This window comes from Siphateles boraxobius, unplaced genomic scaffold, assembly GCF_051911475.1.
Source record: "Siphateles boraxobius isolate OS27281-9 unplaced genomic scaffold, OSU_SipBor_1 9, whole genome shotgun sequence".
NCBI classification, from domain to species: domain Eukaryota; kingdom Metazoa; phylum Chordata; class Actinopteri; order Cypriniformes; family Leuciscidae; genus Siphateles; species Siphateles boraxobius.
This window is the reverse complement of record NW_027509219.1, coordinates 24,140,430-24,284,608: the sequence shown is the minus strand read 5'-3', so window position 1 is coordinate 24,284,608 and position 144,179 is coordinate 24,140,430. Positions and strand designations below refer to the sequence as shown.

General features: G+C 41.0%; 1 protein-coding gene across 1 annotated transcript; it reads left to right on the top strand.

The window, feature by feature from the left end:
- Positions 1–39,141: 39,141 nt before the first annotated feature.
- On the top strand, positions 39,142–108,375 carry ajap1 (adherens junctions associated protein 1). The gene is made up of 6 exons (XM_077223000.1): positions 39,142–40,036; positions 77,231–77,961; positions 100,605–100,692; positions 103,518–103,760; positions 104,748–104,870; positions 106,113–108,375. Exons 1-5 carry the CDS (start codon positions 40,008–40,010, stop codon positions 104,818–104,820), a joined length of 1,164 nt encoding a protein of 387 aa, XP_077079115.1. The 5' UTR covers positions 39,142–40,007; the 3' UTR covers positions 104,821–104,870; positions 106,113–108,375.
- Positions 108,376–144,179: the final 35,804 nt, after the last annotated feature.

Below are 144,179 nucleotides of genomic sequence, written 5' to 3'. Positions count from 1 at the left end.
TATAAAGCAACCCTGAAATCAGACCGCGACAGCTTCTGCACCTTCAGCAAGCGCTCTCTGTATATCTGTCCTTGTCTATTTATTGTTGTCTGTCAAGCCCAATATATCTATCATTATTATGGCGAGCAAGCAAGATTATAGACGGTGTGTTGTTCCCTGCCCTCGTTATATACGGGTGGGGACACACACATCAGCTTTGTGTTGCTTGTTTGGGAGTGGAGCATGCTCAGTCAGTCCTCGAGGGGGCTGATTGTGAGCATTGTATGAGTCTATCTATGAAGACGCTCCGCTCTCGCCGATCGTTCTTTGAGGAGGACGGTACGGTTTGCGCTCCCCGCGCGGGTCCCGCTGTTGCCTAGACACGGCGGCGACTCGCATTTTGGGGTTCGAAATTGGATCTGACAGCGTGGGTTGGGACGGGCCCCGCCCTATCTCAGCTTTCACCTGCAGATCCAGTGTGCTGCGATATCCAGTTCTGAGGAATTGGTATCGTTTGTGTTTTGTTAAGAAAAAGTGAACAAAACAAATAAAAATATTAAGAAAAAGGCAGATGTTTGATTTTTCAATAAATAGGCAGCTCATAACTCTGTTGAATAAAGAGGAGCTTTTAAAGGGAGGCTTTTCTAATGCTGTTGCTAGTTAAATATTTACTGGACAGCTGAACATTATGAGAGTGAAAATAAAAAGAGTTTATTAGATGAAATATATCTAAAAAAACTGGAAAACTCTGTATCTCAGCCTCCTCGTCGGGGACTACTGGTTTTTCCCTATCTCCACACTGAGGTGTCGAGATCGTGGAATAAACCGGTTTCTATTTTATGTGTTTAATACCCAAACGTCTAACTAGAGTAATGTTATGGGTATTAAGTATCATGGTATGACAGTGCCTTGGATTATAGAGACGCTTGCGAGCTTTCTCTCTCCCGAGTCGGCGTCATCATTTTTAACCCCGACGTTACCCACCAGCCATCTTTAATAATAAATACATTTTATTGTATTGGTAGTACTGGTGGGTAAAGTATTTAAGGACATAGATGAATGTGAGGATGTCAGCATTGACTCTATTCGAGAATATATATATATATATATATATATATATATATATGTTTATATGTATACGTTTTTCTGATATAAAAATAAAGAAAAAGAAAGATGAAAATGTCTGTTCTTCTGGACGCTCCGCTTTCAAGAAAACTAAACCTTTCAGCGGCGTTCCAGAGGTTTCTTCCTCACCAATCTATGTTCCTGAAACTGGCAGAGTACAAAGAAGAAGACCTGATGCCGAGGCTATCAGGCTTCTAAGGGTGGTCCCCTCTGGGGTAGGGACGGTTTTGAGAAATCGTTTTTCCTCGGCGCCCTCTGGGGTGCGACTCTCTGAGGAGGGTCGCAGCGCTGCCAGTTCGGTTGTTCCCTGCCGTTTCGCCGCTTCAGGGCGCCGAGGTGTCAGCGTCCCCGTGCAATCCTCTGAGGAGGGTTGTAGAATGGTCAGTTCGGTTGTTCCCTGCCGGTTCGCCGCTTCAGGGCACCGGAATGGTTGTTCAATCAAATCCAGAGGCCAGTCTCGAGAGACTGGTTCCCTTATCGGAATTTCTGGCAGCGTGGAAACTTCTGCCAAATATTTCTCAATGGGTCCTGCACATAATAGAAAAGGGTTACAGAATTCAGCTCGGTTCTCGTCCGCCCAGATTTCAAGGAGTCCTCCCCACGGTGGTGGACTCACAGCAGGCTCTGGTAATGGAGCAAGAAGTACTTACACTTCTTCGAAAGGGAGCTATAGAAAGGGTTTCTCCTCCCAGCAGAGAGTCAGGGTTTTACAGCCGTTACTTCATTGTTCCAAAGAAGGATGGAGGGTGTATCTTTCCATCCTCATCACAGGAGGTTCCTGAGGTTCGCTTTCGGGGGCGAAGCATACCAATATCGGGTTCTTTCATTTGGCCTAGGTTTATCTCCCTGCACTTTTACAAAATGCTTGGATGCAGCTCTGGCTCCGTTGAGACTCCAGGGCATCTGCGTATTAAATTACATCGACGATTGGTTGATTTTAGCTCAGTCAGAGCAGGTGGCAGTTCAGCATCGAGATGCTGTTCTGTCCCACATAAAGAGTTTGGGGTTGCGGCTAAACACCAAAAAGAGTGTGCTCCTCCCTGCTCAGAGGACCACTTTTCTAGGTGTAATTTGGGATTCGACCACAATGCAGGCACGCCTGTCTCCTGCTCGTATTTCTGCGATTCTCACAGCCACAAAGAATGTGAAACTAGGCCAGTCACTCACTGTGAAACAGTTTCAGAGACTGTTGGGTCTCATGGCAGCTGCGTCCAACGTTATTACTTTTGGCCTTCTGTACATGAGACCCCTGCAGTGGTGGCTCAGGACCAAGGGGTTTTCTCCGAGGGGAAATCCGTTCCGCAAGATCAAGGTCACGCGGCTATGCCTTCGTGCCTTGGCCTTGTGGAAGAAACCTTGGTTCCTCGCCCAGGGCCCAGTGTTGGGGGCTCCTTGTCGACGCGTCACGCTTTCGACGGATGCTTCCCTCACGGGATGGGGGGCGGTCATGAGTGGCCGCTCGGCGCAAGGTCTGTGGCAGGACCATCAATGTTCCTGGCACATAAATTGTTTAGAGTTGATGGCGGTATTTCTAGCACTCAAATATTTCCTGCCAGACCTGAGAGGCCATCACGTGTTGGTCCGCACAGACAACACTTCGGTGGTCTCCTATATCAGCCATCAGGGGGGTCTGAGGTCACGTCACCTTTGCAAATTGGCCCATCAGATCCTCCTATGGGCCCAGGGGAAGTTACTGTCGCTCAAGGCGGTATATATTCCGGGGCGTCAGAATGTGGGAGCAGATATTCTGTCGAGACAGGGGCTGAGGCCCGGGAGGGTGGAGACTTCACCCAGAAGTGGTGGAGTTCCTGTGGGAAAAGTTCGGTCGTGCTCAGGTAGACCTTTTCGCATCATCAGATTCAACCCATTGTCCCATGTGGTTCTCTCTAACGCACCCAGCTCCTCTCGGTCTGGATGCTATGGTGCAGGTGTGGCCGAGGCTGCACCTGTACCTCTTTCCCCCGATATCTTTGCTTCCGGGGGTTCTGGAGAGGGTTCGCCGAGAAGGGGCTCGTCTGCTTCTAGTAGCCCCTTATTGGCCGACCCGAGTTTGGTTCTCGGACTTGGTGTCTCTTCTGGACAGCTCCCCCTTGGAGATCCCAATCAGGGTGGACCGACTGTCTCAGGCCGGGGGCACGATATTTCACCCTCGGCCGGAGTTGTGGAAACTGTGGGCCTGGCCTCTGAGGGGGCCAGGCTCAGGGAGACCGGTCTTTCGACCGATGTTGTAGAAACCATTCTTCAATCCAGAGCTCCTTCCACGAGAAGGCTGTATGCGCTAAAATGGAAACGTTTCACCACGTGGTGTGTTGAACGTCAGTTAGATCCTGTTAACTGCCCTGTTGGTTCAGTTCTTGATTTTCTGCAAGACCGTTTCTTGGCCAGGTTATCTCCATCCACCCTAAAGGTTTACGTGGCGGCTATATCTGCCTACCACACCCCTCTGGGGGGTACTTCTATTGGGAGAAACCCTCTAATTACTCGCTTTCTCCGTGGTACATTGAGGTTGAGACCTGCACTGCACGCTAGAGCACCGGCTTGGGACTTGGCCATTGTACTCGAGGGTCTGGCTTTAGCTCCATTCGAGCCCATCGAGGAGGTTTCTGAAAAGTTCCTCACTCTAAGGACTTTATTTCTCCTTGCTATCTCATCTATCAAGAGAATTGGTGATTTACATGCTTTGTCGGTTGCTCCTTCATGTCTGGAATTTGCACCTGGTATGGTAAGGCATTTCTCTACCACAGGCCGGGCTATTTCATTGGCTTATGAAGCGGCCGGACAGCCTTCACCTATGGCTGTGCGGGCCCATTCTACTCGGAGTATGGCGGCCTCTATGGCCTTAATTTCGGGAGTTTCCCTTCTTGACGTGTGTAATGCGGCAGGATGGTCCTCTCCGCATACATTTGTCAGGTTTTATGACATTGACCTCTCCACTCCTGGGGCGAGGTTGCTTGCTTCTTAGTGTGCGCAGGACCTCACACAGAACGGGCATTTGTCACTATGGCGTAGTGGGTATAGGGTTCCCACCGCGTCTCAAACGCAGCTCGAGTTCCCTTGAAAGGGAAAGTCTCAGGTTACGTATGTAACCCTGGTTCCCTGATAGGGAACGAGACGCTGCGTTTGCCTGCCATACTTCCTGCATGCCCTGATCGACTTGCTTCAGGTTTTTCAGAAGCTGTCGCTGTCTGATTTCAGGGTTGCTTTATTAGTTTCCTGGTCTATGACGTCACCTATGTCATAGCGGGCTTCCATTGGACTGATTTTACACGTGCTTCACGACGTAATCACGCAGAGCGTTCCCACCGCGTCTCAAACGCAGCGTCTCGTTCCCTATCAGGGAACCAGGGTTACATACGTAACCTGAGACGTTCGTCTTTGGTGAAACTGATAGGAAAATAATGACTAAACACAGGACAAACGAACAAAAACAACACAATAGCTGGAGAGCTCCACACCGAGGCAGCCATCTGCGGCGCCATCTTGGATCAGTCAAGCTGCTCTGACTGATTTAAACTGCTCTGACTGATCAGTAGCTGCTCTGACTGATTTAAAAATAAAAACTCAGTGAAGGATTAATCAGAATGATTTAGATTGTTTCTTTTTAAACTAATAATTACACTCTAAAACAATTTAAGTTTTTGTAACAGGTCACCTGAATTACTTTTTAGAGTAAAGACCTGACAAAGTACGTCATTTTATTTCTGAATCAGACAACCAGTCAAAATCTTGGAATATTTTTTTTGTAATGGTTTTTAAAAAAAGTCTCTTATGCTCTCAAATAATTTGAGCAAGAGTAAAAACAGTAATATTGAGAAATTGTATGTACATAAAACAAAGTTTTCTATTTTTAATATATTTTAAATATTTTAAAATATTAAAAAAATGCCTGTGATGTCAAAGCTGAATTATCAGCATCATTACTACAGTCTTCAGTATCACATTTTTCTTCAGAAATCATTCTGATATGCTGATTTGGTTCTCAAATATTATCAATTATTATTGGTACTGCATAGTTAATAATGGTTCTTATTATAAGTGTTTTAAAAACATTTGTAACATTATAAATGTCTTTACTGTCAATTTTGATCAATTTAAAGCGTCCTTTCTTAATATATGTTATTTACTTACCCCAAACTTTTTAATCAATCTTAAGCATCAATACATTTTCAACATTGATAATAAGAAAAATTTATAAACACTAAATCCCCAAATCAGAAGGACTTCTGAAGGATCACATGACACTGAAGACTGCACCAAATCATCATATTAGAATGGTTTATGAAGGATAAAGTGACTTTAAAGACTGGAGTAATTATGCTGAAACTTCAGCTTTACCATCCCAGGAATAAATTATATTTTGAAATATATTAAAATAGTACTAATGATAATATTTCACAATATTACAGTTTTTACTCTATTTTTGATCAAATAAATGCAGCCTTGGTCACCATAAGAGACTTCTCTCAAAAACATAACAAAACATTGTAATTATTGCAAACTTTTGGCCGGTAGTGTATGTGTAATACTCTTGTGGTGCATCATTTATATCAAGTTTTGCCCATCAGGGAACTTGTTTATTGATTATAAGAACTCTTATAATTATTTTTAACTATTTTTTCACATTTCTGTCATGGCATGAGCACAACAACATTTTCCCAATTTGCACGACCCACTTATTCCCACAGTAGGAAAATAGCTGTATTAGACGGTCTGTGAACAGCCCATTGGCGGTCTGTGGGTGTTCTGTGGGCTTGCTGAGACTACAACCTACAAGACACTTCCTAAATATATTACCACACAATGACCAAAAGACACATTTCCCAAACACATTTCCAGACTTAAGTGTATTTGGACATGATTAAAATGAGATGAGTCACAAACACAATTTATAACTAACATATCATTTCATGTTTACTAGTGCAAACATTACAACATTCATAAAATTTAGGAAGTGTTATAACAGTGCAGTTATTGATGAGTTTGTTGTATTTTTGGTTTAGAAGACCCTGGGGCATTTAGCAAAAGTAGATCCCTAATCAGTGAAGTGCTGGCAAGAGAAGCCGGTTTTATTTGAACAAGACGTGAACCAATACATAGAGCACATTATAAATCAGCGGCATCAGTCAGCATGCACTCTGAGGCCAATCCATTACCTCAATGACACTTGAACCCATAAGTATAACACTTTTGAATCCAAGAGCACTGTTCTGGGATCAGTTTCCTATCCCTTTATTCTTTAGAAAATAAGCTGATCTCACATCAGCAAAGTTATGGAAAGAAATTCAAACAAATGACTGGCATATAGACCGCAGTCAACTATTCACTTCATGCCAGTATTTTAGATGCCTTGGTGCCCCTCAGGAACGGAGGATTCTGACTTAATCAGCTATTATGTATCATGTTTTGCTTGAGCTCAGTGGAGATTATTTGAAGGCGGGTACAAAGGAACTCGTATGAGTCAAAGAAAATCTTTTTCTAAGCTCGCTCTCAGTAAGCACAGCGAAACAGCTTTATGACCAGCAGGAGTACTGCAGTGTAGTTTCTAATAAATACAGCCCTTAGGAGTTTTGTGCATATTTAACATTTAACTAATTAAAGCCCTTCAAAGATGTATGAAACGGCATGTTGCAAACCAAGTTTTAGGATTTAAAGTCACCGTTTTATAAGAAAAACACCTTTAGGTGTTTTTAAGCTTGGTTAGAAATTTAGATAATGTAGTGCAAGATTCATATGAGGCAGGATTTTGCCAATATAACTTGACTAAATGTCAATGTTTTGCCTCAACAAATTTCAGTTACATTAAAAGGCAGTTTGGTAATTGAGTCAGGCACTCAGAGAAAACAGATGATATAGAAAAAAATTGACATTTCCATTGCAGGACCTCCTAAGGGATCTCTCCCTCTTTCTCTGCCAATGGAATTGGGTTGTTTCGGAGTGCATTGCTAAGACAGGCACATGCTTTGTTAGATAATTTAATGAAGGTAAAACATTTTGTATGTGGAGCTAATCAGTCCTGATCTATTGGAGAGCCAACAGAAAACGCACAAATATTTAATCCAAATGATGTGGTTGATTGGTGGCCATCACTGCTAAAAAATGTCCACCTTAGCTTATCACTAGCACAAAGCAGTTGGTAAAGCTGGTAGATCATTATGGTATTTGTGGTGAAGATACTGACGTTGACATGGATGTCAAGATATTTAAAGGGATAGTTTACAATTCTTTTATTTACTCAACCTCATGTCATTTCAAATTCAAACAAATAGAACCCATTTATTTTCCCTCTTTTCTCTTTGTGCAAGAAACAGACCAATAATTAATTGAATTATGAGTTGAATTGGTTGATCCAGTTCCCAATACTTGATATTGATTCATCATTCTTCTTCTTCTTCTTTGTCGTTTTACGGCGGTTGGCATCCAACATTGATGGTGCATTACCGCCACCTACTATACTGGAGTGTGGACCGGAGATAAAATAAATACATAAATAAACCATCAAACTAAAAATAACTTTATATTATTTCCCTCTTTTTCTTTTTCCTTCTTTAAAAAAAAAAAATAATTTTTTTTTATTAATTTAAGCATCCTAAATCCTTTCTGCCAGTCTTGTTTCTTTTAGGAATTATTGATTCATCATACTGATCTGGTTCATTGATGTATAGGGTGAGTTAAACAAGGTAATGAGACACAGGTGGATGCAATCATGGATGATGAGTCAAGGCATAGAGTTATGGGAAATGTAGTTTATAAGGGAATGACAATAGTCTGATGTGGAGTGCACTTTGGTGGCCCTTTTTATAAAAAGATTTTTATTTACAGTAAAGTTTGATTAAAATTTTGTTTCTCACACAAAACTATATGTGAGATCATTTGATCAACATGATCATTTGACTTCAGAAGACTTGGAATACAGTGCATAAATGTACATGAATGTTAAACAACTTGCCTTCTTTTCTAAGTATCACATACTCAGTTACTATCAGATCCACAGCCCATAGCATATCCAAACTAAACTTGATCTGTTTGGGAAAACACCAAAGACAAGAAGAGGTGTGGGGACGGTCATGGATACTGAATTAGTTTATATTCATTGCTGTAGTCCACAGGTCAAACTGATAGGCTCGACTAAATCATTCCCGAAAAGCTATAAAAAATGTCACAGCAGAGATTTAAGGCACTCTTAGCATGAACTTTCCCTTTAATTCCCTATCTAGCACTCTGTCTTTCCTTCTCATTCTTTTTCCATACCACCCCGCCCGACTCATTTTCATTCTTTCTCTAACCCCATCCTTTCTGAGGTTGACATTTAGAAAAGAGCCTGTCAGTGTGTGTGTGAGTGAAGAAAATAGAATGATCATCTCTGCCTTATAACTAGAGCCCGGCCGTTTTATCGGCCGATATGAGCCCGTATCGGCGTTTAGGACGCAGATATGCCGCAGCTTTGTCGCAGATATGCCAAACCTATAGTTTGTCCAGCAGAGCGTTCCATTGTTTGCTAATGGCGACCCAGGTTACTGTAGTGACACCAGCCAACCCTTTCACTTCAGTAAGGAGGTCTCTTCAGACATGGTGTAAGATGCGCACACATTAGCTTCCACTCAACTGACAAGGTATGATACATGGCTAGCTAGCTAATGTAGAAAACGCTGTGAGAGTAAAAGACTCTTGTTTATTTACTTTATATAGCATAGCGTCTCACCAACCTAGAGTTAAATCACCATTCAACAGACTCAAACCACCACCACACTGGTAACTAGCAACTTACCTTGCAACAAAAGACAGTTAAACCCATTATAATCAGTGATGTTGTCTACATTGTATGCGGCGCGACGTGAGCGACAAATCTCCAACAGTAAACTGATACCTCATTCTGCTTTGTAACGGGCGCTTTGCTGCGTCCAGGGTAAACAGCTGTTGCGACGCGCGTCCGGTGTAGACATTCTGCATATAACGCTACGTTACGACATCAAGCAATATTCCAATAATTTATATAATTATAACACTTCATATACGGGCATTCATGTTTAGTACATTTTGCTGACTATTTGCTGATGCCTATTTAAAATAGTATTTAAGTAAAAGTACTGTACATATGTAAACATGTTTTCGTTATGGTATTATTACTTTTACTTTAGTAGGCTAAAAAGATCTGAGTAGTCTACCTCCTCCACTGGTAGAGACTAGAGGAATTAAGACTAATAATAGAAGATAACGTCTCAGTTACGTATGTAACCCTAGTTCCCTGATAGGGAACGAGACGCTGCGTCAAGCTGTGGGAACGCCTCTGCGTGTGTGCGTCATGAACCACGTATGGAATCAGTCCAATGGAGAGACGGAACGCCATAGGCGGGTGACGTCATCGACCAGGAAACTATAAAGCACCCCCAAAACACAAGCGCAACAGCTTCTGATAGGCCTGAAGGAAGCGCTAACGGGCATGCTGGGAGTATGGCAAAACGACGCAGCGTCTCGTTCCCTATCAGGGAACTAGGGTTACATACGTAACCGAGACGTTCCCTTTCAAGGGAACTCGAGCTGCGTCAAGCTGTGGGAACGCCAATACCCACGTCGCCATAGGAGCAAATGACCGTTATGTGGGAACTAGCGCACAGAGGACGAGAGCACCTGCGCCCCAGGAGTGGCACTTAAGTCCAATTCATAAAACTTAACAATTGTATGCGGTGAGGACCACCCAGCCGCATCACAAACATCACTTAGCGATACTCCTGACAACAATGCTTTAGAAGCAGCCATACTCCTAGTAGAGTGGGCTCGTACAGCCAAAGGTGAAGGCTGACCAGCCGACTCATAAGCAAGTGAGATGGCCTCAACCACCCACTTGCTCATTCTCTGTTTAGACGCGGGACACCCTTTCCTGGGTGGCCCAAAGCACACAAATAACTGTTCTGATTTCCTCGACAGGGCAGCTCTGTGGACGTAAGCGTCTAACGCCCTAACCGGGCAGAGAAGGTTAAGTTTCTCCTGATCTGATGACACAAAAGGAGGAGGATAGAAAGCCTGCAGCACTGTAGGTCTAACAGTATTAGTAGGGACCTTAGGGACATAACCTGGTCTAGGGTATAGAAAAGCCTTAACCATACCAGGCGAAAACTCCAGGCACAAGGGTGCACCCGACAGGGCCTGCAAATCTCCGATTCACTTAACTGAGGAGATTGCAAGCAGAAAAAGAGTTTTGTAAGTGAAAAATTTCTCAGAAACTTCCTCAATAGGTTCAAAGGGGGCCAAAGAAAGGCCCTCTAGTACAATGGCCAAATCCCAAGTCGGCACCCTTGTACGAACTGCAGGCCTCAGCCTCAAAGTGCCACGAAGGAAGCGAGTTATAAGTGGGTGTCTCCCAAGAGAAACTCCACTGAAAGGGATATGGAAAGCAGCTAGTGCCGCCACATACACCTTTAGTGTGGAGGGGGATAACCCTGCAGAGAAACGCTCCTGCAGAAACTCCAGCACTGCACCCACTGGGCCGTTAACTGGGTCCTGCCGGTGTTCTGCACACCAAGAAGTGAAAAGTTTCCACTTCAGGCTATATAACTTCCTCGTGGACGGAGCTCTGGAGTGAAGAATGGTCTCAAAATACCTCAGTTGAGAGACCATATTCTATGAGCTGGGCCCCCTCAGAGGCCAAGCCCACAGTTTCCACAACTCTGGGCGGGGGTGAAATATCGTACCGCCCTCCTGAGAGAGTAGATCCCTCCTGATCAGAATCTCCAAGGGAGAGCCGTCCAGAAGAGATATTAGGTCCGCGAACCATACTCAGGCCAGCCAGAACGGGGCTACTAGAAGTAGGCTGACCCCGTCCCGGCGAACCCTCTCCAGAACTCCTGGTAGCAGAGCAACCGGGGGAAAAGCATACAGACGTGACCACGGCCACGGCTGTACAAGAGCGTCCAACCCCAGAGGGGCTGGCTGACTGATGGAGAACCACAGATGACAGTGCGTTGTCTCCTTGGAAGCGAATAGGTCCACCTCGGCGCGACCGAAACTCAACCAAAGGAGCTCCACCACCTCGGGGTGGAGCCTCCATTCCCCCGGCCTCGGCCCCTGCCTCGAGAGGGAGTCTGCTACCACATTCAAATAACCAGGAAGATACTTAGCTCTCAGATACTGTAACTTCCCCTGGGACCACAGGAGGATCTGACGGGCCAACTTGTAAAGTGGACGCGACCGCAGGCCCCCCTGATGATTTATATACGAGACCACCGACATGTTGTCTGACTGAACTAACACATGATGACCTCTGAGGTCTGCTAGGAAGTGTTTCAAAGCTTGGAACACCGCCAACATCTCTAGACAATTTATATGCCATGATAGATGATGGTCCTGCCACAGACCTTGGGCTGGACGACCACTCATGACCGCCCCCCACCCTGTGAGGGAAGCATCCGTCGTTAGCGTTACGCGACGACAAAGAGCCCCCAACACAGGCCCTTGGATAGGAACCAGGTTTCTTTCCACATGACCAGAGCATGAAGGCAGCGCCGCGTGACTTTGATCGTGCGGGAGGGGATTTCCCCTCGGGGAGAATCCCTTGGTCCGGAGCCACCACTGCAGTGGTCTCATGTACAACAGGCCGCAAGGTATAACGTTGGACGCTGCTGCCATCAGACCCAACAGTCTCTGAAACTGTTTTACAGTGAGTAGCTGGCCTAGCTTTACTTGTTTCATAGCTGAAAGAATCGAAGCGATGCGGGTCGGAGAAAGTCGCGCCCGCATCGAGATCGAATCCCAAACGACACCCAGAAAAGTGGTCTTCTGAGAAGGAGATAATACACTTTTCTTTGCGTTCAGCCTCAATCCCAACTTTCTCATATGAGCGAGAACAACATCTCGATGCTGAACCGCCATCTGCTCTGTCTGAGCTAAAATCAACCAATCGTCGATGTAATTGAGGATACGAATGCCCTGAAACCTCAGGGGCGCTAAAGCTGCATCCATGCATTTCGTGAAAGTGCGGGGAGATAAAGCTAGGCCAAATGGAAGAACCTTGTACTGGTACGCCTCGCCCCCGAAGGCGAACCTCAGGAACTTCCTGTGTTGTGGAAGGATGGAAATATGGAAGTACGCGTCCTTCAGATCTATCGTGACAAACCAGTCCTCGGATCTGATTTGTGACACGATCTGCTTGATAGTGAGCATCTTGAATTTGAGCTTCCCTACCGAGCGATTCAACAGGCGCAGATCTAAAATTGGACGCAACCCCCCATCCTTCTTTGGAACGATGAAATATCGGCTGTAAAAACCTGACTCCAACCTGGGAGGAGGAACCCTTCTATAGCCCCCTTTTGAAGGAGCGCTTTCACCTCTTGTTCCATTACCAGAGCCTGCTCGGGGCCCACCACTGTGTGCAGAACCCACTGAGATTTTTTTGGAAGGCTTTTCCACTCTGCCAGAAATACTACTAAGGGTACCAGTCTCTCGAGACTGGCCTCTTGTGTAACTTGAGCAGCAAACACAGCGCCCTGTAACGGCGCACCGGCAGGGAACGACTGGCTTAACTGCTCTGAGACCCTCCTCAGAGGGGGCGAGCGTCCCTCGGGAAAGCGCTCGCTGGGACCGTCTGTGCCCCGGCATGAAGGCGGGGTTGGCAGAACGGGCCCCTGAGGGCACCGAAGAAGAGCGGTCACCGTGTAATGCGGTGAACACCTCTCTCCCACGGCAGGGACCACCCTCAGCATCCTGACTTTCAGGACTTTCTCTTTGCCGAAGCCTTCTTAGCCATAAGAACTGTCCTCAGATCAGTTTTGCCAGAAGACTTCGGCTGAGAGTGCCGCGTCTGGTCCCACTGTTTGGAAGGGGGAGCGCGAGACGCGACACTCTGCTTCTGTTGCGCCCTATGTGAGGAGCTGACTGACGGCCTGGACTGCTTCCGCCCAGCAGTACCGGGGACATGAATTTTAAGAGGCATAAATTTCTGAAACGCTGCCGACTGTTTCTTCTTTTCCTGAAATCTATCTATGACAGTATTTACAGAATCACCAAAAAGACCATGAGGAGAGAGCGGAGCGTCCAAAAGAAAAGCTTTGTCTTTTTCTTTCATACCAGAGAGATTTAACCATAGATGCCTCTCTGCGGCCACCAGGGCTGCCATAGTACGGCCCATTAGTTTGGCCAACTCCTTGGTGGCACGCAGAGATAAATCTGCAGCCTGACGCAGTTCGCGAACTACGTCAGTGCTGACCTCTTGAGTGTCACTCACATCCTTTAATAAGTCAGCCTGGTATGCCTGCAAGATGGACATCGTGTGCTTGACCGGCCGCCGAATACGCCTTACCCACTAAAGCTGACGTACTTCTAAGAGGCTTAGAGGGTAAAAGTGGTGCTTTAAAAGAAGATGCAGCTTCAGCAGAAAGATGACTAGCAAGCGCCTCTTCTGCTTTGGGCATCGCCCCATAACCATGAGATTTAGCCCCCACACTGTTTGAATAAGTGGAAGTTTGAAGGCTAAAAACACGATAAGAGACCGGCTTTTTCCACGATCTCGAAACCTCTGTGTGGAGATCAGGGAAGAAGGGCAAGCACCGGCGTGGAGGTTGAGAACGGGAAGGCAAAAATCTTTCATCTAATTTAGATTTTTCTCTAGACTCCTGCCTAACAGCTGGCCACTCGATACTTAATTTAGAAACAGCACGAGTGAGCACCTCCATAAGCTCCTCACTTTCGGGAGAGTGAGATGGCGAATCATCGACATCTCCCGCATCCAGACTAACAACATCCAGATCCTCAGAACTGGATAGTTGCAGTACTGGGGCCTCAGTTCGGGGGGAAGAAACCACAGAGTGTGCTTCCGAACCCGAGACTGAGGCACTGGATCTAACAGGTAAGGGCCGAGATAGGGCAGAGCCCGTCTCAAGCCCCGCTGTTAGATCCATCTGCGGTCCCCACGAATGACGTCGCCGCTCAGCCTCGGCATAAGCGGGACCCGATCCGCGGGGATCGCGAACCGAACCACTCTCCTCAAAGAGTGATCGGCGGGAGCGGAGCGCTCTAAGAGGCAAACGCTCGCAATGCTCACAATCAGCCCCCTCGAGAGCTGACTGGGCATGCTGTACTCCCAAACAAACAACACATAAGGTGTGTGTATCCCCGCTCGTTAAATAGCGCGAGCAGGGAGGAACACACTTCTTAAATTGTTGTTCGCTCGCCATTGTCTCTCAATATAATAATCCTTTTAAATGTATCGTGAGACATGGACAGGTGAACATTAGTGCGGTGTGAATTGAAGAGCAAGCCTCTTGGAGTATCAGCTGTGCAAACGAGAGAACCTCGGCCGGGCGTCTGTGCGTGCGTATGGGAACGTTGTGTACCAGTCACGAGTCGGCGGAAATTGATCGCATAATAGCGAGAGTTAATTTCTATACGGGGGTGCAGCAATAAGCAACGCTGGCGAGGGTGTGCACAGCTGTTAGCCATCCACACCGTTAAAAAGTCATCGGTACAGTGCAGACAGTACTAATTTGTTTAGGCTGGTCTGGAAAATGAGAGGATTGCTGTGGTATCCTGCTAATTTGAATGTTTTGTTTTGTGTTTGGCAATATTTGTATTACTATAATCGGCCTATGGGCAGCGTGCAATATTTCCTGTGGGGACAGTGTTTACTCCGCAGTGTCCACTAGTGTGAAGTTTGACGTGTCTTTTGCAGTGTTGGAGTGCGTGTGAGCAGTATCACTTTATTCACTTTATTTTTATGTATTATGATACTTTTATTCACTGTGATTTATTTATTGTAAATTGTCCACTGTTACCTACGGGGAAGATTTGACGGTTTTGATTGCCAATCAATGTATTGTGTCTAGTGTTTAATAAAGTTTATAATTGAGTATATCAGTCCCATTTCTGTTCCTTCATTGGACACAATCTGCCTAGTAAGTTAAAAGGGGAGTGCTGTTTGGATAATTTTTATGTATTTAAATTTCCTGCTCATTAGCGCCCCCTGATGGTCACATTTGGCGTAGTCGGCAGGATCGAATTGGGACTGGTGTAGACCTGTGAAATTTGTATGTATCTTTTTTTTTTTTGACGTTGTATGTTTTTTTTGTTTGTTTTTGTGGTAATAACCAAGGTTATATTGATTACAGGAAAAACAGTGGCTGAGAAAAGTTCGGGACGACGACGCTGTAAACAATAAGTGGTGTGTGTTTAACATTTAACTTTTTTTTTTTTTTTGCCTAAATATTATAGGTTATGGAAGACCAAGTCAGACTTTTAACTAAGCAGATCCAACAACTTCAAGCAGATAATGAGAGACTTCGGCAGGGAAATGTAGTGTCCCCAGTGAATGCAGATCAGGGAGAGCCGAGTCGGTCAGTGCCAGGTTCATCTAGTATGAGGTATGTCTATGTCCCAAGGGAACGCAAATACCCCAAGTTTTCTGGTAGTTCAAGTCCAGAATGTCCTCCTGTGGAGGAATGGGTGGAAGAGGTTCGTAAATGCTTACAGGCTAGACATATGTCCCTCAGTGAACAGGCATATTTTGTTTATGATCTTCTGGAGGGGGAGGCTAAATTGGAGATTAAACTTCGTCCAGCTGCTGATAGGGCTGACCCTGAGAGAATTTTTTCAATATTATTAATTCAATTCAATTCAAATTTATTTGTATAGCGCTTTTCACAATACACATTGTCTCAAAGCTGCTTTACAGAAATTGCATTTCGGAAATGTACATAGAAAAATACAGTTAGTTAATCAAGTATTAATTTATGGCATAACATATCGCCGGCTTTGAGTCGTCTCTTCACAGGCGTCGAGTCGTCTCTTCACAGGCGTTGGGGCATCTGAAGTCTCCGTGAGAGGCTGGATACAAACTGGAGCTGACGAACGCTATTTACCTCGGGACTAGCGTCCCGAGATAACAGCAGAAAGGCAGATGGGAAATAATTAGCATAGCTGATGTTCATAATGTTAATGCATTCGAACTGATTCAGCAGTAGTATCAAAGGTTAAGGATTAAGTGAATGCTTGGTTAAAGAGATGCGTCTTTAATCTAGTTTTAAACTGGGACAGCGAGTCTGAGTCTCGTACAATATCAGGAAGGCTATTCCAGAGTTTAGGAGCTAAATGCGAGAACGCCCTCCCTCCTTTAGTGGACTTAGATATCCTAGGAATGACCAGAAGCCTCGAATTTAGTGATCTTAAAGAGCGCGATGGATTGTATGGCGATAGAAGGTCTGTTAAATACACAGGAGCTAAACCATTTAGGGCTTTATAGGTCAGTAGGAATACTTTGTAATTGATAGGTAACTTAATAGGTAACCAGTGTAGAGATGATAAAATAGGTGTTATATGATCATATTTTCTTGATCTAGTAAGAACTCTAGCAGCTGCATTTTGCACTAACTGTAGCTTGTTGATTGAGGATGCAGGACAACCAGCTAATAAAGCATTACAGTAATCTAGTCTCGAGGTCATGAATGCATGAACTAACTTTTCTGCATCAGAAACAGATAGCATGTTACGTAGCTTAGCAATGTTTCTAAGGTGGAAAAAGGCTGTTCTTGTAATGTATGAAATATGATTTTCGAAAGTCAAATTGCGGTCTAGTATAACACCCAGGTCTTTTACTGTAGTGGATAAAGTAACAGGACATCCTTCTAAATTAAAGTTGTATTGTAAGGGATTTTGTGGGTAGTTTTTTGGACCAATAAGTAGTACCTCCGTTTTATCTGAATTTAATAGCAGGAAATTACACGTCATCCAGCATTTTATATCATTTAGACACTCTGTCAATTTAGATAAGTTAGTGTTTTCATCTGGTCGTGATGAGATATATAATTGAGTGTCATCAGCATAACAGTGGAAATTAATTCCATGTTTTCTTATAATATTACCAAGTGGCAGCATATATATTGAGAATAGCAGAGGGCCTAACAGAGACCTAAATTATTAGAGACTTTTGGCTGTGCACACTCTTACATTGAGGCCCAACAAAAGTTTTTCCAATGCCGCCAGCGTGAGGGAGAAACGTTGCGTGAATTTTCCCATTCATTAATGGTCCTAATGGAAATTTGTCAGCGAAAAAATTCAAATGCTATTTCTAACCCTGACTCGGTCCTTCGTGACCAGTTTTTTTGAAAATGTTAGAGATAAAATGTTGCGCAGAGAATTAAAACAATTTATTCGCCTCAATCCTGGCTCGCAGTTCCTGGACGTGCGTAAAGAATCATTTCGCTGGGCTGATGATGGGGAGGGTGCCCGCCCAGTGCGCGCTAGGGCTTTCTCTTGTGACGTTAGTTCTGGGGAGGTGGGGCAATGGGGAGTGGAGACCCAGGCTGTAGCTGCAAAACCAAACGATGAATTGGCTGAACTTAAAGACTGTTTGCGTAGACAACAAACTCAATTGGACACCATTCTAAAACATCTATCCTCTGGACCAGTGAATTTCAATTCCAACAGTAGGCCAAGTAATTTACCTCGGCGCTATAGATTTGAAGCCGATGGTCGGCCTATTTGTCTGCGGTGCGAACAGGCTGGTCATATGGCAAGAGATTGTTCGACAGTCCGTCGGCAGGGACAGCGGGTACAGAGTGACTCTGGGCAAAGGGCAGTTAATGTAGTTGAGGTTCAACCCAGTGGGGTGCAGGGAAACTAGTACCCTCTAGTGTATGGAGCCAAGCACTAGATGGGGCCTCAACAGGCTCAGGTTATTCTCTCCCCATTCCATCTTCTCACTCTGTACTTATAGGGCAGTGTCCGGTGGCTGAAGTTAAAATAGGAGGAATGCCTATCACGTGCCTTGTTGATACCGGGTCTATGGTATCTACTATTACGGACTCTTTTTTTAAGGAGCACTTTCAAGTTCAGGGGCATGACCAACTACGTTCCTGTGGATGGCTGCAGTTAAGGGCGGCCAATGGGTTGGACATCCCCTATCGAGGCTATCTAGAGCTTGATGTAGAAGTCCTGGGTAAGGTACTTCCCTCTATAGGCATTCTGGTCGTTCATGATCCACCGGATTCTGGGTCAAAGTCGAAAAAAAATACTGTCCCAGGGCTTATCGGAATGAATGTGCTTCGCTCCTGTCTGCGAGAAATGTTCTGTCAAGGGGGTATGAGGTTGTTTGCTTCCCCTTCCTCAGATGTTCCTGCGGTGTGGAAACAGGCGCTGTTGGTGTGTCAAAGTTTTGAAGATTTGTCAAACTCTGGCTTCTTGGGTAAGGTCTCCACCCCCCCAGGTTCTTCCATTCTTGTGCCTTCTGGATCGATGAAGTTAATTCCAGCCTTATGCAGGCAAGGGCTTTGCCCTTTGATTTCCTCAGCGTTTATAGAACCAGGAGAGGTAGGGTGGCAATTGCCACCTGATTTGCTCATTCCTAGTTCTTTACTCCCCATGGGTGATGGCACGGTCGATGTACCGGTAGTCAATGTGGGAAAGGAGGATCGGTGGATAAGGCCACGTACCACCTTGGGGCAATTACACATGATCGAGGTATGTTCTGCTAATAAGCCCATTTGTTTTCAGGAAGAAGATGACAACCAGGGCCCTGTTGCTATTATTCACTCTATGGAGGTCACTACCTCTCATCTGCCTGGTCTTGCCAATACGACCTGGCCTAACTTGACAGACTTCGAGCAGCAAGAGGCCAAGTCTTTACTTAAAAAGCATAGTGCAGCTTTTAGTCGGGACGAAGGGGAGTTGGGTTGTACAGACCTCATTGAACACGAAATTCCACTAGTGGATGAGATACCGGTGCGGCAACGCTACCGTAGATTGCCACCGTCGCAGTATGATGTCGTGAAGACACACATCCAAGAGTTGTTGGAGCAGGGAGTGGTAAAACCTAGCTGCAGTCCTTATTCTTCACCCATTGTTGTAGTTCAAAAGAAGGATGGGTCTATCCGTTTATGTGTCGATTATAGACAACTAAATGCGAAGACTAGAAAAGATGCCTTTCCATTGCCTCGGATTGAGGAATCCTTGGATGCTCTTTCAGGTGCTTGCCTTTTCTCTACTCTTGATTTGGCAAGTGGTTATAATCAGGTGCCTGTGGCAAAAAGGGACAGGGCAAAAACAGCATTTTGCACCCCATTTGGTCTCTTTGAGTTTCAGAGGATGCCATTTGGATTGTGCAATGCACCAGGAACTTTCCAGAGGCTAATGGAAAGGATCTTTGGAGATCAGCGTTTCCATACCCTCCTTTTGTATTTGGACGATGTGGTGGTATTTTCGTCCACGTTCCAGCAACATCTGGAACGACTAGAACTCGTGTTGGGTAGGTTGACCTCCCATGGCCTCAAGCTTAACTTGGGGAAGTGTCATTTCTTTCAGTCTGAGGTAAAGTTTTTGGGTCACATTATTTCGGCTTCTGGAGTCGCAACTGACCCGGACAAAATCAGTGCAGTCAGGGACTGGAAAGTACCAACTACCATCACAGAATTGCGCTCTTTCCTTGGGTTTGCGTCATATTATAGGCGCTTTGTAAAGGGGTTTGCAAGATATGCAGCCCCTCTACATAAGTTGGTAGCAAAACTACAGCCAGCTCCAAAGAAACGAGCAAGGTTCAATGCCTCCTTGCGAGACCACTGGGACTGGGGCTGTGAAAAGTCTTTTGATACATTGAAAGAAAAGCTGATAAGTGCACCTGTTTTGGGCTACGCAGACTTTAGCAAGCCGTTTGTTCTTGAAGTGGATGCAAGTGGGCTTGGATTGGGGGCTGTTTTGTCTCAAGAGCAGGGGGAGGGACAGCGGCGGCCAGTAGCTTACGCCAGTAGGGGGTTGCGTCCAACAGAACAAAACATGAACAATTACTCGGCTATGAAGCTTGAGCTGTTGGCCCTTAAGTGGGCCATAACAGACAAATTTCGAGATTACCTGTTGGGCGTAAAGTTCACTGTTTTGACTGATAATAACCCCCTCTGTTATCTGCAGACGGCCAAATTGGGTGCGGTAGAGCAACGCTGGGCGGCACAGCTGGCCCTTTTTGATTTTAAAATTGAGTACCGTCCAGGGGCGTGCAACAGAAACGCGGATGCACTGTCTCGCTTACCTGCGTCCCCTCTTCCAGAATCCATGGAAGATGTTGCATTAGGAATCTCTGTCCCTACGGAGATCAAAAGTGTTTTTGTAAGCCACCCCCCCGGGCCGGTTAACATCCAGGCCATAGATGCCTCTCCAGTAAGGACTAGGGCTGATCTCCAATTCCTTCAATCAGAAGATCCAGTGCTAAGGGCCTTTCTAATTTATTGGAAGAGAGGTAGACCTCCCACAGCATTGGAAAGGGCCAAAGAGCCTCCGGCGGTGGTAGAACTTGTGTGTCAGTGGGCCAACATACAGGAACATGGTGGTGTTCTTTACCGGCAAAGTCATGTCCCTGGTGGTGGTGCAGCAGTGATGCAGCTTCTGCTGCCTCAGCTGCTGCGTGAGGAAGTCTTGACCGCTTTACACAATAATCATGGACACCAGGGGGTGGAAAGAACCACCCTACTCATTCGTCAACGGTGTTACTGGCCTTTCATGCGCAAAGACATCAAGCGCTGGTGCTGTGAATGTCAACGATGTATAGTGGCAAAAGCGGTGCAACCGAAGTTAAGAACATTCATGGGTAGTCTTCTTGCATCCAGGCCGTTAGAAATTCTAGCCATTGACTTTACCATACTTGAAAAGTCTAGTGATGGGAAAGAAAATCTTCTAGTTGTAACAAATGTGTTTTCCAAATTTTCTCAGGCTTACCCCACTGTAGACCAAAAGGCAATAACTGTAGCACGGGTTCTCACTGAACAGTGGTTTTATACCTATGGAGTCCCACAACGTATTCATACAGATCAGGGTCGCCAGTTTGAGGGAGAGTTGTTTCAGCGGCTGTGTCAATTGTATGGTATCCATAAGTCGCGTACAAGTCCTTATCACCCAGAAGGCAATGGGCAATGTGAACGATTTAATCGTACGCTTCACGATTTGCTCCGTACCCTGCCCCCAGAAAAGAAGAAAAGGTGGCCACAACACTTGTCTTACGTGCTGTTTGCATACAATACTACGGCCCATCAGTCAACTGGGTTTTCACCATATTAACTAATGTTTGGGCGGAAGCCCACCCTCCCCCTTGATTTGCTCTTGGGTACAGTTGACCCTCCATCGGAATTGACCATGGAGGAGTGGGTTCGAGAACATCAAGAACATCTCTCCGCAGTTTATCAGCAGGCTCGAACCAATCTGGAGGTAGCAGCCAAGCAGCGGGCAAAACATCAAGATATTCCTCTGCCCATTTTACATCCCGGAACATTAGTGTACCGCCGGAGTCATCCGCTTTATCGTCGAAAAATTCATGACCATTGGGACCACTTAGAGTATGAAGTGGTGAGTTGTTTGGATGAGGTTGGCACCCTGTATAAAATTAGACCCAGGGGCCAGCAGGGACCAGAAAAAAACATCCATCAACAAGAGTTGCGCCCCTTTCCTGTGGACCCCGCTCCACCTCTGTTTACATCTGCGAATGTAGAACCCAATTTGGACCATTCCGATTTGGTATCGGAGGATTTGAACAGTAGTGCGAATGAAAATGATGAGCTTGCGCTAATGGTACCATTAGACACTTCTTGCCTGGATGGGCAGATCAAATATGTCCCTACGGCGGCTGGTGATCAGCTGCTTTTAACTTCTGGGCAACAGGAACAGATCCTGCAGGATTTGTCTGTAGAACATGCTCCAGGAGCAGAAGCGTTAATGCCAAGACCTGAGCAAGATTTAGTGCTACGGCGGACCAATAGGACAACAGCAGGCCACCATTCAAACCCTCATAACCTCCCACGTGCATTAGTTGAACGACCGTCTCAGGACGAACATGGGGGGGCTCAGTTAATTGTTAGCTCCCACCATGTTGGTTTTAGGCGCTGGTTGTAGCATTTGTTGCCACCTGTCACCGAGACGGTGACATTTCGGGGGTGGTGAATGTAGCAGGTAGGGTCGTTGAGATGGGAAGTGTAGTATGAAGCCCTGCCCACTGGCGCTGATTATGATCAGGTGGCACAAGTGAGGCATCCTTTTAAATGTATCGTGAGACATGGACAGGTGAACATTAGTGCGGTGTGAATTGAAGAGCAAGCATCTTGGAGTATCAGCTGTGCAAACGAGAGCACCTCGGCCGGGCGTCTGTGCGTGCGTATGGGAACGGTGTGTACCAGTCACGAGTCTGCAGAAATTGATCGCATAATAGCGAGAGTTAATTTCTATCCGGGGGTGCAGCAATAAGCAACGCTGAGGGTGTGCACAGCTGTTAGCCATCCACACCGTTAAAAAGTCATCGGTACAGTGCAGACAGTACTAATTTGTTTAGGCTGGTCAAGAAAATGAGAGGATTGCTGTGGTATCCTGCTAATTTGAATGTTTTGTTTTGTGTTTGGCAATATTTGTATAACTATAATCGGCCTATGGGCAGCGTGCAATATTTCCTGTGGGGACAGTGTTTACTCTGCAGTGTCCACTAGTGTGAAGTGTGACGTGTCTTTTGCAGTGTTGGAGTGCGTGTGAGCAGTATCACTTTATTCACTTTATATTTATGTATTATGATACTTTTATTCACTGTGATTTATTTATTGTAAATTGTCCACTGTTACCTACGGGGAAGATTTGACGGTTTTGATTGCCAATCAATGTATTGTGTCTAGTGTTTAATAAAGTTTATAATTGAGTATATCAGTCCCATTTCTGTTCCTTCATTGGACACAATCTGCCTAGTAAGTTAAAAGGGGAGTGCTGTTTGGATAATTTTTATGTATTTAAATTTCCTGCTCATTAGCGCCCCCTGATGGTCACACACACACACACACACACACACATATATATATATATATATATATATATATATATATATATATATATATATATATATATATATATATATATATATCGTTTTTTTAAATAGTGAAACTCCTGCTTAGTGACAGACAAAAACACTTGAGACAGATCTACATATAGTGCTTACTGAAGGCAAAGAAGCTGTCGTGCTTGTGTTTTGGGGGTGCTTTATAGTTTCCTGGTCGATGACGTCACCCGCCTATGGCGTTCCGTCTCTCCATTGGACTGATTCCATACGTGCTTCATGACGCACACACGCAGAGGCGTTCCAACAGCTTGACGCAGCTCGAGTTCCCTTGAAAGGGAACAAGGTTTTGCCAATGACACTTTTATATATATATACTAAATAAAAAGACAAAGTCATTAGTGAAGATTATGTAACAGTATTTCAAATATAATATAGAATAGAACATGCAATGCAAACTAGTTTGGTTACAGCTCAAATGTATCATTCTCATTATATCATTCACCCTGCCTCCATTACATATCTTTGTCACACAAGTGTTTGATCACCATATTTAAGTGATCATTGCAAAAAATGTGTTAATATATATTATATTCTGTTTATGTATAGTGTATTCTACAGTTTATACAGCAGTCAAAAGTTTGTACATAGAGTGGGAAAGTGTGTCCAAACTTTTGACTGGTACTGTACTATAATATGCACATAAATAATATTGCTACTGTATTATAATATATCGATATCAGGCTTTTTTACTCCCTAATATACTCCCTATTTACTCCCTAATAGAGAGAGAGAGAGAGAGAGAGAGAGAGAGAGAGAGAGAGAGAGAGAGAGAGAGAGAGAGAGAGAGAGAGAGAGAGAGACGTGGACCGCTCACAGTTAAACATCAGCTGCTTTAAACAGCATTTATCTGAGACTCTGAGGGATTTTCATCTGAATGGTGTTCACCAGAGTCCTGAACATCTCATTGGCATTTCTGCATTTATCTAGTCTCCTTTGATACTTTCATGCTTTCAAAACAATACTGCTCACCGCATATGGTGTAGTCACTGAGCTATAATTTTAATAAATTGCTGTTTTGACATAATTCAGCATCACATTTCCTCTTCTTATATGACGTGTGTGCAATGGTCTTTTATATTGAGCCTAAAGGAACTTCATTTAGAATTGTGTGTTTAAAAGATTATCCAGTCAACCTTGATCCTACTTCATCCTTATTATCTCACAGTAGCTGAGTGTGCCAAGATTGTGAACACTGAATAATGTTTTGGGTCTCAGCATAGAAAGAATTTGAAATGGTCTCTTCATCCTGGAGAGGAAATTGTGATTTTTTTTTATAAGAATTTTTTTCAGAACCCCAAACTACTCTGACTTGAAATAAAAAACATTATCATATTGGTTGGAAAATTCTTAAATATATCAGATTCTTTACTGCCAAGAAATCTGTATATGTATGAGATATGTATATGCATATGAAATATGTATGAGCATAGTGTCAGGATACGTTGAAAATGTTTTGAACCTTCGGGAGCTTTTTGCATTAGACTTTTCTCTATTGAGAGATACAGTTTAATAGGCTGCAAGATACTGCAATGCCCAAAGCATCAGCTATTTATTACATGTGAAGGAAACACAGTTAGAGCGGCTTGATTTGTGTCATTAGATTCTCTGTTTATGCTATTTAAAAGTGCGCAAAGTAATTTTTCAGGGGTAAGGCCCTTGCACACCAAGTTCGAAATTTTCGTATTGCCTATTTTCCTATTCGTCATTCGGTGGCTCTGAATTGTCAAAACACCTCTCAAAATGCTTGCTACGGATGTGAAAAACGCAGAAAATCGAACCAGATCCAAAGTTTTTATAACGGACGAAGGTTTTGGAGGCAGTGTGTAAACGTGATTGACATCGCGATGTTGTTTTTATTCTTTAACGTGCAAATATTTCGGACCAGAATTTGGGACTCAGTGTGTAAGGACCTTTACACTTTGTTTCGATGGTCGACTTTAGACATTCTACTAGCTATAAGTAATATATAATATACCTATAAGTAAACTAGATGTCAACTAACTCTCATTAAAGTATTAGAAGATTGAAGACTGTAAGTAGACTGTTAGGTTAGGATTAGGTGTTAGATACGGGTTTAAGTGAGTCCGATCTCATGAAAGTGCGTATCTATACAACGAATGTTATTTCTCGTGGCATTTATACGCCAAAAAGAGTTTTTGCGTGCATATGCTACGCAGTTTTTGCGTGCATATGATACGCACTTTATGTTCTCACGTAAATGCGTCTCTATAGCACGCATTGTGTATTATCGTGTAATTTATACGCGAAAATGAGTTTTTACGTGCATATGAATGTAAAAACTAATTTTGGCGTATTAATCGTACGATAAACACAATGCGTGCTATAGAGATGCATTTAGTGTAAATGGGTTGGTTGGGGAGCATCAAAATAAAGTGTTACAGATATCAAGCAGCAGACAGTCTACTAATACTCTAATGAGAGTTAGTTGACATAGTTGCAAAGTTACTTATAGATTGAAAAATGTCTGAAGTGTGCCATTGAAGTAAAGTGATACCTTTTTCAGCTTTTGGAAAATGTTTTTTAAAAAAAGTCCACAAATCTCTCGCTTCCGACACCTTCTATAACAAAACACAGGTTGAGGTGCAAGTGCTGAAAGGGACAGAGGTAGACTTGGGGTCTTTTGGAAAAGGGCTAGTGTTTTCACACTCAGATCTCATAAAGTGTCAGGACAGGAAAAAGACTCAGGTCTCACTGGTGACAGCCTGCACAGAGCCCAAAGAAAGAGCAACCACTGCCGGAATATTAAACCTGACCACGGGGGTCACTGAAGGGGTAAAGAAGTACTGCTAAACCACCCATTAACCTCACAAATATGAGCACATGCTGGGAACATGTGTTCAGGGAAAACACATATGTCACTCATTACCTCTCTCTTATTCTTTAATGTATCCATTCTGTCTTTGTCTTTACCTTCAAATGGATAAACAGGTCACTAATGATTTATTAAAATGCACGAATACACCTAATGACCGAGTGGGATTACCGATCTCACCGAAGGCACTCAAATGAACACTTGTATTGTTTATATACATCAGGGATCCTCTTGTTATCGCTCTGTTTATTTAGAGTTCTTCAGCACACACTTTTTTGAGGTGATAAAGGACAAGCGAGCTGTCAGATGGAATAGAAGAAGAGAGGATGTGACAAGACACAGGGTTAATGGGTGTTTCCCCTGTAGCTGAATTAAAATAGATCCACAGATTTCTTCCGTCCCTGTTTGCATGCTACAGTCACTGGCTTGAGTCCATGAAACTCACATACAGGCTGGTATATCAGCTCCTGTCAATCATTTACAGTGACGCATAGTGAGTTTTAGATGTAAACATGCAATTTTACCTCTGAGCTCAAAGAAATCGCATTGAATATGCATCTTATTCTATTAGAGATTAGAAAGCTTTAAAAGTTTACTCATTATTTTAATGTGATTATGAACTATTCTTCAGGTCAGAGAGTTTAAATATCTGCTGTGCAAACATCTGCTGTGCTTAGGGCTAAAGAAATCACAGTAAGAATATAATAAAATAAAATAATTGTCCCTGATAAATTAAAGTATGATGTTTAATTGCAGTAATTAGCGGCCCATTACAGACAACAAACGTCTAAACACTTCTATTTGCTGTTATTTTGTCACGGTGACAGCAATAAAACATTATGAAAATTAAAAAAACAAAAAAACATATGGTGACAGTAAGTATCAGTTACTATGGGTTTGGGCTTTAAAATTACAGAATAAATATTGCAAAAATTAAATTTTGTTTGATTTACTGTATGCTTAGAAAAAAAAGTGGGGAATACGATATCTAAAATTTTACAATATCTACGATATAACAAGAAACATCTAAAAACAAGTGTTCATATCTTGTGCAATATTTCTGCTTTTGTAAATGTATTTTGTTTTGAGGATGTCTAAATACGTTTACTGGGAATTAAGACATACTACATACATAAGGGCTGTCTTACAAACGATAAAACAAAAGCAAAATGCACCTGTTCGTGTACACTTGCATTTTCTGAGTGTTTTAATGGGATCTGCTTTCAAAAACTTTCAGAAAACCTCTTCATGAGCATTATGAAATGGATGCATCAGCTGACATCACAAAATAAATTAAATATTTATTTGATTAAAAAAAAAACAGTACTATTGTGAAATAATATTACAATTTAAAATAACTGTTTGTCATTTTTATATATTTTATTTAAAATACATATAATACATGAATACATTCGAGGGGCAATTTGTCACGTTTGTTTATTATATTTTCTGTTGAGCAAAACAATTATTTTATATATTTATACATTCACTTTTATATTTTTGTCATGTGTTAATTTGTTTACTCGCTCATAATTGTTTTAATGTTTTAATTTTGCTGAAAAGCCTGAATGCTATTCAAATGTAGTTTTCTAGCATTTAAATGAACTCTTTCCATCTCTATTTGACTAACAGCGACTAACAGTACTCACCCCGTGGTCGAACCTCAGTTTTCTACGGGCCCGAGTACCCCTGGAACGAGCTTCCCGGCATGTTGTTGTCTCCACAGATGCCAAATCAACGGGCTGGGGCGCCATGTGCAACGGACATGCTGCCACGGGCTCCTGGATAGGACCCCAGCGCCTTCTGCATGTCAATTGCCTCGAGTTGCTGGCAGTGCGCCTTGCCCTGCACCGTTTTCGCACGTTGCTCAAGGGTCAACACGTACTAGTCCGTTCAGACAATACCGCGACAGTAGCGTACATCAACCGTCAGGATGGTCTACGCTCCCGCTGTATGTCGCAACTCGCACGCCACCTCCTCCTATGGAGTCAGAAGCACCTGAGGAAGCATGACCTGATCGTCAGGTTCCTGAGAGGAGCGAGGAGACCGAATCCTCCTCGCCCTCCTCTCGTTCCCTCTTGGGACCTCTCAGTGGTGTTAAATGCCCTGCAGAGGGCTCCCTTTTAGCCTCTGCAATCAGTTGAGCTTAAGTTCCTGTCAATGAATACAGCGCTCCTGGTTGAATTGGCCTCCATCAAGAGGGTAGGGGACCTGCCCGCATTCTCCGTTGACGAAGCGTGCCTGGAATTCGGGACGGGTCACTCTCACGTGATCCTGATAACCCCGGCCTGGGTATTTGCCCAAGGTTTCCAACACTCCCTTCCGGGACCAGGTGGTGAACCTGCAAGCGCTGCCCCTGGAGGAGGCAGACCCAGCCTTGGCACTGCTCTGTCCAGTACGCGCTCTCCGCGCTTACGTAGACAGAACGCAGTGTTTCAGGACCTCAGACCAGCTCTTGTCTGTTATGGTGGGAGACTGAAGGGAAAGGCTCTCTTAAAGCAGAGGTTGTCCCACTGGATAGTGGACGCCATTGCTTTGGCTTACCAACAGCAAGGCCGACCGTGCCCCCTTGGGGTGACAGCCCACTCCACCCGGAGTGTGGCTTCCTCTTGGGCTTTAGCGCATGGCGCCTCGCTGGCAGACATCTGTAGAGCTGCAGGCTGGGCGACACCCAACACATTTGCGCTCAGGTGTCTTCGCTTGCTCGCCACTCCACTCCACGGACTGGATACGTGCGATAATTCCTCAGGTGAGCCTCCTCTCTGAAGCCCTGAGTTCCTCCAGCACTGTTGACGCTGGCACCAGTGACTATTGCCTGTGCGTCGGCTAGGTGCCTCCGTGTGCATGGTTCCTCCCCCGAGTAACCCCCACATGTGTATTTCCACTGTAAGCCTCCTTGAGCATGTGTCTTTCCCTCGGCAAGCCACCTTACCTCTCCTGGAGTTGAAAGTTGCCACCCCACGGGCTGGTCACTCCAGCGTTCCTCCATATGTAACCCTCCGCCCATATGTGTATCCTTAAGTCCTCCCTACGGGTAGGCATGCTGCGGCACATTTCCTCTGAGATATGCTTCCCAGTGTACCTTGGTATTCCTGTGTTAAGTAGGACTCCTTCGTCCGTGCCAGTATCATGACAGGGGGATCAGACTTTCGCAGGGCACTGGAAGACAGCTGTGAAGGTGGCATGATTTCACAGGGACCCCCATTCGTCGTCATCCGACGTAACTCGGAGTGACTACGAAAGGGGACGTCTCGGTTACGTATGTAACCCTCGTTCCCTGAGTAGGGAACGGAGACGTTACGTCTCCCTGCCACTTCCTCTGTACCGCTGGGTAGACGACTGAGTTCAGTCTCGGCTCCTCAGCGAAGATATGATCTGCCTTTGCCGGCGTCTCTCCTTTTATACCCACGCGGCGGGGCGGAGATACGCTATGCAAATTCCGCAGACCCATGGCATTTCATCGCCATTGGCTCGTTTTTTAATACTCGAAGTCGATAGGTGTTCTAAGCGAAACCCCCATTCGTCGTCATCCGACGTAACGTCTCCGTTCCCTACTCAGGGAACGAGGGTTACATACGTAACCGAGACGATTTTTCGATACATATCGATACTGAAATATCTGAGATGCTTCCAATACTCATTTTCCACATAATAGTTACACGATACCAGCTGCTCTTTCTTGCTCTCGTATCTCTCTGACAGCAAGTTGACACACAAACCCGCCTCCCTTCACTCACTCATTTAATTTGCTCCGGATGAATATTGTTGGTGTTACAGGGCTTGAATTTCATAATTTTACTCATTCCCACAGATTTTATGCTCACACCCAAACTGCTTGACATAAACCCGCCTCTCAGTACTAAATTGATTTATTTTTCGCTACACAAAATAATGTCAAAAGGCTGTTCTTGTTGAGTATTGAAGTAAAGACAAATTATGAGATAATATTAAAAATATCCACATGGCAGTTTTCCCCCATGGTATCAATGTCAAAACTGTGGCCAGTGAAAATGCTGAGTGGCTTGTAACTTTGGAAAACTATTAGTCACAGTGGCTGGTGAGCAAAAAAGTTAATGTCAAGTCCTGTCCATCGTGTCAAACCCTCTGAGAGTTGTCATGACTGAAGTTTTTTTTTAATATATTTTATTTCAGTTTAGTACAGGAATCTTTATGGTTAACTAAAATAGCCCTGGTAATAGGCATAGTATATCAAAGTGTCACCTATGCGCATTGATCACAGCCAGTTAGTGATACCATTCATGTCAGGCAGAATGGCTCTTGGTCTGCTCATATTTTTTCCCCCAAAGACTTTGCTGACCCGAACGTACCCTGTAATCTGCTTCCTTCTGTTTTTTCCCCCCAAATGCATTTCTGTGCTTTCAGTATTATGCCTGTTTCCATAGCAATGACTTTTTCTACACTTCAGCATTCAGACCCTTCCCAGGTGAGAACTGTGCTACACTCTAGACTCCAGAGGCCTTGTCAGGAATCTTAATCAAAGACAACATCAGATGTCGGGCAAATCTGAGGTCCCACCTCCACAGCCTTGAGATGAGATTATTGAAATTGCTTGGGTGAAGATCCCCACTTAAACAAAAAACAGCAGAGGTGGTCCATAATATGTGTCCATATCAGCTTCTGCATGTTTAAGAGTTCTCAGATCCATGTGTATATCAAACATACACCCGACCTGATGTTTGCTGATAGAAATGCAAATATTTAAAAGTCAATATTCATCTACACTGTGTATGTGCGTACCAAAGTGTGCATCTCTAGATGGCAGTATGTGTCGGGGGGAGTGGTAATACGTCATGTCTTGCCCTTCAGAGTATAGATGAGCAGAGAATTAATGCACAAGGCCAGGACTCACACCTCCTCATTTGGCCCCTCTCTCTCGCTCACTCTGTCCCAGTTCTGTTTTATTCTTTGTCCCTCTCATGCACTGTCTATCACCTGTGATTCTTCCCATCATCCTTTTATAGAAGTCTCTTACTGCCTGAACGAGATCTCTGTGCATCAAATACCCGTTGAATGCTCTGGGTGATTTTGTCTGGAGGGTAAGGCCCATGGTGGGGCTTATTGCTGGCCTGTTACTCTTAAGAGGTTTGTAAGATAAGTGGCTGTTGAACTGAAAGCCTCATTGGTTGCAGATTGACTGATGTAAAATGAGATTTCTAAAGCAGCTGAGACTCTCAAACATTTCAAACAAATCTAATTTTCACTCTGTATTCTTCACCATAAACACCTGTAATAGAAAATGGATTCTCTGATGTATACTAAATAATACCATCTGTTTCCCAAGTACCTACTCAAGACTGCTCTACTGGTGTGCATACTGATATTTTTTCATGTTTGAGTCACCGGTTTTAAATTCAAGGAGTTGTGGCTGTTAAAAAAAAGTGTTTCTGAAAGATTATAGACCTATTAAAGGATCGTTCACTTAACATGTAAACAAATACAGGTCCTTCTCAAAAAATTAGCATATTGTGATAAAGTTAATTATTTTCCATAATGTAATGATAAAAATTAAACTTTCATATATTTTAGATTCATTGCACACCAACTGAAATATTTCAGGTCTTTTATTGTTTTAATACTGATGATTTTGGCATACAGCTCATGAAAACCCAAAAATCTCAAAAAATTAGCATATTTCATCCGACCAATAAAAGAAGTGTTTTTAAAACAAAAAAAGTCAACCTTCAAATAATTATGTTCAGTTATGCACTCAATACTTGGTCGGGAATCCTTTTGCAGAAATGACTGCTTCAATGCGCCGTGGCATGGAGGCAATCAGCCTGTGGCACTGCTGAGGTGTTATGGAGACCCAGGATGCTTCGATAGCGGCCTTAAGCTCATCCAGAGTGTTGGGTCTTGCGTCTCTCAACTTTCTCTTCACAATATCCCACAGATTCTCTATGGGGTTCAGGTCAGGAGAGTTGGCAGGCCAATAGAGCACAGTAATACCATGGTCAGTAAACCATTTACCAGTGGTTTTGGCACTGTGAGCAGGTGCCAGGTCGTGCTGAAAAATGGAATCTTCATCTCCATAAAGCTTTTCAGCAGATGGAAGCATGAAGTGCTCCAAAATCTCCTGATAGCTAGCTGCATTGACCCTGCCCTTGATAAAACACAGTGGACCAACACCAGCAGCTGACATGGCACCCCAGACCATCACTGACTGTGGGTACTTGACACTGGACTTCAGGCATTTTGGCATTTCCTTCTCCCCAGTCTTCCTCCAGACTCTGGCACCTTGATTTACGAATGACATGCAAAATTTGCTTTCATCCGAAAAAAGTACTTTGGACCACTGAGCAACAGTCCAGTGCTGCTTCTCTGTAGCCCAGGTCAGGCGCTTCTGCCGCTGTTTCTGGTTCAAAAGTGGCTTGACCTGGGGAATGCGGCACCTGTAGCCCATTTCCTGCACACGCCTGTGCACGGTGGCTCTGGATGTTTCTACTCCAGACTCAGTCCACTGCTTCCGCAGGTCCCCCAAGGTCTGGAATCGGTCCTTCTCCACAATCTTCCTCAGGGTCCGGTCACCTCTTCTCGTTGTGCAGCGTTTTTTGCCACACTTTTTCCTTCCCACAGACTTCCCACTGAGGTGCCTTGATACAGCACTCTGGGAACAGCCTATTTGTTCAGAAATGTCTTTCTGTGTCTTACCCTCTTGCTTGAGGGTGTCAATGATGGCCTTCTGGACAGCAGTCAAGTCGGCAGTCTTACTCATGATTGCGGTTTTGAGTAATGAAACAGGCTGGGAGTTTTTAAAAGCCTCAGGAATCTTTTGCAGGTGTTTAGAGTTAATTAGTTGATTCAGATGATTAGGTTAATAGCTCGTTTAGAGACCCTTTTCATGATATGCTAATTTTTTGAGATAGGAATTTTGGGTTTTCATGAGATGTATGCCAAAATCATCAGTATTAAAACAATAAAAGACCTGGAATATTTCAGTTGGTGTGCAATGAATCTAAAATATATGAAAGTTTAATTTTTATCATTACATTATGGAAAATAATTAACTTTATCACAATATGCTAATTTTTGGAGAAGGACCTGTATATAATTTTTTACTTATACTCTCATGTTCTCAAATTTGTAAAAACAAATAAAATAAATTTGGTCGATGCGGATGTTGTATTGGACCTTCACGACAAAAGAGTTAATAATTCTTCAAAATATCTTCTTTTGTGTTCTACATAAGAAAGAACGCCATACAGGTTTGGAACGATGTAAGAGTGAGTGAATAATGACTGAATTTAAATGTTTGTGTGAATTCTCACTTGTTAAAAAAGAAGTGCACTTAATTCTATTTTAGCTTAATGAAATATAAGGCCACTTAAGTGTACTTAAAGAGTAAAGGTTCATGACTATAACACACTTAAAATTAAAAGTGCTATTTCAAAGTATATTTTAAAGCATTGTTTTAATCTTTTGTCATGCTTTAAAGAAGCACACTGCTTTTGATGTTGACTATACTAAAGCACATGTAAAGTACTTAATTATGATTTCAAATGTAGTCTGCCATTTAAAAATATATGTAAATACATGTAAAGTTTATACATGTTAAATGTACTTAATTGCAACTTCATTATTACAAATGTGTAATTACAGTTATATGTAAATGCATGTGTAACGATGGCAGGAGGAATGAAGCAGAGAGCGAATCCAAATGCAAGCACTTTAATTATCTAACAGACAAGTAATCCAGAAAACTCTAAACTAAGAAAAAGGCACACAGGACACAGAACTAGGAACATCAAACAACGACCGACAAACACCAACTGAAGAACAAGGGTATAAATACACAGGCAAACAAGCTAAACAAGATAACAAGGGGGCGTGGCTAATCAGAAACACATGGGGAGACTAATCAACAGAACGGGGAACAGCTGAACATGTACAGACAGGGAAACACATGACAGACAAGAACAAGGAACAAAACACAATGCCCACACCGTGACAGCATGACATACTGTACAAGTTTGAAAAGAAATTACTAAGTTTAATATAGTTCACCATAAATAATTCTTGTCACTACATTCAACAGGACACTTTATCATATTTCAAAGACAATATAAACAATTATGAAAAATACATATACTGAAGTGGATCAAAAAAGCAATCAAAAATCAACTAATTGTTTTTAATGTAAATTTAAACTTAAATTAAAAATTTAAACAATACATTTCTATTTAATTGTAAATAACATGCTCTTAAGTGTCAGAAAACATGACATTCAGTTTCACTTAAGTATAATCTTCAAGTGTTTTTTTTTCTATGATAACTACTCTTTTTAAATGTAAGCTACAGTGTACTACTTTTTTTCACAAGGGATCTCTTTGAGTCTAATGTGTTCAGCATCATCATTGCAAACATTTTGTAACTTTTTGGTGATGAATCTATCAACCCTAAACTTCAAGAATTACAACTATCAAATAAGCGCTTTTAGGTGCTTATTGCTCTGTTAACTATCTTGGTCTCTCTGCTCATTGTGCTCAAATAGGCCCTTTTGTTTCTCGCATCTCCAACGTTTCACTATCAGATAGAGGAGATGTCCTCTCTTCAGTCCGGTTGTCATGGTCACTGTCTTATTGTTGTGGCAGCTATTTGTGTCTCATGTTGTGTTCAAAGTGATTTGCAATTATTCCACCTTTCAAGGGGTTATTACAGCTCTGAATATTGCGAATATTGAGCACATAATCCAGAGCATCCTTTGAAATATACTAGGCCCACTGTTCTTTTGTACGAGTAAAACAACTGTTAAAACTGTCAAAAAAAGTTAGTCAAAAATGGATTTTCATCTTGTAACTGATTATTGATTTGACCCTGGCCAAATATTATATATTGGTTTCAAGGTGTTCCACTAATAATTTACTGTGTTGTGGGTTCAGCAGGAGGATCAATAAATCATTATGTAGTTTTACAGTTCTAAATATATAGCATTGATTAACTCCTCAAAATATAAACATGTCTTGATGTATTGATTGCTAGTGAGTATCTCATTAATGAAGTGACATTTGGGGAACGGAGGTCTGACATATGCTAACTAGACACTACTAGTCAAAACTGAAGCTTAAACCTATGTATGGTCAGGTGACTAGATAGTAAAAATGTGTATGTATTATCCAGATGTGGGCAAAGTATGAACTGAATGCGCATCAAATCTATTAACTAAATATTCCATGTATAGTTTCCATATGATAACTGTCTGTATGCCTTGTATAATTCATAATTTTTTTTTTTTTTTTTACAAACATACACTACCTTTTAAAAGTTTGGGGTCAGTAAATAAAGTTTAGAGCTGTCGATTAAAGATCCTCGATTAAATTCGAGTACTGCCGTGTCGAGTAAACAGCAAAAAAGGAAGTGGCGCATTCCACGGCCAAGAATCCATGAACCGCATTATTATACCGTTTTCTAAGGCTGCACGATATAGGCTAAAGCCAGTTAAAAACTACTATAGCATAGTGCTATTGTGAATTCACAAAGGCTGCGATTCTATTGAAAGAAATATATGCCCTGCTGGTTATATATTAAATATACTTTTTTTTTCAATTGAATCGCACCCTTTGTCAATAATAATTCTAATATTATTTATTTAGGCTACATGTGTGTAGGTTATGTGTGTCTCAGAGCTGCTCCTTTTGCTTTCTGATGGATCATGGGACACTCACGACTGGAGCAAGGCTGCTGAAAAGGCATATTAAATCTTTAAATATATATAAATCTAATTTTTTTTAAAATAGAAAATAGTTGTAATAATATTTCACAATGATATTGTTTTACTGTATTTTTAATTACATTTTTAATGAAATAGGTAAATGCAGCATTGGCAAGCATAAGAGACTTTGTTCAAAAACAGATTTTTTTGGAGGGGTGAATTTTAAAGTAGACTATATTGTTTCTGAAGTAGTGAATTTATGGTTCTGGTTGAAGTATTGGGTTTATGGTCATAGTGAATGGTCCATAAACCACTGTTGAACATAAATATAAACATAAATACATAATGTTGAATAAGTTGAATAGCATGTATGGTTTTTAACATGCTTTACACAATTAAGACATACATAAACATCCTTGCAGATTATTCTGGCCTAGAAAGACCCAGGCTAAGTCTGTCTAGCCCACATGAACAACAAAGCACTCACTGCATCAACCCTGTACCTTCTAAACACAACTTTATTTCCAGATGGACTAATGTCAGAAATATGCATAGAAGCATAGAATGGGATTGACTTGCCTATTTTGCGATTATGCATCAGGCTGTCAGTGGATGTACTGTGGGTGGTCTGACTAAGGTTAGGGATTTGATTGATAGGATGTTGATCCCAACAACACGTCGTCTAGTGTAAATCACATTGGGCTCCTATGGACAGTGAGGTGAACAGTGATTCAATATCTGCAATCTCTTTCTAGGTCTGTTTCGAAAAATCTAATAACCATAAAACATCTAAAGCTGGAAAATCCTGTAGCTGCTTCAATACAGAATGTATGTGTAGGCCTATAGGTTTAAAAAGAGATTTTTAAGGGGGTCATCGGATGCAAAAATCACTTTTATATGGTGTGGACACAACTACCATACAATGAAAAAACCCCATTCACTCCTTTTTTGTAATTCTCAAAATGCCTAAACACTCTCAATAATCAAGCCGTTTGGATTTTCTAAACAATATGATATCACATTGCTCAGGCTCCGCCCACGACTTGTCGGACTGTCCTGTATTAGCATATTTCCGCTCTCAACCATTTGTATACTGTCCACCGCCTTGGTTGCTCATTATCATAGAGACATGCACCGAAACGGGTCGCTGTGAACAGAGCTGATTTTGAGGAGGTGAAAAGGGTGTTGTTTTACACAACCATTGAGGAATTTTAACCAAAGTATGTTACAAACTTTACACTAAGACCTTTAAGAATCTTACCAACTTGTGGAAAATGGGAATCCGATGACCCCTTTAAAAATCGAATAAACTTTCATTCATTAGCATAACCTCTGCTTCAAATTCATGACAAAGAATTCTCTTGTCCACACCTTCACCTTTGGCCTCCTTGACAATATATACTTACTCACAATAACTCTTGTTCTTGACCCCTTAGCCTTTCAAATTAGAAGCAGCTAAATGAATGCAGTAAGATTCGGCTAATTGCCAAAGACAATACAAAGTGAACGTCACTTTATTTGCATATGATAATACAATTGTCTGAAGCTGAAGTAATGGCTCAATTAAAACAAGACAGATAAGACCCCAGTTTCAAGTTTAACTAATCACAGTTATCGAATTATTGCAGGTTAGCAACGTGCCCAAATTGTTATTGAACCTGGAATTGCTGTGGTCGATGTCGTTGTCAAAGTGCTTTTTTGAGTCAGCATTTCGGGCTCTTTACATTGGAGGCTTAAATCATCAGTGTAAGGATTACACAGTAATCCTGTGTTAGTAAATACCCAGCCTGATACATACAGAACATTATGAATAACTCACTCAGCAAAACTGCTCAACTCTTTTCTAAGAACTGAGGTTTCTGCTAGGAATTTGTGTTTTACAGGAAGTGAAATGCCTGTAGGTCTGCTGCATCTTTTTCAGCATGGATTGAACACAAAACTGATATATAATATATTTACATACATTAAATGCATTGACAAAGTATTTATCCTTTGTTTCTCCCATTATATCAGGTTTAAAGGAATAGTTCACTTAAAAATAAAAATTCTGTCATCATTTACTCACCCTGAAGTTGTTTCAAAAATGTATTTCTTCTGCTGAACAAAAAGGAAGATATTTTGAAGAATGTCTGTGGGAAAAAATACTATGGAAATCAATAGGGTCCATCAACTGTTTGGTTACCGAATATCTTCTTAAATATCTTTTTAAAAGGTATCTTCTTTTGTGTTTAGCAGAAGAAAGAAATTCATACAGGTTAGAAACGGCTTGAGGGTGAGTAAATGATGACAGCATTTCAATTTTTAAGTGAACTATTCCTTTAAGGTACTCGTGAGCTTAGAATTATACAGTTCTATCTCCGTTTAGGGTAGTTCTGAGATATTGAGCATCAAAGTTTTTAAATCCCTGCTGTTTTGTGAGATGGAACCTTTTTATTTTATTTATAACTACTAACAAAATATTTTTTTTTACAAAAATAACACCACACAGGCATTAATAAACACCTAATGGATAAGATTACGTCAAAAACTCAATTTAGACCAAAAGTGGAGATAGAACTATATAATTCTAAGCTCACGTACTGTAAATGATCTCGTTACATATGCTAAAATATATAGTTTCTCCAAAATGCATTTCCAGTAAGATTGTAATGGCGATAAAATGCAGAGCTGATGGAATCTTTTGAACATTTGCTGTAAAGGCTGGATTTGATATGCTGTACTGCTCTTTAATGCTGCTTATTTATCTCTTCATTTTCTATTTCCACAAACACCCGATTTATACTGGCACAATTTAAAACAGCTTTCCTAGATGATCACAGACGTTGTAAACCTTCAATGCCTCGAATTTAGAAAGTACATCTTTTAAACTCTGCTGTAGAAAGTGGTATACATATAAGCCTGCTATTATGTTGATGTATTTCCTTTGTTTTGTAGTGAGCTAATGATATTTTCTTTTCATTACCCGAAGACGTAACCCTTGCACATACCTTTTTGTATTTTTAGATTTTTATGAAGGCATTGTTTATTGTTTTTATTAAGCCGTTTCCCCGTGGGGGTCATTAGCTGGTCACCACAAAATGTGTGATTTAACTATCCTTGTGGGGATATTTTGGTTCACAATGAAGGCAAAACGTGACATTTCATAACCTCCATATGCAAGAATGTATTTTCCTCATCAGGGTTGTTTTCAAAAAGCCATTCTCTCAAATGCACCAGCTTAATGAGCTTTCCTGCTGTTGCCTGACAGTCTACAGAGTTTTTATTCATTTTCAGCCGGCTAAAGCCATTCCTGTGAAATAAACAGGAATTCAAGATTATTCAATGCCACCGTTGTCTCTTTCTTCTTCTTCTTATATGGTAAATTGGAGTGGAAGATCAATCATCTTAACAACAAAAAAGAGTTTCTATGTTTCACAAGGAAGAAAAATTTAGCATTGCACTCTCATGTAATTTGCAGGATATGGCTCTGTTGCTTCAGTAAACCCTGACTCTGTATTAACGTTGGGAGGAGAAACTGACCTCCCCCTTAGTGGAAAGTACTGGTTGAGCTTTTCATGGCCCATATGCAGACTGATTTATCTCTGCGAGCAAAGATTGGGATAGAATTGAGTTCGGATGAACTCCTCTGAGGGGAAAAATGTTACATATTTTACTTTAAAATGACGTCACGGGTTTGTCAGCTAAAGCAGGACTGGCAGGTTGTTAGTCAGACGGAGGAGGAAAGGAGAGAGAGAGAGAGAGAGAGAGAGAGAGAGAGAGAGAGAGAGAGTGAGTGAGGGTGGATAGCGCGCGCAGTGGTGATAACACTATCTGTCTATCTACCAAATGACGAGCGTTGCTTTCACGCGCTCTACTCATCACGCGCGTCCGTGAAGTGGTGTTTCATTCCTCACTCTTGTTTTTTACCCCCCTCACATCACCAATTTATTCGGGCTCTAGGAAGATTGCGCGAACTATCGAAGATCTTCTACAGCCGATGTATGACATGCTTTTGCGGCACGGAAATCTCAATGTTTTATCTTGCGTTTTTTTGCCTGCGCTCGGTCTCATTATAACAATGTAGAAAAAGTGCGCGGTGACCGCGAGCGCAGCGCACGGGCGATGTTGACGCCGTCACATTGCCGCCTGGTTCCCATCGCTTCCTGACTTTTTTTCTCCAGTGGAGCAGCTATAATCTAGATGAACTTGCGAATGTAAAAGAAAGGCGGCTGTTGAGAAGCAACTGAACCATCCAGCTGCCCACGCTGTCGCTGGGTCGCTCTGCACGTCCGTGCGCACTTCTGAGGAGAAAACAGCGAGCAACTAAAAAAGGGGACAAGACGTGTCCTTGTTTTTTTTTTTTTTTTTTTTTGGGGTGAATATTTCGCACAGTCCTCGTTTGGTCCTCTCTGGAGAGACGTTGAGCTATTTCAAGCTTTCTGTTTCTCGGATATAACATCAGAATGCTAGCATATATAACATTTGGAGAAAGGTCTTTAACTTAGGGTGACCATTACGCTTGAGCGTCGACGTTTGTTGGAACGCATAAATGGACGAATACCAGAAGGACTGATTCGGAATTGTTGTCTGGAAAAATGTGGCTGAAACGGTGTGTCACACACAGGTAATAAATATCCCTTTTGAGATTTCTCAGCTAAAGGCTGAATGCATTCATTTCCAAACGCCCATTTCCAAAATCCTGTCATCTGTGAAGAGTTTTGTGGCAAGTTGATGCGCGTCATGCTGTTTTCACTTAACTTGTTTTTAATGAGATGTCTAACTTAAACCTCACAGCTTTGCTTTGTTATTATTCCTTAGGAAATCTTTTAAGTGATGGTGGTTTTTGTGAATAACTAGAGGTCTCGTAATTAACAAGATTGCGAATCGAGTTGATGTTATTCACGCAGATCTCGCTAGGGGCCGCCAAATAACCGCCATTCAATTCCAAAGACTTGACGCGCGCAAATTAGGTCGAGCATCAGCTAAACACACCCTCACATACCACAGTATACCATGCCAGAACAACATTTTCTGTGTGGTCAAGACAGTTATGCAATTTTATGAATCACATCTCTCACTGTTTGTGTGACATTTTGATCATAGGGTTCAAATGGTGTGCAATTTGCTAGTGAAAAGTCAAGTTGAGTCAGAATCATAAGAGCTGTAATGGACAGGGATTTATTGATGGTTTACAGGAGCTCTTAGAACTTCTATGGCAAGAGTAGGATTAAATCAGACATGCATGCAACACATCTTTATTATACATTCTGCATGGACAAAAAGTCAGCCAAATGTAAGACACTATGCTCGTGAATTACAGCCGCCCCATGAATATAAGAGCCACAAAGAGGAAGCACTTTACATTGAAATGTTCATTACTCCAGTCTAAATAGGTTCCTAGCACTTAGGAACCCCATTCCAAAGATGATGAAAACGGCACGGTTAAAAGTTTGGTTATTCAAAGTGGCAGAATTTGACAGCTGTCCTTGCCATTACATCTGTTTAGCAGCTGTTCCAGAGGCATGTGGTGGAAATGATGATGGAGCCAGGTGAGCATCATTGTTCATTCTCTACCTGATGAATGCAACATCTTGCATTCACCAGTTCTCCAGAAGGTGCACTATTACTACAGTGACAAAACAAAAGAAAATTTATATTTTACATATTATTTTGCTGCATGTTCTGTTTAGATGAGTTCTTACTTTGTAGAGCAATGTCATACTGTCCAGACTGGTCTTCCAACACAATCCAGAATGGTTAGTTGGGCTTACTCAAACATTTGTGCAAACTCATTGTTGTTTTATGTTCAGAGACAGAACATGTACAGGAACTCAAGGATCTTGGTTTTTAGTGGCTTTTCTCTGCGCTTCGTTGATTTAAAAGATCAATAATTATTAACAGTTCAGTATGACAGTATCATAGAAGAAAGTTTAGAGTTTAGCAGTGTGTTACATATGGAGAAAATTTGGTATGAAATTGCCGGTAAACCAGAGGAATTTGTTTTTCTTTAGATCTTCTGCTAAAAAACACAACAAAATACAACAAATGTAGCCTCCCATGCATTATATATATACATATTTTTTTTTTAATTAATTTTACAATACACAGTGGCAATATTAAGGCATGCTTTGTTGCACACCATCAAGGTCTGAGGTTGATCAGCTGCCAAAGTTATGAGACAACGGGGAATTTCTCTCTTTTGCGGTTTATAAAATTCCTCACTATCCCGAGTAAGCTGAACAGCCTTGATGAAGATTATTAGCTGCATCTCTTAATTGCTCCATCAACTGCTTTAATATCTTCACATCAAGGTTATGCATCCTCTCACGGTTCTGGCTTTCTATCGAGACTGCACCTTGAGGAATTATGCTGATGTTCTCATATTAAGATAACCTGGCGAATGGCTCCTCATATGCAACAGACTGGGTATGTATCTCAGTGTTCAGTTAACTGACCTGAAAGCCGTTAGGGGAGTAAAGAGTGACGTGGAAATGTAGGAAATATCAGCCCCTGTAACTGACCTGAGCAGCAGCTGGTTCATTACGGGCTCCGTCACTGGAAAGGATTAGCTTGTTTTTTTTTGCTTTGACACGAGCTGGTGGGTAAATTACAATTTTTTTTAACTGTTTAAACGACTCAATTTGATCCTATTTTTACATTTTCTTCTCCTTGTCAGATGGGGTTCTTTAAGTGCATACTGTAAAGCCGTCAATGTCTTATATGGCAGCACACAACTATTGCATTACCATGTACACTGTAGCGTGTAATAGCATGCCACTTCTGTAATTTGTTTTCTTCCCGGATGTAAGCTCACCTGCTCGCTCGCACACAGTAATGCATGCCTGTTTAGTGCCAGGAGTGCTTCTGCTCTTCATCTGACACTCTTGATGGTTTGATATAATTGCAGGACGATTTGATTGCGCCCACCCCCGCTTAAACTGTTATGTAACAACGTCTTCAATGGTTCAATAAGCCAGAAAAAACTCTCCATACTGCAGCTAATGGCACAAATGTCAGTAAAGCTGAAGTTATCTTAATCAGGAGAGTTTTTAAAGGCCAGGACAATTTGAGTCTGAAAAAAATGTCTACGATTCCACTCAGGAATAGTCACTAAAGGTTTTGACTACTTCAAAGGCATAAATAAAATTGAGACACCGTGTTTAAAACGTAGAGCTCAACACATAATGGTTATGCAACTTTTGCCACTTCACAAGAGAAATTGCCGGCATTAGCATATGCACATTCAGTTTCTTCAAAGCCTTGATCAGAGTCAAGTAAAACATTATATAGCATCCCGTCAGATTGAACACATAAGTTATAAAGCAGAGGTAATTAACATACAGACTCTCGAGACGTGCACACTCTTAAAAATAAAGGTTATTTATTGACGTCTATAATTCCATGAAGAAACTTTAACATCTATGGATCCTTTCCATTGTACAAAAGGTTCTTTGTAGTGGAAAAAATTTCTTCAGATTATTTAAAAGTTCTTTAAAAAATTTAAACAAAATGGCTCTTTCTGTACATTGACAGGTTTTTTTGGGAACTGAAAATGGTCGCTGCAAGACCCCTTTGTTTGGAACCTTTATTTTTCAGTTCAATGTTGAGTCACCATGGCAGCCGAGTGCCCTGTACCCTTCAGCTCGGCCTGTCTAACAGGGCAGAGGGGGCACACCTGAACTGCATACACACACGTTCCATGTAGTTCATTTGTTCAATCAATACCACCTCTATAAAGCCTCACATTTATTTGTCATGGCACAAGACCAGCAGTGGCTTGCTAGCCCTCCAGGGCCATGTCTCTCTCCCTCTCCTTCTTTTACCACACACAATCTTGAAAATGAACAGTAAACACTTTTATATGAGGTTAAAAGGACTCTGTGGATTTCTCCAAATATCCAGGATGTCGAGGTTCGGCATGAGAGCAAGAAATGAAACATTTAGTAATGCAGAAGTGTATGTTTTTTTTGGCTTGAATGTATGTGCACATGTTTTATTGAGCCTGTGGGCCGTGTACACAGTTTTGCTGAGGGATTTTAGTAATGTGTCTGTAAATGCCTGTGGCTGTGCTGGCTCTTTTATCTGCAAACTTTTAGTTTGGAAGATCCCTGCAGTACAAATGCAATGCAGATCTTTTCATCCGTAATAACAGCTGATCCTCTCCTCCAAGCCATGTTCTGTATTAGACTCAGATAGAGAGTTAGGTTGTGTGTGTGTGCCTGCACAGTTTTGTTGTTGTTTACTGTGTTAAAGAGCCACTTGACTGTACTTACTTGACCTACTATAACACAAATACTCACACACACATATAAGTCATCCAGCGTTGGACACAGTTCTGTTAACGCCCATTAAGAAAATGATTGCAAGCGGGTTCCTATTTACTTTCGAGGCAGTTTAAACCAGTTTACGTTGGCTCAATGTCAATGGAACAGAATGTCTTTACTGGATTATTTGTGCATAGATGACTAAGTGGAACATCTGTTTAACAATCCATAAAAATTACACCTGAAAAATATAAAAATAACAAAATGAAATAACAAAATGTGTGTAGATGCTGAAGTGATTATCATATCTTTCACAAATCAAATTGTTTTTGCACAGTTCCACTTTTTTTTGGTGGAATCTCCATTTCAACCAATTTAATCCAATCAAAGGTTTCATTCTGCCATTCAGCCTAATTATTGGATTCAAATTTGGATCATTCGTCAGGTTGCTGTTTGGCGTTCCCTGTAGTATTTGTTGGATCTGACCTGAGCATTGTCTTGGCATTTTGGATTTAATGGGAGTAAACAGAATGTATAAATATGGCATTTCACGATTCAGCCAAACAGTTGTCCCGGGGGAGATGCTAGTGGCATCAGTCCATTATTCATCCTCTCAAGAGGAAAGGAAACCATTACATTTATTACGATTAAATTATGTCATAATTTTCCACTAATCTGTTCTTGTGAATCTGCTAGTAGCAGAGGTGGGAGCTGGATGTAATGGCTCACAGACTTCTATTCATTCATTATCCATCGTGCATATCATACATTAGAACTGTATACTAATATTAATAAATATATGCTAATTCGTCTCTTCAGTTACTCACAAAAATATGGATTCCAACAAGCAGCGTCCTTTTTATGTTATTACAAAAATGGCTAAACCGCTGTCTGTGATGCATTTAAGAAAGAAACACGTCAAGACAAAGATGACAGGACACCATTAAAACTTGGCAAGTAGTTAGCAATTGTGCAAGTAGAGTCAGAGCTTTAGTGATTAAAAGTGAAGTATGTAGCTTCTGCGACAATAGTGGAACCTAGCGGAATTTCAAAAATAAAACAACCTTGCAAACGGCCCTTCCATGCGTCACGCCTGAGCCTCAACTCAAATATCACAAACACAGCTCGTACGGGGGCTTGAGAAGGCATGTCTCAACAAGAAGATTAAAAGACAATAGACAATAAAAGGTCCATCATATGAGGAATACTTTTAGCTTTGTTTCTATGCAGTGGCGAATTTAGCAAATTGGGGGTCCAAAGCGAAGGTACGCATGGGGCCCCCTCATCCCATCTTTAAAAGAGAACTAAAAAAAAAAAAATACCGACTGAAACCTAATCTACGGGGAAGTAAAGGTTGGAGAGGAGAAAAAAACCTTCCCCTTTAAACCCTGCATACATTTCTTTACTCTAAAATGAAGATGGAAAGCAGAGAACACACAAAGTGTAGTACTACACAAAATAGTCATGATGGAACCCAACAGAGAATACGGTTTCAGATAACACCTGTCTTTGCCAAAATGCCAGGAAAACCAGCACTGTTTATTATTTTTTTAAGATCAAATCAATCTCAATATAACCAGCAAGACAAGAAGTTAGGGTAAACCCCCACAAACAGCCATATACTTATTTTAGCCATATACAAATATTGCCAAGATGAATAATTTACTTTGTATGAGTGAGTGAGGGAGGTTGCAATTGGCATTGCACTTGAGATTGACATTTCAATCATTCTACAAACAAACATTTGTATATGTTTATACTAGTTTATATATTTTATAATGTAATACTTTCACAGCTAATCTACAAATGAATGCAGAGACAAGATAAAGACCGTATATTTTAAATACTTGTTTAATGGCATCTTTTTATGAATGAAGGTCAGTAGACCTATCACTGATACTAATACCCCCCCCCCCCCCCCCTAATTTTAAACATTAATTATGGCCATCCAACATGACAGTGTAATTGAAAGCCGAAAAATTAACATTTATTAGGCTTCAAAAAATATATAACAACTTTTAATTTACGTGAACTTCAAACAATCACATGAACCCATAATAAATGTCATATTTACTTTTGCCCTTTCTGTAGGATGTAACGTTATACACGTTATCCTCACCTAGCGTCACTTCACAACTAACTGCAGCTGCTGTAGTGGCATGTATCCCTAACAGAAGGCGTAAAAAAGTTTGTCATTTTTTGGCAGCGTTGCCAAATACATATCGGCGTCTTTTTTCTTTTATTTGAGCCGCTTGGGTTACTTCGTTTCATTTTCGCGTTAGACTCGTCTTGCTTCGTTGTGTACTTCCCAGTCCTCCTGTCATTGGGTCTCATTCATGAAACATTCGTAAATATACGAGTTAATATGCGAGTGATTTGCGCTTAAAGAGACCTTCCCCAAAACTCTTCTCCTGATTCACAAATACTTCGTAAACGTCAGATGTGATCGTGAAATGTGTGTGTGTGTTAATGATTCCAATCAGTCGTAAATGGGATGCGTGTGCACGTTCATTCTCAATTATCATAAATCCCGCCCATTAAATCCGGCTGACAACTATATATGGGCATCATATTATGACATGAATGCGAATGAAAAAGGAAAATTTCTCAGATGCAGAAATTGAAGTTTTATTATCAGAAGTTCTTTCAAAACGCCACATTTTATTTTCAAGCGTAGGCTACATAGTGGCGTATCGGGTCCTAAAAAAAAGGAAGCTTGGCAGCATATTACAGATGCAGTCAATGGAGTTTCATCTGTTAATCGAACATTCCCAGAAGTGAGAAGAAAATGGTTCGACATTAAGCTTGAGAGCAAAAAACGAATTAGTTCACTTCGGAAAAATCATATTAAAACTGGAGAAGGACCACCATCGCAGATGCTATTACTGGCTATCATAATAAGAAAAACCGTATGTAATTACTATATATAATATTTTTTTCAAAATGCTGTGTAAATATGTACCCGATTAAGGTGAATTAAAATGCAGCCTTATTAATGAGCAAAACATTCGGGTGTTAAGCGCATTATTTACGTGTGGCTGGGAGCAGGTGTAGATTTCTTGCGTACCAACTAACATTTGGAAAATACGAACATTTTAATGAATCCGAAAATTTACGCCAGAACCACTTTACACACGATTTACACAAAAATTCGTTCTGCTCATGTTTCATGAATGAGACCCATTGTGTTTATCTTTCGCCGTTTCGCGCCTCGGCGCGCACCGTTACAGATTAGTCCATTTCATTGAGAAAGTAAGGGGTGTTATGTGTAGGGACAGATAACCATGAACTGGACATTTTAACTTCTACTTCAACATTTCAACGTATTTCTTAAGAATATTAATAACATTTACTATGCTTTTGAAGCGTTCACGATGATAAGAGGCTTTTTCATGTTTTTTCTTTTCTATATATATATTTTTTTTAGGTTGGTTGGGGGCCCCCTTACTACGATCGCCGTTAGGGGGCCCCAAGCAGCCCCCTATCTATGCCTCTATGTTAAGACTGCCACTGTTTCTATGTGTCTCGGGTAAGCAGTTAAGTAGGCAACACCGGATATGTTTACATGCACACATTTTGTTTCAATTTAAATGAATTCATTCTGATAGATGAATCTGAACGTATAGTGTTTACATGAATGATAAATAAAGTGATCAGGTTGATGTGCGTGTTTGTCAAGCTTCAAATCAGAATTGATTTTTTTTTTTACATGCAAATATACAGAGTTTCCCTCTGTATGTGCATACTATCAAAGTCCTTTTCTGTATATAAAGTCTTTGATACTATTCTCTTACATTGCTTCTTTTCTTTGTTTTGAAGAGATGACTTAATATATATCTATTTTGGGTCCTGATTAGGAGACGACAAGCACATGAACAGTTATGCCGTGCTGCTTATATTATATATTGTTATTATCAAAATATTATATATTTATCAATCAGTAAAAATGGCCCTTCCCGCACCCAAAATAAAGTGTCTGTGGATGAGAGTATGAAGTGAGGACTGGTGGAACGTTGTTCTGCTCCACTTCACTGACAATTAGTGGTAGGAGAATTTTAGAATAACACTCATTTATGAAATTTTATTTAACAACAACAAGTGCAGCTCGTTCCGCGTGTCATACGTCATAGTGTGTCATCACGCCATTTCTACATTATTGCACATGTGCATTCCTTTCCGGTATCGGTTTTCAATCTGATCAAGTGTTTACATGTGCTCTCGATCGGATTAGAAAAGGAATAAACCACCCTATACAGTCCGATTGAGCCGTCAATCCGATTACTAATGGATTATTTGGTTGCATGTGTCTCTAGAACACGAGCGTCTCGCTTATAATAAATCCATCCAACATATCTGCACCGGGAGTATTTTTTGGCATGACGCACCACAACTATTTGAGGCTGTTTGCTTTGATTTGTGCATGACCTGTTTAATCTTTATCTTGCATACTTCACCTTAAGTCATTGGCCTTTATAGTGTCGTGCAGGGACCAGTCCGTACATCCAAAAAGAAAAGATGCAAATTATTCCGGCCCACCCAGACTTTATTTTTGCCTCCGCTAATTTTTCTCTGTAGAAAAATTAGACCTCAATATTTTTCAGGTTTTTGACAATATTTGACAAATACATCTCAGTATTTATTTATTATGTCAAAAAATGCTGGGTAATATTTATTTATTTATTTTGACCAAAAAGCTACTATTGTTAAATAAATTCAAAATATTTAATGCAAAAACTGAAACACACAAAAAAAGATATGTTACACTAGGAGTGATATCTAATCCTTATATTAACTACATCAATATTTAACTTTCAGAAAACATTTTTTGTTTATTGATGTTGCAAACGATTAAGAAAGTATTCAATGAAGCAGACAGTTCGTAGAGATTCAGGAAAATAAAATAAACTTACCTAACTAAAAAATGTATTTGCTCTTTTTTAAGGCAAGGTAGCAATCTTCTATTTTGTCTTCCATATATTATATTCCTTAGATTCTTTCAGTCAGCCCTATAGTTTGATTAATTGAATAAGTGAAACATTTGTCCTCAGTCTTTAAGTTTCTTTCAGGTCAATGTTTTTTTGCCTGTGATAATGATTTGCGCTCGAGTTTCCTATAACGCCACATCAGAGTGCGCAGACAGGGGAACTTTAGCTTACGTGCTAATTACAAGTCTCAGATAGTTTAGAAATGTAATTGGACAGTGTAATTGCTAACTATGCGTGACAGCAATATGGACACCAGGGACACATAAACTGCCACAGAGAGTTCCTGAAGCTAACTGGATGTTTTACATACACTGTGACTTATTGAGGTCAAACAGGAATCGTTTATTTAGCGTGACGAGGCATTAAAATGCCATATATCATGTTAGTCCAAACATGAGCTTCTGTTGGTATAGGAGCTATCAGAAGAGATATAAATTACTGCGCTCTGTGCACCAATGAATCCTCTGAGTCCATATCAGCTGGTACGCAAAGAGTTGCTTGCGTAGCCATCCACTTTAAGAGACTTTGCACACTGAGGGTATGTATCTACCAATAAAGCCATCCTTTCACATTTAATACATGGCAAACAGAGGTAAATCTGGAAGGATCAATGCACTCTGCCATGGCTTGGATTGTGTGTGTGTGTGTGTGTGTGTGTGTGTGTGTGTGTGTGTGTGTGTGTGTGTGTGTGTGTGTGTGTGTGTGTGTGTGTGTGTGTGTGTGTGTGTGTGTGTGTGTGTGTGTGTGTGTGTGTGAATAGATTATCTGTAAAAAAGATTTTGTAATTCCTCTTATACTCACCAAGGCTGCATTTATTTGATTAAATACTGTAAAACAACTGTTTTCTATTTGAATCTATTTTAAATGTAATTTCTTTATGTAATGGCTAAAGCTGAATCTTCTAGCATCATTACTCATCATAACTCTAGTCTTCAGTATAATGTGATTCTTCAGAAATCAATTATTATCAGTTATTATTGGTGCTCAATTATTAATAATGGTTCTTATTATCAATGTTGAAAATCATTGTTTTGCTGCTTAATATGTTTGTGGAAACTGATACATTTTGTTCTGGATTATTTGATGGAAAGATATTTAAAAGAATACAATATACTTTTTTTGTAACATCAATGCCTTTACTGTCATTTTTGATCAATTAAATGCATCCTTTTACCCAAAACTTTTGCATGGTACTATATCATGGTTTCCACAAAAATATTAAGCAACTGTTTTCAACATTGATAATAATAATAAATGTGTCCTGAGCATCAAATCAGCATATTATAATAATTTTCTGAAGGAGCATGTGAAATAATTCAGCTTTGCCACCACAGGAATAAATTACATTTTAAAATATATAAAAATTCTTTATACAGTAAATATTATTGAAACACAGTACTACTGTATTCTACTGTATTTTATCAAATAAATGCAGCCTTAATGAGCACAAGAGACTTCTTACTTGCTTTGGATTTTTTTCCAACACCAGCATATTCAACATTTTACTTATGCAACATCAATCAATAATTAATTGGAAAAAAGAATAATTAATTGAACTTGTGTTGAACTTATGATATCTCTATGGAGATTTGATTGACATCACATTTGATTGGACATGAACCGTAATGACAAAGTAGTATAACGCTTGGCAGATAGCAGTAGAGGAGTATGACAGAGAGAAAATAGATGACTCTGCCCCAGATTCTGTCCAAGGAGCATATCCAGCTCGGGGGTCAGTTAGGAGTTAGACTTGCTTTAAACCAGCAGTTACTGATATTCCATATACTCTCCATTAAAATCCGTTAAAAGGTCCGTAATGTTGATGAATCTCTCCCCTTTGAAACTTGATGCCTAGTTTGAGATTTGAGTCATCATGACCTTGAAACCAGACAACATTTCAGATAAAGTTCAGCTTCAGTGACGGTTTCAGACCCCCACAGCGCTCTCCACACTGTTCCATTTTTGCCTTCAATGGAGCTTTCTGCTTAAATATGATTCCATCAAACCGGCTTTATGCTTGGTTAACCAATTAATTTTCTACTGAAGACTTTAATATGAGGAAGATTTGAACATCCTCACACGGGCAAAACTAAATATTTTCTCTCTAAGAAAAGAAGACGGTGGTATTCCTTGACAGAGCTCAGTGTTTTGTTCCTGATTAGCAGTTGGCCGATTATTAATGTAATTTAATACTTACGACTGAACATGCCCAAACACGCAGAGTCAGAAACAGTCATTGTTTAAAGTCTGCTCCAGTCACTGGAAACAGTCTGCAAGTGTGTTCAGATCAGTCTTAGAATGTTTCAGCTAGTCGATAAGTGTGTCCCCGGCTTAAAAACTTGTCACATGGACCACATTCCTGAAAGCCTGAAAGAAAAATGAGTTAAATGCTTTGATATTTGATGCATGCTTCAGCAGTATCCAAGTATGCAACATGACGTTGCATTGTGCATCAGGGTTCCTGCTGTTTTTGGAATCTAAGTCAGTTTTATTTACGCCTTTTTCCTGTAGTTATGCAATACAGCATACTCAACATGAATCATTTATCTATCAAACTCTAGAATGCTACACAAAAATGATTTAGATGCACTAGCATGAATTTAATATGTTTAAACCCAAAAGTAATTTTAATAATATTAATGTATGATACCATATTACTCTAATTTACTTATTACACCCACATTTAATCTATACAGTAAATATTTCATTTTCACTTGGCTAACAAAATAAAACCTTTAATTAGTTGTGCTAGTTCAAACCTTCATTATTCTATTATTAGATTATTTACTGAAAAAAAATCTTCTACATTCTTCTTCTGACCCAAAGACTATAACACTAGATGCGTCACTCGTATTGTTCTGAATGGGGAAAAGCACAACGCTCAATATGGCGGAATAAGTTCCTCCTTCTAATTGAGAGCCAATCACCGATTGATAAAGTCATCGCGTCACTGCAGCTGCCGTTAGAAGCTCCGGTTCATATAGAAACTTTCACTGTGTATGCGCATAAGCTTGATCCAGCCTGAAAAATTTAGTTCCCTTTCGTTGTCACTCCGAGTTACGTCGGATGACGACGGATGGGGTTTCGCTTAGAAAGCCTATCAACTTCGAGTATTACAAAACGAGCCAATGGCAAAGAAATGCCATGGGTCTGCAGAATTTGCATGGCGTAACTCCGCCCCACCTCGTGGGTATAAAAGGAAGACGCCGGCAACAGGCAGATATGTTTTCGCTTCGGAGCCAAGTGTAATTCTTCACTCCTTAAGCTATCTCTGATTGTCAGCTTCTTACGAGACGAGCAACTCTCCAGTGTTGGTGTGACGGCGATCTCCCGGCGAGTGCACACTTCCTGCTTATCTGATCGTGGTTTGCCAGCGAGTGTGTTCTCCGCGGGCGCTTCAGCATTGAGTTTCTCTCACAAAAAGAGCTTGCACGCGGCACGTCTTTTTAAAGATGCCTCGCCCGTGCACTTCTGGTTGCGGTCGACTGGTGTCTGACTCTGATGGGCACGAGCGCTGCTTGGTGTGTTTGGGCTTTGATCACGCTAAAGCAGCGCTCGTGGATGAGTCATGTTCTTTCTGTGGGAACATGACCATCGCAACACTTAGATCGAGACTCAAGGATCTCGCAAGAGTGAGAGTCCCCTCATCCACACCCCGATCTAGCGCCTCCTCGAGAGGCTCTACTTCGGCTGGTGGCCAGGGTGATCTGAGGGTGACTGTGTGGAACAAAGCGCCGACTATGTGTCCGTGCCCCGCAGCACCTTCTCCAGTGTTGCAACCCGCGAGCGTTCAGGGGATCATCGCGGGACCGTCCTTTGAGGTCCCGCGGGTGTCCTTTGGCGCTCCAGAGGAAGATGCGATGTCAATCGCAGCATCACTAGGCGGGTCTGATTCGTCTGGAAGTGACGACTCGTCACAGCTGCCACCCTCGGGTGTGAATACGGCTGTGGCTCAGTCCGATCCAGAGATGACGGCCATGTTTTCCCGGGCGGCCGCGAGCATTGGTTTGGAGTGGACGATTGGTTTTTGGGTGCAGCTGCGGCTTCCCGTCCTCAGCCTGCCCCAATACCTTTCTTCCCGGACGTGCATGATGAAATCTCGAAGTCCTGGAAGACTCCCATGTTTTCCCGCGACCGCTCGTTGATTTCATCCGCCTTTCCTCCCCTCGATGGGGCAGCCGCCCGTGGGTACACTGGGCTCCCCCCGGTTGAGCGCTCTGTTGCGATGCAGTTGTGTCCTCAGAGTGCCTCTTCTCGCGGCGAGCCTAAGCACCCATCCAAGGCCTGTGGGTTCTCGTCTACCCTAGTGGCGAGGTCCTACAGAGCGGCGGGACAGGCGGCTGCCTCTTTGCATGCCATGGCCACTCTGCAGCTCTATCAGGCGCAGATGCTAAGGGACATGCACGAGGGTAGGACGGACCCAGGGCTCTTCGATGAGCTGCGCGCCGCCACCGACCTCGCCCTCCGGGCGACGAAGGTGACCACACGCTCCCTGGGTCTGGTGATGTCCACAGCTGTGGTCCAGGAGAGACACTTGTGGCTGAACCTGGCTGACATGCGGGACGCTGAGCGCTCTCGCCTGCTCGACTCCCCCATGTCCCAGGCCGGCCTATTCGGCGGTGCGGTGGAGGACTTCGCCCAACAGTTCTCCACCACCCAGAAACAGACTGAGACCATTAGCCACATTCTGCCCCGACGGCCCGCTGCTGCCTCCACCCAGCCGACCGGGCAGATCCCTCAGTCTGTTCGCCGCCGAGGGCGCCCTCCTGCGGCTCCCGCCCCTCCCGCCCGGCCCAAGCAGCAGCCTCCACCCAGGCCCGGTCGCGGAGGAAGCCGTAAGAAGGCGCCCCAGCCCTCTCCAGCCCCGCCCCCCGCTAAACGCCGGGCCAAGCGGCGCTCCTGAGACGGGCTGCTCAGGGATGCTGAAAATTACCTCTCAGGAGATGGTAGCAGGACCACTCCTTCCCCCGGTGGAGGGCCGGGGGAGAATCTTTTGTTCTCCACTCCCCGCTGCTCACCCACGGGTGGGCAGCACCCTAATGTGGTTAAAGAAAGAAGTAACATTCCCATCCCTGAGCACACAGAGTTCCCGGACGACACGGTGCGCCGCCACCGAGCCGTGCACCCCTCGCCCCCCTCTGTCCCAGAGCCGGTTGGCAGTGCGCGCCGTCCCCGGACCGTGCCGCTCCCTTCCGCCTCTGTCGCCAGCCCCCTGGCAGAGCAGACCCCCGTGGAACGTTCTTCCTTCCCTGGTCTCCTCTGTCAGGGCGCGGTTAATGACTGTGCCCCCACACCGGGCCGCTATGCCGTCCATGTCCGGGCCAGTCATTCCGCCCTGCTGCACCATCGGTGGGAAGTCTGTGGTCCGTATGACCCCGCTGGTACAGTTTTTGGGAGCCTGGCTAGAGCTCCCCCTCCTGTCCCGCTGGGTCGCACGGACGATCAGGCTCGGCTACGCGATTCAGTTCGCGTGGTCTCCTCCCCGCTTCAGGGGAGTCCGCTCCACTTTGGTCGGTGGCAACGCCCCTATTATGAGAGTAGAGATCGCCACCCTGCTGCGAAGGGTGCGATCGAGACCGTCCCTCCGGCCGAGATGAGGACCGGCTTCTACAGCCCGTACTTCATTGTCCCCAAGAAAACCGGTGGGTTACGGCCAATCCTGGACCTCCGTGTGCTGAACCGTTCCCTTCACAGGCTGCCGTTCAAGATGCTCACTGCCAAACACATTCTCGGATGTGTGCGGCCCCAGGATTGGTTTGCAGCAATCGACCTGAAGGACGCCTACTTTCATGTCTCCATTCTCCCTCGACACAGACCGTTCCTTCGGTTTGCCTTCGAGGGGCAGGCATACCAGTACGCGGTTCTCCCTTTCGGGCTAGCCCTGTCTCCTCGCGTCTTCACGAAGGTCGTCAAGGCAGCCCTTGTTCCCCTTCGGGAACACGGGGTTCGCATCCTGAACTACATCGACGACTGGCTGATCCTAGCTCACTCTCGAGACCAGGTATGCGAACACAGGGACCTAGTGCTCTGGCACCTAGCTCGTCTGGGCCTTCGGGTCAACTGGGAAAAGAGCAAACTTTGCCCCGTGCAGAGGATCTCTTTTCTCGGTATGGACATCGACTCGGTCGCCATGTCCGCGCAGCTTACGAGCGAGCGCGCGCAGTCACTGCTGACTTGCCTGAGACAGTTCGAGGGCAAGAGTACGGTTCCACTGAAACTCTTTCAGAGGCTCCTGGGGCATATGGCATCTGCAGCCGTGGCAACACCGCTCGGATTGCTTCATATGAGACCGCTTCAGCTTTGGCTTCGCGACCGAGTCCCGAGGTGGGCATGGCAACACGGCACCTTCCGAGTAACTGTTACTCCGTCTTGCCGTCAGACCTTCACCCCGTGGTCGGACCTCAGTTTTCTACGGGCCGGAGTGCCCCTGGAACGAGCTTCGCGGCATGTTGTTGTAACGACAGATGCCTCCTCCACGGGCTGGGGTGCCATGTGCAATGGACGTGCTGCCGCGGGCTCCTGGACAGGACCCCGCCGCCTCTGGCACATCAATTGCCTCGAGTTGCTGGCCGTACGTCTTGCTTTGCGCCGCTTCCGGGCCGTGCTCAAGAACCAACACGTACTAGTCCGTTCAGACAATACCGCCACTGTAGCGTACATCAACCATCAAGGTGGTCTACGCTCCCGCCGTATGTCGCAACTTGCCCGCCACCTCCTCATATGGAGTCAGAAGCATCTGAGGTCGCTTCATGCCATTTACATCCCCGGAGCCCTGAACTGTGCAGCCGACGAGCTCTCACGGCTTCAGCCCCTCCCGGGAGATTGGCGACACCATCCCCAGTCGGTTCAGCTGATTTGGGACCAGTTCGGGGACGCACAGATAGATCTGTTTGCCTCTCACGACTCGACCCATTGCGCCCTGTATTATTCCCTGACCGAGGGCACGCTCGGCACGGATGCACTGGCGCACAGCTGGCCGCGGGGCCGCAAATATGCGTTTCCCCCAGTGAGCCTTCTTGCGCAGACCCTGCGCAAGGTCAGGGAGGACGAGGAGCAGGTCATTCTGGTCGCGCCATACTGGCCCGCCCGGACCTGGTTCTCCGAACTAGTACTCCTCGCGACAGCACCTCCCTGGCCGATTCCCCTGAGGAAGGACCTCCTTTCTCAGGGACGGGGCACCCTATGGCACCCTCGTCCCGATCTTTGGAACCTCCACGTGTGGCTCCTGGACGGGACGAAGCAGGTTTGAGTACCCTTCCACCTACGGTGGCGGCTACCATCACTTCCGCTAGAGCGTCGTCCACGAGACACGTCTACGCGTTGAAGTGGAACCTCTTCGTCAACTGGTGCTCTTCTCTTCAAGAAGACCCCCGGAGATGTTCGATTAGTGTCGTGCTTTCCTTCCTTCAAGATAGGCTGGAGCGAAGGCTGTCTCCCTCCACCCTGAAAGTCTATGTTGCCGCTATTGCCGCACACCATGACCCAGTCGAAGGTAAGTCTGTTGGAAGGCACGACCTGATCATCAGGTTCCTGAGAGGAGCGAGGAGACTGAATCCTCCTCGCCCTCCTCTCGTTCCCTCTTGGGACCTCTCAGTGGTTCTAACTGCCCTGCGGAGTGCTCCCTTTGCGCCTTTGCAATCAGTGGAGCTTAAGTTCCTGTCTATGAAGACAGCGCTCCTGGTTGCATTGGCCTCCATCAAGAGGGTGGGGGACTTGCATGCTTTCTCCGTTGACGAAGCGTGCCTGGAATTTGGGCCGGCTTACTCTCACGTGATCCTGAGACCCCGGCCTGGATATGTGCCCAAGGTTCCTACCACTCCCTTCCGGGACCAGGTGGTGAACCTGCAAGCGCTGCCCCCGGAGGAGGCAGACCCAGCCTTGGCACTGCTCTGTCCAGTACGCGCCCTCCGCGCCTATGTAGACAGGACGCAGTGTTTCAGGACCTCAGACCAGCTCTTTGTCTGTTATGGTGGGAAGCTGAAGGGAAAGGCTCTCTCCAAGCAAATGTTGTCTCACTGGATAGTGGACGCCATTGCCTTGGCATACCAGCAGCAAGGTCGACCGTGCCCCCTTGGTGTGACTGCCCACTCCACCCGGAGTGTGGCATCCTCTTGGGCTCTAGCGCATGGCGCCTCGCTAACAGACATCTGCAGAGCTGCAGGCTGGGCGACACCTAACACATTCGCCAGATTCTACAATCTCCGAGTGGAGCCAGTGTCCTCTCATGTACTCGCTTCAACCAGCTAGTACTGGACCCGCTCAGGTGTCTTCGCTTGCTCGCCATTCCACTCCACGGACTGGATACGTGCGATATTCTCCTCAGGTGAGCTTCCCCGAAAAGCCCTGAGTTCCTCCAGCACTCCTGACGTTGGCGCCAGTGTCTATTGCCTGTGCGTCGGCTAGGTGCCTCCCGTGTGCATGGTCCCTCCCCTGAGCGACCCCCACATGTGTATTTCCACTGTAAGCCTCCCGAGCATGTGTCTTTCCCTTGGCAAGCCACCTTGCCACCCCTGGGGTTGAAATATTCCACCTGCGGCTGGACACCCCAGTGTTCTCCATGTCTCCTTCGGGTCACATGTGTATTCTCTAAGTCCCCCCCTCTGGGTTGGCAGTAATTGCATATTTCCCCTGAACTTGGGATATGCTCCCCAGTGTACCTTGGTATTCCTGTGCTAAATAGGAGTCCTTCGTCCGTGCCAGTCTCACGACATGGATCTCAGATTTACGCAGGGCACTGGAAGACAGCTGAGAAGGTGGCGTGATTAGACTGGTAACCCCATTCGTCGTCATCCGACGTAACTCGGAGTGATAACGAAAGGGAACGTCTCGGTTACGTATGTAACCCTCGTTCCCTGAGTAGGGAACGGAGACGTTACGTCTGCCTGCCACTTTCCGCTGTACCGCGGGGATCGCCTGAGCTCAGTCTTGGCTCCTCAGCGAAGAAACATATCTGCCTGTTGGCGGCGTCCTCCTTTTATACCCACGAGGTGGGGCGGAGTTACGCCATGCAAATTTTGCAGACCCATGGCATTTCTTTGCCATTGGCTCGTTTTGTAATACTCGAAGTTGATAGGCTTTCTAAGCGAAACCCCATTCGTCGTCATCCGACGTAACGTCTCCGTTCCCTACTCAGGGAACGAGGGTTACATACGTAACCGAGACGTTTTCTGTCATGATTCGAGCGTTTAGAAACAAAATTTATGAGACAGTTGTTGTGAGATTTCATTGGTGATTTCAAATATGAAATTTAATTGTAAGCTTGGTGAACAGTTTTGAAGAATTTGAAAGAGATAGGAGCTGCACTGAGTGAAATGACTTGTCTTAAAGGGACTTTGTTTTGATCTCAATAAATCAGGCTTTAAGTGACAGCTAATGTTAAGTCTTGATTTTATTTCGGGGGTCTAGAATGTTTTCATGCGTGAATGCTCAAAAAACACCTTATTTTACGTTGCAGCACCTCTCCTCCCAGTCTGTCAGGAACGCTCTGTTTAGTTCCTGTCTCTATGATGGCCCTCCTTCCGAAGAGCTCAATGTGCTCTAATTGGTCGACTGGATCAGTGTGTTGTGATTGGTCAACCATTTTGAACGTGTTTCCGAAATGTCCCACCCCTTACCATAACCATGTTAGATCCTTTGCAGATTTTTTTCATATTCAAACAGCAACATTACACACTAAAGAAAGTTGAAAATGTAAAAAAAAAAAGCATAATAGGTCCTCTTTATAGATACTCCTAAAGGCAGGTCAGAGCCAGAGAGTATTTTAGGTAACATAAGGAAATGAGGGTGAACATTGTTCAGGATTACTTTCTGAGTTGCATGCTCTCTCATCTGTGTGTAATTTATGTATTAATGAATTTTCTGGTATGCCGAGTCGTAAATTGCTTTGACCATCAAATCACGTTGTGGCATAGGGACACATTATACACACACACACACACACACACACACACACACACACACACACACACACACACACACACACACACACACACACACACACACACACATTCATCATCTCAGCAGCGCTCTGGCTCCTCTACACTGATCTTCCTTTTATGTTCAGTAAGGTCAGTAATCTCATCTCACAGATCTGCTTAGGGAAACTCTCTCTCTCCTTCTCCTTTACTGTCACTTAATTGGAGTCTTGTCTTTACTGCTCCATATGTGTGTGGTGGGAGACATGTGAAGTAGAATGGCAGGATTAATCTTGGCACAGGCGTTGCAGAAGAAAATGGAGTCCAGCCCTGCTCATAATTTGCTTTTTGCTCCTCTGGACAGGCGTTTTGCTCAGACGCTTGAGCCAGAACTGACCTTAAGGCTTTAAAATGCAGCAGTGTTGACCTCTCTCCAACCGTTATTATTCTGGTCCACTCTGCCTTAAAGGTATGAACTTAAAGGCAGTGAAAAGAACAAGTCATTGTTTCTTATCTATTTTAAGTCCTTCACGGCTATCTCTCACTCTTTTTTCTTTCGGGAGCCATTTGAGAGCTTTTTGGAGTCTTGACCAACATTTGATATCAAGAACCAAAAGAATAGTTTATTTAGTACAAGAAAAGACAAAGACTTTAAATATACAGTTGCTATTGAGAGAAATTTTGTGAAATACACAACTATTCAAATGTTTGGAGTTGGTAGAATTTTTTTGTTTTGTTTTTGAAGTCTGTTTTTGAAGTCTCTTATGCTCACCAATGCTGCATTCATTTGAACAAAATACACTAAAAACCGTAATATTGTGAAATATTATTATCATTTAATCTTCTTGGGTCAACGGATACGCCGGCTTGTTCTGCTGGATTTTTTTCTCATAACAGTGGAAACAACAAATACTCCGTCATTTTTTGTCATACAGAAACGAGTAATGCATCATTCGATGCATCATACTTTTATTTGTGTACACTCACAATAACGACAAAACTTGGACTTTATTTGTAAAATAAAGAAAACTAACAGGGTGCGCTTTCTGCCATCTCAATCTCTGTGAAATTCTTTCTGAAACACGTGACAAAAATTAACCGAAACCCAGCGAATACTTACCACACAGATATGAGAGATATGTCTTAGAAAACTTGAAGTGTACTTTTAAATTTAGTAATTCATATCAAAAACAAATATTCTCTATTTATGTAATCCGTATGAAACCAACGAGAGGTACAGTTTCTCATGTGTCTGCTCATTATTTTTTAATGTGACCACACGCTGCACAGGCTATTCACATGGCAATCGTCCACGTGAGGTGAACCATGCGAACCTGTAAACGATCACCTCCATAAACAATGCATCAAGCTTCATTATTCCTCTGCTTTTCAACGAGTTTTGAAGTAGACGGGCTGTGAGGAATAAGCCTTGAATTTACCTCAGAAGAAGAAGAAGACTAGCTTTTTTTCTATTTTGAAATATATTTATCCCTGTGATGTGATTGCAAAACTTTTCATCAGTCATTACCCCAGTCTTCAGTGTCACACGATCCTTCAGAAATCCTTCTAATATCCTGATTTAGTGAACAAGGAACTTTTCTCATTATTAACAATGTTGAAAACAGTTGTGCTGTTTAATATCTTTGTGAAAACAGTTTTTTTTTTCAGGATGAAAAGTAAGATTTCCAGTAAGAAATCTTCTAGTTCCCCTCTTCTAGTTGTATTTCATGCTCCCTCACGGCTTGCTGTTTGTCCAACCTTAGAAAAGCCTGTGGGCATCTCGGGCAGGTTACAGGTGAGGCCGTGTGCAGGTGAGACAGCGCTTTTCCCGCCTTGCTCCCACGCCCTGTGCTTGAGACAACCTCATAGCGCATCCGAGGTGAAAGCATAGATAATTAATAGAGCATATATAGCCTGTGGTTTTAGGACCAGAATAAAGCAACGTTGATGCTTGCCATTTAGAATTACACTGAGCCATTGAGCATTAAAGAGGCCTATTTTATAGACAGGTACTCAGTGATCCGGAGCAAGCAAGGACATGTGTGCTGTCCATTCCGTTTTACTCTGGAATCCACAGAAACCTCATTTATTTAATTATTATTATAGGTCTTTTTGCATCAATTTTTTTTGGAGAGCGGTTGTCAGTATTATTCCTGTCAGGCACTAAGAAATCCGTCCTTTTCTCTGTCCAGGTGTAGGGGAGATGCCAAAAGCAAACTTTAAAGTCTTCTTCTATAATGCAAGAAGAGAGGGATAAAGCAAATGCACTGGAGGTCATCAGTTATCTGTTTTATCAGACTGCTTTTGGAAAAGTCAAATATCACTGTCAGACAAAGAGAAGAATGGTTGATGCTGTTGTCTCTCTGTTTCTATCTATCTATCTATCTATCTATCTATCTATCTATCTATCTATCTATCTATCTATCTATCTATCTATCTATCTATCTATCTATCTATCTATCTATCTATCTATCTATCTATCTATTATATCTATCTATCTTTCTGGCTTTTCATTTAGGCAGTTCAATCCAGTCAGATGAATAGGCATGTTTGATCACGAAGAGTTGCCCCCGGAGCAAGAAATGCGTGAGGGGAGTGAAAGAGAGAGAGAGAGCAAAAGGACCGTCATGGAGCTATTCATGAGCTTCTTTTTCTAACGCAATGCAAATGAAAGGATTCTTGTATCTGCTGAGTTCTATTTTAGGTGTGTGAAAAGCAGCGTGGAGACTTGCTCAGGGAGATACTCACTATACAACCCAGGAAAGATGGGCTGAATGGACAGGAAGTGTGTGTGTGTGTGTGTGTGTGTGTGTGTGTGTGTGTGTGTGTGTGTGTGTGTGTGTGTGTGTGTGTGTGTGTGTGTGTGTGTGTGTGTGTGTGTGTGTGTGTGTGTGTGTGTGTGTGTGTGTGTGAACAGCATTCCAGCATTCCAGCATGTTGTTCAAACTACTTGGTTTTCAAATCTGAATAATAACACAAACCTTCTACAAAGTGTCCTCAGAGAAAATCCAAACACTCCAGACATTGTAGTTGTCAATGAACTCTCTAAAAACATTCTGATTCTGGAAGTGGGTTGTTGTTTTGATATTTACATGGACTTGTGTTTTTCTGAGAAAATGTTAAAATACCAGTCATTAACAAATGCATTAGCAGTGTGTGGTTACAGCACAAAATTGATCATCCTAATCTTTGGTAGTTTAGGACATGTGCACCGATTATGCTTCAGGGGTTTGCAAATTGCTGGACTGAGTAAAAAGATCTCTAAGCAAACAGCCAAATACTGTTCTGTGTCAGCAATCATAGGCAGTCTGCATGTTTGGAAAAGGCGATGTCACCTCTATCCATAGTCTATTTATTTATATAGTCATGTGGTTGTGACTATTGTCGATGTGTGTATTGTCAGGTGAAACATAACAGGCTCTTTGTGAATATTTGGATGCTGTGTTGTTTTAATCAGTATTGGTCATTCCAAATAAAATAATCAAATGTGTGTGCATCTTTACCTCCATCTTTACTTATTTTTAAGTTTTCTTCTCGGCATCTTCAGCATAGTAGCATCTTCAGTACTACTCTCTGTCTGCCCAGAGAAGATGAATGCTATTTTTGTCAAATAAATCAAGAAATATTTTGCTCAACCTGGTTGACATTACCATCATTCAAATGAAGACAAGTATGTAATTTAATGTGACTGAATTGACCTGAATTTTTTTTTTTTTTATGTATAGCCTACTACTGAAAGGTAGTTCCCTTTCAAGGGAACTTCGAGCTGCGTCAAACGCTGCGGGAACGCCCCTGCGTTGTGCGTCATGAAGCACGTATGGAATCAGCCCAATGGAGAGATGAAACGTCATAGGCGGGTGACGTCATCGACCAGGAAACTATAAAGCACCCCAAAAACACAAGCGCATTAGCTTCTGTGCTTTCAGTCGCGCTACATGTGAATCTGTCCCTGTGTGATATTGTCTGTCTTACATACCCTGCACCACACAAACAATTTATCCCTATATATATATATATATTGAGAGATTATGGCGGACGAACAGCAGTTTAGAAAGTGTGTTCCTCCCTGCTCGCGTTATTTAACGAGCGGGGATACACATGATCTTTGTGTTGTTTGTTTGGGAGTTCAGCATGCCCAGTTTGCTCTCGAGGGAGCAGACTGTGAGCATTGCGAGCGTTTGCCGTTAAGGACGCTCCGCTCCCGCCGATCGCTCTTTGAGGAGAGCGGTTCGGTGCGCGCTCCCCGCGGTTCGGGTCCCGCTTCTGCCGAGGCAGAGCGGCGGCGCTTATCGTGGGGATCGCAGATGGATCTCACAGCGGGGTTTGAGACGGGCTCTGCCTTATCTCTCCCTTCACCTGTGAGATCCAGTGCCTCAGTCCCGGGTTCGGAAGCACGCGCTGCGGTTTCTTCCGCTCGGGCTGAGGCACCAATGCTGCAGCTATCCAGTTCTGAGGAACTTGATGTTGTTAGTGTTGAGGGAGATGTGGAGGATTCGCCACCCCACACTCCTGAGAGTGATGAGCTTATGGAGGTGTTAACAAGAGCTGTTGAAAAACTTAATATTGAATGGCCAGTGACTAGTCAGGAGTCTGTTTCTAAATCAAAGTTGGATGAGAGATTTTTGCCGTCACGTGTGCAGCCTCCACGCCGGTGCCTGCCGTTTTTCCATGATCTCCACACCGAGGTGTCGAAATCATGGAGAAAACCGGTGTCATATAGAGTGTTTAGTCCCCAGACTTCAACATACGCTAATATTATGGGAGCCAAGGCTCATGGTTATGGTGCTTTGCCTCGTGTGGAAGAGACGCTTGCGAGCCATCTCTCCCCCGAAGCAGCATCATCTTTTAAGGCACCGGCATTACCCACCAAGCCTTTAAGAAACACTTCGGCTTTGGTGGGTAAAGCATATTCGGCAGCAGGTCAGGCTGCGTCATGTCTGCATACTATGTCAATCTTGCAGGCATACCAGGCTGATCTGCTAAGGGACATGAGTGAGAGTGAGGAGGTCAGTACTGACGTAGTTCGCGAACTGCGTCAGGCTGCTGATTTATCCCTGCTTGCCACCAGAGAATCGGCCAAATTAATGGGTCGTTAATGGGTCGTTCAGCTCTGGTGGCCGCAGAAAGACATTTGTGGTTAAATCAGACTAATATTAAAGAGAGAGAAAAAGCTTTTCTTTTAGATGCTCCTCTTTCTCCCATGGGGTTGTTTGGTGATGCTGTGAATTCAGTTATCGATAAATTCCAAGAAGAAAAGAAACAAACTGCAGCTTTTAAAAAGTTTCTTCCCCTTAAAGTTCATGTCCCTGGGGCTGCTGGGCGGGAGCAGCCCCGGCCGTCTTCGAGCTCATCACATAGAGCGCAGCAGAGGCAGAGTGTCGCGTCTCGTGCTCCCCCTGCTGGACAGTGGGCTCAGCCGCGACACTCTCAGCCGAAGCCTTCTCCCAGTAGAACTGATCTGAGGACAGTTATATTGGCTAAGAAGGCTTCGGCTAAGAAGAAGTCCTGACGCCAAGCCGTTCAGGATGCTGAGGGTGGTCCCCACCGAGGCGGAAAGGTGTTCACCTCTTTTTACGGTGCCCATTCCTCCTCGGTGCCCTCAGGGGCTCGTTCTGCCAACCCCGCCTTTATGCCGGGGCACAGACGATCCCAGCGAGCGCTTTCCCGAGGGACGCTCGCTCCCTCTGAGGAGGGTCTCAGAGCGGTCAGACCAGTTGTTCCCTGCCGGTGCGCCGTTACAGGGCGCTGCGTCTGCTGCTCAAGTTACACCAGAGGCCAGTCTCGAGAGGCTGGTACCCTTAGTAGAATTTCTGGCAGAGTGGAAAAGCCTTCCAAAAATATCTCATTGGGTCCTGCAGACAGGAGGGGTTCTGCACACAGTGGTGGGCCCCGAGCAGGCTCTGGTATTGGAACAAGAGGTGAAAACGCTCCTTCAAAAAGAGGCTATAGAACGGGTTCCTCCTCCCAGTTTGGAGTCAGGTTATTACAGCCGATATTTCATCGTTCCAAAGAAGGATGGGGGGTTGCGTCCAATTTTAGACCTGCGCATATTGAATCGCTCGGTAGGGAAGCTAAAATTCAAGATGCTCACTATCAAGCAGATCGTGTCTCAAATCAGGTCCGAGGACTGGTTTGTCACGATAGATCTGAAGGACGCATACTTCCATGTGTCCATCCTTCCACAACACAGGAAGTTCCTGAGGTTCGCCTTCGGGGGCGAGGCGTACCAGTACAGGGTTCTTCCGTTTGGCCTAGCTTTATCTCCCCGCACTTTCACGAAATGCATGGATGCAGCACTAGTGCCTCTGAGGCTTCAGGGCATTCGTGTTCTCAATTACATCGACGATTGGTTGATTTTAGCTCAGACCGAGCAGATGGCGGTTCGGCATCGAGATGTCGTCCTCGCTCATATCAGAAAGTTGGGGTTGAGGCTGAACGCAAAGAAAAGTGTATTATCTCCTTCCCAGAAGACCACTTTTCTGGGTGTCGTTTGGGATTCGGTATCGATGCGGGCGCGACTCTCTCCGACCCGCATCGCTTCGATTCTCTCAGCTGTGAAACAAGTGAAGCTAGGCCAGCTACTCACTGTCAAGCAGTTTCAGAGACTGTTGGGTCTGATGGCAGCAGCGTCCAACGTTATACCTTGCGGCCTGTTGTACATGAGACCGCTACAGTGGTGGCTCAGGACCAAGGGATTCTCCCCGAGGGGAAATCCGCTCCGCACGTTCAAAGTCACGCGGCGCTGCCTTCGTGCTCTGGTCATGTGGAGAGAAACTTGGTTCCTATCCAAAGGTCCTGTGCTGGGGGCTCTTTGTCGTCGCATAACGCTAACGACGGATGCTTCCCTCACAGGGTGGGGGGCGGTCATGAGTGGTCGCCCAGCCCAAGGTCTGTGGCAGGATCATCATCTTTCGTGGCACATAAATTGTCTAGAGATGTTGGCTGTGTTTCAGGCTCTGAAACACTTCCTAACAGACCTGAGAGGCCATCATGTGTTAGTTCAATCAGACAACACGTCGGTGGTCTCTTATATAAATCATCAGGGGGGCCTGCGGTCTCGCCGGCTTTACAAGTTGGCCCGTCAGATCCTCCTGTGGTCCCAAGGGAAGCTACTATCTCTGAGAGCAATGTATCTCCCTGGGTATTTGAATGTGGTAGCAGACTCCCTGTCGAGGCAGGGGCCGAGGCCAGGGGAATGGAGACTCCACCCCGAGGTGCACCCTATGGTGCAGCCGTGGCCGAGGTCACGTCTGTACGCCTTTCCCCCGATTGCTCTGTTACCAGGAGTTCTGGAGAGGGTCCGCCGGGACGGGGTCAGTCTACTACTAGTAGCCCCGTTCTGGCCGGCCCGAGTATGGTTTGCGGACCTGATTTCTCTCCTGGACGGTTCTCCTTTGGAGCTCCCGGTCAGGAGGGATCTACTCTCCCAGGCGGGGGGCACGATACTTCACCCCCGCCCAGAATTGTGGAAACTGTGGGCTTGGCCTCTGAGGGGGCCCAGCTCATAGACTCCGGTCTCTCAACCGAGGTTGTTGAGACCATTCTTAACTCCAGAGCTCCATCCACGAGGAAGCTTTATGCCTTGAAGTGGAAACTTTTCACTTCTTGGTGTGGAGAACACCTGCAGGACCCAGTTAACTGCCCAGTGGGTGCAGTGCTGGAATTCCTGCAGGAGCGCTTCTCCACAGGGTTATCCCCCTCCACACTAAAGGTGTATGTGGCGGCACTAGCTGCTTACCACGTCCCTTTCAGTGGAGTTTCTCTTGGGAGACACCCGCTTATAACTCGTTTCCTCCGTGGCACTTTGAGGCTGAGGCCAGCAGTTCGTACGAGGGTGCCGACTTGGGATCTGGCCATTGTATTAGAAGGTCTTTCCCTAGCTCCTTTTGAACCTATCGAAGAAGTTCCCGAGAAGTTTCTCACTTTTAAGACTATCTTTTTGCTTGCTATCTCTTCACTAAAAAGAATCGGAGATTTGCAGGCTCTGTCGGTTTCACCCTCGTGCCTGGAATTTGCACCTGGCATGGTTAAAGCTTTTCTGCATCCTAGACCAGGTTACGTTCCTAAGGTTCCTACTAATATTGTTAGACCTACGGTTCTGCAGGCTTTCTGTCCTCCTCCATTTATGTCATCGGACCAGGAGAAACTTAATTCACTCTGCCCTGTTAGGGCATTAGACGCTTATGTCCACAGAGCTGCCCTGTGGAGGAAATCAGAACAACTTTTTGTATGTTTCGGGCCACCCAGGAAAGGGTGTCCGGCGTCTAAACAGAGAATGAGCAAGTGGGTGGTTGAGGCTATCTCACTTGCTTATGAGTCGGCTGGCCAGCCTTCACCTTTGGTTGTCCGAGCTCACTCTACCAGGAGTATGGCTGCTTCTAAAGCTCTTTTGTCGGGGGTTTCCCTGAGTGATGTTTGTGATGCGGCTGGATGGTCTTCACCGCATACTTTTATTAAGTTCTATGACCTAGACTTAAGCTCTACCCCTGGGGCACAGGTGCTCTCGTCCTCTGTGCGCTAGTCTCACATGACGGTCATTTGGTCCTATGGCGACGTGGGTATTCGCGTTCCCGCAGCGTTTGACGCAGCTCGAAGTTCCCTTGAAAGGGAACGTCTCGGTTACGTATGTAACCCTAGTTCCCTGATAGGGAACGAGACGCTGCGTCGCTCCGCCATACTCCCGGCACTCCCGTTAGCGCTTCCTTCAAGCCTATCAGAAGCTAATGCGCTTGTGTTTTTGGGGTGCTTTATAGTTTCCTGGTCGATGACGTCACCCGCCTATGACGTTTCATCTCTCCATTGGGCTGATTCCATACGTGCTTCATGACGCACAACGCAGGGGCGTTCCCGCAGCGTTTGACGCAGCGTCTCGTTCCCTATCAGGGAACTAGGGTTACATACGTAACCGAGACGTTTTATTTCTTTTATTCAGCAAGGACATGTTACATTGATCAAAAGTGTATGTAAAGACTTTTAAACTGTTACAAAAAAATCAGTTTTAAATAAATGCTGTTCTTTTCCACTCTCTGTTTATCAAAGAATCCTGAAAAAAAAATTCCACCAAAAAAAATAGGCATCAACTGTTTTCAATATTGATAACATTAGGACTGAGCATTGACACAAATTTCACAATTCGATTCCATTTAATTTACAAGGTTGCGATTTGATTTGAAATTCAATTCGATATTGATTAATTAGTGCCTATCATTAGCAAATTTAAATATCTCTCAACTTATGTTATAAACTATATAGGGAATCACAGTTGGTACATCACTATAATATTAAAGGTTAAAATGAACTGATTTGTGGGCAAATTATATTTAGATAACACAAAAGCAAGTTTTTAACGTTATAATAATACATTTTAATGATAATTATGTTTCTACTTGTTGTTGTTTTTCCGGACCGAATACAATGATTGGACGAACATTTTTTGGTCCTGAGACTTCTAAGACAACATATGTACTTATATATATATATATTTAGACCACTTCTATTGTTAATTGCTATCAAGAGAATTTCAACCAGAATAACAAAAAGTGTTTATGAAAAAAATTGGCGACCCTACCATTGATAGGAGTATTTATAGGAAGTTATATGAAGTGTGTACAGCTGTTTCTTAAAGGTTGTGATGATCAAATGGAGGTTTGCCGCTCATTCAGAGGAACACAGAGGGTGAGGCTTCTATAAAGTCTCATTGTGAAGAAACCACCAGTCACAACCAATTTACTGACAGTAAACAAACAAAAAACAACAAATGAGCTTTTTCTCTGCTCTTGCCCACCCATGCCTTGCCCTGACATTTTTTCCTAATGTTGTGCAGTTGTGACTAGCAGCCAGAAGCCGAGGCACTGTCCAAGGTGCTGAAGAGAGATCTGCTGCTCATTTGATTCAAGTCTCAGCTCCAGACAGCACCGGCTGTCTAGCACGTCTCTGAAACAACTCAAGAAAATGTTGTTAAGTGTAATCCCAGTGCACTTTCGTGGGACTTTTATGTCTTATTTCTGCAGGTTTGGCACTTTTTCTTTGCTGATTCATAAATCTGTTTGGAGAAATAACATCTTTACTCTGAAGTGCATGTCTTTGAAAAACTGGGAAGATAATCTCACTGATTTGCTGTACTACTTAAGACCTGTCAGCAGATTAATGTGTGAAATCTTTTCTACAGCGAGTAAATGGCAGGGCTTTGCAATGACGTCACATCTCCCCAATGAGAGAGCAGGGATTTGTCCTTTTCCTCCGCTAAGCCTCATTACACACACTCACATACGCAGACACCCCTGTCATGTCTTTCCAGTGTGTTTCTGAAGCTTCTATATTCGTATAATTACTAAGAGATACTTTCTGAACAGCTTTCCACTGGTCATTTCTAAGCCAGACAAATAAGCACTGCTGTCCAGTTCAATACAGTAGCTATATACAATGTGGCTTTTTATATTATTAAAAGAGAGGTTTGTGTACGTGTTCTATTGATCATGGTAACATTAACTTATCAATTGATTGAGGCATGGAAATATTGTTTGTTTCCTTACTTTAATACTTATAACACTAATAATACCTATTTGTACTACTAGTACTAATAATTATTTTTTAAATATTTAAATGAACTTTTTTATATAATGGTAGCATTTAGTTTTTGCAGCAGAATTTCATTTTTGCTGTGGTTTCAAGAACCTGTAAAGTTTCATTGGCATTGATTGGCATACAAAAATTGTATTATCACTACAAGCCTTAAGACTTTTAGTTAGACTCTCTCTCTCTCTCTCTCTCTCTCTCTCTCTCTCTCTCTCTCTCTCTCTCTCTCTCTCTCTCTCTCTCTCTCTCTCTCTCTCTCTCTCTCTCTCTCTCTCTCTCTCTCTCTGAGGAATTGTTTGCGTGCGTGCGTGTGTGTGTTTGTGTGTGTGTGTGTGTGTGCACGTATATGTGTGTTGAGAGGGTGTATGTGTGAAGAGGGAGTCATGTTCTGTCATCATTGTGTCAGGGATATGAAATGTCAGTGCAAGGCTGTTGGAGATATCTCCCCCACAGTCACAACACACACAAACACTCACACAGCTGAGCTCTCCAGTGGTACACACACACACACACACTTGTTCTGTAGCACACAGATCAGAGCATGTGAAACAGCCATTTATATCCCAGTGGTCCAGCAGGAAGCATATTCTGATGCGGCGCTACCTATGCGCTCATGTGCTAATGGGCCAGTGTGAGGGCAACAGCTGCCTGTTCATTTCTGCCAGTCTCTAAATATGTAACGTGAAATCCTTCCAGTTCATTTATGAACCATATATGAAAGACAAGTGCAATTGTGTCCAATCATGGTATGTTTTTGCAGTGCGGTCTAATTGGTATTCACGTTAACTTTTTTGTGCATTTGAATTGAGCAACATTCTCAGATTATATTTCCTGCTTGTCGAGGTTTGATTATAATTACATATGTTTCCACCCATCTATTTGTATGCACATGTTGGGATATCGCATAAAAAATGTTGGATAGAAACGCCAAAATGTGCATACATTTAAAAAATGACCATAAAAAAATGTCATTCTGCAATCCCTGAGCAAAGTCTGTTGTCAAAGTGGTTTTGTATAATTACCTGGCAGAACTGTTACACGATTGTGTTCCCAAACAGCAGGCATCCTCCTTAGAAAGCAAGATAACTTTATTGCATTTCGCCTGTGTGCTCCGAGGGGCGAGTAAATTATTATATACGAAATTTCTATATACAGTGGCTTCTCCTACACTGCAGCAACTTCCATTTTTCTTAGTGATATTTAGTTTATTGCCAGTTTATCAGGGATTGACATTTTGTTCTCTGTGGCTCTTTGGATGGAAACGGTGCTTTATTTACAAATGTTTTATGCATATTACAATTTTGCGCATAAATTAAATTTGAAACTTTGGATGGAAACAGTTGAAGTTGGCATGAAATGTAAGTTGTGGTAGTCTTTTCTTCCCTACTGTGACCTATATCTGAGTTAAACGGCTAAAAAATGTAGGCAGGGACTTGATTTTGTCCATTGGGAATTGATTGGGTCATTGGATCATTGTGGTTTGCTATTGCTGTGCTCTCTTGTGAGTGACAGGTTGTTGTTACAATTGAAAGGGAAGGTATGTTGATTAAAGATTACGAGAGCACAAGTATTCCATAAAAACAAGAATTGTCCATTTTGATTTCATGATTACTTTAAATTCAGTCAAAGGGTGCATATGAATTTTATAAGTCGAATTTCATCAATAAATTTACCAAAATAAGAGGCCTTTTTCTAACACCATCATACAAAAAGGAATGTGTACACTTTACATACAAATATAAATACTAATCTGATCACCCTGTTTTTTTAATAAGCAGATCAGCAGGGGAACTGTATTAGTAGGCATATATTCATGCATTCCATACATTTTTATAAATACAGACTATAAGAACTGAATTAGATTGGATATCTTCATTATTATGTGTCATTGGAAGTAAATATTAGCCCATTTGATGCTTTCAGACTACCATGGGTTATCTTATAAAATAGATTAGTAATATTTGTAAATACAGATAATTCTACCTGTTCAATTATTTTTCCGTTATTTTCACTCTGCTTAGTATAAACCAACTGACTGATCCTAGGATTCAGTCGGCTGTATGAGGATCAGACTGACTCACATTTAAGCTGCCTGCTTATCCAAAATACAGGCATGGAATCCATATTTATTTGCAACACTTCTCTGAAGTGTAATTTAGCTGAAAAATCGGACCATGAGTCATATGTCAGTGAGCATTTGGCTTGCCTTCAGAAACCATTCGAGTCTGGTTTCTCAAGTTGCATTTCTTGTGTCTGGAGAGAGTATGTGTGATGATTCGTAATGAAACGAATGAGTTCACAGCAATGAGTTTTTGTGTGAAGACATTCACTCATCGGATCTGAGCACAGCTGAGTAACTAGTACTGGATGTTCCTGTATTTTCCACCGGACATATGCTTATTTGCCAAACGTCTGATCTCATTAATAATAACCTGGGACAGTGCTTACCATAATCCCTCTGGATATATAAGGCTTTGCATGTGTATGTTTTTGATATTCCTTTGTGTAACATTTGGTCTCACACTGACAATATGAGATTCAAATTTTCAATTAGACCTGGACAATTTTTTTGTAACATTTTATTTTACAGTGTGCCTGTCATACATCTTACATGTACTTACAATAGTAATAACAGTAAATTATGCATAATTACAAGCAACTAAGCCTTAACCAAACCCAAACCTAAAGTGTTTTTAGAAAGGAAGTTAAAAAATGGTTTGTTTTTCATTCATTTAAAGGTGAGGTATTGTGATTTGCTGAACTTGATGGTGTTTTTTCTCTACATATATGATCTGTTCTTCCATTTTGTAAACATAAGAGGACCATTAGGTGAAAATTAGCCTTTGGCTTTTATTGTGTATATTATCCTCAACAGTTTTTAAAATGTTGTATGAACTTTCTTTGTAAAATATTTTTTTTCAAAATCTTGTTTAATAAATCAAACTAAAAATATATAGTTAGTATATGTTGTTTAATTAATGTTACTCAGTATTTATTTGTATAACTACCCAGTAACAAGGACACCTTAAAATAAAGTGTAACCCATTTTTAAATAAATAAATAGATGTTGGGATGTAAAAGGAATGAAGATATATTTAAGATTCTGCACAATTTCTTGGTTGTCAAATTTGTGTCATTGATCATGTGAACCAATGATGGTCAGATGTTCTTAGTTCCATTGAAGCCCAAGATGCTCTTTGAATCGTTTCAAATCATGCTGGAGAACACGATCATTAGGTTTTACACAAACTTCATGCAGATTGAGTGCTACTGTCGTTACAGCAAAGGTAATCAAACTTGCGTATTACAGAAGAAATCTGCCTACCTTGTGGTATGTATTACTTAAATAGCTGTCAGTAGTATTTGCTGGCTGTAAAAGTACTGTGAGATGTGTTAGTCATGGCTGGATTTTGACATCTAGTCCTCAGAGGGGCAGTAAATGACTGTTTGTAAGAAGGAGTCATATAAGACCAGTTCCACCCTGCAACACTAATCAGAACTGACTGAGCAACACAATTAATCCACATGAAAATGTAGAGAAGAACAGAGAAATGTGGGAGAGGAAGGGTTGAAGAGAGGGAAAGTTCAAGTAGTCAAAAGAGTGTTCTCTCTTCTCTGTGTAATGGTTAATAAACCCTTTTTATTGTATCATTCACCTTCATTTGTTGCATCATCAAACTAAGTGTCTGTAACCTTTAGCTTCAGAGCTGTAGGATCAAGTGCTTCTGAAGTTCCAGATTCTGTTATGAATCAGTGAAACCACAGATGATATGAAGAGGAGGAGGAGCCAGGGCAATTATTCAAATTTGAATTGAAGAAATTGCAATGATTACATTGCAAAAAAAAAAAAAAAAAAATTTGTGGATCTTTTTTTGGATCTGTATTTTTTATTAAGACATTCTGAAAACGTATCTTGCATGAATTTTGCTATGGAAGCTTATTACACTGAGTTTATATCATGCAATTCTGAGAAAAAAAGTTGAAATAAACTTGCAATTGTGAGATAAAAATTCTCAAAAATAAACTAACTGTTTATATCAGGCAGTCTGAGGATGTTTAGATAATTACTAGAAATTACTAGTAATTACTAGTTACTAGAAAAGAAGACAAATGCTGATCAGGAAAAAGTTTTTTTTTTGGCATTGAATACTTTTTTTTAGCCTGATTTAGTCTAAAGATATTGCATTTCTCATATTATTTTGGCATTTATTTTGTTTTATTGGTGATTTGTTAAATGCTATTGAAATATAAACTTGGCCATTCGTTTTGGAGATTCTGTTTTATCTGACTGGAAGTAGCTGTCTGGGGTGTTACAAAGATGGCCTAAAAGAACTGTGGTCAAACTCGTGAGCAGTTCAGTCAGTGTTTTGAATGTTATTCCTTTTAACAGAGCAAGATTTAAAAGGAGATGATCTTATCATAATCTTTAAAGCTTTTTCAGATCACATATTTTTCATTTGACTTTTTAGGAAACTCCCAAGCTGCTTCTTTTAACTTGCTTGTGTCAGGAAATTTGTTATTTTAGCACTTTCATTTATTAAGTAAATTATATATTTCCTCCCAAATCATGAATATGGATGAGAAAAGAAATTATATATTCCCAGTGAGTCTATATTTGTGCTGCTGTTAAATCTAAGCAACTAAGCACAAATCTTATGCAAGCTTGCAAACATAGTGAACATTAACCTAATGAATATTCAAAAGGGGAAATTCTTCTTTATTCATCTACTTTATTCATAGTTGTAGTTTTAATTCAGTGTATTTCCTTCTTTATTTTGTTATCAGTTTTCAGCAAAACTGCACAGAATGCAAGTTTGGTGAGTAAATAAAACAAAGTACTGTAATTCACCAGTTGGCTGGTAATTTTATTAAAGGGATATTTTACCAAAAAATGAATATTCTGTCAGTATTTAATCACCGTCATGTTGTTCCAACCCCGTAAGACCTTCGTTCATCTTCGGAACACAAATTAAGATATTTTTTTAATGAAATCTGAGAGCTGGATCACTCCTCCATACTAGTCCATAGGCTTCTAAGGGATTGACCTGCCAGCCCTGAAAAGACATCGTTAAAACAGTCCAAGTGACTACAGTGGCTCAATCTTAAGTTTATCAAGCGACGAGAATACTTTTTGTGCGCAAAAACAAACAAAAATAACGACTTTATTTAAACTATTCATTTCCTTCTCTATGGGCCTCTAGTCTGTTAACGTAGTGTGATTCCGTAGAGCTACGTCACACGTAGGCTCACTATTGGCCGACGCTGGTCATGTGGTTGATGCGTGTGACGTACAACAACAGAAGCTTACGCTATTACACAAGTGAACTGACTCGAGGCCCACAGAGAAGGAAATGAATAGTTTAAATAAAGTCGTTATTTTTTTTATTTATTTTTTCGCACAAAAAGTATTCTTGTCGCTTGATAAACTTAAGATTGAGCCAATGTAGTCACTTGGACTATTTTAACAATGTCTTTAATAACTTTTCGGCTGGCAAGTTTCAATCCCTTAGAAGCCTGTGGACTAGTATGGAGGAGTGATCCAGCTCTCAGATTTCATCAAAAATATCTTAATTCGTGTTCCGAAGGTGAACGAAGGTCTTACAAGGTTGGAACAACATGAGGGTGAGTAGATACTGACAGAATTTTAATTTTTGGGTGAACTATCCCTTTAAGATCTTTTACATTACTTGGGTTCAATGTTTATATATGCTTAATGCAAATAAATAAGTTGTTATTTATTTTTTTGTTGGGGAACAAGTTGTGGTTAAAACAACATATCTTTATATGAATATTCATATGAATAGCAAGTAATAGGAAGAGGTTTCCCCATGTCGTCTTAATTGGTCAGTGTGGCAAAAAGCTAATTTTGGATCCTGAATGTGTGTGTTTGCAGTCTGGAAATTCAAATTGGATACTTTGAAAATCTAAATAAAAACAAGACCTTTGCTTTGTGGCTGACGTGTTGAATAACAATGGAGAATCTAAATGGGTTGCACAATGCTGAACTGACCCGAATCGTAGCTGATGCGTTATAAGTAAAGAGCAGGGAGGGGTTGTTCATGAAAACATTTCATCAGTGTTTCTCACTCTAATTCCGACCCTGCCTTGTGTGACCCTTAATTTAGCCCTCATTAATATCACAGCAGCCTCCTTGAATTCACAATGTAGCCACCTAATTTCATCAAAAACCAGTGAACAGGTGATCATTAATAGCACAACATCGGTTCCGTTACTTCTCCTTAAGTAAATACAATGATGTTCCTGACAGGAATTACATTCTAATGGAACACATTAGCACTGGGAGTGTGAGTCAGGCCCCTCGGGGTCCAGTCCAATGGGATTGAAGGACCTTATTAGTGGGTTAAACTCTCTGTTGAGTGGCCAACCCAAGGTTCTGACCCAGTTCAGTCAGACCAGATACCACAAGTACGGAGAATTAGCAGCGGAGAAAAATCTAAATAGAGGCTAGAAGAGGGAAAAATGGAGAGCAAGGGCCCTCTCATTGTGTGCTTGAAGAATCCATCTTAATCATGAACAGATGAAGCAGCATGCCAAACACACTCTTAAGTACAGGTAAATGAAAGAGCTCTTTAGATAAAGGGAGATTTATTCCTCTTTGGAATGGTGGTTTTATTAACTCTTTTAGTATTTTTCAGATGTATGATTTTCAAATATTACACTTTATGTTTTGGACTTGTTGGTTCAGACAGGCTGGTTCACCAATAGGTCAGATAACTCAATACAGATCCATCACCTCTGAACTCAAATCAACAGCAAAAGCCATTAATAGTAGGCCTAGGTGTCTGCTCTTTAATCCCTCTAAATTAGCCTTTGACCGTGACCAATAGTGGAAGGACAGGAGAGATTACAGAAATGCCTTGATGAAGTCTCTTTCTGTTTGGATCAATAGAGACTCTTGGCTTCTAGACGGCTGAGGGTATGGCAGCTCACTCCAATGTGTTTGAGGTTCTGGAATTAAAAAACAAACAAACATCACCCTTCCAGTAGAAGTCCAGCTTAAACAAATCATAGAGGTAGAATCGCAGTGGAAATGGGAAATTTTATAGTTTGAAGTGGTTTTTAAACTGGTTTCAGGGACCACAAGGGGGTGCAAGGGTGTCCAGGAAAATATTGAGAGCAATTGTACAAAATGCTTTTTTATGGCTCTCATAACAATGAAATGTAATATTATTATTATTCATTTATTTATTTTTACAACCACCAATTTGATTAAATTACTTGTTCATTCTGCTTTTAAAAGAATAGTTAGAAATCATGAGATTAATTGCTGCTATTTTATTTTATTTGACAGCATTTAGGAACAAAATATTTGTATATAGCTTGTGGGGAAAATTATATAAATATATAATATAATTAATTGTATTTTTTTTGTACTTAATTTGTAAAAAAATAAAATAATATAATATAAATGGGTTTTCATACATTTATTTTTATACATTTTATAGTTTATATTTAATAAGTCTGTGGCTCATCATTAGATCACTGACAGACACAAATTTTAGGAGATTCGGAAACATATCAGACATTTAGCACACTTTTAGCCAAAGCAACATACCATGCATTCAAGCAATATGTTTTTTTCAATACGTTTAAACCCATGACCTTGATGTTGCTAGAGCCATGAGACCAATTCAGCTACAAGAAAATTTGTTTACGAAGCCAAGTAATTTAAGAGTGTGAGGGTTAATACTTTGAAAGTAAATGTCTTTGAAAACAACATTGAAGTCTGCTTTTAGCATCTAGCTGTTAAAGGACAATCACACATCTAATTAATATTTGAGTTCAATTTATGAAAACTTAGTGAGTCACAGAGCAGAACGAAGCCTAGAGCAAAAATCACTAGACTGGAAAATGGTGTTGGAAATAAGGACATTACAAATAGTGCCGTAAAGCCCAATCTACTGTAGTCAGTCCTACGATCTAATAAGAGAGTCTTTAAGGTAAAGAAGTTGTGCAAATTGTGTCGAGCATGCATACTCTTTCTGTGATGCAGAAATCACGCACTTTGATTGAGATTATCCAATGTGGCTGATTTTTTTCTCCTTTTTCTGCTTTACAGTTCCATGGTTGCTTGGAGACCTGGAGGAATGCTAGGATGTAGAATGTGGATCCTCTTCATCCTTGTACATTTCACAATGGATCTGTCTCTGTGCGCACCAGCGGGCCAGGGGCTTACTCTCAAACTACTGCCCAGATCAGTGCCCCGCCGGCAGCCACACCCTCTGCCCACCCGGGACACGCTCAATGGCCAGCACTTGAGGACTCTGGGTGTCTTGCTTCATGGTGTTCCCCCTCCCTTGCCATCACTAGGTAACCATGGGGAGCTCGGAGGCACCAAACTGTGGGGGCGGAAAAACCACCGGTCTCTCCAAAAACGACAACTTTGTTTGGAGTGTAAATGGACCCCCTACGGCAAAGGGAAGTTGGTTGCACTAACGGAGGGGAGTAAATCTGATTTAAATCTCCATTTATCTCGCTCACGGAGGCAGGTGAAAGGGGACGGCTATGACTCCCTAGAAGGGAGGACCACAACAGTGGCAGGATTTATTGACTGGGGCCCTACAGGGGCTGACGAGGTGATTGAGGAGGAGGCGAAGGTGACCCCGAACACCACCGTCACCTCTTTAGCCCCCTCCACCACCACAGTTACCATAACTAGCACTACCACACGCAACCCCCAAAGGACGTATGCAGTGATTACAACCGTGCATCCTAAGAGGCACAGCACCACACAGCCAAGCAACTCCAGAGTGACTGCCAAACCACCGAAACCTTTTGGGGACACACCAGGTAGGTGTGAATGTTACAAACCACATAAATCTGAATGTTTTTTTTTTTTCATGTAGCTTTTGTTTTCTAATCAGTGTGAGATATTTAATCAGCTTTTGGTGAAACAGAGGCGGTTTAAGGTCATTCATGAACATGGGACAGAGGTTCTTGGATCACAAATCACAATGCAGTGCATCAAAAACACTGTGTGGGTTCTTTGAAAAACTGCGGGTGGAAAATACTCACAAAGCTGTAATTGGCACACAACTGCCCGGTTATTTACAGCAAAGAAGGTGGTTAAATTGTCGAAGGGCCAAGAGCGTGCAGCTAGCTAGCTTTTTTTTGTGAAAATATTGGATTAAAATTTTTATTTGGTGTGAAACACCTCAGCTACTGTATAATTATGGAAAACAAGCAAATAGGGAAAAATAACACAATGTACTGGTGTTGCAATTTGGTCATTTTGGTTATTAGGCGAATGTGGTGTCCAAGTAGAGATTATCAAGATTACCAAGTAATAGCAGGACAGATACAGAGGAAAGATGGCTATTCAGTGTTGGCTCTTTTTTTTTGTCTGAATGTGAATTGAGATTAAATTTATAATGAATTGGCCACTCGTAGCATGAAGAATCGGAATAACAGGAAAAGGAACTGGTAATGACATTCTGGGAAATACAGTGTTCTTCCATGCTGGTCTATAAAATGAAAGTTGTGTTCAGTGAATTTTTACACGCACACACACACACACACACACACACACACACACACACACACACACACACACACACACACACACACACACACACACACACACACACACACACACACACACACACACACACACACACACACAAACACACACACACACACACAAACACACACAAACACACACACACACACACACGCACACACACACACACCTGAACAAGCTAATCAATATCTTTAGGATTACTAAAGCCCTATTCGCACAGGATAAGTAATACCTGGTGACCTCTAGTCATTTGTAATAATTGCGGAGGTGGTCTGTGATCTTAATCCCGTACGAATCGGCCATGTCTGTAATTTGTAAAGTAACAATTCCCCCGCAAATGACCTACCATATTTCGCCGAACACCGAGGTCCTGGGGTCCCATGTTTCCTGTGCGCTTTTTTATTCATCTTTAGCTAATTGGAGTTGGCGGCGTTGCAGTGTTTTGATAGTATTTTGGTTGATAGTATGCTGGGTCATATCGCCATACAACTATACAATTTGCAGATAGAGAAAGCTGAAAACCATCAGAAGACCAAAAACAAAAATAATGATTAGATGGAGATGAATGACATGTATAACCGCATGCGGTAAGGAACATTCTTCTGTCTATGATATATCATACAGCTAGACCTATAATAACGACAAGACATTTCCAAGCAACAGCCTATTGAAATCATATCCGGGAGATAAGTCAGTAAATTCGAGTAAAATCACAGGCTTCACTTATCCTGTGAGAATGCTCCACACGAAATTCAGATGTGGTTGGGTAATTTCTAATTCACACGAGGTCCCCAGATAACACTAATCCCGTGCGAATAGGGCTTTTTTTTCAGGGTTGGAGCCAAACTCTGCAGGACAGAAGCTCTCTCGGACCGAACTTGCCTACCCCTGGTATAAACAAACAGGTTATATATATATATATATATGTTAGGGTTTATATTAATTTAGCTAACTATTTAGTCTTTGATGTGGCTCATGCAGAGGCAGCAACAGGGTTTTTATGCATTTCTAGTATTGTATTTATCATTTTTGGCTCCATTGCATAATCTAGACTAGATATCATGTCACTAGCATGATAGAGTAGCCTACATATGTTAACCTCAGTATCTGTCAGCTGTATTTGTGTATGCTGGGGAGATTATTCTAGTCTCTGTCCTAGAAAGATGATGATTGGCATTAGCTCTCATGTATGCCATTAGGCAGCAATCTGTCCTGTCTGTTTGGTATTGCACAGTATTAGGCTAGTTATCCATTCAATGCAAAGTCCTCTGGGTAGATCGACTATTGTGTTCCATAAATCTGTGCAAAAGGGGGGAATGTCTTGACACTTTCTACAAATTGGCTTGACTCTAGCTGTGTATGCCGTGCATTGAGATCTGTTATAGCCTGCAAAGAATGCAAAAGTTTAATGCACAATTAAGTTTACACAAGAGCGTGGATCAGTGGCAGAAATAATAAAAGACAGATTGCATGACCCCACGTTGATGATTTGCAGAAAAATATGTTTAATCCCTTAATTCTACACTACTGTGAAGTTATTAATCTTCACAAGTTTTGTACATTAGCATGCCATAGATTATATTAGCTGCAAAGGATATTAACAATAAAGACTCCCATAAAATTAGATTCATAGTGAGTAATATACAAGCAAGAATAGTTTTACAACTCCCAATGGAAACTTACATACATCCATGCATGTCGAATTATATTTCAGCACAAAGGTCAAACTCCAATCAAATGTCAAGGCCTCATTAACCATAGGAATGATTAGCAAAATGAAGTCAATCTGGAGTGACGACAGCACTGTCATTACATCTAAAGGCCAGCGCAAGGTTTCTCTTAATCTCTAAAATGCTGTTCCAGTAATCCTCTCTGCCTTTCTTCTTCTTCATTTCATCTGATCTTTATAAAAAATATTAACCGAACCTGAGTTCACAACCACCCAGTCTAACACGACATTGTAGGATAATTTCAAATGTATGTCTCATATATTGAATTCAGATCAATTCACATTTATTTGTAAAGCGCTTTTCACATTACACATCATTTCAAAGCAGCTTTACAGAAAATGCATGAGTCTGTGTAATAATAATAATAAAAAGCTTTTATCCCAATGATAGTGTGTAATTAGTGGCATAAAATGGAATTACAATGTGTTTATTTAAAAGGCCTGACTGGTCTGGACATAATATAACAAGGGGAGAGTGTTTGAAAGTTGTTAATTATTTGTTATTTTTGCATTATTTATTTATTATTATTATTTTTGGCTGGCCTGATTGAATGCCCTATCTGGCCAGTGCTGTAGAGCTATTACTGTATCATCTCATGTTTGTTGACCATGTATTGCAAACGTAAAACATTTGGTTTTCTAGAGTGCATTAAATATATTTGTTGCAAATTATACTGACTTAACTATTAGGCTGGCTATCATAGTTGAGATTTTGAAATAGCTCAAATAGTATTAAATTAGGATCAATTAAAAATATATATATAATAAATAAAATACATGTTGTGTTTTTGGTAAAGATGTTAATTGTAAAATATAAATATGTGTAAATATAAATGAAAGTCACTTCATTCAATACATATACTTATAAACTTTTTAAGAGTGCTGGCCTGGATGATTAACATGCAACAATTAGGAGAGACGTCGCACTATGCATATATTCTTTTTATTGTATTTGCACAGACGCGTTTCTGCGCGTGCCTTCTTCTGTGAGCAACAGGATTACAATGTAGCCAATCTTATATACCCACACCCATTGACACACCCATATTAACACCAACCAATAATGTTGAAGTGATATCCAGTTCCGTAATGTCACTAATCTTTCAAGCAGTCCATTAATGAAAGACAATGACTGTTATACATAAAAAAAAGAATATACAATAAACATATTGGTGTTCCATTTATAAGAAACAACGAGAGACAGATCTTCATTCATCAAGACAGATCTTCATTCATCCCATTCGGGATACATGTGTTTAAGTTAAAAATATACCAAGCCTCTCGTTGTAGGAGGCGGTTCTCACGGTCTCCCCCTCTTGGAGACCGATTGACAAACTCTAAGCCCATAAATTAGAGGATATTGACAGCATGTCCCGCAGAATTAAAATGATTTGTCATCATTCTTTCTGATAGCGCATTTATGCTGAAAAATTCAGGTTTTGAGTTGTCGCTTAGTTTTGCCCACATAAATCAGCCCACACGGGCACGTCAGTAAATACACAATAAAAGCATTTTAATTCTGCGGGTCATGCTGTCAATACCCTAAAATTTATGGGCTTAGAGTTTGTCAATCGGTCTCCAAGAGGGGGAGACTGTGAGAACCGCCTCCTTCAACGAGAGGCTTGGTATATTGTGCTTTGCGGGTCACCCGAGTTAGTGGCTCATGTTCGAGAACTGTCACAGTTTGTGCAGTAAGCAGTTTAACCTAATATTTGCCGATAAATTAATTTGACTGGTTTGTGTTTTTTTATTTTACATTTTTATGCTCCTGGGTTTAGAAGCAAGTGTAATGGGTTCCTACTGACAATACTGCAGTGTTTTTTGCATATTTTAAACATCTGGTGAATAGGAAAAATAGCGGTGTTAATTGCAGTTTTAATACAACTGAGGCGTGAAAATTGAATAATTTGTTTGCTGCACACAGTCCGTATAGCTCTTTTTTAAGTTCTATTTTGCCACAAGGGGAAAAAAATGGTAAGTCACTCGTCAGTGACTCCAACAAATAACAAGCAACCTGAGAATATTAAAACTTACTGGAACTGCAGATGGAAAAAAGAGCTTGCTGGTAAATAAATCCCTGAACACAATCATTCACTCTGTTCTACGCTGTCCACATGGAAAGAGTAGTAAGAAACATCAAATGCTGCATGGTGTCTTTTGAAGGTCTTATATTTGTCTCAAATGTCAAATGCATTATGTAGTATGCTGCCTTGGCATGTCTTTCATATATATATATAGTATGAAAGTGAGTTCTATCTAGTGCCCTTAAGGCATGCCATAATTCTCCATCTCTGTCGAGCTACAGCCGAAACTGTCTGATGAAACGAAATACCTATCAAGGTGAAATCCCTCCGCTTCCTCATTCAGCGAGCATCCCGGGTAAATTTAGCCCTTCGCAAACACCTGCATCAGTACTAAACTGCTTCTGACATGCAGAGTAATGGGGGGAAAATAACCAATGGGCTGTGAATACAAAACTGGAGCATTAGACATGCATACGAGCTGGTGTTCAGCTGAGTTTATGTCAGAGCAAGGGAAGTGCGTGGAGGTCAGTGTAACTGTTCACATGCCAGATTTAAATCCAGGACACCAACAGCATCAACTCCTTTCATTATGGCATTATATATGTTTTATCATTGCTGAAATTGTTATCATTTAGTCACCTTTTGTTCCAAACCTGAAGGACTATCTATCTTCTGTGGAACACAAAAGAAGACATTCTGAAAAAAAAAAAAGTTTGTCCATGCAATGAGGTTCAATGGGGTCCAAAACAGCATTTGAACTTTTGAATTTGTGATTATGGTACACTCTGCAATTACCTTACAACTATTACTAAGCAGTATTAGGAGTTTATTGAGGCAAAAGTCAGTTAAAAGTTAGTTAATGCTGAGAATTGGACCCTAATCTAAAGTGTGACCATATAGTTAATTTACTTATGTAACCAGAGACAACAGCTAGTTTCTATCCGTTTTCATCATATCAAAAAGAGCAGCTTGGACATACTGTAAAATACCTCGTTTTTGATCAATGACAGAAATTATTTCTTGGATGAAATATCTCATTAATTTTCTTTTAATAGCGGTCATAGACAGTCTAGAAACCCTTCACTCAGTTTAATGATGAACTATATCAAGCTTTTCCCCAAGGACCATTGCTTCTCAACTGTGTGCAATGCATCAAGTACGAGCTTCTCTCCATCAGCTCATTGCTGACTAGACTATAATTTAGAGTCACGTATTATTCCTGCTGGTGACAGCCTTGACTTTGCGGGTCTGTTGATACAGCACAAGGAAGATTTTATCGCTGCAGACCAAACATGATTCAGCTGTTTGCCCATCAGTTTGTCTGTGTGTGTTTGTGATTGTGTATGTGAATTCAGAGAGGTCAAGGTTTGGCTGTTAGCTTAGTCCAGTTAGTCCCTGCTAGTAACTGCACCATCTTGTTCTACAAAAAGCATATTTTTTTTCCCATTGATGGCCAACCCAAAGTAGCCATTTATTTTTTCCAAGCAACATTTACATCACAAATAATTAATTATTTTGCTCATTTTATGTATGAAAAAGTGGAAAGTATGTGAATTAGAAGTCAGCCCCCATGAGCAAAGATGTCATATTTCAAGTGGCATACTTCCAGGGGTCATGTAGGCCTACCTGCTGAGATGAATAGAAATTCTAACAAATTGCTTTCTCCTGGTTTTATAAACGTCCTCAGTGCATACCTGTGTATGTGTGTGTCCTTTGTCTCCATCTAAGATGCTAGCATTAACATGAAGATCACAGATGGAGCCGTCAGGTTAACAACGTGCGCGAGTTGATTAAAATGCCTTACAGTCCTGCTGTTAAGCACTGCATGGTTGTTATCACGTCCCCAGGCTCAAAGGTTAATTGAACATTTAATAAGGAAAAGACAAAATTATGAATTTATCCAAGCCATATTGTGCTTAAAAGTTAGTGGTTGGAAAAATATTTTAATTTTTTTGGTTAATTTAGTGAAATTATGTTGTTCTATACAATTAACTCTTAATAACGCTCTGCTCAATGAAGAGTGTTCAATGGTAAAATAAGATTTATAATAATTACTGGAGAAATGGAAATATCATTTCCAAGTTCCAATCAAATACATTTTCTTATCTAATCCACACCTAATCCTTCTTTTGTAGATGAACAACAGTAAGTTCTATTTTACTGAGGGGAAATACTGTATCTGAACTGGGTCTCACATGTGAGTGTTCAAACTTTCGCTAAACCACAGCTGTAGTTGTAATTGTTTGTTACTTTTCAAAGGAATGTGTTACAATTATTGCATTTATCATTATACATAGTAACTAATTATATTTACGTTGTTATCTTTTATGCAAACTTTTTTATTTTATTTTTTGGTGTTTTTCACCTCGACATAAGCTCTAATCGAATGGGACTATTGTTTTGACTTACCTGAGCTACCTAAGGACTGCCCAAGTGCCCATTTTAATATCAGTGTCATGTAAGAGTAAGATAGGCTACTTGTCTAGATTTCTCTGCTCATTTATGCAAGATTATCATAAACAGTCACTGCTATGAACTCTATAGGGTTTTTATAATACATTGAAATGATATCAACAATTAATAAATGAAAAGATATATGTGATGTATGCAAGTACAGCCCATACATTCTGTAACGCCCACATCTAAAACACACACTCCCACCTCTGTAATAAACACAGAGGTGTTTGTTAAATGTTTGTCCCGTCTAAATCACATGAAATCCTAGAAGTAAACTCAAGTGATAAGAACTGTAACTCAAAGTCGTTTCGAAAACGTCTCTGGTTACGAATGTAACCCTAGTTCCCTGAAGGGAACGAGACGCTGCGTGACAACGCTTTGGGAACGCCCCTGCGTGAGTGCGTCATGAAGCACGTATGAAATCAGTCCAATGGCGAGACGGAACGTCATAGGCGGGTGACGTCATCGACCAGGAAACTATATAAGCACCCCAAAACACAAGCGCGTCAGCTTCTGATAAGACTGAAGCAAGTGCTCACGGGCATGCTGGGAGTATGGCATAGACACGCAGCGTCTCGTTCCCTTCAGGGAACTAGGGTTACTTTCGTAACCAGAGACGTTCCCTATCAGGGAACTCGAGCTGCGTGACAACGCTTTTGGAACGCTAATACCAACGTCGCCATACGAGCAAGTGTCTGTCGTGTGAAGTCAGAGCGCACATTCGGACGAAAGTACCTGCGCCCCTGGAGTGGAGCTGAAGTCGAGATGATAAAACTTCACGAATGTGTGCGGTGAGGACCAGCCTGCCGCATCACAAACATCCTGGATTGATACTCCTGACAGGATAGCCTTAGAGGCAGCCATACTCCTGGTTGAATGAGCCCAGACAGCCAAAGGAGAAGGCTGACCGGCAGACTCATAGGCAAGTGAGATGGCCTCGACCACCCACTTGCTCAACCTCTGCTTAGATACTGGACAGCCCTTCTTAGGGGGTCCAAAGCAAACGAATAGCTGTTCACTCTTTCTCCACAGGGCAGCTCTGTGGACGTACGCATCTAGGGCCCTAACAGGGCAAAGCAGATTTAGTTTCTCTTGGTCCGACGTCAGAAATGAAGGAGGACAGAAAGCCTGCAGTACAATAGGCCTGACCACATTGGTTGGTACCTTGGGAACGTATCCCGGCCTAGGGAGGAGGAAAGCCTTCACCATGCCTGGTGCAAATTCCAAGCACGAGGGAGAGACCGACAGAGCTTGGATATCTCCTATTCTTTTTAGTGAAGATATAGCCAGAAGAATGATAGTTTTAAGAGTATGGAATTTCTCCGAAACTTCTTCAATGGGCTCGAACTGTGCTAGAGAGAGACCTTCTAGAACAACCGCCAGGTCCCAGGTCGGCACCCTCGTGCGAACTGCTGGCCTCAGCCTCAGAATGCCACGAAGGAAACGGGTTACAAGTGGGTGTCTCCAGAGAGAAGCACCACTCAAAGGGACGTGGTAAGCAGATAAGGCCGCCACATACACCTTCAGTGTGGAGTGGGATAACCCTGTGGAGAAACGCTCCTTAAGGAATTCCAGCACTGCACCCACCGGGCAGTTAACTGGGTCCAGCTGGTGTTATCCACACCAAGAGGTGAACATTTTCCACCTCAAGGCATATAATTTCCTAGTGGCCGGAGCTCTGGAGTGGAGGATGGTCTCCACGACCTCAGTCGAGAGACCAGATTCTATGAGCCGGGCCCCCTCAGAGGCCAAGCCCACAACCTCCATAGATCTGGGCGGGGGTGAAGTATCGACCCGCTCGCCTGAGAGAGAAGGTCCCTCCTCATCGGAATCTCCAGAGGAGAGCCGTCGATGAGAGAAATTAGGTCCGCAAACCAAACTCGGGCCGGCCAGTACGAGGCTACCAACAGTAGACTGACCCCGTCCCAGCGAACCCTCTCCAGAACTCCTGGGAGCAGAGCAATCGGGGGAAATGCGTACAGGCGTGATCTCGGCCACTCCTGTACCATCGCGTCCAACCCAATAGGGGCTGGAGGACTTAGGGAAAACCACAGTCGGCAGTGTGATGTTTCCCTGGATGCAAATAGGTCTACCTCGGCACGACCGAAATGTTTCCATAGGAGCTCCACCACCTCGGGGTGGAGTCTCCACTCCCCGGGCCTCAGCCCCTGCCTCGACAGGATGCCTGCCCCCTGATTCAAATACCCCGGGATATAAATCACCCTCAGGTGAAAGAAGCTTCCCCTGGGACCATAGAAGGATCTGGTGAGCCAGCTTGTATAACGGGCGCGAACGCAGACCCCCCTGATGGTTTATATAAGAGACCACCGATGTGTTGTCTGACCGGACAAGAACATGGTGACCTCTCAGGTCTGGGAGGAAGTGTTTCAGAGCCTGAAACACCACCATCATTTCTAGACAATTTATGTGCCAATGAAGATGATGGTCCTGCCACAGACCCTGGGCAGAGCGACCACTCATGATCGCCCCCCAACCTGTGATAGAGGCGTCCGTCGTTAGTGTTACACGACCACACGGAGCCCCCAACGCAGGACCTAGGGACAGGAACCAAGGTTCTTTCCACATAGCCAGAGCACGGAGACACCGTCGCGTGACCCTGATCTTGCGGAGCGGGTTTCCCCTCGGGGAGAACCCCTTGGTCCTGAGCCACCACTGCAGTGGTCTCATGTACAGCAGGCCGCAACGTATAACTTTGGACGCTGCTGCCATCAGACCCAGAATCCTCTGATATTCTTTAACAGTGAGTGACTGGCCTAGCTTTGCCTGTTTGACGGCTAAGAGAATCGAAGCTATACGAGCAGGAGACAGACGTGCCTGCATCGTCGTCGAATCCCAAACCACGCCCAGAAAAGTGGTCCTCTGTACTGGAGAAAGCACACTCTTCTTGGCGTTGAGCCTCAACCCCAACTTTTTGATATGGGCGAGAACGACATCTCGATGCCGAATCGCCTGATGCTCCGATTGAGCCAGAATCAACCAATCGTCGACATAGTTTAAAATGCGGATGCCCTGGAGTCGCAGCGGAGCCACAGCTGCATCCATACATTTCGTGAAAGTTCGGGGAGACAGTGCTAGGCCGAACGGAAGAACCCGATACTGGTACGCTTCGCCCCCGAAACCGAACCTCAGGAACTTCCTGTGTTGTGGAAGGATGGAAATGTGGAAGTACGCGTCCTTTAGATCTATCGTGACAAACCAGTCCTCGGACCTGATCTGTGACACGATCTGCTTGAGAGTAAGCATTTTGAATTTGAGCTTCCCTACTGAGCGATTTAACAGGCGCAGATCTAAAATTGGACGCAACCCCCCATCCTTCTTTGGAACGATGAAATATCGGCTGTAATAACCCAACTCTCTGCTGGGAGGAAGAACTTGTTCTATAGCCTCCTTCAACAGGAGAGTTTTCACCTCCTGTTCCATAACCAGAGCCTGCTCGGGGCCCACCACTGTGGGCAGAACCCCTCTGAAGCGAGGCGGGCGTGATCTGAACTGAATCACGTATCCATTCTCGATAGTTTGCAGGACCCAATGAGATACATTTGGAAGGCTTTTCCACTCTGCCAAAAATTCTACTAAGGGTACCAGTCTCTCGAGACTGGCCTCTGGAATATTTTGAGTGGCAGACACAGTGCCCTGTAACGGCGCACCGGCAGGGAACAACTGGTCTGACCACTCAGACCGCTCCTCAGAGCGGGCGAGCGTCCCTCGGGAAAGCGCTCGCTGGGACCGTCTACGCCCCGGCACGCAGGCGGGGTTGGCAGAACGGGCCCCTGAGGGCACCGAGAGAGAACGGGCGCTGTGTACTGCAGCGAACACCTTTCTCTCTTGGTGGGGACCACCCTCAGTACCCTGACGTTTCTGGCGTCAGGGCTTCTTCTTCGACGAAGCCTTCCTGGCGACAATAACCGTCCTCAAATCGGCCTTGCCCCTGGAAGACCTCGTCTGAGAGCGCCGCGCCTCGGCCCAGTCTTGCTGGGGAGGAGCACGAGACGCGACACTCCTTTTCTGTTGCGCCCGTTGTGAAGAGCTACTCGACGGCCGGGGCTGCTCCCGCCCAGCAGCCCCGGAGACATGAACACGGAGGGGGAGAAATTTCTGGAGCGCCGCCGCCTGCTTTTTCTCTTCCTGAAACCTCTCGATGACCGAATTCACTGAGTCACCGAAGAGGCCAGATTTTTTTTTTTTTTTTTTTTTGGCCGTCTCCTTGGTGGCACGGAGAGAAAGATATGCTGCCTGACTTAATTCTCGAATTACGTCAGCACTAATTTCATCCCCCTCACTCATATCTTTTAAAAGGTCTGATTGATATGCTTGTAATATCGACATAGTATGTAAGCATGCTGCCGCTTGACCTGCCGCCGAGTAAGCTTTGCCCACCAAAGCCGAGGTATTTCTTAATGGCTTTGTGGGCAATGCCGGTGTCTTAAATGACGATGCCGTATCAGGAGATAGATGGCTCGCTAGCGTTTCTTCAGCCTTAGGCATCGCCCCATAACCATAATTCTTAGCCCCAGAAATATTTGAATAAACAGATGTTTGCTGGCTAAATATTCTGGATGACACTGGTCTTTTCCATGACCTCGACACCTCGGTGTGGAGGTCAGGAAAGAATGGAAGACACCGGCGTGGAGGAGCAGCACGAGACGGCAGAAATCTTTCATCTAGTTTACTTTTTGAACGAGATTCCTGTCTATCAGCTAGCCACTCGCGATAAGCTCCTCACTAGCAGGAGACTGAAGTGACGAGTCCCCAGTCTCTGTTGTATCAATACTTTCAACATCCAGATCCTCAGAACTGGATAATTAAAGTGATGGTGCCTCAGCCTGGGGGGAAGAAACCGCAGCGTGTGCTTCCAAACCCGGATCTGAGGCGCTGGATCTACCAGGTAAAGGCTGAGATAAGGCAGAGCCGTCTCAATCCCCGCTGATAGATCCATTTGCGATCCCCACGATTGAAGCCTCCGCTGTGCCTCGGCAGCAGCGGGACCCGAACCACTCTCCTCGAAGAGGGCTCGGCGGGAGCGGAGCGTTTTCATTGACATACGCTCGCAATGCTCGCAACCATCTTCCTCGAGAGCTGACTGGGCATGCTGCACTCCCATACAAACAACACACAGATCGTGAGTGTCCCCACCCGTGATATAACGTGGGCAGGGATGAACACACTTTCTGAACTGCTGTTCGCTCGCCAAATTATATATATATATCGTCTCTTTATAGTTTTTTTATATGTGAAAAACTCCTGCCTAGCAATTTCTAAGGACAGACAAAAACACTTTGAGACACAGACTGATATATTCACACACAGAGCGCTTGCTGAAGACTCAGAATTTGATGCGCTTGTGTTTTGGGGTGCTTATATAGTTTCCTGGTCGATGACGTCACCCGCCTATGACGTTCCGTCTCGCCATTGGACTGATTTCATACGTGCTTCATGACGCACTCACGCAGGGGCGTTCCCAAAGCGTTGTCACGCAGCTCGAGTTCCCTGATAGGGAACTAGCCCCGTCCAAATAGGGCTATAGTTTGTAAGAAATTATATACAGTATAGGCTATACTGAAAAGACATTCAGACATGATATTTTAAAAAGACCCACAGTATGATTGTGTTTAGTTGACTGCAATCAAACTAGCATCCTCTTAAAGTGCATGTCAATGTACTGTCTGATAAACGTGACACACACACACACACACACACTCACTAGAATTATAATACCCATAATGCTCACATACTATAACTCTTCACTTTCTCCCATGGAGATGTTTTTAATTGTATTTATCAGTAAATAAGTCAAATAAATTTTGAAGTCATGTGAATAACAATGACAAAATATGTAAAATATTTTGTCAATATTGTCAAAAATGACTATAGTTATAGATCTACACTATGACTTTACAGAAGACAACAAACAAAACGTTCAATTAAAAAACAAATATGTTAAATGCACTTTTACCTCCATTCACACTACTTATAACATATTACATCCAATGACCTTCCATTGTGCCACTTCACCCTGGACGTTATTATTCTGGCTACTGAAAGAAAGACATAATTTTATGGCTACCAGATGACCTTGTATTGTATCCACATACAGGGTTTGTGAGATGTTTTAAGCTGCACTGACTTTAGGTAAATTGCTTTCAGTTTGATGCGTTCCAGTTTTATTAAAAGGTGACATTTTCCTTGTCAAAAGTGTGCTAAATTAACTCACAAGTCCTTTGGGATGTGTCTTACCTGCATTGTAATACATGAACTATAATATTTTAGAAGTGCTGTCTTTCTCAAAATTGCTCATCCAATAGGACCATTCGGTTTCACAGAGGTAAACCTTTTAAAGATGTGATAAGCTCACAAGGCTGCTCTTACAGACAGCTGTGAAGTAGGTCCATCCAGGACAACTTCATTATCTGTTAAGTAATACAATCATAGAGTCTACTTTGACCACTCCTCTCTCCTGCACTGTACAGAGCGATTGAATTATCCTTTGACACTGGGAAAAGGCATTTAGAATAATTGCTTTGGATCCTCCTTGTCTTTTTTCCCTCTCTTTTCTCTATTTCTCTCGGCCTTCTTGCAGTGAGGGTTTGGGAACGCTGTAGCTCAGTGGAAGTCAAGTGAGATTGACATCTTGACATCTACGTTAATTGGCAATCGTGAACCATCAGCAGGTGCAATGAGAGTTTTCCAGCGATCAGGCGGGGCGTGTGGGAGGACAACAAATGGAGCCAGGGGGACAAGGTTAACACCAGGAGAAGGAAAGACTTCAAACACTTTCTCCCCCTTACAGCTCCAATGCATTCAAAATTTGAACTGGATATTTGCAGTTTGTGGGTGTCGGTTGGTTGGCAAAGATTTTTATCCAGCCTGGTTTCCACAAATGAATGAGAGAAGGGCACTCAGCAGGAGTCAACAGCTCTGCGAACAGAAAGCTGATGCAATCAAACGTAAATGTAGCTTGATTCACAAAGAGTACAAGGATGTAACTGATGGAGTTAGTCATTCTCACTGGTCTGCAAGAGGAGAACTGGTGCAAAAATAACAGTTTTTTAAATAATGTACTGTGCAAATAGGTTTACACATGAGCTGTACTTGTATTTGTAACAAGGTTAGATGTTACGGGAAGAAGGAGGCGGGAATCGGCGAACGTTCACACAATTTAATGACATAAAATAAAACAAATACAAAATGCAAGTAAAAGACAGCAGCCCTTCACGGACGACTGCTGTCATATATAACAAAACAAACACAACACAAGTTCAGGCCTGTCCTCTTTCTATCTCCACTGTCGTCGCTCCTCCTTTTATGCTTCCGCTCCTCCGTGAGAGATACGAGACCGGTGTGTCGCGCAGGTGGTGCTCATCAGTAATCACGGCTTCATGCCGCTCTCTTACGGCCCTCGGCCTCGTCCTGCTCGCCACAGTATTACTATTCCTATTATCGACCATGAATAAGTTATGATTCCATTCATAAGTGGAACCCTCTCATTCACATCCATTTTTTTGGTCCACACACTTTAAAACCTTTTAAAGCAGTAATATTCAGTGGCCATGAAGCACATTATGTTCCTCTGCTGATTTTATAAAGCATCATTCTAGAACTGTGGGCTTTCTGTGTTACGTCACACTTGTTATGGGACATAACATAAAAGAAGATATTTTGAAGAATGTCAGTGAACTTATTTTATGTTCCTCAGAAGAAAGACATTTCTAGAGGTTTGAAAAAACATGAGGGTGATTAAATTATGTTAATTTTTCCATCTTTGAGTTCATTATATATAAAATATATATAAAAGAAATGCTTCTTATATTAGAATGATTTCTGAAGGACTGAATTTTCAGCATCCAATACTCCAGTTGGAGTACTCCACAGGAAGAAACTACATTGTATTGCATTAATATGTCCCATTATTATGGTTTTACTTACATTTTTTTTTATTAAATAAATGACTAGTGAAAAAAACAAGACTTATTTCAAACACTATTTGAATGGTAGTGTGCATAGAAATCCTTATAGAAGATAACAGTTTGCAAAAATAAACAGTTAAAGAAGTTTGTTCTCACTAGAAATCATAATATATCAAATATAAAAGCAGCTGAAGGGTTAAAAAGCCCCCCAGCCTGTGGGTTACAGGTCCATAAAATGCCCTCAATAACTACTGTATATTCCTATATCTGCAATTAGAAAGAGGGGCTGCAAATCCCCATATTACAGAAAATGCATAATTGCTTTTAGAAAATTATTTAAAAATAGAGTCCTAAACCCCAGAGATTCTGTTTGCACAGATAATATATGCATAGACTCATCATTTTTAACACATGAAAACGAACATTTTTAATAGCGAACAGTCATCATGGAAGAATGATTGCTCTTGCTGTCTGTCTCTCTCTCTGAGATTTCACTTATAATCAAATTTACAACATTCCCATTAAAACTAAATCCACTTTTTAGATTACTGTGAAAAATCACCGGTGTTAGTGCTGGGATATGCACCGAACAAATTCCAAGGTGTGATTTTGGTGAGATTGGTGTAAAGTCAAATTTAAACTTGGCGTCCGCACAGCAGTTCATTTGAAGTTTAATGGATCTGGATACTCCTGCATACAAATTCTGAAGTTACTTTTTTGGTTTTCATATTCTTCCCTTTTGAATGTGAACTCAAAGCTGTTGCTTTGCCATGAGTACTCCTCCAGCCAAACCGCAACATGATTGAAAGCACTCAGTGAAGGCATCTCCTTTCCACTTCATCTCACTAGCCCTTTGCAGCCATCTGTAGCTGCAGATGCCAGGCCCGGGCTGCACTAATAGAGCATTTAGCTGACAGATCCACACTATGTCCCGCTCCAAGCCTCTAAATGTCCTTTAGGTGGATAGAGGAGTGTCTGTCTCTGTGGTCTCTGTTCCATGGGGCCCCAGCAGCACAAACTCATAACCTTCAGTTAAAATACTGCCCCCTGTGTATGTGTCTCCTTTGCATATGTTTTTTTCAAGGTCCTGTCTGCTAAAACTGTGCTATTTGGGTTTTATATTTGTCCTAGATTTTTTAAACTCTTTTCTTTCCACTACTATCCTATTTTAATGTCAGTCTCATGACATTTAACTTTGTTAGGCCTAATTTTGTCTGGACCAGTTAACTCTGCTATTATTGGTCACTTTATTGGTCTTTGCTAATGTGTTTTGTACATCCTGGTTCTACTTTTTGTTTTGTAAAGAAAACACTACATGGCATATCCAAGGGCATAATTCAATGTATTTCCTTAAACAGAATAGCTAACATCAAGTATTCTTTATAGGCAGAAACAATGAGCTCATTAAAGCAATTATTACAAGTTGTGATCGTAGTGATTACAATATACAGAAAATTTGGCAGTTGTGTATGTCGATTTAGAGTTGGCGTCATCTGAAGTCCTCGCAGGAGTTGGCATCATCTCTTCACAGGTGTTGGGTCCTTAAAATCCAAACTGGAGCTGGCGTAATTTCTAGTTCTCTAGAAAAAGCCTATGTTTAGCGTAGTGGAAATGGAAAATTATTAGCATAGCTGCCTTTCATAACATTTCAAGCAAAAGCATTCGTGTATTTCATCTGATAAAACTGGAGTGCAAGGTTATGAGATTATGTGAATGCTTGGCTAAAAAGATGTGTCTTTAATCTGGATTTAAGTGTCTCTGAGCCCCTAACATTATCAGGAAGGCTGTTCCAGAGTTTAGGAGCCAAATGTGAAATAGCTCTACCCCACTTTAGTGGACTTAGATATCCTAGGCCAGAGGTCTTCAATCCTGCTCCTGGAGGGCCACTGTCCTGCAGATTTTAGTTCCAACCCTAATCAAACACACCTGAATCAGCTCATCAAGCTCTTCAGGATCGCCTGAATCAGAGAATGTCTAATAAGGGGAGAATTGGCACTGTCTGGTTACTTCCGGTTTCTGGATGGGCTGCAGTAACACGTCTCTGTCCATGCGGCGGCGCTCGCAGGCGAGTGCAGAATGGATGGGAGTCTATGGGGTTTCACCCCCAGATATCCACTTTTCTCAGGATGTAATTTTTTGTCAAGTAATTTGAAAGTTGCATTCAAAAGGGGGGGCTAAGATAATACACTCAGCTGAAAATTGCATTTTTAAGTTCACTTATCTGTTCTAAAAATCCGTTCAAAAATGTGATGACGTCACATAATAGCAGAATGCTAGCGTGTTCCAGCCAACAACGACCTAACCTGTAAGAAATCGAAAGGACATAAGTACTTGTTCATTCGACTTTTGGTCTATAATCTATATTGAACTTGCGGAATCAACAAAACAATCTACGTTGATTCAACGACAAGCAGGAGAAAGGTATACATTTAGCCGTCTAGCTCCATAGACTCCCATTCATTCTGCACTCGCCCGCGATCACCTCCAGTGGAATTCTAATGGAACTGCAACCAAGATAATATAAAACGGGGCTAATAGGAAGTGCCAAGACTCTCCATAGACGGACTCTGCCTGAATATACAAAGGCAGGTGTGCTGAAGCAGGTTGGAACTAAACTCTGCAGGACAGTGGCCCTCCAGGAACAGGATTGAAGACCTCTGTCCTAGGCACTACCAAGAGTCCAGAGTTTTGTGACATTAAATAGGGTGATTTATTGTAAGACAATATAAGATCAGTTAATTACACAGGGAGCTAAACAATTTAGGACCTTACAGGTCAGTAGCAATACTGTGTAATCGATATGAAACTTAATAAGTAACCAGTGTAGAGATGATAAAATATGGGTTGTACCAAATATTTTCTTGATTTTACTAAAAAGTCTTAACATACAGTAAATTGACTAGTTTGAGAAGTTTGGTGCCTCTGAGGGTTGGGCTCTTTTGTCCTGATTATTGGCAAGGTGCCCAGGGAAACAAAGGCTCACCCTGAGCACCTGAAGCAAGGTGACTCCATCACTGGCAGAGTTAGGAAGGAGGGTGTCTGGTACCACAGCACCAGCCTGTGTTCCTCTTTTGACACTTTCCCTGATTGGAATTGGTGAGCCTGTCTCTCACATTGCAGGGCCAGGTGAGACAAGGTGATATACGTCCTATTCTCTGAGCCTGGGCCGGAGTAATAAGAATATAATGGAGATACATTTGCATTCGTCTACTCTGGTATTATAAAGCTCTATATTACACAAATGTGATGGGTTTGGTGTGACAGAAGGGTGGGGGGGGGGGGGGGGGGTGGATCTTTCAAACTGAAATCAATACATAAAACAACAGGCCTAGAAGCCAACGAGCGTTTCGACTAAGAGCAAGGTCGAGGACGGCGAGCTCGTCTCATAAAATTTCACAGATGCATAAACACCTGAATATATCACCCGATACACTCTCTCAATTTAACCTGCTGCCTTCCATTTCAGAGTAAGAGGGACAGAGGGAGAGAGAGAGAGGAAAATTTAAATAGCTGTCCGATATGTTTATGTGTTGGTGTAGCTGGGGGACTCCATGCCAAGGAGCAGTGTTCAGGCCAGGAACTGAGATAAAATTAATCCAGCTCTGACCCGAACGCAGGACACAGGGAGGGAAAGTGAGGCAAGCATTTCCCAGATGCAATTCCATGCTTCAATCACTCATAGTGCCAGCTAAGCAATCAGGAAGGCTCAGAACATCAATATGAAGTAAACAAGTGTCTAAACTCCTTTGAACCGTGACAATTTCTTTTTCCTCTAGGTAAAAAAAAAGAAAGAAAAAAAAAGGCACTACCAAAGACTTTATATATAGAAAGATGATGCACTCATGTTACTATGAATGGGAGAAAGTGCATCACGCAATATGGTGGAAAAAGTCTCGCCTTCTAAATAAGAGAACCAATCAATGATTGGTAAAGTCATTGGCCAACTTTTTGAGCATTGCCCTGCAGTTTTGCTTGGGCACTTTCCCATTGAGAATCGGCAACAAATTTCTATCTGGATAATTTAGATCGGTATGGCCCCTGTGTGGCTGTGTCTCACCTGGTTGCCCGTTGACGGCAACATTGCTCAAAAAGTTGCCCCGTGTATCATCACCTTAAGATGCGCGCTTAGGACTGCACATGCGCATTGGCAGGTCCAGCCTGAAAAAATAGATTTTTTTTTCAGTGCAATTTGAGCATAAGATCCTACATTTATGGGAAAGCTGTAGTCACATTTCAAAAAGACTTGTCTTATAGAGACTTTAACTACGTAGTGAATCAAAACTGCATTGAAGCCTACAGATTTTATTCCATATAAGTTCTTCACAGGTTTTTTTTTTTTTTTTTTTTACTATAAATATTAATAATAGATTAATAATGCTATTAACAAAGGCTGTGGTAATAGTTAATAATTAAATGTATCATTGGAGCTGGGTCTGTGCACTCTGCGGGCTGTGCAGAAAACCTCTACCGCTAATGTAATTTTACAGTAGTGAAAATTATTTTTTAGATGCATTTTGTCAGTAGAAATGCAGTGGAAATCACAGAGTTGGCTGCTGCGGGAAACGTGCACAACGCAAGACGTCCAAAAACGTGAGAATGCTTTACACATGTGAGTTTGATTGAAGCCCTTCATTTAAAGTTCAACATGGCTTGCCATTTCAGATGCTTTGACAGGTGCCGTTCAGTGCATTCAGCGTTTGACTTACAGCTATATCCTTATACGTAAATGTTTTCTATTTCTATTTTTCATAAAAGGTTCGTCCTTACGGCAAACTTCACAGACTTTACTGATCGAGTGCAACAAAAAGGGAGCACAGTTTTTCTGACTGAAATACCCAATATGATTTTTCTATTGGCTTATGGATTATATTTGCAGAAAATAATTTGCTCTGTCAAAAACAAAAGTGTATGATTCTTACATGTTTTGTTCGTCATGATAATCTTCACAAATGGACCCAACGTCTATGAACTTAGCAGCCTAAATACAATCGGTAGAAGTAAAAAGCTAAACGTAGGCTATAAATTAACTACACGGTTGCATGACTTCAAAGCCACCACCACTAATATTCCGACAATTCTTTCAGTGTTTATTTAAAAAATATTTTCCATGAAAGTTTGAGGTAGAAAAGTTCGCAAGAGTGGACTAGTGAGTAGATGAAATTACTTGTTCATTGTGATGATGTCTCTGGCAACTTCTATTCAACCCCCCATTTAGCCATTTGTTAGCAACCACCTTTTTCACTAAAATTCCAAAGGGGTATAACTGATGTATTTTATGTTGTAGAATAAAGCATGAAAAAATCTTGAGCTTGTGTTAACCACAGAACTTATTTAGGAATTTAAACAAAAAACTGCTTCAGTAAACCCATTGACTTCTGGACGATGGAACTGGAAGTGCTAAAACGCGATGTGAAATTTACTCAGATTTTAAAAGCCATTTCATTTGCATTTCTTGTTCAGTTACAAAAACATTATTGAAGCACCTTGATTGTAAGACTAATGTTTTGTTACATGATTACAGTTCATTCTCTTAGACATAAAAATGTATTAAACTTTTTTAGTATGCTTGCTGAAGTAAGACTAGTTAATATGAGGAGTTTGCAATTCTCATACATTCCCAATGTAACAAGAGTACAGCTCAGCAGAGCTTGTTGGCCTTCAGGGCTAATGTAATCTGTCAGAACTGGCCCAGATGTAACATCACATTCACATACACATGTACAGGTGTGTAAACGTGCACATGTGTGCACAAAAGGCGTTTAATGCTCTCTTTCTCTCTCCGTTGTTTATGTCCCTCTCTCTTTGTACTCTCTCTCTCTCTCTCTCTCTCTCTCTCTCTCTCTCTGTCTCTCTCTCTCTCTCTCTCTCTCTCTCTCTCTCTCTCTCTCTCTCTCTCTCTCTCTCTCTCTCTCTCTCTCTCTCTCTCTCTCTCTCTCTCTCTCTCTCTCTCTCTCTCTCTCTCTCTCTCTCTCTCTCTCTCTCTCTCTCAGCACTCCACAGGTCTCTAGGGTTAAGTAAATCAGTCCAGTGTTTTTTTTGTAGAGCAACACAGTATAGAGCAACTTGACCCTTCCTGACAGAACTGAGACATGCCTGTAATTGACTCTAAAATCAAAATGAGACACGCCTAATACAAGGGCACTAGAAAGAGAAATGATGTGCAACTTGACAAACACACACACATAGCACAGGCACTTATATGTCCTGCCCTGTTAGATAAATAAAAAAATGCATTAGGAAGAAGACGCTATTTGTGAGCTGATATATCTCTTATATTACTATAAACTGAATAATACAAACAGTCAGACAGTGTAGTGGTTGCAAACTGAGGACTGTGGTTGAATTAATTATTCTGTTAATCTCCAAAAGGGATCAAACTGAGTCCTGAGTTTGTTTTTGTTTACTGCCAAAGACTGTTTTCACTTTTCACCACCCCAAATATACCCAAAATCAAATTGAGGAAGATAAGTTTTTGTTCAAATTCCTTCCTGGTTATGATACACCTAATGCAGTCTTCATGAAAGCATATATTATTCCACGCAGCAGAATCCAGTCAACATGCATTACTGTAAATCTTTGTTTCAGCCTCAGATATGCTTGGCATATGGGTATATGGGTAGTTGCAGAGAATGTCACTTTTTTATCTTCATTCGTTCATTTAAAGGGTCCTGTGGTGTGATAGATAAATTATACAATTGTATAAATATTGCATTAAGTCTCTCAATTAATATGAGATCATAAAAACGGCATGCATAATAATTGTAAAATATTTTTTTAAATAATTTTAATCATCAATGTCCCAAAAGGATTTCATGTCATCTACCCATATATCACACTGAGGAGCATTTGCATAGACTCAAACTCTGTGCTTGAATTCGTAATGAACAGAGGTGGCATCAAAATATTTGCAGTGTATGTCTTTCAATAAAATATCAAAAACACAAAATGAGTAGACACATGTAACCATGATAACATTATGAAAGAACTTGAATAGCAGATTAGTGCACACTCATATGCACTGTCCTATATTCCGGTTGATGCTTAGTCAGTCCCATGTGAAGCTTCTGTGCCAGGTGTAGTACGGTTAACTATTGTTATAACTCTGAAATGGTTATTTGAATAAATTAATGTTGGAACTGTGAAACTCCTTTTGGTACTGCAAACTAACCACTAATAAATGCACCAAGCTGTAATGCATTCTCATATCCTAGATACTTTAATATGGATGCTGCTGTTCCTCACAGACCCGCACACAAACACTTTAATATTGATGGGGAAATCCATAAAATTGCTTCCTTCACTCTTATCAGCTCCAGCAAGAAATGGAAGTCGTTGCACTCTTTATATCTAAAAGTCTGTAACTGCGGCTCCCCGCGGGGTCTCATTTCTATCCATTCAGGAGTGACGGAGTGAGAAAGGCAGTGTAGCTCATAGTTCTTATGACACTCTTTATTCTGGAACAGAGAGTTCTTGTTCTGCATTAATTGTTGTTTGCTGACCTTTAGCCAGCTGGTGTGATTGCCATCTTCTCCCTGTTGCTTTCAGTCAAGCTGTTTCATTGTACAGACTTTGTAAAATGGTCAAATAAATGGAACGACTGAATTACTGTCATGGCAGACAGGGCTTACAAAAAGCTATGGTGGCGCCGAGAGAGCAGTGCATGTTAAGATGCAGTATCAGTGTTATTGCAATCAAATACCTTACAAATGGCACTGACGCTCATGTTAGTTGCCATGGAGACAGTGATAACTATGCTGTCTTTGTTTTTCTCTTCTTAGGTCTGGCTGTTCACCAGATCATCACCATCACTGTTTCCCTTATCATGATCGTCGCAGCCTTGATCACTACTTTAGTCCTTAAAAACTGGTAGGAAACATTCTTTTCTTTCAGCAGTTTGTCATTGACTTTTCTGTCTATCTGTCTGTCTGTCTCTCCCTATTCCTGTCCCTCTATCTGTTTATCATCTTTTCAATCTGTCCTTCTCTATCCCTGTCTGTCAATGTGGACAGTGACCCCTTATTGTACCAAACAATGCAGACACAATCGCTTTTTTCCCAAACTCAGTGAGCTTCCTCCTTAGGCAGCATTTTATGGCACCTAAGATAATTTCTTCTTTCGATGTGAAAAATGTCTTGACAATAATTATAAACAGTAATGTTCATTACTAAGATAAAATTAAATACAATTACATAAATTAATTGATTATTAGTAAACATACTATTTTACACCAGTTTGTGTGTCATATTTATATGCATGCATCCATTCTTCTCAAGTTGCAATTGCAGTGAAATCAGTCGAGAGTCGAGTCACTTTTGCTGCCTATGTAAAATGTTTCAGATCAGTCATAGCTCCTTTCACACATACAGTCTTTACTGGTAAATAAACAATACAAAAAACAGGGGCCTGGCCCATCCAATCAGGACCTTGACCCACCCTACGTCAAATAACGACCAATTGCAATATTGGTGTGATGTTCAAATCAGAGATCATACTTTTCGGGGTGCTTGGTATTTAAAATGTAGAAAATGTTCTAGCAATTTACCAGTATGAGATGTTGTAACATTACCAATATACTGTATTACCGGTATGATGTGTGTTAAACTAAGAATGATAATTACCAGTATGAGCATGTACAAGGTCAGAACGCGCTGACATAAGAAGTTAGCTTGGGCCAGTCTGCAGTAAGTTCCGCTGCTTTTAATTAATTGTCTATGTAAACATGAGCTAGACAAACATCTGAACGTTGTGCCACATCTCACACTCAAAACCCTGCCTTCTTTTCTATACATCAGTGCTGTGACTCTGCAGTTACTATTGTGTAATATAACTCTAGTACTAAAATAAATATTATTCATCTTGTGTTTTTAAGAGCAAAATTAAATTCTGTGTAGGGATTCACCGATACCACTTTTTCCAGAAGGAGTCCGATACCGATGCTGTCATTTTTGCTACTTACCGATACATGTATTTTCACAGAATTTGTCATTTTTAAATATATTGGTAGAGAAACCAAAAGAATATAAATCATATTAGTTGGCTAACTTATTTGGCTAAGTTAACTTAGTTGCCTAAATTATTTTCATGCTTAATTAAGCCTGCTAAAATGCACTGTATGAGCTTCTGTTACTTTCACTGTTCATATTGCTCTATCATATTTTATCTTTAATTTAATAGTACAGCACACATTTAGAGCTGCTCCAGTAGGGCTCAGTGCTGAGGATTGGGTCAGTGGTACAAATGTTCAAACACAACTGAAATATCAATTATTTATTCCAATTTTGATACTACAACAAAAACTACAGTAATCAAATGTGAAAAAACACTGCATATTCATTACTGTATAAATTTAATATAGATGGATCTTTTTGTAAAGTTACTAAAGGTAGCCTATTTGGTCAAGAGCAGTGAGTAATTTATTTGTCCTTTGTTTGATTGAACATTAAACAATGTTTGAACATTAAAACAGCAGAAGGTTTATTAGACTGCTGCCCCTTTAAGACCGAACGCACATACCCCATTAATACTTACTATGTTCACTTGAGATATAACCGACACTGTTGATACTCGCCAAGAAGTCGTCCATACAAGCGCAAGACGTGAAAGACACAATTCAATTAAGTATTCGCGCGCTGTCTGATACGTTTTCGGGGAGCACGCTTTGGATGCATGTATTCATGGAACTTCTTGTCCTGCAAATATTTTGTAATAATGTAGGGAACCACTCGTTATACATAAATCAGGTACAGTTCATGTTTTACTTACACATACAATTTAGTTCTAATGCAAATAACACATGCTGAGTGAACGATCAGCAATCAAGAGCATTCAACAGAAGTGCCCTCTCTCTCTCTCTCTCTCTCTCTCTCTCGCCAGTTAACGTAAATAAGAAATTATAAGCTAATAAACTTTTTTTGCCATTGACATCCGACTGTACTACAAACTTTTCACTGACGTTTGTGAAAAAGGGATGCGCTCGGCCAGCTCGCGCACCACAGCTATGTGTTTCTATTTCATTTAATATTCCACTAATAATATACATTTACTTCATAGACAGCCTTCTTTTGTATCCCCATTATACAATCTGCTGTCAGTGTTTCTTTGTCTGGACACAAACACTGTACACGTGGCTTGGTATCAGTTGTTGGTATCGGAGCATTTTTACAAGTAGGCCTACGAGTACATGAGCCCGATAACGGTTCTGGAATCGGTGCGTCCCTAATTCTGTGTGATCACCCCCTTACGCCTGTCACTCAGAAGTAAAAAAAAAAAAAAAGTAGCTAAATGAAACTAAAGTGCTTCACCTCATCTAGATGGATGAAGAAACCGGCTCAGCGATTAAAGGTCATTTACAATGATTGAATTCAGGTTCTGGTGTCTGAATGGTATCTTACCAGTATAAAGAGAAAACACAGTTGCTTGCATGAACAGCGCATTTGTGTATTTACTTGAAAAGTCATTCTGATAATTTTACTTTAATTTACTGGGATTTCTGTGTGAAAGAGGCTTATGAGGTTCCATTTCAATTAGGATGCCTATTTATGAAATTCACAGCAAGGCAGCTCACTAGGTTTTTGGAACAGAGCTAATATGTCTGTGTCTGTCTCCCCAGTTCATGTTAAATGTAGGACAGACACAGCGGTTCAAGGTATGATTTTATGTTGGCTTTGTGAATTTGGTGCGTGTTTTTGTAGTTGTGCGCAGTCCGGGAATGGCCGACACAGCAGCCATCAGAGAAAGATCAACCAGCAAGAGGAGAGCTGTCAGAATCTGACCGACTTCACGCCTGCCCGCGTGCCCAGTAAGGTGGACATCTTCACCGCCTACAATGACAGTTTACATTGCTCACACGAGTGTGTGCGGTCCGGCATACCGGTGTACACGGACGAGATGATCCAGCACACACCCATCTACAAGACCTCCTACAATGGAAACAGGCAAGAGGACATGATTCATATATATTCAGTAGGATCAACTGGGCTGAATGTTGGAGCTGCTGACCAAGTTGTTTGGACAGCGAGTCGACTGCATTGACAGCCCTGTCCGTACTTTCTTACAGAGTTTGGCTTCCTCATAGCTTATGGTGTTTATGGTGCTGACAGAATGTTCATTCTGAAAACTTGAACGCTTGACCATATTATGCACAAATGTATAATTTGCTGTTTAAAATGCACATCACAGTTGACCCTGGCATTTTTCCATTTTTATTTAGTTTTTTTATATATATTTTTTAACAGTGGGACTTTTAACTATCAAGCTGTGTTTTAGCTTATAGACAGTTTGCATGTTAAAACCTTCTCAGAAAAGTTAAATGCATCCTCTTTAATGCACCACCACTGCAGCCATTCACACGCAGACAGACTCTTTGGCATTGCATATTGTCTCATGCGGCATGAGCTATTTTTGAGCTATTTATGACAGCTTGTCAAGTTCAATAAAACTTTTAAAATGCAGTGTTCTCAAAAGCCCTGCATTCTGTTCCATTCAAACTGTTTTTGATTGTGTCTTTGTTTGAAAATATATAGTTTCATATTTTTCTTTGGTATAATCGTCAATAATAGAATAATTTAGTCTTTTATGTGCATTTTGGAAATAACCAGTTTAATATGCCAGAGAGTCATTATTTTTCAGATAACCTTGTTGAGACAGTTGTGTTGTCTTTTATTTTTTGTCCTTCCATTGCCCTCGCTTTTATAAAAGACTGAGTATGGGCTAAAATTGTATGAATCATTTCCGTGCTGCTTCATTTAATTCTGTATGCTTCAGAATACAATTTCTAGATGAGGGTTTAGAGGAAATGTAACTGTGGGCGCTTTTGTTTGTGGTATAATGCCATTTAAAAAAAAGAGAGTTTTGAATCAGGGAGTGGGACAGAAGTGCTTATATCTGCAGGATTGAAGAGCTGATGTGTCTGTCTATTTCAGACCGTCGCCCACTGAAAGGCAGCTAATCCCTGTGGCCTTTGTGTCTGAGAAATGGTTCGAGATCTCCTGTTGAGGCCCTTTTACTACCTTTGGGTTGAGCCCACGTCTTCAGTTTGTGCCCTGGTACGTACTATATTTCGTATGGCTCTAAAATTCACATGGTGTAATAGTTCAAGTGTCAGAATTCAAATGAGTTGCAGGCTTGTATAGTAGCTCATATACTTTCAAAAATGGTATCCTCCATACACCAACAGCAGAAATATTAGGTGATGTATTCCATTATATTAGGTAACATGAACTAACAGTGAACCACAGTCATTTGTTTTACAGAATTAATTGTTGACAATAACAATAAGGTCCCATTAGTTTGTGTTAACAAACATTAACAGTGAGCAATACATATGTTACAGTATTTATTAATCTTTCTTAACATTAGTTATAAAAAATACAACTGCTGACAATTAGTTACCTCAGGTTCAATAATAATATTAACATATACAACTTTTGATGTTAATAATGTATTAGTAAATGTTGAAATTAACATTAAGATTAAGAAATTATTTAGAAGTATTGTTCATTGTTAGTTTACTAATAGTTGACTAATAATAAAAAATAGAACCTTATTGTAAAGTGTTACCAATTCATTAATCTAGTTTAATGTTAATTTCTACATGTACTTATATTTTTTTAACATTTCAAGGTGTAACATGTAATTTAATGCATTATATATATATATATATATATATATATATATATATATATATATATATATATATATATATATATATATATAGAGTAGTTTATTTACAAAGTTATACACTATCAAGTCTTGTTCTATTTAAAGGGATTGTTCACCCAAAAATTCTGTCAATAATTACTCACCCTCATGTCATTCCAAACCTGTAAGACGTTCATCTTCGGAGCACAAATGAAGATCTTTTTGATGAAATCTGAGAGCTTTCTATCCCCTCATAGACAGCTACACAACTACCAGCATATTTTATGTGAATAAAAGCCTGAATTCAATCTGTCCATCATATAAAGTGATCGAGTCTCTTCAGAAAATTTGGACTAAGCCGCTCAATTCAAATGGATTAGTTTTACGATCACTTTATGAACTTTTGGAAGCATCAAACTGTCAGTTGCGTAGGCTGTCAATGCAGGGACATAAGGCACTCAGATTTCATCAAAAAGATCTTCATTTGTGCTTCGAAGATGAGCGAAAGTCTTACAGGTTTGGAGCGACATGAGGGTGAGTAATTAATGACTTGACAGAATTAAATTCTTTAGGTAAACTAACCCTTTAAAAAGTGATATCAGTTTAATATTAAAACTCAACTAAAATGTAATCTTCTTTACTTTCAGGATCTCATTGGAAAAATCTGTGAATCAAACACAAAAAGACTAAAACACAATAAAGCAAAACAAAACCACAAGAACAACAACAACAAGCAATCACAGAGATGGGAACTGAGACGAACTGGCAGTTTTGTACAAATGCTGGATCTCTCTAGAAATGGACTGAAGATGTTTATTTTTCTAGACTGATGCAGTGCTATGGAACCACTCCCAAATTATTTTCCATAGACATGTGATCATTTTAGAGATTATATAGAGCTGATATATTATATACGTGTATTACTGCACATGTGGGTGTGCTGGAGTGGAGTTCGGCTGTGGACAGGCCGTGGGGACGCTCTCTGACACGACACGTCTGCTTGTGTGGAGAAAACACTCTCCTGAACTTTGTGCCAATAATGCCATTATGTGCCACTACATATATAGATGGGACGTGTTCAGTTTCGTGGAAAATTACTGACACAACATCAAGTAATTTCAGTGACTGTCTCCCAATATCAATCCGTCATCCGTTTTTGTATAAAAAGTATGAATATGTATTTGAAATATGTTTTGAAATAGCTGAGGAATCGTGTTACAAATGTCCAAAAATATTTATATGGAGCACCATTCATTTAGATGAAAAAAAGTAAAAAATGAACCCAGCGAGGAATAGGACAATACCCAGGTTTTAATTTCACTACATTGTTACTAGACCCCGTTTTAAAGGAATAGTCTCTATTTTTATACAAACGAGGTTACTAATGAGTCAGACAGACCTAATTTAACTGGACTGTTGGGACTGTTAATCTGCGAGTGGAAGTTCAATGAAATGTTAAAGGATTTTTCTTTTCTTTTCTTTCTTTCTTTTTTTAAAGTTACCAAACAATGTGGATGCCAGATTCAGTATTCATTCAAAGCTTATTTGATTTGCCAAAGCCATGCTTCAGACGCTTGTTGAGTTTCTGTTTCTTATCACTGATGAAATGTACTGGTTAATCATGTTTACGGACTCACAGACCCTCAGAGAGCCGTTAGTTTGAGGGTCGATCCTAAATAACACAATCAATGACCTATTAGAACATTACAAAATAGCTAATAAACCTCAACATTTTAAATTCAAAGCTTAATTTGAATAAAGACAACATTCAAGACTCAAAAAGAACAAAATATTGTATGTTTACTTGATTTTTGTGCCTAGTAATTTATGCCAACTTGATTTAATTAGTTTACCTCTATATTGGAATCTGAAGCAAAATCATGAATGTCCCTTTCTTTGTGTGCAACGCTCTACTTTTTAATTTAAGCTAATGGTTTATTATTTATTGGTATTCACAGTTTGATTTATTTGAGCAGAACTGACTGAAAGGCAAATATTCCATCAGCAGAAACAGTTAACGTCTAGTGCCAATCATTTTTATAGCAATCAACAATGCAGTAATATACAAACAGCTGGAAACTTGCCAATCAGTTTCAATTATTGATAAAGCCAGTGGAAATAGATGACAATTCGGATTGTGTGTGTGTGTGTGTGTGTGTGTGTGTGTGTGTGTGTGTGTGTGTGTGTGTGTGTGTGTGTGTGTGTGTGTGTGTGTGTGTGTGTGTGTGTGTGTGTGTGTGTGTGTTTGTGTGTCTGTGTGTGTGTCTGTGTGTGTGTGTGTGTGTGTGTGTGTGTGTGTGTGTGTGTGTGTGTGTGTGTGTGTGTGTGTGTGTGTGTGTGTGAGAGAGAGAGAGAGAGAGAGAGAGAGAGAGAGAGAGAGAGAGATCACAACACTCTACTCGAGCATCACTACACCAAAGAGCTCCATTGTGGCTAGCAGTATTCTGTACATGATAAGTTTAGAAAATAAGAGGGAGGATAACTATATAGTTTTATCCCAAAAACAGATGTTTAATGGTTACAATTAAATATTGTACAAAGGCAAACACTGTGAAAGAGGAAAATAGATGTTTGCAATAGTGTGTCACTGAAAGTGAAACGTCTTGGAGTAAATTTAATTATAGGTTTTCAGATGTTACTCAAAATTTTTATAACCAGTAGAGAGTTGTGATTCCTGTTTTCATATTCAGAAGACAGCAATACATATACATTTATGTCAACCCCCACCCCACCCCACTCCAACCCAACCCAACCCAAACCAATCCATAATTAATTGAACAGTTTACCAGTTCATGTGAACCACACTGGCCAATCAGGTTAGATATTTAATAATCATATATCATATGGAACACTAAAGCTCTGTATTATGTACATGTGTAAATGTGTTTTTCTATATATTTATCTTTATTCTATCTTGTGTGATTTTTTTAAGCTTTCTTTTTTCACAGGATCAGTGGAAAAAGCTTTGAAAAAGGTTTTTGTTTACATTGCATAAGTCGCTGCAGACGTTACAGACATGTGCCAAGCCTCAAAAACACTTGTTTCTGCTGTAGCTGTAGTTCTATTAATAATTAGGATATTCCAGGTCATTTAAATCACATTTTAATGCTAGGAAACTTCATGGGAGATGCATTTAAGGCATTTTACCGATTTCAAGAGTAAGATTGTTTTTTGTTAACTTGATTGCCCGGCAGATAGGCAGTTCAAAATTCATCCGAAGAAGTATGTGCTAAATGAGACACTTTTTGTTTTGTTGGTTAAATTGTAAACACTTCAGGTGTTTGTCATACTCATTCTCCCAAAGAAGGAAAATGGCTCCAAATCATCTCAGTCGACAGCTCAATAAACTGAACGTCAATTAAAAAAAAAAAAAAATAAACCTGAACAGACGACAGGCCCATGTGACTGCCGGCACAGGAAGAGATGATTTGTGCTGTGAGTCTGATAAACATGTCTGGAGTTTGACTGAGTGTGGAATTTTGATTTGCTCTTCGGTCTCGACACAGAGCTCAGAATCAGTTGAATTAAATTCAGCTGGATAAAATGTTAATTGACTATGTGCTAAGCCACGCCTTAAACACTACTGACCTTTTCTACCTTAGCAACTGTTGCCATTTGGCATATCATAAGACAAGCATTTGCTCTACTTTAAGTTTATTGAAGTGTTTGGATAGTTTTAAATGCAGTTTTAAGGAAATAAAAAATATAATATAATATGTCCATATATTATATTATATTATAGTAAAGCATTAGTCATTTAGCCTTGACTTTGCCTAGATTTCATAAAATTATTACATAAATAGACCCTAATGGGTTTAGTTCACCCAAAAATGAGAATTCTGTCATTAATTACTCGCCCTAATGTCGTTCCAAATTCAAATTTCCAAAGCGATTGTGTCTCTTCAGAAAATTTGGATTAAACTGCTCAATTCAAATGGATTAGTTTTATGATCTCTTTATGAAATTTTTGAAGCGTCAAAATGGTAGTTGCGTAGCTGTCTATGGAGGGACAGAAAGCTCTCAAATTTCATCATAAAGATCTTCGAAGATCTAACGAAAGTCTTATGGGTTTGGACCGACATGAAGGTGAGTAATTAATGACAGAATTTTCATTTTTGGGTAAACTGTCCCTTTAAAGAATGGAAAATCCCTTTCCCAAATCCCCTTATCCCTTTTTAGAAATGGGGATAACTATAATTTGCAATTTTCATTCCATCACATGCAAGAATTTTTTTTAATTATTATTTAACTTCAAGTCATACTTTTTATGTAAATCTTCAATAACTTCCTATGGTAGGTTCTGTAAGTCTTGTCTGAGTGGGCAACAGTAACGAGTAACAAAGGGGGCGGAGCTTAGCGAAATAGTCAATTGACCATTTTCATCTGTGCTTTACACCTGAATGTGCTTTCTCATTCATTTCGAGTTCATCAGAATGTTCTCCGAATTATACCTGCTGAATCCAGTGCAATATATTGTTTATATATATATATATATATATATATATATATATATATATATATATATATATATATATATATACACACACATATTTATATGAAAAAATGCTTCTAAATCAGAGCCCTCCTCATTGTTGACATGCAAATCACACACTGCTTATTGTAAAGGCTTATTTTGTTGTGTTGTAATTTTTTGTTTTCATGTTGTACTATACTCAGGCATCATCTATCTATGAACATGTTATTTTATAAAAGACAAGTATCTAATGTTTACGAACAGGAATCTGGCTTCGGCTCTGTTAGATTTATTATTATTATTATTATAATTATTATTATTATTAGCAACGCACATTTGCAGAGTCATGTTTCACGATGACAGGTTTCACATGGTGCAGAACGTACTCCCAAACCCCCACCCCCCCAAAAAAAAGCCCAGGGCTGTCAGGAGAGATTATGCCAAATTCCTCCTTGTGTGACAGAGATCCGTAAAAAGCGCTTAAACATAGAAACCGGAAACTCTTTGCTGAGGCTTAGTCAGGGAGTATCTGAGATGGTCTTTGGCTTTTGATTTGCTGCAGGTACAATTTATTACATTGCTCCATATTCCAGTCGAAAAACAACCTGACACATGTCCTGTTGTTGCCATAGAAATAAAAAACTTTGTACTTTGTGTACCTTAACTTTTTATATTTGTGTCTAATATATCGATGAGTACCTCGTTTTTCTTTTATATAAGATCTATGAATATAGTACACAACACAATAAACAAGAAAACACACATGAAAACACATACACGGATGCTGTATGAACTAACAGTCTCTGTGTCGAAATAGTGCTGTGTACTTTTATTTTGTGTCTTTGAGTCTCTCTCTTTCTCTTTTTGTAGGTATTGGTAAAGTTACATTTGCAGGTGACATTGATTTTGATTCTTGTTCTAAAGCTCTCTGTGTTTTGGCCACTGTAAATGCAGCTGTCATCAGAATGAATCTGTACATTTAGTACTCTCTCAAGTTGCTATTAATAAGATGTTAAAATGAAATGGGCTGTCTTTCTATAAACACCATCAAATGTTTGTAAAATGATTATGGGGTGTTATTTGGACTGGGAAAATGATATTGAAAATAAAAGTCATTCAAAAAAGAAAATTGACTTATGCTGGCATATTACTGCTGATTGTTTAGTGAAAATATTTATTTTTCAGGTTCCACACATCCAGCGCTATTTGTGAAAATTGCTTTTCGTGAGCAAGATTGTTGGGTGCTTCGAACATTTAATCTTTTTTTGACTGAGCCAGATGAGATTGTTTTCCAGACATCTTTGTATTATTTTGCTAAGCCATCAGGACTAGTCCCACAGCAGCACCAGACGTGAAAAAGTCTAACCAGGTTTTAACCAGATGGACCGCTGTATGATTTCCCACTAAATATGACGTTGTCTTGCCATTTATCAAAAGACTAGGCCTAATGAGCAGCATTTCTCTGATGATGATCAAGATGAAAACGAAAACACTCTATCATGCTCCAAGTAACATCAGGAGGCTGAAAGACAGAACGAGATTGTGAAAAGGATTGTGCCATGAAATCAACACGACAGAGTGCCAAAATATTGTCCATATTGATGGATACCCCAATAAGCAGGTGTTTTACGAAAAGTTGCTCATTAAAGTCAATGAATGTGGCAGACGATAAGTTCAAGGCAGCTCAGATTTGATACAATTCTATTTGGCTCATCTGAATCAAACTGATTTAATTTGATTCTATTACGAATTCTGTAAAAAACAAACCTACAGAATCTACTGAAAGTTCAGGTAATTTGCAATCAATTTGTTTGGGTATTTTTCACTCCATGTGTTGAGTAAAGATTAAATTAAACAACTATGACACTAAAAGAAATTAGGTGAAGGCTACCATTTGTCAATACATTATACCAATAACTACTTAAAGTGAGTAAAATGAACTTGATGAAGCCACCCACAACCTAACCGCATTTTACTCTTCAGCACAATGCTAACCACAAAACCTAACATGGTAACCAGATAACTTTTAAATGTCAAATATAACTTAACATTTAACACTGTTCAATTTCTCTCCCATAATTTCTAGTTATTTTAGTTCTAACCATTTGATATATGTTTGTCAGGCAGAATACTTTTGTTGCCTCTCTTATCTGATGTCCCCATCAAATGGGACGTTTCAATCTGATTGGTTCTCTTGACAGGGTGCTTCCTCTCTGGGGTGTTGCGAGTGAGAACAGGAGAGGAACACATGTTGTCAGACTCGCTTACATCTCTGTTTAGAGCTTCAGTCAGCCCCATAAAAGCACCGCCACCAGACTGACTCACATCCACAACCCTTGCTTATTTATTGATCAGTTTTTGCTACAAAAAAACGAATGGGGTGTGCGTGCAGGTGAACGGCCCACAAGGCAACTGATGATGGGATCCGAATTGCATAAATTGCCTCTTTATTGCCAACATTCCCATCAGCCGGCTGCTCATATCTTCATTAGTGCTGCAGCAGTGTTTCTGCGGTCTCTCTAGTGGGACCCCAGCCGCTCCTGTGACCGGGGTACTAACACGCCTACATTTGCATTAGCTTCATCGTTTCTCTCTGTCACACTCGGCAAAAATAAATATCGAAAGGCTTTGTAATCATGACAAGTGTATTTGTGTTGCTGAAGCAATTACGCGTGATAAAATCAAGGTAAATATTACAAAACATAAAAGCAAATTGCGTTTCTCTCTCACACTGCCTCCTGTTGCTCCCGAGGAAGCATTACTGCATTCATATGAGGCTGTTCTGATCCCTAGACTGCCTCACACACACACACACATTCTGGATTCTCTATTCACACACACACACACACACACACACACACACACACACACACACACGCACGCACAAATACATGGATTCCGACTGACAGCCAAACTTGCATCTTTTCCACCCCTTGACAGCTGCATACACACTCCAGACTAGCTGACAAAAGGCCATCCTCTCTCTCTCTCTCACACACACACACACACACAGAAGATATGACAGACATCCACAGAAATGTGCACTCCGCACACTTCTGTGCTCAGTGACTCCATCACACACACTCTTTTCCAGCTGTTAGTCTATTAATTGTGATTATGCAGGCAGTGCCCACGTCCTCATCACATTGGAGGACAGCAGCTGTAAGATGGAGCTGAAATACCTTCAGCCCACTGGAGATGCTGTCACTCTCGCTGTCTTCCTGACAGTCACGCCCTGTCGCTTCAGAGACCGTCCTTCACACACATCTACTCTTCTGCATTTACCTCCATGATTCTCCATTGTTCTAGAATCTCCATTAAACCGAAGGCAGCTATACATTTTCATGTATAAAATGTGAAAAAGCATTCCATTATATACAGTTTATTTATTTATTTGTTTGCAGTATTAAAGGATTAGTTCACCTCAAAATGAAAATTTCCTAATAATTTACTCACCCTAATGCCATCCAAGATATCCATGTCTTTTTTTCTTCAGTAGAAGAGAAATTAAGTTTTTTGAGGAAAACATTTCTGGATTTTTCTTCGAATAATGGACTTCAATGGCAACCAGTGTTTTGAAGTACAAATCAATGCGGTTTCAAAGGTCCTTGAAGTGCTTCAACGGGCTATGCACGATCGCAGCTGAGGAATAGGGTCTTATCTAGTGAAATGATAGGTCATTTTCAAAACAAAAAAACAAAAAAAACTTTTTAACTACAATTGTTCGCATTGAGCTAATCTGCAACGCGCCCGGAACTATGTCATCACGTTGAAAGGTCACGCTCGATGTCGCCGGCAGAAGTACCACCCCACTGTTTACAAAGCGACGATGCGACGGAGGATAGTTCAAATTGTATTGTATGTTGAATGGCATGTTTATGTCTTTGTGTCATATTATTGTTTAAAATGGTCCTTACGTGTGCGTATCCTGGGTGTTTAAATCTTTTAAAACCTAAACGTTTTTTTTCCGAGCGTGACCTTTCAACGTGATGACGTAGTTCTTGGCGCGTTGCAGATCAGCTCAATCCGAACAATTGTAGTTAAAAAGTATACATATATGTATTTCTTTTTTTTGTTGTTGTTTTGTATCGTTTTGCTAGATAAGACCCTCTTCCTCAGCTGCGATCGTGCACAAAGACCTTGGAAACTGCATTGATTGGATTTGGACTTCAAAACGTTGGTTGCCATTGAAGTCCATTATTCGAAGAAAAATCCAGAAATGTTTTCATCAAAAAAAATATTTTCTCTTCCACTGAGGAAAGAAAGACATGGATATCTATGATGGCATTTGGGTGAGTAAATTATTAGGAAATTTTCATTTTTGAGGTGAACTAATCCTTTAAGGGATTTTAATATTGGCTTTGCACAATGTATAGTATATTGTTGCTATTCTGAACCCAAAGCAAATATATATACAGGTCCTTCTCAAAAAATTAGCATATTGTGATAAAGTTCATTATTTTCCATAATGTAATGATAAAAAATAAACTTTCATATATTTTAGATTCATTGCACACCAACTGAAAGATTTCAGATCTTTTATTGTTTTAATACTGATGATTTTGGCATACAGCTCATGAAAATTAGCATATTTCATCCGACCAATAAAATAAGTGTTTTTAAAACAAAAAAAGCCAACCTTCAAATAATTATGTTCAGTTATGCACTCAATACTTGGTCGGGAATCCTTTTGCAGAAAAGACTGCTTCAATGCGGTGTGGCATGGAGGCAATCAGCCTGTGGCACTGCTGAGGTGTTATGGAGGCCCAGGATGCTTCGATAGCGGCCTTAAGCTCATCCAGAGTGTTGGGTCTTGCGTCTCTCAACTTTCTCTTCACAATATCCCACAGATTCTCTATGGGGTTCAGGTCAGGAGAGTCGGCAGGCCAATTGAGCAAAGTAATACCACGGTCAGTAAACCATTTACCAGTGGTTTTGGCACTGTGAGCAGGTACCAGGTCGTTCTGAAAAATGAAATCTTCATCTCCATAAAGCTTTTCAGCAGATGGAAGCATGAAGTGCTCCAAAATCTCCTGATAGCTAGCTGCATTGACCCTGCCCTTGATAAAACACAGTGGACCAACACCAGCAGCTGACATGGCACCCCAGACCATCACTGACTGTGGGTACTTGACACTGGACTTCAGGCATTTTGGCATTTCCTTCTCCCCAGTCTTCCTCCAGACTCTGGCACCTTGATTTCCGAGTGACATGCAAAATTTGCTTTCATCCGAAAAAAGTACTTTCTCTGAGCAACAGTCCAGTGCTGCTTCTCTGTAGCCCAGGTCAGGCGCTTCTGCTGCTGTTTCTGGTTCAAAAGTGGCTTGACCTGGGGAATGCGGCACCTGTAGCCCATTTCCGGCATACGCCTGTGCACGGTGGCTCTGGATGTTTCTACTCCAGACTCAGTCCACTGCTTCCGCAGGTCCCCCATTGTCTGGAATCAGTCCTTCTCCACAATCTTCCTCAGGGTCCGGTCACCTCTTCTGCAGCGTTTTTTGCCACACTTTTTCCTTCCCAGAGACTTCCCACTTAGGTGCCTTGATACAGCACTCTGGGAACAGCCTATTTGTTCAGAAATTTCTTTCTGTGTCTTACCCTCTTTCTCGGACAGCTGTCAGGTCGGCAGTCTTACCCATGATTGCGGTTTTGAGTAATGAAACAGGCTGGGAGTTTTTAAAAGCCTCAGGAATCTTTTGCAGGTGTTTAGAGTTAATTAGTTAATTCAGATGATTAGGTTAATAGCTCGTTTAGAGACCCTTTTCATGATATGCTATTTTTTTGAGATAGGACCTTAAATATTTCAGTTGGTGTGCAATGAATCTAAAATATATGAAAGTTTAATTTTTCTCATTACATTATGGAAAATAATGAACTTTATCACAATATGCGAATTTTTTGAGAAGGACCTATATATATATATATACTAAGTATTTAGATAGCACAACTTTTTTTCTACCCTTAAAGATGTAATGAAACTTCCAAACTTCTTCCATACTCTGTACATCTAAGTGATACAGATCATCTAAAAAGATTTTTATTATTATTTAAATAGATCTTTTCGCCATAATTATCCCTCCAAAAAAGTTTTACAAGGAAGGAATATTGCCTTGCAACACCCTGTGCACAAAATAATGGTGACAGAGGCTAAGAGGAAAACCCAAAAAGATGGTATGTTGCATATAGAAAGAATGTATGTATTGTATGTTGCAAGGACTGAGACAGACAAAACACTGTGGATATTTGCTTTTCATGTCATACTAGTATTTGAACAACTGTCAATAACAGTTGTGATTAATCAAATTATTTCCGAGCAGTCTTTAGAAAGCAGAATGAAAAATAAAATTAACCATAATAATATTGTTAACTTTCGCCAGCTCATTGGACTTACAAACATTGTGCTGACACAATCCGAGAGGAAGAGGTTACACCACTAACAGAATATTTGTCCACAATTGGCACGTTAACTCTGATCTTCATCTTTTCCCTAAGAACAACTGACTCAATCCACACGGTCTGACCTAAATACATCAGCCTGTGGCAAACTTCATCAAATGGCTAAACAAAAGATCAGCTTTCTCTGCGGCAGGCTTTGTGCATGCTTGGTAAACAAGCACTGATCTGCTGCTCTGCATGATAGTAAAGGGGCAGAGATCCAGTTTCCACCAACAGTTGTTTGGTTAGAGTGGCTGGTTTACAGCTACTGCCTGGAACTCTTCAAGACAATAAATATTCACGTATATCCCACCAACCGGCATCTCCCATTCATACGGAACACAATGAAGCCTGATGGGTGGCTCTCATTTCTACATTAGGTCTGATTTTGTAATCAGACATGTTGTGTTTGTCTCGTCCTGTCGTGATTCCTCTCCTTAGAGGAGAAGGAGGAATGTTGTGTGATTGCAATTACAAATGAGAGATTTTCATATTTCCCAGACATGACTCCGCCAGCATGACCTTTCCCCTGTTTTCCTAGGACGGGGTGGATCTCTGAGCAGCTCCCGGCTGGACGTGTGGGGACGCTGCATCTTCCGTGCATGTATTAGGCTAGTAAATGTAATACAAGGCTCCTCCACAAATAATTCAAGCACTTTGGGGAAGCAAGACCCTCTCATGTAACACACACGTTTTTTTCGACTGCTTGTTATTATACTGTCTGTCAAATTTTGTTTTGTTTAATGCCATTTATTTTGCCAGGCTTGTAATTTTGCAAGTGCTATTTTGCTTTCAAGAGATAATTAATCATGTCAGCCAGTAGCACCCAACTAGAATTTAATATTTTCTGAAGACAACAGATGCCAAGTGATGCCTGTCCAGACAAAACCTGCAGCCACAATGCACCTGGTCTTTCACCAGGTTCATCCACCAGGCAAAAATTGTAAGTCTGATTGCTTCGAAAAAAATTGCTCACCTCTACTCACGAAGCCGCACAATGTGAGGCATCATTCAGGACACAACAGTAAGGATTTATTTTAATTGTATTATTATTATTAGTATTATTGGTTAGACCAAAGGTTCAGATTAAAATATATATATATATATATATATATGATTTTAAATGGATGATTTTATATTTACATCTCTAATTTTAATTGTCTAATTTTATTTTGTAATTGTTGCATTTGTTTTTTAAAATTATTTCTATTAATAACTATTATTATTATCCATTTTTTTTACACACATACAGTAATTTTTTTCATTAAATGTTTGCAATAATAACTGGAAATTATACAAACTGAAAAAATGTGGTAGATTTAATTTGAAACGATTTGCACTCAAAAATTGCTAGCAAATTTCACAAATAATTAACACATTGAATACTTGATTGCAAGTAACACATTGAATTAAAAAAACAGTAGAAATACTAAAAGTGTTTTCTTGTAAAACATCTTGTTTTATTTACAACTTTGAAAAATCCTTTTTAATATTTTATCCTTAAAATAAGACTATAAAGACAAAAAAAGACTACAAATAAATGAATACTGCAGGAAAATTATGACATACGTGTCAAAACATTATTGATTTATTTGTAATTTTATCTAAGCAATTTTGTGACATAACTGTCAAACCATTTATCTTTGTTTGTGACCCAGACAAAGGACTGTGAAGAAAGCAACAGAAATGAACGCTAGTCTCCATCATTTACAGATATGTCAGAGAAAGAGTACATGTGCGTGTGTGAGAGAGAGCCTTTGATTTTGTGTCTTAGCGTTCTGCTCAGAGGTAGGAGTGTAATCCAAAGGCTCTTTTCAAAACCATGTCCTGCCTCAGTCAGCTAACATAATATTAATCTTGAGCCACACCAAATTCCCAGAGTGTGAATCATTTCAGTGTGGGCACATGGTGAAGAAGACTATCACACGCACCACGTTGTGTTTACTAATGTCTGAATAACTGTGAGTATCAGCTCTCTCCATCTCTGACCTCAATAAACAGCACCCTTTCACTAGCTTAATATTTCTAAAATGTTTCGTTTGGAAGTGTTAAGAGGAAGAAGGCTTGCCAAATACAAGGACCAGTTCCTGTGGCGTAAAAGTCACTTCCTGCGTCTGGCTCTCTGTGAATGACAGTCGGATGACTAGCCGGAGCTGCCGTGGGTTTGATTGGTGTGGATGAATGATCATAGTCTGTGTAGCATGTTGAAATGCGTCTGCTCGAATCTGTCGCCATGATTAAACCATGAACTACGGCACGCTTCAGCACAGATGGACGTGAGCGTGTGTATGTGACGCACCACTGTACCAGACATTTATCCGTGTTTCACGGGCCTCCACCAAATATTAATGGAATTCTGTCGTGGTGGAAATACCTGTCGTGCACAGTAAGTAGTAAGTAGACATCAAATATAAAAATGGAATCCTTAGGAGATGTCAACGTGGAAAAAGAAAACGTTCGGAAAGCATGTCTTGGGATATTGCATCTGTCATTATAGGCTATTAAAGGGATGTTCACCCAAAAAAGAAAATTTGCTGTTAATTTGCTCACCCTCGGGCCATCCAAGATGTAGGAGATTTTTTTTCTTCAATAGAACAGTAAAGAAGATTTTTTTACCTGAAACCGTAGTCCTTGATGATTCATATACGTACAGTCAAATCAAAAATTATTCAGATACCAGATATCATTTTTGCTATTTTTTTGTTCATTTATGAACAGGCATAGTTCATTTATGTAATTGAGGATAGGAAAATAAAGTAATTGACATATTATACCCAAATAGTATTCATACAGTGGACTACCAGTACAATTTATTTAAAAAAAAAAAAAAAAAAAACTGGGACCAAACATTATTCAGACACTAGTTTGAACTGACCATGTTTTTCATGTTTTTTCTTTCATTGCTAATGCGACCTTTTTACACCTCAGACTGAACAAAATGAAGCGTTGCTTGGTAATTGGTTGAACTAAATTGGTATTATCTAATGGTGTACTTAAATTTTACAGCTGACAGTTATTCAACTTAATTCATTTGTGCATGAGACAGTCTAACAGAAGGATGGCCAAAACCAATGAAATATCAACTGATTTGATATTTGATTTGAGTTCTTGTCATGTTTTATTACCATTTTCTAAACTATAGCGATTAAACTGTGATAATGTGAGAAATGTTGAAGGTGTCTGAATAAATTTTAGTTTGACTGTAATGCAAGTCAGTGGTCACAGTCAAAAAGAGCTATGATGCTGTAATAATAATGTTCAGTATCGTAAGGAGCCATTGGGTATTAATGTTCCCTGTGTATGTATTTGTTTTTTACTCTCAAAGTGTCAGTAGATATTGACTTGCATTATATGAATCATCAAGGACCAAGGTTTCAAATAAAAATCTTCTTTACTTTTCTACTAAAGAAAAAAAGTCACCTACATCTTGGTGGCTTGAGGGTGAGCAAATTAACAGCAAATTGTCATTGTTGGGTAAACTATCCTTTTAAAAACTTTAAAGAACGAAAACCCTTTCCAATATTGGACACTTTAGATCAGGATTAACAACCTGTGTAGTCCGATTCACAAGCAGATCAACAAATCAGTCGGTTCTTTTAATGAGTGGTTCAAAAAGATTTATAAACTCAGGAAATACTGGTTTGAATCAGTCTGAACAGTTCTGACGAATTATTCACTTAATAAACTCACTGATTCCATCAGATACCGCTACTGAATAAGCATAAGACTCCGAACTGCAACTGGACTGCTGTGCCACCAAGAAAGAAAAGTACACATTTATCTGTTTACCTCACAGTCATATATCTCTGATCATATTGGTCCTCATTTTAATAGTAATGAGATGAAATTGATAATCAGGCCTATTCAATATAATAACATGACAAGGAATATGTTAACTATAAAAGAGCAAGATGCATTTTTACTCATATTTCACAAGCTTTTAATGGGTTTTGAGTGATTTAATGGGTCTCGATTGATTAAACCCAACACGCTCTCATGGCAATTTGTAATTATTTTACAGTTTGGCAAATTTGGTGGCTAATTTGTATGAATTTGTATGATCTCACTTGTAGGTTTTTGTACGATTTGCTTATGCCCCATTTGTATATCTCTCTCAAAGAAGAAATATTTTCTAATATTTATAAAAAAAAAATTGGGAAATGCATCCTTTATTAATAAATCCATAAATGTTTCCACAAAAATATCAATAATTGTCAACATTGATAATTATAAGAAATATTTTTGAGCTCCAAATCAGCATATTAGAATGATTACGGAAGTAATTGTGAATCGAAAACATTTTACAATATTACTGTTTTTACTGTACTTTTGATCAAATAAATGCAGACTTGGTGAGCATAAGAGACTACTTATTTGTGTTGTTCTTTCACTGGTCCCGGAGTCATCTCTTGAGCAGAAGGAGATACAAGTTTGTGTTTTGTTGAGTTCAGAAAAAAATTAGGGCGCTGCAGTTTTCTGGCCAAAATGGATCAGCTCCAGACAACCGGATATATAATTCAAAAACACAACCTCTCGCACACACATACACACACACATTTTTATCATAACACACACTGTAAAGTATACTATATATGTCACATGATACATAAAAGGTAATGTATAAGGCTGTTTGATTTGTGGAAAATTGAGGTTTGCTATACAAGGCACAATCTAGTTCCAGTGAATTGGCGAATGTATGGTGACAGCCATGCACTTTTTCAAAAAGACAAAATTTACAATAAAACATCTTGATATTGCATCATGCAGTCCGATCGGATCAGGCCCTGTTATTGCTAGATTTCAGAATCCATCATACCTCCGATGGGACAAAAACACAAGGACAGATTGGCTCGCTGGAGGGCACCTTTCCTCATACATCAAGCAAAACAATACACACCTGCTTCATCACCATGGCAACACCACACTGAGAATGCCATTTTGGTGCACCTGTCTAACTTCACCGAAAATATCAGCGAATCATTGCACTCTGCTCTGCCAAACTGCATTATTAACGGAATAATATATCCAAAAATTTAAACTCTTGTCATCTTTTACTCAGCCTTAAGTTGTTCCAATCCTGTACGACTTCCTTGCTTCTGTAGAAATTGAAGAAAATCTGAAGAATTGTCACTCTACTCCATGCAGTGAATGGAGACTGAGGCTTTCAAGCTTCAGAAAGGAAATAAAAGCATCACAAAACTTGTGTGAGGATCAGAGAACAAAGTGAAAGTGAGTAAATGATGTGATCTATTCTTTTAAATTGCCATTATTGATACTAACCATATAGATGTATTTTCAGAGTAAGACTCAGGACTTTGGATTGATCTTCCTGGTCCAAATGATTTCTAGAGGCAGCAGAATGATATCAGTTATCTTGTGGGTTCTGGCCGATGAGTTCTATCATTCCATCTCATTCTATCTTTCCCTCTTTTCTCTCTAAAGTGAAACGGTTTTCTCACAGCATGAGGTGGTGCAATATCCTCACAAAGGTTTCATCTCTTTGTCACATTCAAGAATAATTCCCTTCCCTTCTGTTCCTATATGACGTCAGTACAGTTGATTGTCTCTTCTCTTCTGACAAACATGTTTCTGATATTTTTCAACTCAGAAAGTAATTAATTTAGTGTGAAAAATGTATAAGGTCAAGAAAAACACTTGCATATATTATTAGCATATGGCTCATGGGCATCAGTCATTTTCCACAGACCTTCCAGATAAACAAGTCAGCTGATGGTAGATGGTTTTCTGTAGTTTCTGGATGGTCATTAGAAGGTCAAACCAGGGGGTTTCAAATTAGGAACTGAGAGGCTGTCTGCAGAAAAGTTCAGAGTTAAATTGTGTAAAAATGCAAAAGAACAAACAAATGAAAGAAATTAACTTGACCAGAATTGCATTCTGTTACGGCCGCAACCGTAACAAAAGTGAAGACATCCCAACACAGCTCATTCTATAGGGGATTTATTACAAAAAGTGATGTCGACAACACGAAAGGAAAATGAACCGGAGTAAGACACAACAAGAGAGCACACAGAACCGCGCCGAATACCACGCCCGCTGAACAGATTTGGCCGCTTGAACTTCTTATGCCAAACGTACATGATCCACAGGTGCCGGCCATCAGTCCCTAATAAAGAAAGACACAAACAAGAACATACTCGCCCCCTAGAGGACAAACAAATCATAACATAGAACAAATGAATCAGAAATACATGCACATGTAACACCTTCACCCCCCAAAAGTGAACCTTCACCTTTTTCCATTACCTACCAAGTTCACGCCCCTAACCCACCCGGGACAGGGCATCAGCTACAACATTATCCTTACCTCGAACGTGTTTGATATCGAGGTCATATGGTTGTAACGTCAGACTCCAACGCATAAGACGCTGATTAGTGTTGCGCATTGAATTCAAGAAAAGGAGAGGATTATGATCGCAATACACAACAATAGGACGAGAACAAGTCAAATAGACCTCAAAATGACAGATAGCGAGGACTAAAGCTAAAGCCTCCTTCTCAATAGTAGAATAATTCCTTAGGGCAGCAATGAACTTCTTTGAAAAGTAACACACAGGGTGTTCCACCTCATCAGAACCCCTCTGCTGAAGAACAGCTCCCGCACCCACGTCACTCGCATCCACTGCGAGGCTAAAAGGTCTTAAGTGATCTGGTGCCATCAAGACAGGCGCTGAAATCAACAAGGACTTAACATTCTCAATAGCACTCTGACACAAGTCTGACCAGTGAAACAACGGCTTAGGAATTAGCAAATCGGTAAGGGATGATACCACATTTGCAAAATTTCTACAGAACGCTCGATAATAACCGACCATCCCGAGAAAACGTCGCAATTGTTTTCGATCGACAGGTGGTGGAAAATCACAAATTGCGGAAACCTTTGCCACAACTGGGCGAACCTACCCGCCACCAATCACTTTACCTATAAAAATTAGGGTGGCCTTACCAAATTCACATTTACTTAAATTGACAGTCAGCTTAGCAATTGCCAAACGAAAAAAAAACTCCGTAAGCAAGTTCACATACTCATCCCAGCAATAACTGTATAAAACTAGATCATCTAGATAGGCTTCACAACCAGATACGCCTACCAAAACAGTGTTCACTAATCTCTGGAATGTGCTAGGAGCATTTCGCATTCCGAAAGTCATTACCCGATAATTAAGGAACGCATCAGGAGTTACGAAAGCTGAAATCTCCTTAGCACGTTCCGTTAAAGGGACCTGCCAGTATCCTTTTAACAAGTCCAGTTTTGAGACATATGTAGCTGAACCTACTCGATCTACACAGTCATCCACTCTTGGAAATGGATAAAAACCAGCCTTAGTAACAGCATTTACTCGCCGATAGTCAGTAAAGAATCGATAGCTACCATCAGACTTCCCACCAGCAAACAAGGTGAACTCCAGGGGCTGATACTAGGCTCTGCAATTCGATTCTCTAGAATATACTGAACTTCCTTATTCAAAAGAGATATTTTTATCGGATTCACACGATATGGATGTTGTTTTATGGGTCGAGTGTCAAGTCCCACATCTATATCGGTCTCTATAACAGACGTTTGACTAGGGATGTCACTAAACAATATCGAGAAGTTCTTCACTAATCCCAAGATGTCAGTTTGTTGCATTGCAGATAAGTGTGATAGCTGACTAGGCAAGGTTAGTAGCAGTTCAGAATTTCTCAACCGACATTCAACCACACATCTAGAAGGTCCCACCTCTTCATACAACGGTTCCTGCGCAGCCAAGCAAAGAGCAGCAGTCATGTCAGGTCATGTCAGGTCATGTCAGGTCATGTCAGGTCATGTCATGTCAGGTCATGTCAGGTCATGTCAGGTCATGTCAGGTCATCTCAATACTCGACTCCCTCTCATGATAGGCCTTTATCATATTAATATGATAAACTTTGGAAGTTTTACGGTGATCTGGGACATGAATAACAATCACGGTCAGAAAGTTTCGTTTCCACTTCATAAGGACCACTATACCTGGCTTGCAGCGACCCACCCAACACAGGTAACAAAACCAACACTTTGTCACTCGGAAACTAAAACTTCGTTCTTTAGCTTTCTTATACCAGACCTTCATTTTACCCTGCGTTTTCTCAAGATTTTGTTTAGCCAATTCACAGACTCTATGAAGACAGGTACGAAAATCAATAACATACTCAGGGATTCACATTTTTGATCGGATAGCCAATTTTCTTTCAACACTGTCAAAGGTCCACGCGGAGTATGGCCAAAGACCAGTTCAGCGGGACTAAACCCGAGTGATTCCTGCACTACCTCGCGTGAAGCAAAAAGTAGCCACGGAATCCCCTCCTCCCAATCTCATTCTAGCTCGAAACAATAAACGCGAAGCATAGATTTCAAGGTCTGGTGAAACCTTTCTAATGCACCCTGACTTTCAGGGTGATAAGCAGATGAAAGATTATGCTTAATGTGGAGACGTTTAAGCACTTGCGAAAATATACGAGATGTAAAATTAGTACCTTGATCGCTCTGGATTACTTCCGGTAAACCGAACAGTGTAAAGAACTTAACTAGTGCTTTAGATTTCGTTCTCGACGTTATAGTACGTAAAGGGACTGCCTCAGGAAAACGTGTAGTCGCACACATGATGGTCAGCAAGTATTTACAACCAGATTTTGAACGGGGAAGAGGCCCAACACAATCAATGATTATGTGTTCAAAAGGTTCAGTCACCACGGGAACCGGAAACAACGGAGCTGGAGGAATAGTTTGATTAGGCGTCCCAACCAATTGACACACATGGCAAGTTTGACAATAGCGGGAAACATCTTTTTTCAAACCTGGCCAGTAAAAATTACACAAAACTCACTGGTATGTTTTTCTTACACCCAAATGACCAGCCGTACCATCATGAGCCACACTCAATATTATGTCCCGATAAGCCACTGGAATCACAATTTGATCAACAACATTCCAGAAATCAGAAGAGTTAGAAGGCACCCACTTTCTCATCAATATCCCATCTCTGAGAAAGTAACCTTGGGGTGCATTCCCACTCATCTGCTCGGTATGAACCAATTCAAACAATGACACAAGAGTAGGATCTGACCTTTGAGTGGCAATTAGTTTATCAGAAGACAAAGAGGAATCACTAGAATAGTCAAAAACTTCTTCAGCTCTCAGAGGATGTGGATCTAATTCATCCTGTGGAGCAACAGAAGACAAATTGGTTAAATCAGGACTTTCAAACCATGTATCACTTAAATCCACCCCCTCTGAGACGTGAACATTATCAGGTTTAACCATAGAGCGTGTAACCGCACATGCCGAAAACACATCAGGGTGCTTCACAGCACACTCATCAGCCGTAGCAGCGAGAGGTGATGTTACAACTTCAGGTAGCATGTTTGAACAACTCCACACACTGCCTCCAGCTAAATCGTTTCCTAGGATGAAAGATACGTCAGGAATTGGCAGAGACGAACGAACACCAACTATTACGTTCCCCGACACCAATTCAGACTTCAGGTTAACACTGTGTAACAGAACTTTTATAACTCCCATTTCGAAACCTCGAACTAGAGCAAAAGTACCAGTAGCAGTCTTCTCAGACAATGGTAATACTCCCTCCAGAATGAATGATAAAGCAGCCCCAGTATCTCGGAGGATGCTTACTGGCACACACTCATTAGAACTAGACACGGACACAGTTCCACTATACAGGAACGGCCCATGTCCAGCCTTCTCGGGTTGAATCACGGGGTCAGATGAAAGAACCGACTTTGAATAAAAATCACCTGAAATCAAACCAACAAACTTTGGGCTGGACTTCTTTTTAAGAACGGGACAGTTTGCAATTAAATGTCCAGAAGCTTTACAAAAAAAGAAAGCCCTGTCATCAGAAGGAACTATTGTTTTATTGACAAATGACTTTTTAGAACTTAAGACCGACGAAGGAACAGGAGATCGGTCCCATGACTTCTCCTTAAACACTACCTTATGCGTCAACACAAAGTCATCAGCTAACGTAGCAGCGTTGGGCAGTGTCTCAGCCTTTTGTTCATTAAAATACGTAGAAAGAACAGCAGGCAAGCCATTTTTAAAGTCTTCCACCAACATCAGTTGTCGCAACTGTTCTCTGCTTTCAGCTTTTTTTGACGCGCACCATCGATCAAACAATATTTCTTTCTCATGCGCAAACTCCACATAAGTCTGATCAGAAAGTTTTACATAATGTCTGAAACGCTGTCTGTACACCTCCGGAACCAATTCATAGGCTTTTAAAATGGCGGATTTCACGGTTTCATAATCTGCTGCTTCGTCTATAGTCAAGGCAGAGTAAGCTACTGGCGTCTTACCAGTGATCACACATTGTAGTAATAAACACCAAAAATCTGCAGGCCACTTTGAAGTAATCGCAACTCTCTCAAAATGACTAAAATATTTTTCAACATCCCTTTCACAAAAAGGAGGAACCATCCTCTGATTTCGTCCCACATCAAACTCAGAAACCGAAGCACCCTTCTTAGTGGTCATTTCTAATTCCATCCGTTTTAATTCAAACTCAAGATCCAATTCACGTCTTCGTAAGTCTAATTTTGCATTTTCAAACTCCAACTGTCTTTCTTTCAAAGCTAATTCTCTCAAACGAATGGCATGATCTTCCACAGAATGACCAGCCGTTTCTTCTGCTAAGGGCCTTTCTAAAATACCCAACCTAACAAGATTTATTTTCAGTACACTCCGCAAAGTTTCCTTTAAATTCCTATCCTTAGATTCCCGAAAAGTATCCACCACCGAAGCCATCTCGCCGAAGTTTTATCTGCACTTGAATAAACTAATGAATGTCAACACTATGCATGCACGTATACAAAGAACCTGCTCTCCCTAACGATCATTTCCTCAACTAAACGAACGCTGCTATTCAATTCAATCACACTCCACGAATTTAGAATGGAGTTTTCACAACAGGAAACTAATTGTAACTAACAGTGATCCCACACAAAAACTGTATTTACCCTATAACCATTTTCTTTTTTTTTATCACCTAGTCTTCAGTGGCGTTAAGGGCTCGGGGCGACTTTAACAAGATCAGCCGCACTTGAACTGAAACGTATCCCCACTCCGAATAACCACTAAAAATAAAAAAAGGCAAAATAACAAAGTAGCAGGTCCAACCTACCCGACGACTACAAAAATACAGGGTAAATAATCACGTGGGACCACAGTAGTTACACCAAACACTTTCCAGGACGGGCAAAATACGTCACACATTTTCCTCTACACAGCCTACACAAAAACAAAACAAAAAAACATAAGTTTCGGACGAGCCCCCAATTATGTTACGGCCGCAACCGTAACACAAGTGAAGAGATCCCAACACAGCTCATTCTATAGGGGATTTATTACAAAAAGTGATGTCGACAACAAGAAAGGAAAATGAACCAGAGTAAGACACAACAAGAGAGCACACAGAACCGCTCCGAACACCACGCCCGCTGTACAGATTTGGGCGCTTGAACTTCTTATGCCAAACGTACATGATCCACAGGTGCCGGCCATCAGTCCCTAATAAAGAAAGACACAAACAAGGACATACTCGCCCCCTAGAGGACAAACAAATCATAACATAGAACAAATGAATCAGAAATACTGTATATGCACATGTAACACATTCTAAATTGGTAACACATTCTAAATTTTATAATCTAATAATTTGATAATAAAACACACGCACGCACGCACGCACACACACAATTATGTTCAAGGTAATATTTGACATTCATTTTATAGTCGAAGTGTCTATTTAAAATAACTGCAAATAGCCCATCTTGTTAGTTGATAGGGACATGTAAGGTCCCAGTAAATTGCCATCTATTTATGATTTTAATAAATTTAATAAATCATATACAAATAATAATGTACTACAATACACTGAGATGCAAATAGTATCTGCCACTATTTACACTTATCTATCTGCTAATAGTAGCCTATCTGACTGCTAATTAAACTTATTGCACAGAAAATACTTTTTAAATATTTACAGTGTAAATACCATCCATCGATCATTGTTACTATGTGGTATCATATAAATTATGCTAGAAAATATATAGCTGACTTTATATTTTAGGAAAGGGTTCCCTCCTGTAATAAAGGGATTTCAATATATCAAAAAGTCTGTAAACCCCTGAGCTAGACCACCTGCTGATGAGGCTGAAGTGAAACAAAAAACACAGTATCATGTTCCAAAAACCAGCACCATGCAAATCTAAAAGGTCGCAAGTTTAACAAAACACTCTGAAGCTAAGTTATCATATTGGCTGGAAACTGAAGGTGCCCTCACACATATAGGCTATAGATAGATTTGGCCATTCCATAAAGTTGTTCATAGGCTGAAATAAGCTGAGACGCTCCATACATCAGCTCTGGCAGGACAGGAACAAAGTGGGAGACCCCGAGCAAAGATAGGCATTCATAAATCACAGACACGCACACATACAACCCCAACAGATACACACACACCTGACTCCATATTGTGCTTATATACAGACTCAGCAAAAATAAACAACAGAGAACCAATAAAGAACCTACTGAAAACACACCTGTTGAATATTTCCTTCATGACTCATAAAATGGTTTTACAAACCTAGCCCCGGCAACATTGTCAAACTTACAGATCAACAATCACAAGGCATTGATTTCAGACTGCTATTAAAAATAAAATTAAAAAAACGATATGCATTTTGTTTTGTCTGCAGGTGGCGTGCATGATTGCAGCATGTGTTTCGTTTGACACTTGATCTGTTCACATCGCTCCCTCACAGCTGCTGAAATTCAACTCATGTGATTTGTAAATGAGTCTATGTGGTTTGGCCTCCGTGACGACGTGCAGAGAATGTGGTGTCTCCTTAATACCCCTGAACGGATAGATATTTAACACCAGATCAAACCATATACAATGGTGAGTGATCACAGAATGCAGTGTGTGTCTCCAGGCCAGAGTGACACATTTAAAGCATCAAAACCGATACAGATGAAGATTCATCATGCGTTCTCTGACCAGCTTTTATTACATTGTGGGCACGGCCTGTGAGGAGGACGGCAAGAGCTCATTTAAATATCACTTCAGCAACGAAATGTGATTATGCTACGTGGGGATGGAAAGCAGAGCCATGACTTTTTGTTTTTGAATCGTAACGATTATAATTGTGACCTTCCTGGCATATCAATTTCATTCCATCCTTCCTGTGCCCACAGATTAGACTATGACCAACTGAGGAAAAAAAAAATCTGTGACACAGAGTCAGATAAGTAACAAAGCTTTAATGGTAGGCCTACTTCTGTCGAAGTTGTGTTGCTACAGATTGCCATGTTTATGTCATTAAAATCAACAAATATTCAAACAAGCAGAAGTGGATTTCAATCCAAACACAGTTATTAGAAGTGAGCATTTTCCACTTCCACTCCGAGGCCTGCTTATTCATATTTCAAACATAGTGCCTCTCTTTTCTTGCTTTGCATCAATGTACAATAGATTGTGAAAAGTGGAGCTTGTTTTGAGCAGCTGTGCTGAGCCTTGGCTGCATCTCAGCTGAGGTTTTCCTAATTACCTCCCAAAGGAATGAAACCGAGAGAGAGAGAGAGAGGGGTAGTACAGAACAAGTGAGAAAGAGCCTTATGTGAAGTATGCTCTCTATCTCTTACCTGATCTAGATCAGTGGTTCTGAATTGGTAGGTCGCCACCCAAAAATGGGCCGCAGGTCTGTTCTGATGGGACAAATGCAAATGACAAACCCCAACCATAAAATAATGCCGAGTTAGGAGAGCGAAATCAATTAAAATTCTACTTGTATTTTATCGTACTGGCAATGTAAGATCTGGGTCACGAAGCGAAAAACACTGATCAAGATAGCACTCTCTTTCCATAAAGTGCTCTTTAAAAATGCATGGACACATTGCTTTTACAGGAGCCAGGGACCTTATGCATGATAGCATAAAACAAAGACCAGCCTTTTAACAAGACCAGGGCCTGTTAACTCGTAATAATCATGAATTTGAGAAGACAGACACTGAAACTGCATTATCTGTTCCAGTCACATGACACAGTCTAGTTTCTGTCTTATGCTGCATTCCAGGCAGGTTTTTGAGCACGTAAATCACGACTTCAAACCACGACTCACGACTTTGTAGCGTTCCAGGCCAGTCACGCCAAACTACCTGAGCGCAAGATATACTGGGGCTGCCATTTTTTGTTTTGTATGGTTTCGCGGGCTATGTGACGTCAGAGCTCGTAACTGGGAGTACATCGATCTAGTACGAGTTCACTGGTGGGAAGTCACGGGTTTGACTGCCGTTCCAGTGCACTTTCACGGGTATAAGGTTGGAAAAACACGGGTTACAGGTTGCCTGGAACGCGGCATTATCTTCTACTAGCTCAATGTTATAAAATGATTCAATGCCATCAAGGCTGTAATGTGATTGGCTATCAAGGCACACGTGATCCAAGTTAGCCGTTACGCTTTCTCCAATAGAGCCAATAGTCTCTCCCAATAATAAGACCATCTCTGGCGTCTGCTCTCTAATCACTATTGCAGTACTTTGATGTCATACAGTGATCGGTCTGCACAGCGCCGCTTCAAGTCGAACACATCTACTGTCAAAGAAACCCATAAACCTAGAAACTAAACAGAACAAGACAATAGCCACGTTACTATTACCCTTCAAATTGCGCAAATTGAATTTGCGAATTGAAAATTCGGTTTACGAAAAAAAAAGGTTTTACGCTCGCTTGAGGTGGGTTTTCAGGCAATTCGAAAAAGGAATTAATTGCAAAACTGCAATGGAAACAGTTTTTGCGCATTAACAGGACACCTGACGTAGATGGTGCGGTATGTTTGGACACTAGATGAGACAGAGTTCTTTATTAAACTCATAAAAGACAAAAGAATTATGTGAATACTGGATTCTAAACCACAAAGAAATGCCACAATTTATCAAGACCTTGAAGCAGATATGAGGGAGAAACACCTCATATGTGCCGCTCTCATGTATAAGGGTCTACGCCTTTGCTCCTTCCATTAAAAATAATGGCTAGTGCGGTGGCTGAGATATATGTAAACCTACCAGTATCCGTTACCATAATTGCTGGAATAACTTATCGCGCGAGAAAAAAAATGATGTTTTATGTCGCATAACATCAGTTAATGGAAACGCCGTCATCTCACCATAGTTCTTTATCGACATTTAGAAAATATTGCAAAAGTTTTGCGCACATCTGTAATGGAAACGCGGCTAATGAAACTCTGAACTAGACAAGACATGAATGTGACAATCTCCTGAACTAAAACAAATAAAACATAACGGGGACACATTTGGTTGTATTTTCATTTGTGATTTCACCGAATTGATTAAATTGATCTGAACATTATGTGGCTGTTAACATGAAATTTCACACTTTTTGCTTTTAGCAAGATTTTTTTTCATTGGAAGATTTTTTCATTTTTTTTCATTTTTCATTTTTTTCATTTTTTTCTGGAAGCAGAATTAAGATGGGGAAAACACATGTACAGAAAATGTTACACATCTCTGTAAACAACAGTCAAGTGGAGTACGTGTCTGAAAACAATATGCAGAGAACATTGCTTCCCTAGGCGGTTGCCTGTAGCCTCTGCCAGTCATGTTCTGCCACTGTACACATGAATGATAATGAAAAAAATTATTTAGCAGACCTATATCAATTAGATTTTCACAAGCTACTTAAGTATCAATTACAGAAAGAATTATATAAGGTCAAAACTAAGTCACAATTGTACCATGTAAAATCGTAAAAGGTATCAAACATGTTTATATTTTGAACTCTTATTTTTCTTTTTTTCTTTTAAGGGCACCATTCAAACGATTGCCCTGGGTCCTTGTACTGCCATAATCCGTCCTAACAAGAACTTAGCTTATACTGTAATATTTGTTAATGTAGATGATCTCTATTGAGTAGGCTACATGCCTCTGACCTATACCCTCTATGATTATGCTGTTGTATTATGTACTAATAATGAACTATGAAAAGACAAAATATCTGAATATCTGCCTCTGAAGAAATTGCACAACAGTCATTGTTTCCATCTGCATAATCTGCTGTTCACCAGAACCTGTTCATCTATCAACAGGATGCACAGTGTTTGAAAAGGCAATGATGATTATGATGGTAATGATAATGACAATTATAATGTCAATGATAATAATAATGTCAATGATCGTATGAGCAATTTTGATGATGATGACCAAAACAGAAGTAAAGCATCTGACATAAGGGCATGAGAGTGAAAGAGAGAGAAACATGCCGTCTCACATGCCGATTACATTTACAATTCTGAACTGTTGTTCAAGCGTGTGCGCACTGTTATGCAAAATCTTTTGGCATTCATTAACATGTTTAACCATGCATGCAGGCACTCTGCATCGCACACACCAGGAGTTTTCCACACTCTGTCACAGCGGAGTTCAGCACGTAAAGAGTGCAAGCATATGCGATTCAGTTAGATACTCTGCGCACAATAACCCTGGCAATAACACATAAATGTGAGAAATATCACTTTTTAATGTGATAATCCCATGTGTTTGGTGCAAATATTTCTCTTTAAATTGAATTCCATAAAACATGCACTTCAATATTCTACCCTTTCAGCGTTTTTGGCTTATATGATTGTTCTCACTGAGAAAAACACTGCTATGTATGGAAATGTGTGATTTAATGACAAGGTTCCTGAGCTAACACTATAACGGTAGCAATTTTACTTATGAAAATTAATTTATTTCATGCATTAGGCTTTACCTCAAAGGCATATTATTTGTGAAAAGTGCTAGGAGGCAACATTAGTGAACGCATACTGACAGCAGAGGTTACCTTGAAGGGGCAAGCAGACCTGGTGGCTGTATGTCTTCATTTAACCAAGTATCTGCAGATGCCAAGAGAAAAAATGAGAGAGAGAAAAAATGAGAGAGAGAGAGATTTACAGAGTTACTCTCTGTGTCCAGCCCGTAGGGAAAAAGAGGAGCTAATGATCTTGGCCTTGGTGATTGTTGCCTCATTCTCAGAATAGAGCGTGTGTAACGTGTGTGTATGCTGAGCGTGTGTTTATATGGTGCAGGGTGGTCGTTTGAACCCAGATGTTTCATTACCAATGAGATTACGCTCGGGTTGACCGGTTGTGATGAATGGACCCTACAGCTCTATATAAAGCAGAATGCAAGCAAAGTGGGCCAGTCAGTCATCAAAGCGTGCACACACAAAGAAGCTATACTCTGATAACTGTATGGCAAAGAAATCAAACGGAAAAGGTATGTTTGTTTTATGATACATTTCTCATAAGGGCAAATTTATCCTTCTTGCAAATGTTAAGCACAGCTGTGCACAATACCAAATGTGAAGTGTTGTGTTCTCAAGGGAGAAGCAACAACTGCCTGTTCACTGACCTTTTGATGCATATTGTACACAAAATGGTAAATGCTGGATATATATATATATATATATATATATATATATATATATATATATATATATATATATATATATATATATATATATATATATGTATATATATACACACACATACAGAACACATAGAATACATACACTCAGAATATGTGTTTTTGAAAACAACTTATAGAACTGAAAAACTTACTGTTTTCCCAAAAACAATGCATTATCACAATATTTGCAATATTGCTTAATTTTTTAATAAATAAATAAATAAATATTATATATATATATATATATATATATATATATATATATATATATATATATATATATATATATATATATATATATATATATATAGCCTATATATATGTGTGTGTGACCCTGGACCACAAAAACCAGTCACAAGTCGCACGGGTATATTTGTGGCAATAGCCAACAGAATGGGTAAAATTAGCAATTTTTTTTTTATACCAAAAATCATTAGGATATTAAGTAAAGAACATGTTCAGTGAAGATATTTTGTAAATTTCCTTTCAGGTGATGTAAAAATCTCAATTTCAAAAAAATTTACCCTTGTGACTGGTTTTGTGGTCCAGGGTCACATAATAAAATATATAAATATTGCATATTCGTTATTTTTATTATTATTATGTAATTTATTAAAATTACAGAAATAAAATTATAATTTTGTATACTAATATTCATATATTAATTTGTAAAAAAAACAAAAACAAAAAAAAAACATTATACATATATATATTTTGAGAATATCAGTCAGAATATACACTATTTGTTGATGGTCATCAATGAAGAAAAATGCTTTTTGTTGCCAGATGGTGTAGTTACAGCATCTACCAGCAGGGGCTAAATTGGCCATGATAACCTGCCATACTTTGAGCTCTTGGCAGTTCTAGGCCAGAATAAACTACAAACTGGACCAGACTTTCTGCCGCAAGATAAAAGCCTTTTTTATCTTTTATCTTCCTGCCTTTTCACTTTTATAAACATAAGTCTTATTGTGTGGCCTGCATGGGTGGAATAATGGTCTCCTCACCTGAAACCTGTACTATATGTCAGATGAGGTAACAGCTTCTTGTCAGGAGAGTGCACAGAGATGGAGAAACACAGCCATCACTCATCAGTCCTCATATCAGAACAGAGGGAGTGTCCAGCTGCAGGTCTTTGTGAGAAGACTGGCAACTCTCTCTCTCTCAGCTAGCCTCATCTACTCAGCTTGTCTTTAATCTCTGGGAGCAAGAGAGAGAGAGAGAGAGAGGAAGTGAAAGAGCGCTTTATGGATCCTTTCAATGGCCCTGCTGTCCTGACCGATCATACCCGATGCCCCTGTTATTACTGTTATGATGTACAGCTGTCAGGCACAGCGGCCCGCACACACAAAATCACTTTAGCTTGGAGGCACAGATATATAGAACACAACAGCACATCCATGCACAATAATAAGTGGCTAATGATGTCTCCTTTATATATCTGCTTTTTGATTGTGCTTTCATCACAGGAACTGACATCTGGCAAACTGGTAGAGCAGTGGTCCGAATGAAAGAAGTTTTCTGTGGCCATGGCAACAGCCACTGTCAAAGTGAAAAGCATTGAAGGACGAAACGTCAAGGAGGTTCACGCACATTCTGGTTTGTAGTAACAGAGGGCGATTGGCTTTGGCCCCATTCATAGCATCCAGTCTCCAGCTTTATAATGAACAGCAGAGATGCAATGGAGTGAAAAGGACACAGGGACAATCTGTTTTTTTACTGTGAGCAATGACACACAGGAGGAATGCAAAAGAGATATCGAGCAAGCAAAGGACCTCTCGTTAATAACCCTGCACTGGGTCTTAAGACTTGACACTGTGGCTTGCTGGTGTTAATCGGTTAAGTACACTGTTACCCTCTGGGCTCCGATGATGGACCTCATCAGCTCATTCAAACACCCTGGCATGGCTCCGGTCCATTTGGATCCATCTCAGACCTAGAACAAAATCATTCAATAGACTTTTGGACATCTGAGAGTCAGGCTAGAGGAATTGAGGCGCCAATCAATGACCATGCGAGACCTTGGCAGAAAACAGCTATTCATTCAGTGTCTCGCCCAGCTCTACACTGTCATTACAGCCGGAAAAGAAAAAGCTTTTCAGTAATTAAAAAATGCTTTTTCTTTTGTTTTCTATTGCTATTTTATAAGGAAAAGTGAGAAAAATTACCATGGCTCAATGTTTCAGAGCACATGCATTAAACACTACACTAAAAAATGAGCGCAATTTTAAGACTGTAAAAATGCTACAGAAAAACATTAATTTTGTAACTGTAATTTCTCTTATTATATACAGTGGTTGGGGGGGGGGAGGGGGGGGGGGGATTGGTAACACATTCTATGAACTCCATGCTTATGATGAATCATAGCCCCATTACTTATAAGTCATGCATTTGCCTTTTCAATGTGCATGCTCATAATCCATAATCCATTATACATCGATATATATGATCAAATATAAAATAGTGTCAGAGACACTTGTTTTCTGTACCAATTAGTTATCCATGTCTTTAATGGCTAATGTTTTGCATTAGAGGTCATGGAAATTTTGATTTGTTAAAATCTATATCTCCTAAGCCATATGCATGGTATTGCTTATAGCAGTTTGAAATTATACTTTTAAAAAAAAAATGTTGCAGTGTTTTGCTAGTAAGTAATATTAAAAGATTTAAAAAATGTTCAACTGTTTGTATTAATGATTTCTGTGTTGTTTTTTTTGACCATTTGACAATCATCTTCATGATTTCTTAACATTTGCTTCAGGAAATTTGCATCCTATGTTTTCATTTTACATAAAGGTTAGTAACTGTATGATCACTCACAATAAGCATTTATAATAACAAAACACTAATAACACTACACAGCTAACAATATATTCACTTACTGAACAGAAATACATCTGAATTAAAGTAATTTGTAATTTAGTAATTGTAAAAAAAGTAATTGTAACTAATATTATAACATTATAGCAATGCAGGTTGCATCTTTATAAATGCATGACATAATTATAAAAAAAATACATGTAAATATAACTGTTCTTATAATGCAGTATAGGTCTTAGTGAGTCTTTATAAATATATTTATATAATAGTAATACTTATAAATGGAGCTATAAATCATTAGAAGCATGGGCTTCATAGAAAGTTTTACCAAAAAATAAAGGGAACAGTTCAGATAATTGTGCGGTAAAATATGGTTAAATACTTTTTTTGAAAGAGAAAAAGAATCAGTGTAAAGTCTTAAAATGTACAGTGGAAAATCCCAAATTGACTTCCCTTTGTGATACTTAACATTTGATGTTTTTTTCACTGAAATAACAGTTTCTTAGTTTTTACTTATCAGTTATGTACATTAGGTATTTATGTATTCTGTTGTTCAATGTTTATTGGATTATTTTAGTATCATGTATGTTACCATGATGGTTTTTTGTGTTTGTACGGATTGAAACTTGTTACGGAATGAGACTAGGGCGACAGAGATGTATGCAAACAGTAAGTTTATTGACAAAAGGGCTGGTGAACAGGAAGCAGGTGAGTAGAAAGTGCAATGCTGGATTGGAAAGTGGTGTGCTGGCAGTGAAAGGAATGTATGTTCTTACAGGGACGGTGGATAGACGGAGGTGTGGAGAGATAAGATGCAGGATCACTGGAGACAGAGAGAATGCGGGAGAAGTCAGGTAGATCGTGAGGGCAAGTTGAGTAGTCCTCTTTCCAACCAACGAGACCAGACGTGAACTGTGGTGAAGTGAGTGCTTAAGTAGTTGGAGTGATGATGGTGATGATGAGGTGCAGGTGTGAGTGATCAGGAATGACATGCAGGTGGGAATAGAGGAGAGTGAAGTGTAGTGCAGGAACCTGGCAGACCTGTAACAAAATATTAGCAATTACCTCAGCTTAAGGAAAAGCTATTTGCGATGAGATTTGATTTCTCATTACCACCTGTTTTTTTGGTGGTTGCAAGTGTATTATAAAGGTACAAGACAGATTGGAGTATTTTAGTAGGTTGGTATATTAACATTACATCAGTTCATGAAATATGTGTTTATATATATATATATATATATATATATATATATATGTATATATGTATGTATGTGTATATATATATATATATATATATATATATATATATATATACAGGTCCTTCTCAAAAAATTAGCGTATTGTGATAAAGGTCATTATTTTCCATAATGTAATGATAAAAATGTAACTTTCATATATTTTAGATTGATTGCACACCAGCTAAAATATTTCAGGTCTTTTATTGTTTTAATACTGATGATTTTGGCATACAGCTCATTAAAACCCAAAATTCCTATCTCAAAAAATTAGCATATTTCATCCTACCAATAAAAGAAGTGTTTTTAATACAAAAAAAGTCAACCTTCAAATAATTATGTTCAGTTATGCACTCAATACTTGGTCGGGAATCCTTTTGCAGAAATGACTGCTTCAATGCGCCGTGGCATGGAGGCAATCAGCCTGTGGCACTGCTGAGGTGTTATGGAGGCCCAGGATGCTTCGATAGCGGCCTTAAGCTCATCCAGAGTGTTGGGTCTTGCGTCTCTCAACTTTCTCTTCACAATATCCCACAGATTCTCTATGGGGTTCAGGTCAGGAGAGTTGACAGGCCAATTTAGCACAGTAATACCATGGTCAGTAAACCATTTACCAGCGGTTTTGGCATTGTGAGCAGGTGCCAGGTCGTGCTGAAAAATGAAATCTTCATCTCCATAAAGCTTTTCAGCAGATGGAAGCATGAAGTGCCCCAAAATCTCCTGATAGCTAACTGCATTGACCCTGCACTTGATAAAACACAGTGGACCAACACCAGCAGCTGACATGGCACCCCAGACCATCACTGACTGTGGGTACTTGACACTGGACTTCAGGCATTTTGGCATTTCCTTCTCCCCAGTCTTCCTTCAGACTCTGGCACCTTGATTTCCGAATGACATGCAAAATTTGCTTTCATCCGAAAAAAGTACTTTGGACCACTGAGCAACAGGTCAGGCGCTTCTGCCGCTGTTTCTGGTTCAAAAGTGGCTTGACCTGGGGAATGCGGCACCTGTAGCCCATTTTCTGCACACGCCTGTGCACGGTGGCTCTGGATGTTTCTACTCCAGACTCAGTCCACTGCTTCCGCAGGTCCCCCAAGGTCTGGAATCGGTCCTTCTCCACAATCTTCCTCAGGGTCCGGTCATCTCTTCTCGTTGTGCAGCGTTTTTTGCCACACTTTTTCCTTCCCACAGACTTCCCACTGAGGTGCCTTGATACAGCACTCTGGGAACAGCCTATTTGTTCAGAAATTTCTTTCTGTCTTACCCTCTTGCTTGAGGGTGTCAATGATGGCCTTCTGGACAGCAGTCAGGTCGGCAGTCTTACCAATGATTGCGGTTTTGAGTAATGAAACAGGCTGGGAGTTTTTAAAAGCCTCAGGAATCTTTTGCAGGTGTTTAGAGTTAATTAGTTGATTCAGATGATTAAGTTAATAGCTCGTTTAGAGACCCTTTTCATGATATGCTAATTTTTTGAGATAGGAATTTTGGGTTTTCATGAGCTGTATGCCAAAATCATCAGTATTAAAACAATAAAAGTGCTGAAATATTTCAGTTGGTGTGCAATGAATCTAAAATATATGAAAGTTTAATTTTTATCATTACATTATGGAAAATAATGAACTTTATCACAATATGCTAATTTTTTGAGAAGGACCTGTATATATGTATGTATGTATATATCTATATATATGTATGTATGTCTATATATATATATATGTGTATGTATATATGTATGTATATATATATATATATATATATATATATATATATATATATATATATATATATATTCAATTGTATATTTAAGTTAATTCTTTAAAACCTAAAATGTTGCTACAATGTTGTTATGGTAAAGTTCTGGCAACCGTGGCTGACATTTTTTACCCTAAATCGTACTTTTTTTTAATTACAGTATAGGTATGTATGAATTTATTTCTTCCGCAGAGCACAAAAGTAAAGATTTTGCATGCTCTTTTCCATGTAATTACTAATTTACAATGAACAAAAAGCTGAAGCATCCGAGTTTCAAAAGTACCATAAAACTGATCCATACTGACTCATGGACTAAAATTTAAGTTGTTATTGACTGAACAATTTGACATCTGTCCTAACTCTTCTTGGCATGTTTGTCAGAGTTTCTGAGGAAAGCAACAATGTCCGATTCATGAATGATTATATTCAAACAATTACTAGATACACTTCACAAAAGTAGTCTGAATGATTAATTCACTGATCCACATCTCAAGTTCACACTCAATGACTCAAATTACTGAATGATCTCTAATATACCTGGATCAGTTTGGATTATGGTTCTGCAGATATTACTGAAAGATCTACAGTCCATAATCTCAAAAATGTATTAAAATATTATGAAATTCTCAAAGCTGCTAGTTAGAAAATACACACCAAATCTACAGTTTGCAGTAGCTGACGCTTAAGGACACCAGTGTTTCTTACCAAGATGCAGATTCAATAACATTAGCACTCTGTCATCTCCTCAGTCGAGCCTGTTGTCACCGGTGATTGATTGGCACTTAAATCTCAATGCATGCATGTGAGAGCTGAAGGGTGTGCATTTTACATTACCTTGTATGTCAATGTAATCTTTTGAAAGCATTATTTGCATAAGCATCTGACAACTTTGCAGATATATATGACTTTCGGACAGTAGAAAAACGCTAAAACACAAAACAAAAACAAATGGCTCCCTCACATAGACAGACGTACACAGACCATAAGATTAGAAAGAATAGTTCTTCACCAAAAGGGCACAGAGTCTGTAGAAATGAGGGTAAATCACTACCGAGGAGGATCGAGCTCTTGAGAGGAATTTTCTGTACTATTATAAGCCTTTGGAAAAGGGCACCACATTCTATCCATTGACTGGGTGCTCTCTTGGATATTTGTGATAAACTGTTGTAACCTCTATACCCTGTTTCCAAAAGCACTGCTAAACTGCTACTACTTGACCTTTTCCTGAAGGCCAAACTTTGTGTCTGTAGATACACAGAAGCCATTATGACACTAATAATGTGCCTCGGAAACAGACAAGTCAAAGAAAGCTCCCCCTTGATTTACCACTTCCCCTATGGGACTAAATAAATGAAGTATTTTTATCTACTGTATCAATCTGAGTCTGACACTTGTTGAGGAACAACGCTCAGACAGGACCCATTGAATTATCTGAGATGTTTTCAAGAAGGTTTAATACCATTGAAACAATCTTTTTACAGATACATTTTTGGGTCATATATTTCTTGGCCTTTCAGCCTCCGTTCCCATCTGCAATAGTGCTTTTTCTGCTGATAATGTTAAACAATCACACGATTCTTCCTCCAACATCCCCACCCTCAAACACAGTCCTTCTGCCAGAGAGCCCATTCTGCTTATTAAAGCTCAAAGCCAGCAGGACGCCCATGCACTGTTTAAGAACACGTCACCAGTAAAAATTAACTGCTGGTAGATCACTTACTTCTTTTGTTTTTAATGCTGTTAGATGGAGATGCATGACTGGGACAGTGCGCAGGTGGTTGGTTTGACTGGTTTAGGTGCCCCCTCAGATTTTTCCTCCCTGATAATTTTTTTGTCACAACTTTATTCCTATTATGCTCCATAATTACCAGAGCCTATAAAGACTCAAATGTATTCTCAGAGAAGTGATTTTTCCGGATTAATTGGATTAAAGTACATGAATTGGTTATGTCTAAACTGAAAGCAAACCGAGAAAATTTAGAGAAATCTGCTTGTCAAATGCGTGTATATTAGACGCGTCGCGTACAGGTCTTAAAGAGACAGTAGCCCTAATAATAAACATGCAGCCGCTTGTCCTTAAAGGGATAGTTCACCCAAAAATAAAAATTCTGTCATTATTTATTCACTGTAATGTTGTTCCAAACCTATATTAATGTATTTGTTGTGCTGAACACAAAAGAAGATATTTTGAAGAATGTGAGTAACCAGACAGTTGCTGGTCCCATTGACTTCCATAGCGAAAAATATACTATGGAAATCACTGGGGTACATCAACTGTTTGGTTACCCACATTCTTCCAAATAACTTCAACAGAAGAAAGAAACTTATTCAGGTTTAAAACAACTTTAGAGAGTAAATGATGACAATTAAAATTTTTGGGAGATCTATTTAATGTTAATAAAACAACAAAATCGGTATATTTTCCTGCTTTTTTGTCCTTAGCCAATCACATGGCTGATTCTTCTGGATGTGTAATAAATCGGTCAGCATCAGCCCGCCCCTTTTTCCTAATATGGTGTCTGTGTATATCAAATCAGCGCTCTTGAATCTTTGCTGTGTATGTTCAAACAACTCACTCGTCTCGCACGTTGAGCTGGCAATGTTTTACAGATGGTCTTGAAGTGGTAAGTGGGCAAAGCAACAAATCGGCATTGAATTAGTTATCGGATAATATTAAAAGGTAGTGGGATTATTTGTGGTTGACCTGGAAATTTGAACTTGATCAAAAAGTTATGGATTTGATATTAGCTGCGAATTCAGAGCATTAACTTAAGTTGTGTCAGTGTAACGTTATCGATAGCTAGCCTAGTGTAACCGTCAGAAAACAATTGCCTCAGATTGTGCCCCCTCAGAATTTTGGCTTGCATGACGCCCCTGCATGGAAAAGGTACTGGAATAGGACATTTCAGTTAAGTTTATGGACATTTCCTATAACCCTAAAACACAACGCAATGTGGGTAATCCAAAATACGGCTAAAACTCCTCGGAATCAATACGGAAAATTTCATTATATTACAGTTTTTGCCCATTGCTTACACACTAAAACCGAATGCTTAGACCAAAGCCTCAATACCTAAACTTCTTGTAGCATACCTTAAAGGGTTAGTTCACCCAAAAAAGAAAATTCTGTCAGTATTTACTCACCCTCATGTTGTTCCAACCTCGTAAGACCTTCGTTCATCTTCGGAACACAAATTAAGATATTTTTGATGAAATCTAAGAGCTGGATCACTCCTCCATAGGCTTCTAAGGGATTGAAACTTGCCAGCCCCGATTACGCTAGTCATGTGTGTGATGCGTGTGAAGTACAACAACTGAAGCTTACGCTATTACACTAGTGAACTGACTCGAGGCCCACAGAGAATGAAACGAATAGTTGAAATAAAGTCGTTATTTATTTATTTTGTGCGCACAAAAAGTATTCTCGTCGTTTGATAAACTTAAGATTGAGTCACTGTAGTGACTTGGACTATTTTAATGATATATTTAATAACTTTTAGGGGCTGGCAAGCTTCAATCCCTTAAAAAGCCTATGGAGGAGTGATCCAGCTCTCAGATTTAATCAAAAATATCATAATTCGTTTCCGAAGATGAACAAAGATCTTACGAGGTTGGAACAACATGAGGGTGAGTAAATACTGAAGAAATTTCATTTTTGGGTGAACTGTCCCTTTAAGCGCAGTGTAAACATAGCTTAAACACATTGTCAACATTACACTTTGTTTGCAATTCTGTAACACACTTATTGCAAAACACTACACACGTTTTCTTACATTCGACACTTTGTTCAAAAATGAAATCACCTGTTATCATTGGGAACACACTCTGTTCAAAATGTAAAACTCATCTGGCAATTGTAGGCACTTACATACAGACCTAAAAACACTTGCACAGAAAACAACACTAGTCGGTCTGAGCCTTAGCACTACAAATAGGCCTCAGGTAAGCCATTTTCAAAACTTTGCAAGCATAGAGGCAATGCGAGTCAGAGTAAGAGGAGGACAAAGACAGAGAGGAGTCAGACGTGGAAGAGGACGAGGACCAGCGCGGAGACGTGTATCAGATGACATCAGGGCTACTCTGGTGGACCATATGATAAATCGTGGCCTGTCCATGAGGGAGGCTGGGCGAAGAGTCCACCCTAACCTCAGTCGCTACACAAGGATACCATTGTGATGTTACAGTACTGTGTACATTTTGAAAGTACAGTATGTGAAATGACATCTTGTGGTGGCATTTTCTACACATAATGGTTGGACGACCTCCTCAAGGTGGAACGGAACAGCTCTTCACTCACCAACAAGAGCTTGCCATCATTGAAATGGTGCGGGAAAATAATGCAATCCGACTTCGTGAGTTGCAACAACGCATAATTGCAAATAGAAATGTGTTCAACAACATCAACAGGGTCAGTATTTCTACACTAAGTCGCATCCTACAGAAACATAACTTCAGAATGAAGCAGCTGTACAGGGTG

What these genes read in the sequence shown, in the direction of transcription:
- ajap1 (XM_077223000.1), top strand. Translation starts at nt 40,008, where the DNA reads ATGTGGCTGAAACGGTGTGTCACACACAG. An exon ending in AAACGGTGTGTCACACACAG is followed by an intron (nt 40,037 to 77,230) that starts GTAATAAATATC and finishes TCTGCTTTACAG; the next exon opens with TTCCATGGTTGCTTGGAGAC. An exon ending in ACTTTAGTCCTTAAAAACTG is followed by an intron (nt 100,693 to 103,517) that starts GTAGGAAACATT and finishes GTGTTTTTGTAG; the next exon opens with TTGTGCGCAGTCCGGGAATG.